This window comes from Apodemus sylvaticus, chromosome 12 (genome assembly GCF_947179515.1).
Source record: "Apodemus sylvaticus chromosome 12, mApoSyl1.1, whole genome shotgun sequence".
Classification (NCBI taxonomy): domain Eukaryota; kingdom Metazoa; phylum Chordata; class Mammalia; order Rodentia; family Muridae; genus Apodemus; species Apodemus sylvaticus.
The window spans coordinates 101,585,791-101,729,969 of record NC_067483.1 but is presented as its reverse complement, the minus strand read 5'-3'; positions in this window follow the sequence as shown (position 1 = coordinate 101,729,969).

The following is a 144,179-nucleotide window of genomic DNA, read 5'->3' as shown; positions in this document are numbered from 1 at the left end:
AAGAAGGAAGAAGAGGGCCCTAATCCTGGAAAGACTTGATCCAGCATTGTAGGGGAGTACCAGGACAGAGAAAAGGGAGGGGGAAAGATAAGAGAATGGATGGAGAGAAGAGGACTTATGGGACATATGGGGGGGGGGCGGGGACTGGGAAAGGGGAAAGCTTTTAGAATGCAAACAAAGAATATAGAAAATAAAAAAAAAGAAGTGCAACTTCTTGGAAGGTAAATATATTTTTGTTTGATGCTATCTTTACAAATGATTAAAGTAGTTACATAGGTAGTTCCTGTGTTTGTTAGTTTTGACTGTAAACTTTACACAACATAGACTCTTTTGAGAAGAGAGTCTTAATGGGGAATTACCTGCATCATATTGGCCTATAGACATGTTTGTGGGAGATTGTCTTGACTGTTGACATTGAAAGACCCAACCCATTGTGGGTGGCAACATTATCTAGATTGGAGGTCTTAAACAGTATAAGATAAGCTAAAAGCTAAATAAAAGCAAGAAAGTATTCATGGAATTAGTTTGGTACCAAAGGCAGCAGATAATCTCTGCTCCTTACTGTAGATGTGAAACTTTAGTTCCTGCCTTGACTTCCCTGCAGTGAAGGACAGTAACCTAGATGCATAAGTAAAATAAACTCTTCTCCTAATCTATTTGTTAGGATATTTTAGCACAGCAGTAGAAATGAATCCAGAACAAAATTTAATACCAGGAGTCGGTTTGTTGCTGTGATGAACCTGGTTATATTATGAGGAGAAATGTGGAATACTTTGGAACTTTGGGATGAAACACTATTGAATGTTGTTGGGAGAGCTTAATGGGTCATTCTAGTAGAAGCTTGGAAGTTAGTATTGCTAAAAGAAATGCGTGTTGTTCAGGCCTGTTTCAGGGTCTCAGAGGGAGCAATGTCTTAACTGTACTTTTGGCAAGAGTCTATTTTATATGATCGTCTTGCTAAGATTCTTGTGTGCTAGTAAAACTGGAATGTGCTAGTTAGTTTCAAAGTTACTTGAAACATCTTAGAATCACCTGTGAAGAAAGTCTCAACTGAGGAATCATCTAGATCAAGTTGCCCTCTGAGCATGTCTATGGAAGATGCTCTTGATTATTAATTATTTAAGCCTACTGTTGGTGGTAACATTTACTCTTGTGGTTTGAAAAGAGTAGCCCCCATAAGTTCATAAATTTGAATGCTTGACCGCTGGGGAGTAGCACTATTAGAAGCTGTGGCCTTATTGAAGTAGATATAACCTTGGTGGAGGAAGTATGGCACTGGGTTTGAGGTTTGAAGTGCTCAAGTTAGGCTATGTCTCTTTCTTCCCGCTGCCTAGTTATCCAGAGGTAGAACTCTTGGCTCCTTTTCCATCATCATGTCTGCCTGAGTTATCATCATGTTTCCTACCCGACAATATGGACTAATCTCTGAACCTGTAAGCCAAACCAATTAAATGTGTTCCTTTATAAGAGCTGCTATGGTCATGGAGACTCTTCAGTAGTAATAGAACATTGACTAAGATATGTAGGATGAACTCTGAACTGTAAAATATAAAGGAAGCTAGATGGATGCACAGAGAAGCAGCATGGGGGCATTAATATTCCCCTATTTTGGCTGTGATGCATTCTGACCCAAATCTTTCTCTGAGTCCTTTGACATCACATAATATGCCCTCCCTCAGTCACTTGATAATACAATGGCACCTATAATGATGTTCTCACAAGAAGATAAGCAGGACTAATTCATAGTGAGTTTTTAGCTTTCAAAACCATGAACTCAACACATCTGGATTTTTAAAAATTATTACCAATCCCCATTAATTCAGTTATAGCAATAATAAGCAGACTGATAAGGTCATGTCCCACCCTTGACTTTTTTCTTCTCCAAGATATTAGTATAGTTTTATGACTTCTTTAGAGTAGGGGTTTATAGACAAACGAAAAGTAAGGGAACAGAAAGTCTTTTGTGAATCTGTCCTGTAGAACGCATCTTTTGTGATTATGCTGCATAGGCTTGTCAGATACAGAATGTTTTCTCCCATGAGTGCGTTGTAGGATTCTTAGATATTCCTCTTTCTAACTACAGCACTGTCTTTTCCTCAATCCTGTTCCCTAGGACATGTCCCTAGTGACATGTGCCTCCTTTTGTAGGCCAATTATGATTCCTCCCAGAACACTTAGCCTTCAGAATATATACCCAAGCTTTAGCTGCAGAGGTCTTATACTCCAGAGATCACATGTCACTGCAATGACCACATGGATTTCAGGATCAAATGATTTGTTTGGGAATAGACATTTCTATGGACTTTCACACTAGGTCTTTTGAAGGGGAAACTGTGTGGGAGGTACAGAATTGCTGTGACTATATCCATGGGCTCCTAGGCCCCCTCTACAGGGTGACAGAGCACAGAAAAGGTTTTGAAAAGCATCCAGTAGTGCAGAAGTGGGATTCCTCCAATGTGCAGCTGTAGCTTTACTCCCAAGGACCTCCCTGTGACACTCAGAATTCACCAGGAGCCTGAGAACATTTCTGATTACTTCTTCCTTTGATCTCTTCCCACAGACATGAAACCACATCATGATGGAAGCTTTCTTTGCTTCCTATTTTTCATCTACAGATGTTTTCCCAATGAATGTTTTGAATTGTTTAGCATCTGCTTTTTAAAATATTCTGAAGTAACAGAGCACAGGCTGCCAAACCAAGTCCTTCATCCTTTAGAATTTGAACGCAGAAGGTCAGCCCACACAGACCTTCATTTGATAGCTGGTTCTTCAAATGGTATGCTCTAAGAAAACAAGACTTGCTTTCATTGGGAATTTAGGATATGGAGCAACAGACATGACAGGGGAGATGTGTACTATACATATGGATTTCTAGATCAGAAATATTGGCATGCAAGGCAGCACAGAGAAGCATGGTCTTTTGGAAGACTGGGGACATATGGAAGAGGTGAAGTTGTATTTGTGTTGTATACACATGAAGGTGGAGATTTAAAAAAAGGAACAATAGAATGCATGCAATTTATGTGGTGACAAAGATTCTGACACAGAGGCATATAGTCTTTCAAGGTTGGCTTTAGAGATTGATTGATTGATAGACTGATTGTGGTGCTAAAGATCAAGTCCATAGTGCATAGCAGGTAAGTGCTTTATCCTATCAGATCATTATTATTTGGAAATGTAAGACAATGACAAGAAATGCAGGAAAATGCTGTAAAAAGGAACAACATTAAAAAGTGGTGGGAGACTGGAAAACTCAAAAGTGCAAATGTAGACTTGACCTAAGAGATATTCTTCCTCTCTACCCCTTCTCTCTTTCTCTCTCCTTCCTCCCTCATTCATTACTCCCTCCATCCATCTTTTACTCACTTCCTCTCCCCCTTCTCTCTTCCTCTCTTCACCCCTGTCCCGACCCGCAGGACAGTCAACAGGGTTCCTTTAAGCCACCTAGAGGAAAGGTGATGGGGCGACAAGACACAAGAGAGAGGCAGGACAGCCTGTCTAGTTCTGATCAATCTGTCAAACTTTAATTTCCAGACAAGTCAATATAAAGGGAAGCATACAAGGTTTGGGAGGGGTAAAGGGGGGAACAATCTCAGGGGGTTGGCATCATTTCTAAGAAACAGTTTCTCATAATTTCTGGTAAAGCTAGTTATTGCTGTTGGAATGTTGGCATGATAAAAGAGGGGTCATGAGGCAGTGAAGTGGAAAGGGGTTGCTACAGTAACCTATCTACAAATGAACGTCAAAAGGAGGGGGTTTTGAGATTTACGTAGGAATAGTTCCTGGCATGGAGATCTAAGTGAGAATGACTCCTGGTATCGAGGTGAGGTCTCTTGGCATTGGTGGGGATGGCTCCTGGTATGGAGAGTTCTTGGCACTGAGTTCTGAGGATGGCTCCCGGCACACCCCCACTAATGAACTTTCTATGTAATAGAGGCTAGCCTAGAATTCTTATTCCTACCCCCTCATGGTGCTGCTTCCTAGAATTACAGATGTAATTTACCAAACACATCATATATGGGAGTCTCAGTCATTAAAAACACTAGCTACTCACCTAGAAGACCAAGGTTTGATTCCAGCACCCACATGATGGCTCCCAAATGTCTGCAGTCTCAGGGACCTTGATGCATGCAGTGAGCATACATAAAATGCAGGCAAATCACTCATACACATGAAATAAAAATAAATAGGTTCTTTTAAAACAAACTAAAAACAATGCTAAATCCATTGTTAAGGAAAGTTACAAGGTGCAGCAAGGGCAGTGTGCCATGAAGGTCAAAAAGGTTGAAACAATGAGGGTGGTTTAGAAAAATCTCAGCATCTTAGAGGCCTTCACATCTGATTGGAAAGTCATACAAGGCCAGCTGGGATTTACATGATGCCAACATCTTTGTCTTTTCATGTATATGGAGAATAAAATAAAATTAGATTTCTTTCATAAACAAAGCACAAAACAAACTGCAAATATCTTGAAGATCTAAATGTGAGCAAATCCTTTAAAAACTAGTTATGTCTAATACAAAAGAGACAGCAAAATGTCACAATAGGACGACATTTTGTAACTATATCAACAAAAACAGCAATCTTCAAGATGAGAAATCTCTGTGCAACCAGAGACACCATAAACAAAATTAAGATACATCACAAAATGAAGCATTATCGTGCATGTAACAAGCAAAATGCTGACATTCAACTATAAGGAAACTCTTGCAAGTCAATTTATAGAAACAAATGGAAAAATAAATGGAAGGAGCAAAATAACAATTCTGAGATGGAATTCGAGGTAAAATGAATGTGGGAACACAGCTCTACGTGCCTGTAATCAGGACTCAAACAACACTACTATGACATATTCTTTAACACTACCAAACTTGTAGAGATCTTTAAGTCAGAGGGTAAGCAGTAAGAAAAAGGAAAAAATAAGAACTCTGAAATACTGCTGGTGAATATACAAATTGTCACAAGTATTTTAAAGATAAAATTTGGCACTATCTAGTAAGAATCATGGTTGTGTCCTCGCATCCTGCCAATTCTATGTGCTAGTACAGAACTGAGAGAAGTTTTCTCTTATGTGTACATAGATGCCAGCAAGTATCTGTGTTTAAGGTTTAGAAAGAAGTATTAAAAAGAAAGAATTGTGAAGGGCGAGAGAGATAACAGACCACTGAGGAGAATGGAAGAAAGGAGGGAGAACTGCACTGAGGAGCAGGATCAGACAGCAAAGCGTGGTAAGACTTCAAGCCCAAGTTTTTCCAATACCTTGCTGTAGCTCCCAATTATTTCATATGGAGTTGGTTATCCATACGCTAGCTGGTTCCTCAGGATGTGGCTTGTGACCCAAACTGTCATCCATACCAACAAGTGAAAAGATTTACCACAAAATCTGTTCCCTAAAAGCATGTCGACTACAGCATAAATGGCATTCTCCTCACACTTCTCATGGGGGAAAATAGAATTTTGCCAGCCACTTAGAGGATTATTGGCAGTCTAGAAAAGGTAACCAAATGGCCTGAAAGGGTTAGTTTGTCCACAATGTGTCACTGCATCCCAACTGCCTGTATGACATCTGCTTACACAATGGATCCTTTAGACAAACAGAAAGTACTAGCAAGCAGGTACAGGAGGGCCAAACACTTTCCATTGAGAGGCATTGGGAAGACATAACTCTAAGTTCTCCAGTGAGAAAATCTGCTCTCACCCACAGCAGGGTGGAAAGGACCATCAACATTCATTTGGACTCTGAGTGCTCTGGCAGGAGAGACAGAAGGCCATCCTGTTAAATCATTTAATCAGCCAAGGTGGGCAGCTGCCTCACAGATAATGCTGGTGGGGGACAATGAAAGACAGATGATTTACCAATTAAATGCATCAGGCTTCCCAAACGCTGGGCCCAAGGACTGGAGTGCCATGTGTTTCTGCCAGACGCTGATCTGTCTTCATAAGCAAATTAGGCTTCAAGTTTGTAACTCATATGTCTATCCCCCCTCCTTTACCTCTACCCCTATGCACACACAAAGAGTATTGCATGTTAATGAACAAAGCTCAGACTTTTTCCATTTCTCTGCTTGTCAAAAATCTCTTTCACCTTCATGACCAACAGTAAATCACACTTTCTGCTTGAGCAGGTGCTCAAGAGAAAAAGAAAGAAAAACCACCAAATGGCCATCCTAGGAAAGAGAGCTTTTCAGAGGCTAGGCATTCAGTGTGCTGTAAAGCAGGAATGATAGCTTGTGTGGAAACAGAGAAGCTCATTCTGGTCATTCTTCTAAAATGCAGCGTCTGGTGCAGACCAGAATTCAAAAGCAAGCTCAAGCACCAGCTCGCCAAGCAGAGCCAGGCTGACAGGAAGATCAGGAACAGGAATAGCCAACAGTTAAAAAGGAGCTCCCAATGGGATTTTGTGCAGTCACAAGCATTTATTATTCTTAAAGTATTTGTTATGAGTATTTCATTTTATATTTTTAATATTACTTTCATTTGACAGATGGAGAATCAGAGAAGTTAAATGTTTTTCCTAAGTTCACACAAAGAACACTTGTTATTAAAAATTGGAGGAATTTCAACTTATATATTATCTTTCCAAGATTTCTAATTCTGAGATTTTGAGAATATAGAAAGAAACATCAGGAAACCATGGAGACGCTACTTGAGATGAGTCAGTTTCTGTTATTAGAAAGAAAGGTAATAATTGGGTGGGGGGAGATTAAAGGTCAAAAAACAAAAAAAACACAAATAAATGAAAAATAGAACCAGAAAAAAATTAAAGAGGAAAAGTAAATAAAAAGAAATATTTGGAGATTTGAAGTAAGAATATTTTCTCACTTTAGATTTGCTGAAAAGGACAAAACACAAGCCACACACTATTTTGCCTGCCTGCCTGCCTAACTGACTGACGGACTGACTGACTGATTGGTTGTAGAAAAAATATACAGTCATAAAATGAAGTTCTGGACATTGAAATACCAGCTGATGAACAATATAAAAGGAGACCACTGCCTAGTGCTTGTTCCCAAATATAGATGCATATGTGGAACTGTGAGCCTAGTAAGTCTTAGGGGTGATTGATCTCAAAGACACAGCATTACCAATGAAAAATGGAATGAAAAGAACTTACTCTTTAGTAGAGCTGGTAGGAGCCTTCTGTCCATCTCAGGGGCATGGCATGGTTTGGAATGACAGAACACTGGGAAAGAAAGAGGCCACAGAGTGATGTGTTGGGTCACCCTCAGAGAGCTTCTGGAATGGTCTTGTCAAGATCTGCCTTAGGCTATCTGAAAGGCTATGTCCTGCATGGAAAGATCCCTGAATTTTATTATTCTACCACATCCATCCTCTAGAGATGCTGCTAGTATGGTAAATATGTGGCCCTGGAAACTGATGCACATAATTTTGTATAACATTTTTCATCATCTTCATCAGTTTTCTAAAGGAAAATTTTTTGAGTTAGGGAAAATATGGAAAACTTCATTAATATTAAGTTCTAACTTAAGTTCAAGAATTAAGGGTGGATCAAAAAAGGTACAATAGTCTTCACATGCCCTGGCAATAACAGACAAACCATTGATCCTGTAATACATATGAGATTGCCTTTTAAGGAAATCTTTTGAAACTAGCACAGAAGGAGGATATCCAGTAGGTCTGAGCCAGTGAGCCCGTGAGGAGAGCCCAGACCATGAGAAGAAACTGAGGTCTCTCTTATTAACTTCACGTGAGCTTGTGTAAAGAATGCACTTTAAAAAATAAACAAAGATGATGCCAACATATGGCGGGGGACAGAGTTCATTGGCATGTACTGTATGGAATAGGGGGACAGGAGTCCCGCATCAGCCCTGTGAAACATCTTACCTCTATGCTGATATTTCTGCCAAAAGCCCAGTGATTATTTGATGTAATCAGAACAGAGGCTAGGAATACAGACAGTGTTCTCCGTCTGTGTACAAAAGGTGGTGTGGCTGCCACTGGGGTACCTTAGAGCACAGTGTGTGTGTGTGTGTGTGTGTGAGAGAGAGAGAGAGAGAGAGAGAGAGAGAAGAGAGAGAGAGAGAGAGAGAGAGAGAGAGAGAGAGAGAGAGACAGAGAGAGAGAGAGACAGAGACAGACAGAGAGAGAGAGACAGAGACAGAGACAGAGAGACAGAGAGAGACCTGGAACCTGGAACTATTCTGCAAAACCCTGAAGAGCATCCAGGGAGATAAAAGAATGAATGTGGAGTTAATGGTGTTTCTGTAAACACAAAAGGCACAGAGTTCTAGCACACAACATACCAGACAAAAGGAGACAAGTACTGAAGCACATACATGCACTGTCTAGTAAAGTCTGAACTTCAAGGAAAGAATGTTAAGAGCATAAAGGCATTGCTTCTGGCTCTGCTGCTCGGTAGCTGCTTGACCATGAGTGGTTCCTATAATCTGTACTGACACTCTCATACAAAGGATCGAGGTAAATCAGACCTATTCACATAAAGCACGCTTTCATTGAGCCACTAACTCCACAAAAGTGAAAAAGCTGGGAAACAGTCACAGGACAGAATATGATGTCATTTAATTTTTTGAAAACAAGATAAGGCACACAGTATTTTAGCATAAAAACCTAGAGAAAGAAATTTGCCAAATGAAGTGACTCCTGAAGTCATCCACAGAGAAGGATGAGTGTATGGGCTTTTTATTTATAACACCAACATCATCAGTGTCTGCTTAGAAAGAACTTGAGGAATAACTTCTAACTGCAAAAGACAGCCACATGGAACAATTGAACGATGAATCAGACTACTTTCTCTGGTGGATCTAAGAAAACCATGTGTTTGAATGATTCACAAAGGCACGTGTGTTAAAAAGTATAACATTTATGACAGAAGGAAAAGTGTGACCAGGGGACTTAAGAGATTTCATGAGAGAGCTGGTGCTGGTGTTAAATGAGGATAGGTGTCCATCAAGGGGGCTTGATATTAAATCAGGATCCATTTCACATTTCCAGTCAGAAGGTTTTCTGGATTGTTATCCATCTTCTTTGTTTCTTAAGGATAGATGGATTAGAAAGAGCAAGAATGAAGAAGCTGTTTCAATGACTATGCTAATAAACGGTTAGAGTTGCTGCAGAAGAGGACAGAAAGAGGAGAGTTGGCAGAAGGAAAGGCCAGTATTCCCAAAGTGAAGAAGACGGGGGTCCACAGACTTAGCTTGAGGGAGAGAGGACCTCAAAGACAGCATTTCTCTGAAGATGAGGACACCATTGACCTTGCTCGATTCACCTAAGAGCTGGTCAGGACTTCTTATGTGCAAGACTCAGGCTCAGACTCTGTGTTCCTCTCTTTTCGTGTGGGTAGCACCCAGACTACATTTTCATGAATCATTGGTAAGTCCAATTTCCATTCCAAAGATGAAAACATGAAATTACCTAATTTGGAGACCATTCCAATGACCAAATCAAATCAATACCTGGTTGATCTGATCAACTGCATGGAAACTGGCCATTATGATAGCAGAGGGAAGAGGAACATTCAATAAAAAATGATTGATTCACTGTTCCATATAAAGGGAACACAGATGTGGATTTTATTTCAAATGATCTGGGTGAGAAAATAAAAGCCGTGTAAGCTCTGAGGAAATGCGTGGTTTTTCTTTCTTGAAATAACTCAATTTCCATACCTGATTTCATAAGTTGGGCACAGCGCTCAGGGAGGGTATTCCATCTCAGTTTCTCCTCCTGCAACCTTGATCCTCCTGCTCTCCTGGCTCCAGAGAGCTGGAGGGAGATGGAGGAGTTCCTGGTTCCTGTTGCCACACACTCCTGTACTTCCTGATTGCTACTGAAACTTGAAATAAGAAAATGCCACTGCGACAAACACTTGAACATTTTCAATCCATTACTCCTAGAATATATTTGAATTCTTGCCCTTGAAAATGACTCCCTTCCTCATTTAATGAAAAAAAAAACAACAACTTTTTAAAAAACTATGTAGAGCTACCCCACACCAATGTTTGTTGTTTATAAATGTAGAAACATTCTTGGTCCTTCTCTGCCTTGCACAGAATCAATTATCCAAGGATTTCTGAAATCATAGAAGATTCTGAATTAGAGGATGCTGGGAATAAAGAATAATATTTTGTCTTTTTTTTGGGGGGGGGGACAGTGGATAGACAAAGGAACCAGGCAGAATAATGGTGATTCACATGGTTGATAGTAACCATTTGACACCCCAGTCCAAGTCCTTCTCTGTGCACATTGAAGTTTTGGGGGAAGCACAGGGAAAGCATGGCAACTTCTATTTTAGAAACAATGAAGCCAAGCAATTCCTGAGAGAAACCACAACCTCTCCAGAATCTCAGGCTAATACTGGTTCCCAGCACGCAGTGGCCACTGCTGTGGAACACTCCGGCATGGGAAAAACATTCCCAAGAGGTGCCTGCCCTCCCTAATTCTGCTTGTCAGAGCTTTCTCCTTTTACAGTACTCGTGTGGAAAGGATTCTACAATCTTCAGTGGGTATGCTCAGTAGTCTCAGAATTCTAAAGTGATGTAGAAGAACCAGTGTTGAGTGATATCAGCTAAGTGTTTACACACAATGAAACACATCACATTTCTCGAAGTGATAACACCTCTGGGAGGACTAGTCTCTGCTCTCTTGCCAATCTCAGATAGGAAACCTCAGAAGACAATTAGTTAAATGTAAAATTCAAAACACATGGAGTTTCTAGATTGGGTTTTATTTCTTCTAAAGGAGCAAAATCCTCCTTATTTGGCAAACCTCACCCCATCCCTCCATACAAAGACTCAAGGCTTGCACAGAGTTTACAGGTATCCAGTGTGCTTCATGCCTTCCAATGGGGATGCATACAAGATGTTATCTAGTGATAGAAGAGGAAGAGGAGGAAGGCAGGTCTTGGGATTCAGAAGCTGGTTGATAGCCTTCTGTCTCTCACTGTTTGTTCCCTTCATAACTCAAGCTTTGTCAGGCAAAGCAGTTTAAACAAATAATAGAATCATGGGAAGTAACTACTTCTGAGGGAAATTAGTGGGAATTTTAATTGATGTTGAAATGTTAATCCAGTCAGTGAAATTTGATAGAAAATGTCCCAAATTACCTGCAGGTGGATTTCTTGAGTTCTTGTCTCTAGACCCCATTATTAAGCCCAAGAAAGTACTTGAGGTATTCACCAAATTTAAACTGTTTTATATATCTTTAATTTTTGGCCAGAGCCCCCATGTCACATCGGTTCTCCACTGTCTGAATGTATGTGTACATGTGTGTGTGCCACACTCTCCTGTATACTTGGGTGTGCACATATATGTGGAGGCATGTAGAGATATAGGACAACCATTCTTTTTGTTTTTTGGGACATGGTTTCTCATTGTCCCAGAGCTTACCAAATAGCTAGACTAGTCTGCCAGTAAGTCCCAGGGGTTCATCTATCTCTACCCAACCAGTGTTGGTATTACAGATTTACAAGGCCACATCAGACATTTTATGTTGGTGATGAGGATCAAACTTACATTCTTGTGCTGTGTGTAAGATACTTTATCTACTAAGCCATCTCTTCAAATCTATTGCTTGTTTATTTACACATAGAATGCACCTTTTAGCAAAATATAACTTTGTAACACCAAATATTGGCACTTGGAAAATATTTCCTCTTATATAATTCAATGCTTCTAAATGGTGGCATGTCTCAATGCTCCATAACAGATTCTCCCCTATTGATATCACTATTAATTTCATCAAAGAGGTTGTGCTGGCTAGCTGTTGACTTGACACAAGACTATAGTCATTTGGGAAGAGGAACACTGAATGGAGAAATTATGTCCATAAGATTGGCCTATAGGCAAGTGTGTCAGGCATTTTCTTGATTAATGGTTTATGTGGAATAGTCTAGCTCACTGTGGCCCAGCTCAACCAATGGTCCTGAGTTGCATAAAAAGCAGGCTAAACAAGCCATGCAGAACAAGGCAATGAGCAGCATTCCTCCATGGTTTCTACTTCTGTTCCCTCCTCTAGCATTGAGTTCTTCCCCTGACTTTCTTTGATGATGTTCGGTGATGCATCTTAGTCCATCAAGCTTTGGTAGGAGATATATGTTGTTTGCTAGAATTCTACTTTTTTGCTGAAAGACATAAATATCACTAACAAGAAAAGTTATTTTGATGTACTCTTCTAACTGAAACTTTGTACCCTTTGACTAACACCCTGTGGTTGCCTCTGTTCACCACTCTCTGCCTCTTAGTCTGGCTTTTTCAGATTCCACACATAAGTGTAATTAGAATGTGCTTTCTGGGTGCCAGGCTTCTTTCCTAAAATGTAACACACTTCAGGTACATCCATGTCATCATGAAGGATAAAATTTTACTCTTCTTTAGGGCTAGCTCATATCCCACTGTAGATACTGTCTTTATACATTCACCTGCTGATGGATATTTTGATTTTTTTTAATTAGATAGTAGTTCTGATGTAAAAGTAGGCATTGAAACCTCCACCAACATTCTAGTGCTAAGTAGGAGACTGCTATATTATATGTATATTTCATGTTTATTTTTTAATACTCTCTGAGTTGATCTCCATAAAGGCTGAACCAAGTAACATCCACCCGCAGCAACACCTGATATCTTTCCTCATGAAATAGTTTCAATAGCTGTGAAGCAGAGAGAGAGAGAGAGACTCTTCCCCTCCCTAGGGCACCAGGCAATGTGTTGGGCATTGCTCAGCTCTGTTAAACACTGTTAAGTGACTGTTAATGTCAACAGCAAGTTCTTATTATACCAGTCCTCATATTTATTTTACTGTAAATAAGTAAAGACATCAGGGAATGGGGTAATCTGAATCCCTAATTGGTAGCTGTTAGATTCTTCTCTCCCGTGTGCCCTGGCTGCCTTGACTGTCAGCCAAGACACCAGCAGAGTATCCTCAAGCCAGTGTTAACTGCACTGAATACTCTACAGCAATGTTCACAGCCTTCCTAATACTGTGCTCCTTTAATACTGCTCCTCACGCAATAGTGACCTCCAACCATAAAAGTACTTTTGCTGTAATTTTGCTACTGTTAAGAATCATATTGGAAACATGTTTTCTGATGACCTTAGGTGACCCCCCTGTGAAAGGGTCATTTGACCTCCCCTTCAATGGGGGTTGGGGGAAGGTTGCCACAAACAGGTTGAGAAACACTGTTCTACAGGTACTGAATGAAAGCTACACAATTACTGCAGTTTGTTGGTGCTAAAGTACAATTCCAACTCACTTCCATCAGATTATCGCTCCCTACCATCAGATTACAGCTCCTTGCCATCAGATTACAGCTTCCTGACATCAGATTACATCTCCCTGACATCAGTTTACAGCTCTCTGATATCAGAAGCCTGACCATGACTCTCATGGAAGAGCTTTTCCTGGCTGTACCCACATTCCTTTCTGGATAGAGAATAAGGACCCCTCACTGCTGACTAGTCATGGATTAACACTTCTGTGTACCTTGGATTTCTATTTCTGTTGTGGTTAGTAGAGATGAGGATCAATCTGTTGTACAAGTATGGGTTTCTTGTCTTTGGTGTATTTATTTGCTTTCTTAATGTTGACATTTTTGTATTCCTGATCTATTTTGTTTGCATATATTTTCTCTCTTATTTGTTTCTTTGCTTTGTTCATTTCCTTCCATGCAGTACAGAAGCCTTATATTGTGAACAACTCATTAGTTCCTTTTTAAACTTTGTTGCCCATATGTTTGGGTCATATTAAAAAGTATCAGTTTTAAGAGGAATCCCCTGTGTTTGATTTCTGGCTTATGATTAAGTCTTTAACACATTTTAAATTGGCTAATTCTATCTAATTTATTTCAATGCTTGCACATGAGGTAAATCTCTATTTTGAGGATTTTATTCCTCAGAATGAAAATTACATCCAGTTCTCCCAGAACAATTTATTGAAGGGTTTCCTTTCCATCACTCTGTATTCTTTGCATTTTTATTTAAAATCAAGTGATCATAAAGATTATACATTTATTTTTATGTTCTCCATTTTGTACATGTTTTATGTCATGCTGTTTTGGTGACTAGAGCTTTATAGTATATTCTGAACCCAGGTTATGTGATCCCTTCTTTTTTGCCATTTTTGCTCAAAGTTGTTTTAATTATTCAAATTTTTATAGTTCTATATAAAATTGTGGGCTGGTTTCTTCCAATATCTTTTGAAATCATCACTAGAATTTATACATTGAACTTGCAGATCTCTGTTTTGGAAAACATCAAATTTTTAAGGACAACAATTCTTCCAACCTCTTCCAAAAAGAGATGAGCACAATCTCTTTTTTTCATCTAGTTCTTTGGTATTCAATTTATTCCTCCAAAATCTTATACTAGGGAAAGGTCTTTTACATACTTGATGAAGTTTACTGTGAAGTATTTGTTTGATGTTTTCATAGCTGTGATAAGTGACATTGTTTTCTTAATTTCCTTTTTCACTGTTAGTATGTGAAATGCTTCGATTTTTGTGGGTTGCCTGTGCTTCCTATAACTGAATTCCTTTGTGAGTTCTGACAGGTTTTTGTTGTTCTTGTTTGGTTTTTGGTAGAGTTTCAGATTTTTTCCAATATGATATCATGTTATCTGCAAACAAAGACAAATTGTTTTCTTTCCAATTTGTATAGCTCTTATTTTTTTCTTAGACTAATTGCTAGAGCTTTCAGTGCTATATTGAATAGAAGTAGCCAAGGTAGCTATCCTTGTCTCATTGCAGGTCTTAGAAAAAAAGGTTTTTTTTTTTTTTTTTTTTTTTTTTTTTTTTTTTTTGCCATACAATATACCATTCTTGCTAATCTATACCTAGCCTTTGTGGATTCAGATGCCTTCTTTTATAACTATTGTTTCAGAGATTTATCCTAGAAGGGTGTTAACATTTATAAAATACTTTTTCTGCACTCATTGAATGTTATCATTATTCCTTAATTAAATAGCCCTTACCTGTGAAGAGATAGTATGAATTAATTCAGAAGACAATAGTACTCCGGCACTTACCGGAGGAAGCAAGCAGGAGTCCTTATTTCTGCCCAATCTTTATGCTGCCAAGAAAACAAAGGGTACATATTCTCCCCTCCCTGCATGCATTTACTCTTGTGTCAGGCAAAAACTTGCACATGAGCAAAAATTCTAAAAATTTTTTTAAAACAGAAATCTGAAATTGTCTCCTCCTGGCTAAATGGATGCAAGTTCAGGCACTGTGCCTGATAAGAATGGAGAGTCTGAAACTCTTTGTCTCATAGTAGCTGAGAATTACTTTGTTGTTGTTTATTTTTTAATCTGGAATGTCCTAAAACAATTAGATTTTTAATAAGGTACAATATCTGAGTTTCTCTCTTAGACCAAATAATTCATGAACTCAGAGTGTAGCATATGACACTTAGACTAAAGAAAAGAATATTTGATGCACCCTGACACTGAACATGTGTGCACACTTATATAGTATTTAGATGGGTGGAATAGGGTGTTTTTGAGAATCTGGAAGGAAAGGGGTAATTCAATCTGTCTTAAACCAGGAGGAAGAAAAAGAAACAGTAGATGAAAATTACATAAAGGAAGAGAGGGACAGACTAGGAAAGAGATCAAACATGTGTGGTTTCTTGGGCACATGTAACCTGAGAGAGTAGCCCATAAGAAACTGCTAGAGATGTGAGGGGACTATGGTTCCTTCCAACACAGAAGCATCTTTTCAATGCATGAAGATAAACAAGTGTGATCCTGAATCTCCACTATTGATAATCTAAACTCTACTTTTTACCCTGGTTGTTAGGAAGTTTGGGACACACAGTGAATGAATTTCTGAAACTTGAGGATACTCATCATTGGCACTTTCCAATAATTAATTCCTTCTTCAGAGACCTTATTTCAGTTTTAAAATCTTTTCTCACCTTCACTGTCCAGTTCTTAACACAGTCCATCATGTCAATGAAAATTCCTCTCCTCTCCTTTCTCTCCTCACCCTTACCCTTTCTTCTTCCCTTCCTTTATCCTCCACTCCACTCCACTCCCAACTGCTTTCATCTCATATTTTCTTCCTATCCCCTTTCTCTCTTTTCTTCCTTCCTGTCCCTTCCCTCTTTCATCATATAAGATACAAAGGGCAGGGGTATATATGAATTACAATTTTTAAAAGAGTGTTTTTGTTGAGCTTTGAAGAAAAAAAGCAAGAACAGATAACATGGTAGAGTTATTAAAACTGCTAAGATCTTTTACATTTCAAAGGCCTGTTAAGTATGTGTCATCTTTAGTGAACAGCTTCAGAATTCTAACAAGCAACTTTCACAAAGTGTTATTAGGGGTTATAAGTTTTATTTTCTTCTAATTCTTCTTTTTAAAAAATTTGGTCCCTCTGTAGTGAGGAGGGACTGATGTATCTTTAAATAATAAAAAAATTGTAATATTCTCATAAACATCATCCTTGGCCCTGCTGTTGCAAACTTTAACAGCCCAGCAGCTAGAGAAGCAAGCAGGGCAAACAATACAAGAGTCATTATTGTAACTAAATTAGACCGTTTGTTTTCTTTCCCTCAAATCAAATTGTGTAGGAGCTGCTTTATTGCAAAACAGACATTAAAATTCCAGCAAGACCTCAGAGAGAAAGTAATTTCTATTTTATCAGTGCTGTAAAGCTGTCTTTATGTTCTGAAGCAGGAAATACTGCGAGGATATTTATAGCTTCAGCTCCAAAGCCAGTTTGAATAGAAATGTTAGCGGTCGCCAGGCTGTCATGCCGCTTGGCGGAGCAAGGAATTTCAGAGAATTTGTGAATTACTGCTGTGGTCTTGACAAGTCTCTTAGTGAAGCTGGTGTGTGTGTGGAGCTGTGTGGTGTTAGTGGAGATAATGATTAAATACTCAGATTGGCTTAAATGGGAGATTTAATGATATTCTAGATCTAATCGGTTTCACTCATCAAGTTGTCCTGGAACAAAGATGAGATTTCTAACTTTCCCACTCCTTGTGCTTGGAGTCCAGAACCCAGGTTTTGCAGCTCATGGCTGCTCCCTCCTCTACCTCCCCAGTCTTGACATGCCCATTCAGCCCACAGCTTCTTAGTTATCAGCATTATTCACTGAGTTTTGACAGCTACCTGCTGTCTTGCTTCTTCCCATGGTCTGTTGAGTTGATTCATCATTGTAATCTATGTTTACCTCTGGTATGATTGACTCTAGGATACCATCAGCATTATCTTCCCCTACAATGTGAAGGAGTGTCCTTGCTTCCCAAGGTAAAAACTGAAGCCTCTGGGGAGGGACTGGAGGAGGGCTGTGTTTCCTCATGTCCACTCCAGATGCTTTCACCCTTGCTTCTGTGTCACATCTGGAGCAAAAGAAGCTTTATCATGGAGGTCTAGCCAGTCCTTAGAGTTTCTGAAACTCTGGCAACAAATACAGATCTTATATAGCTCCAGGGTGACCCTGTGCTAGAAGGATGCAAGCTACACTGAGCCTGAGAACCTCTCTGCTCCGAAAGCCATGATCAATATGAGTAAGGAGATTTGCTCAGGATGTCCATCAGTCTTCAGAATGAGAGGGATTGTGGAAGTGTGCAGTCATCTCTTCAGTGAAACTGTTCAAAACTAATACAAAGGCCTTTGCTTTCTTCTCACAGGTCAAGGGTTTGATTTATACTATCCTGTTCATCACCTAACTACTAAGGTCAAAGACAATATTTAATTCCCCACAGAGCAATTGTGTACTGTGCATTTCCTCAGAAACACACCAGGAATTGTGGAATGAAGAGCCTGTCTCTGCTCAAGAGCAGAATTTGGTGAGAGATGAAGATACTTTTAAAATCTAAGTTGAGGTGAAACTCCCTGTCTTGGGGAGTGTCCAACTGCAGGTGAATGTACCTGTGTCCTGTACTCAGTATTGAATCCTAGAAATTCAGGACTGAACCCTGGAGATCTCTGGTGCAAATCACCACTGCAAACTCAGGCCTTTCCCCTCCAGGCCAGTTGTCTTGCCTCTTCATTTTTATCAGCCCAAATATAGCCAGCAGCCCCTCTGGCTATGCTGCACTTGGATGTGTCTAGTCTAAGATCAGAAGCACAGGACATACACCAGATTTCAAAGACATATTAGAAAAAAAGTATGAACTAACTCAAAAGGGCTTTTAGATAGATTACACAAATAAAGGCATAATCTATATCGAATCAATAGACTTTTAACAATAATTTTACAGGCTTTAAAAGAAAATCTGATCACTAGTTTTCCAGGGGGAATATGTAGATTGAAGGTATATTAACAGTCTGAATCAGGCAGGAAAAAAAAAACAAAGTTAAGTCTATGAATAATGGTATGACTTCTACCTACTGCCTGTTAAAGAGTGCTGCTCGTATGTTACAAAGAACAATATGGATTAAAGATAAAATTTCAAACAACATGTACTAGACTGAGGAGTGGTACAGTTGCTCAAGCACCTGCTTTGAAATCGTGAGGACCTGAGTTTGATCCCTAGAGCCCACGTAAAAATATCTCTGTGTGGTGATGCAATCACAGCACAGGGGAACTGAATGCAGGCTGAATCCTGGAGCTCAATGCCTAAACTATCTAGTTTAACTGCTGAGTCCCAGGTTTCAAATATAAGGTAAAGAGAAACTGAGGAAGACACCTGGCCTACACATGCATACATGTATACATTCCCCCTCCAAATGCAGCAGTATACCCAAATATACACACATACACAAAAAGCATGTAGTGTCAAATGGCACTGTTTACATAAATGATTTTCATTCCCTTCAGCTGGTCACCAGGGTCACAATGCTTACTTGCAGAAAACCTGTCTACTCCATGAATATTGTTATTGTCCACACTTGCTTTGTTCTCACTGAAATCATCTGAGATTTCAGAAGCAGGGTACTGCTTGATTGAGGAATAGCAATGGAGGACAGGTATACCTAGAGAAAGACATTTTAAACGTGATATGACAACTAACTGGAGAACATTATACCAGGGCATGTACTGAGCTGCTAGCCCAGGACTAACATAAACAAGTCATGTTGTAGTAGGTCTATGCTAGAGTTCTTGATTCCAATGTACTTTATTTAGCTGGTGAACTTTAGCTAGTCATAATGATAGAGTTCATGATTCCAACTTACTGTAGCTGTCATTCAACTTGTTTGGATTCCCAATGAACTCAAGTGCAAAGCATAACCAGACAACAGTTTATCATCAACTTGTTCTCAGAGGCAGAGTACTTTTAATCACATTCTATGGCCCTTCCCACTGATCTTCCCAAAGGTGGGTTTGGGACACTCAGAAAGAGATGGTAAGTTCATAATTGGTAGACTTTAATTTATGATACAACACTGACCAAATGCATAAAGGCTAATTATAGTTACAATGCTGAGCAGGATACACAGCTAGTGTGACAACATGAACGCAAATCTGTTTGCCTCAGGCTTGATGCTTCTCATGAGACTGTGACATTTGCCAAAATTGTGACATGCACACTTAGGGCAAGGTGATGTGGATGAGGTCAGACCCAGAAACAGGCAGATATGGGTCTCCATGAAGAGATAATAAGCTATTATTCTAGTTTTCATCTTCCATTTTTATTTTTCAATTGTATCATACACATAAACACAAAATGGATTCAAAATTTATGTTCTGTGTTTACAGAAAATTATGAGCCCGTTCATATGGTTCATGATCTATCAAGTTTGTTATATTAATACATTTTCTCCTGAGGAATGAGAGCATCTCATTGGGAAACCAAGAGAAATATTCTGTTGAGTGAATATGTTGAGCTATGTGTTACACATCCTCCTATAGTATCATGACATTATTCAGGCTTCAAGATAGGAGTTCTACTGTGTTCCATGTCCGTACACTCCTGTGTGCATTAAATTCTTACAATTAATTTCAAACTTCCAGTATTGAGTATTTAAATATGCTTAATTTCCTCATGTGCCAGGCCTTTATACTCCTCCCCCCACCTTTGCTAAAAACATAAGGACAAACAAATTAACAAAACTCATGTCTTATTGACTGGCATTAAGCTGCATTCCAGAAGGTAGACAGGAGAAAATTAAAAGGTGGATTAGATAAATGTAGACTATGCTGGACAGTGGAAAGTGACTAGAAAATAGAGTGAAGAAACAGGTAGATATGTGTGATGGTTAGCTTTAATTGTGAACTTGATTCAACTTGGAATCACCTAGGAGGAGAATCTCTATGAGGGGAGTGACAATATCCAGTTGCCCTATGAGCATGTCTGTGGGGGAGTGTCTTAATTAAATTAATTGATGTGGAAAAACGCAGCTTGTCATAGGTGGCATGACTCCTTCCTCAACTGTATAGGAGTGGAGAAATTGAGCTGAACAAAACAAGTGATCATGCATGTGTTCATTTTTCTCTGCTCATGACTGTGGATGTGATGTGACCAGCTGTCTTAAGCTCCTGCCACTGTTACATTTCCAAAGTTATAGAGTATTCTGAAATTGAATGTAAAATAAGCCCCTTTGCCTCCAAGTTGCTTTGTGTTACAGCAACATAAGAAACTAGAACGAGGGGGCAGATATGAGAACAGAGGATTGTTTACTGGCAAGTCCTGTAATAACCTCAAAGAGGTGAAGTATCTGGTGCTGTAGCATCTGTGAATGTGCATCATGCAAAGGACACATATAGAGAGCTAAGGCCTTGAGAATGATATTTGCACAATGAGGACAGATCATGCAGACCCTTGTAGAACGTTGTGAGAACACTGCTTCTGAGTATGCAGCAGGGCTGTGAAGATCTAAGGCAATTGTTTAGGAAGCAATCTAAATTCTGGATTCATGAAGATTGCATTGAAAGCTATTAGAATAGATAAATATACAAAAAATGTATGCAGATAGAAAATCAAAGGCCAAAGTATGAGTGATTTGGCATATATAAATCAGTAGATGTGAAGAAACTACCATGGAAGTGGAGAGAGAGGCACCGATGTAAAGGAATCTAAAGGAGTGTTCTACCTTGGAAGTAAAATGATAGGAGAGGTCACTGAAGGTCAAGTAAAGATTTCTATTACAAATGGAATACAATTCATTGTGTTAAGAATCCTTGGCTCTGGGGAGATGGATCAATCAGTAACGTGCTTACTTCACAAATACAAGGTCCTGAGTTTGATTCTCAGAAGTCATGTTTTAAAAAAAGCCAGACCTAATAGAATATACCTGTAATCTCAGCATTGCGAAGGTAGAGACAAGCAGATCTCTTAGGTACCTAAGATTATCCCCTCTGGCCTCATGTGTATACACACACACACACACACACACACACACAGAGAGAGAGAGAGAGAGAGAGAGAGAGAGAGAGAGAGAGAGAGAGAGAGAGAGAGAGACAGAGACAGAGAGAGAGACAGAGAGAGAAAGAGAGAGAGAGAGAGAGAGAGAGAGACAGAGAGAAGAAGAAGAAGAAGAAGAAGAAGAAGAAGAAGAAGAAGAAGAAGAAGAAGAAGAAGAAGAAGAAGAAGAAGAAGAAGAAGAAGAAGAAGAAGAAGAAGAAGAAGGAGGAGGAGGAGGAGGAGGAGGAGGAGGAGGAGGAGGAGGAGGAGGAGGAGGAGGAAGAGGAAGAGAGGAAAGAGAGGAAAGAGAGGCTTAGGTTTAACACTGACTTCAAACATTTGTCTGTGGCCTTAAGAAACCCAATTTTAAAGAAGCTCACCTTCTTCCACTGTGGAAGATGAGTGCTAGAGAGGGTGGTGATGAAAAATATCTAATGAGAGCTGTCTGGTAGAACATCAGTCCTGTCACAGTAGTTGCTCAATGAACCACAGCTGGATCTGATGTTCTAGAGCTCAATTAGTCTCTTAGTCTACCACTCAGCTGGTTCCCCAAACCTCCTTTCCCATGTTTGAACCTGAGGGCCCTTCTCTGACTAGTTCTGCCCTCTGGGTGAGCTTGGACTCACACTGACCACCTGTTGCTGTACCTGATCTGATCACCTTGCTTCTGAGTCATTCATCTAATGCAGTGTTAGGGTATGTATTACACAAAACTCTATGATCAACAATGGCCACAACCATTTACCATCTGGCCTTTCAATTCACCCATAAGCCCTCTCTAGGAAGTTCAGATCCTGAGTCCTGGCTTCTAGAAGTCTAAACAGACAACTGCTTCTTTTCATAGCCATTAAATATTAGATAAATGATTTTGTTTATTTAACTTCACTTCCCTTGACTATAGACATGAACTAAAATTGCTCTGTTTACAGGTAGGGTTTATTATTTATGTGATAGAAATAAATTATTCTAAAGACACAGGATGTCCAGGACTTTGTCAGGTCTCTAGTAGACATTGGGTAGGTATTCCTTCACTCTCCACCCCACTACATGTTTTTGTTTCTCAAAGGTGCCATGCTAAACCTTAGCAACTACCCAGGTGAATCTTGGAGATTAAAAATGTATCATTGTTTTCCCAATTTGTTGGTTGCCGATTTGTCCTTTTGATGGTGTCCTTTGCTTTACAGAAATTGTAATTTTATGAGATCCCATTTGTCAATTCTGGATCTTAGAGCATACACTATTGGTGTTCTCTTTAGGAACTTTCCCCCTGTACCGATATCCTCAAGGGTCTTCCCCAGTTTCTTTTCTATTAGCTTCAGAGTGTCTGGCTTTATGTGGAGGTCCTTGATCCATTTGGAGTTGAGCTTAGTACTAGGAGAAAAGGAAGGATCAATTCGCATTCTTCTGCATGCTAACCTCCAGTTGAACCAGCACCATCTGTTGAAAAGGCTATCTTTTGTTCATTGGATGTTTTCAGCCCCTTTGTCGAGGATCAAGTGGCCATAGGTGTGTGGGTTCATTTCTGGATCTTCAATCCTGTTCCATTGATCCACCTGCCTGTAACTGTACCAATACCATGCAGTTTTTAACACTATTGCTCTTTCGTATTGCATGAGGTCAGAGATACTGATTTCCCCAGAATTTCTTTTGTTGTTGAGAATAGTTTTAGCTATCCTGGGTTTTTTTGTTATTCCAGATGAATTTGAGAATTGCTCTTTCTAACTCTATGAAGAATTGAGTTGGAATTTGGATGGGTATTGCATTGAATCTGTATATTGCTTTTGGCAAAATGGCTGTTATAACTATATTAATCCTGCTGATCCATGAGGTTTTCCCATTTTTTAAGGTCTTCTTCTATTTCCTTCTTCATAGTCTTGAAGTTCTTGTCATACAGATCTTTCACATGTTTGGTAAGAGTCACCCCAAGGTACTTTATACTGTTTGTGGCTATTGTGAAGAGTGTCATTTCCCTAATTTCTTTCTCAGCCTGCTTATCCTTTGAGTATAAGAAGGCTACTGATTTGGTTGAGTTGATTTTATAACCTGGGACTTTGCTGAAGTTGTTTATCAGCTGTAGGAGTTCTCTGGTGGAGTTTTTTGGGTCACTTAGGTAGACTATCATATCATCTGCAAATAATGATAGTTTGACTTCTTCCTTTCCAATTTGTATCCCTTTGACCTCCTTATGTTGTCTAATTGCCTGAGCTAGTACCTCAAGTACAATATTGAAAAGATATGGAGAAAGGGGGCAGCCCTGTCTAGTCCCTGATTTTGGTGGGATTGCTTCAAGTTTCTTTCCATTTAGTTTGATTCTGGCTACTGGTTTGCTGTATATTGCTTTTACTATGTTTAGGTATGGGCCTTGAATTCCTGTTCTTTCCAAGACTTTAAGCATGAAAGGATGCTGAATTTTGTCAAATGCTTTTTCAGCATCCAATGAAATGACCATGTGGTTTTTTTCCTTGAGTTTGTTTATGTAGTGGACTGCATTGATGGATTTCTGTATATTGAACCAACCCTGCATCCCTGGAATAAAGCCTACTTGATCATGGTGGATGATCGTTTTTATGTGTTCTTGGATTCACCAACCCTACATCAGATAGAGGGCTAATATCCAATATATACAAAGAACTCAAGAAGTTAGACCCCAGAAAACCAAATAACCCTATTAAAAATGGGGTACAGAGTTAAACAAAGAATTCTTACCTGAAGAACTTCAGAGGGCAGAGAAACATCCTAAAAAATGCTCAACTTCATTAGGCATCAGGGAAATGCAAATCCAAACAACGCTGAGATTTCACATTACACTAGTCAGAATGGCTAAGATTAAAAACTCAGGATACAGCAGGTGTTGGCAAGGATGTGGAGAAAGAGGAACACTCCTCCACTGCTGGTGGGGTTGCAAATTGGTACAACCACTCTGGAAATTAGTCTGGCGGTTCGTCAGAAAACTGGGCATGCCACTTCCAAAAGATCCTGCTCTATGACTCCTGGGCATATAGCCAGAGTATTCCCTAGCATGTAATAAGGATATATGCTCCACTATGTTCATAGCAATCCTATTTATAGTAGCCAGAAGCTGGAGAGAACCCAGGTATCCCTCAACAGAAGAATGGATGCAAAAAACATGGTATATATACACAATGGAGTACTATTCAGCCATTAGAAACCATGAATTCATGAAATTCTTAGGCAAATGGATGGAGCTGGAGAATATCATACTAAGTGAGGTAACCCAGTCTCAAAAGATCAATCATGGTATGCACTCACTAATAAGTGGATATTAGCCTGGAAAACTGGAATACCCAAAGCATAGTCCATACATCAAATGAGGTACAAGAAGAACGGAGGAGTGGACCCGGGTTCTGGAAAGACTCAGTGTAGCAGTATTCGGCAAAACCAGAACAGAGAAGTGGGAAGGGGTAGGTGTGAGAACAGGGAGGGAAGGGGGCTTATGTGACTTTCAGAGAGTGGGGAGCCAGAAAAGGGGAAATCATTTGAAATATAAATAAAAAATATATCAAATAAAAAAATTTTTAAAAAATTTAAAAAAATGTATCATTCTCTGTTACATTGCATTCTATACTGAGTAAAGAAACTGTGTCCACTAAAAATAATGTCCTCAGTTAGTCCCTTAGTATGAGCATATACAGCACTTATACACATGCGTGAACAGCATGAATACACACATGTCTATATATGTCCAAACGTAGAGTCCTTGTTGGAGAAGAATAGAGATTTTAGAGGAAAAATAAGCCAATGATTCAAACATTGTTTCTTCTGGTTTTGAGTCAAAATTTCCAAGTAGAAAACAAATGAAGGACTGCTACTCTGGCCCTGGTTGAGCATTGCTTCTGATCTCTGCTTCTACTCCTTGACTCATGACTGTGGCTAAGGGAAGATACAGACTAAAGATACCATCTTTACCCAGTCCTTATCCCCTGTGTGAGTACTTTCTAAACATGGCCTAAGTAAGACAGCTACCAAACGTTGCTTCTGGAAATAAAGGGACATGCAGAGGGGAGGGTGCATTTCTACTTAAGCTATTTTTACAATGACAAAATATCATGCATTCAGACAAACATTCTATTTGAATATTTAGTTAGACATAATCTGAGAAGCTAAGAATACATAGAACTTTTTAAAATAGTTAGATATTAGTAATTTGAAATTAAATCTTGGGTGTTTTGTTTTATTATTTTCATTGATGATACTCCTAAAGTCCAGGTTCAATTGACTACTCTAGATTGATCTGGGTAAGAAATGAACTTAGGGCAGACTCAGTTATAGCAGGAGGCCAGGATGTGCTTCTGAGAAATCCCATGACACAGCTACATCCAATCACAATGCTGTTATCTCTAGGTCACCACAGCATTGGTCTTTTTCTGAAGGTCATTACATGCTTCTGTGTCTGCTCTGTTATCTTCCTTATGTAATATGCTGTGAAACTGAGACTAGCATTAGCTCCATATTCTTCAAAGCCCAACATATACTTGTACACATGGAGAACAGAGAATCTCTCCTCCACTCAGGATATCCTTGGTTGTTGAGTATCATGGAGGATAAATTGCTGTTATTTTTGTGGAGATTTTTACTTTCTTTTTTTTTTAAGGTGTCTTTGTTTTTAATTCAATATATTTTTATTTACATTTCAAATGATTCCCCTTTTCTAGACCCCCACTCCCCGAAAATCCCATCAGCCCCCTTCCCTCCCCCTGTCTTCCCACCCAGCCCTTCCCACATCCCTGTTCTGGTTTTGCCCTATACTGCTTTCTATTCTCTACTGCACCATGGTGGACCTGGATTGCCTGGGGCAGCAATCCTAATTCCTCACTCTGTAGTCATCCACTGAGGACGCTGGAGGGCTTTTTAGTCTAGGCCTTAGCCACAAAGTAGATTAAATATGAATACTCCACAGCCAACCTGGAGATCCATCCATTTCTGTCAGGACAGAATTACTAATAACTAGGAGAATGCAGAGTAAGATGCTGAGGCCCTGGTGACAGGGAAAATGAAAGGCAGGGTTCTGTATGCTGGGAAGCCATGGCCTTGATTACAATGCTTCTATAGCATTTATTTTAGCCTAGGACCTATAAATAAGGCCAGCACCAGGCTATTACTGATATCTGCCATCATTTCACATGGCCTCTGTTTTGATGGAGTACCCATTGCTACAAAATAATATTTCCTTCCACCTTTGTCTGCACCTGCTCCTGAGTAGAAACTCTTCTGTGGGTTCCAAAACTGTGGCTTCAGAGTGAAAAGACAGGACTGAGATACTGTAATCTTCTCAGAATCTGAACGAGGATGGCATCCTTGCCTGCAGTCAAAGTTCATGAGATGCAGAATGTACTTTTCAGGAACAAAGGACAATGCTCTGGTCCAAAACCAGGCTTTGTTGCCACTCCTGTGAATCTAGATACTCACTGTGTTACTGTGCTGAATAAATGATTCAGGCACTCAGATCTAGGTTAGATACACTGAATTTCCTCTTCTTCACCATTGCCTTCCTTTTTTTCTGTCACCCTCACCTTTTCAGCATCTTACTCAGCATCTTACAAGACCTTACTCAGCATCTTACTTTCTCTCTTACCTGGTCTTAATATGTTGTCCAAGCTGTCATCAAACTAGAGACAGTCCTGCCTCCAGTTCTTGGAATACCAAAACTTCCTTCTTAATACTATGCACAGCCTCTCTCTTTTTCTACTGCTGTTAACCCATGTACATAAACTTAAAGCAAAAATTGTCTCAGTTGTTCCAAGCACACTTCTGGTTCTCCCATGTGTTCTGAGCTTTTACATAGTCCTCAGAGATGATCACAAGAAGCACTTATTATTACAGTTTTGTGTCAACTATTCTGCATTTCATTCCTCATGGCAGAACTACTTTGAAAGGGTCTGTTGAAAAGTTGAAGAGAATAGAATAGAATAGAATAGAATAGAATAGAATAGAATAGAATAGAATAGAATAGTACTGATAACTTTCGGTGACTCCAAAGGTACAATATGTATCCTTCCCAAGAACTATTGTCTATAAAGCAAAAGTTCATGAGACTTCATAATCCGGGAAGGCGATGTGAGTGAAAGGAACAATTCAGAGCCTCCTCCTGACTGCACCCAAAGATTTAATGAAAAAGGCTATAGTCATTTGCTGCTTAACTCTGTCTCGGACTTTGTATAAAGACAAACCTCTTATGGGTAGAATCTGGGTTTTTGTTGATGGGTATTATAGTTAGTTCAGTGCTTTCCTGTTGATATTTGTAGTGTGGCTTGGAGAAATAATCTGTCACAATTTTAATAAGGTAGATGCACATTCTCAAGACACTTACTAACAAGGTGTATGTCTTTGTGAAACAAGTATCCTGTTTTATCATCTACTATGCCTAGGTGTGAGGCTAAGGAAAATGAAGAAGGTGTGGAATGCTTCCAAGAAGCATCTGCAGATACATGCTTATTCAGAAGGTAGTGCCCTCAACCCAACTCTCAGCTTCTTCTATTTTTTAAGGATAAGAATCTCTTTATTCTAAGTAGGAGATCTACATGGCATTTTGGAATTTTTCTGCATGAAAAGTTGGTTTCCTCTCATTTATTTTTTTTTCTTTATTTTTATTCGATATATTTTTTATTTACATTTCAAATGATTTCCCCTTTTCTAGCCCCCCACTCCCAAAGTCCCATAAGCCCACTTCACTCCCCCTGTCCTCCCACCCACCCCTTCCCACTTCCCAGTTCTGGTTTTGCCGAATACTGCTTCACTGAGTCTTTCCAGAACAAGGGGCCACTCCTCCTTTCTTCTTGTACCTCATTTGATGTGTGGGTTATTTTTGGGGTATTCCAGTTTTCTAGGTTAATATCCACTTATTAGTGAGTGCATACCATGATTCACCTTTTGAGTCTGGGTTACCTCACTTAGTATGATGTTCTCTAGCTCCATCCATTTGCCTAAGAATTTCATGAATTCATTGTTTCTAATGGCTGAATAGTACTCCATTGTGTATATATACCACATTTTTTGCATCCACTCTTCTGTTGAGGGATACCTGGGTTCTTTCCAGCATCTGGCAATTATAAATAGGGCTGCTATGAACATAGTAGAACATGTATCCTTATTACATGGTGGGGAATCCTCTGGGTATATGCCCAGGAGTGGTATAGCAGGATCTTCTGGAAGTGACATGCTACACACCCATCAGTACAGGGGGAAAGTTCCTGAACAGAACACCAATAGCGTATGCTCTAAGATCAAGAACTGACAAATGGGACCTCATAAAATTACAAAGTTTCTGTAAAGCAAAGGACACCATCAAAAGGACAAATCGGCAACCAACAAATTGGAAAAAGATCTTCACCAACCCTATATCAGATAGAGGGCTAATATCCAATATATACAAAGAACTCAAGAAGTTAGAACCCAGAAAACTAAATAACCCTATTAAAAAATGGGGTATAGAGTTAAACAAAGAATTCTCACCTGAAGAACTTCAGATGGCAGAGAAACATCTTAAAAAATGCTCAACTTCATTAGTCATTAGGGAAATGCAAATCCAAACAACCCTGAGATTTCACCTTACACCAGTCAGAATGGCTAAGATTAAAAACTCAGGAGACAGCAGGTATTGGCGAAGATGTGGAGAAAGAGGAACACTCCTCCACTGCTGGTGGGGTTGCAAATTGGTACAACCACTCTGGAAATCAGTCTGGCTGTCCCTCAGAAAACTGGGCATGTCACTTCCGAAAGATCCTGCTATACCACTCATGGGTATATACGCAGAGGATTCCCCAGCATGTAATAAGGATATATGCTCCACTATGTTCACAGCAGCCCTATTTATAATAGCCAGAAGCTTGAAAGAGCCCAGGTATCCCTCAACAGAAGAATGGATGCAAAAAATGTAGTATATATACACAATGGAGTACTATTCAGCCATTAGAAACAATGAATTCATGAAATTCTTAGGCAAATGGATGGAGCTGGAGAACATCATACTAAGTGAGGTAACCCAGTCTCAAAAGATCAATCATGGTATGCACTCACTAATAAGTGGATATTAGCCTGGAAAACTGGAATACCCAAAATATAATCCACACATCAAATGAGGTACAAGAACGGAGGAGTGGCCCCTGGTTCTGGAAAGACTCAGTGTAACAGTATAAGGCAAAACCAGAACAGGGAAGTGGGAAGGGGTGGGTGGGAGAACAGGGGGAGGGAAGGGGGCTGATGGGACTTTTTGGCAGTAGGGGGCCAGAAAAGGGGAAATCATTTGAAATGTAAATAAAAAAATATCGAATAAAATAAAAATACATCGGAAAAAAAAAAAAGAATCTCTTTATTAGCCACCATCTTGGCACAGGCAGCTCAACCAGGTACGCAGAGGGCACCAGAGTGAAGGATTGCCCAGGACACAGCCTCCCTGGGTTCCTTCCCCAACAGGGAGCCAGGCAGCTCTACAGCTTCCAGGGCACATATCCTGCTGGGGAGCGTCTGACCTGCAGGAAGCCCCATGATTAGACTGAGTCCTGTTGTCTGAGTTTGCCAGCCACCATCTTGGCTCCTGCAGCTCAGTCAGGGAAGCGCCTGGCCTGCAGGGAGTCCGGAGTTTAGACAGAGCCCTACAGTCTGAGGTTGCCACCATCTTGGCTCCTGTGACCAAGCAGCCAGCTCAGTCAGAGACCTGTGCCACATCTGACACGGGGAAGATCCCACTACCTAATACTCTCTAGAGAACCAGCAGGAGCAGGTTAATCGCCACTGCCCCTTTCCATCAGATGTGGTAGACCTGTGACACATCTGACAAGGGGAAGATCCTACTTCCTGAAACTCACTCGAGAAATAAAAGGGGGTCATAGAAAGTCTTCCAACCAAAAAAAAAGCACAGTGCCAGATGGTTTTAGTACAGAATTCTATCAGACCTTCAAAGAAGACCTAATACCAGTACTCTTCAAATTATTCCACAATATAGAAACAGAAAGTACACTACCCCACTCGTACGAAGTCACAATTCTGCTGATAGCAAAACCACACAAAGATATAACAAAGAAAGAGAACTACATGCCAATATCCCTTATGAATATTGACACAAAGATACTCAATAAAATTCTTGCCAATCGAATTCAGGAATGCATCAAAATGATTATTCACCATGATCAAGTAGGCTTCATCCCAGGGATGAAGGGATGATTCAATATACGGAAATCCATCAATGTGATCTACTACATAAACAAACTCAAAGGAAAAAACCACATGGTCATTTCATTAGATGCTGAAAAGCATTTGACAAAATTCAGCAACCTTTCATATATATATATATATATATATATATATATATATATATATATATATATATATATAATTTCACCCTAAAGCAAAAGAATATACCTTTTTCTCAGCACCTCATGGTACCTTCCCCCAAATCGACCATATAATTGATCACAAGGCAGACCTCAACAAATATAAGAAGTTCAAAATAATCCCATGCTGCCTATCAGATCACTATGACATAAGAGTGGTCTTCAATAGCAACAAAAACAACAGAACACCCACATCCACATGGAGGCTGAACAACACTCTACTCAATGATTCCTTGGCCAAAGAAGTAATAAAGAAAGAAATCAAAGACTTTTTAGAATTTAATTAAAATGAAGGCACAACATATCCAAATCTATGGGACACAATGAAAGCAGTGCTAAGAGGAAAACTCATAGCCCTGAATGCATCCAAAAGAAAATGGAGAGAGCATATACTAGCAGCTTAACAGCACACCTGAAAGTCCTGGAAGAAAAAGAAGCTATTCACCCAGTAGGAGTAGAAGACAGGTAATCATCAAACTCAGGGCTGAAATCAATCAAGTAGAAACAAAGAGAACCATACAAAGAATCAACAAAACCAGGAGCTGGTTCTTTGAGAAAATCAACAAGATAGATAAACCCTTAGCCAGACTAACCAAAGGGCACAGAGACAGTATCCAAATTAACAAAATTAGAAGTGAAAAGGGGGATATAACAACAGAAATGGAGAAAATTCAAAAAAACATCAGATCCTACTACAAAAGTCTATACACAACAGAACTGGAGAATTTGGAGGAAATGGACAATTTCCTAGACAGACACCAAATACCAAATTTAAATCAGGATCAAATAGATCAACTAAACAGTACCATAACCCCTAAAGAAATAAAAAGGGGTCATAGAAAGTCTTCCAACCAAAAAAAGCACAGTACCAGATGGTTTTAGTACAGAATTCTATCAGACCTTCAAAGAAGACCTAATACCAATACTCTTCAAATTATTCCACAATATAGAAACAGAAAGTACACTACCCCACTCGTATGAAGTCACAATTCTGCTGATAGCAAAACCGCACGAAGATATAACAAAGAAGGAGAACTACAGGCCAATATCCCTTATGAATATTGACACAAAGATACTCAATAAAATTCTTGCCAATCGAATTCAGGAATGCATCAAAATGATTATTCACCATGATCAAGTAGGCTTCATCCCAGGGATGAAGGGATGATTCAATATACGGAAATCCATCAATGTGATCTACTACATAAACAAACTCAAAGGAAAAAACCACATGGTCATTTCATTAGATGCTGAAAAGCATTTGACAAAATTCAGCAACCTTTCATGCTAAAAGTCTCAAGGCCCATACCTAAACATAGTAAAAGCAATATACAGCAAACCGAAGCCAACATCAAACTAACTGGAGAGAAACTTGAAGTGATCACACTAAAATCAGGAACTAGACAAGGCTGGCCTCTCTCTCCATATCTTTTTATTATAGTACTTGAAGTTCTAGCTAGAGCAATTAGACAACATAAGGAGGTCAAAGGGATACACATTAGAAAGGAAGAAGCCAAACTATCACTATTTGCAGATGATAAGATAGTATACTTAAGCGACCCAAAAAACTGCACCAGAGAACTCCTACAGCTGGTAAACAACTTCAGCAAAGTGCCTGGTTATAAAATCAACTCAAGCAAATCAGTAGCCTTCCTATACTCAAAGGATAAGCAGGGTGAGAAAGAAATTAGGGAAATGCACCCTTCACAATAGCCACAAACAATATAAAGTATCTTGGGGTGACTCTTACCAAACAAGTGAAAGACCTGTATGAGAAGAACTTGAGAGGATAGCGGCGGCGGCGGCGGCGGCGGCAGCAGCGGCGGCGGCGGCGGCAGCAGCGGCAGCAGTGGCTGCTCCAGCTGAAGGGCCATCAGCAGCAGAACCAAGGCGTCACAGGGACCAGTTAGGCCCTGCGCCCACGACCACTGACCTTCGCTGACCAGCCGGACAGCAAGCAGCTGCAGTTGTGCGGCGCCTTTCCTGCACGGAGACCACTTCAGAACTCGGCCTCCCACCAGTCAGGAGAGGAGGATCCATCTTGGTTCCGTACTCCAGGAATCGGACAGACTGAGGTACACAAACATAATCCGAGGCCAACACCGCGGTGGTCTGAGCCCGACGGGCGTTGGCCTGCACCCAGGCCCTGGGCGGGTCGGGGGGCCATCGGGGTGCCAACCCAACCAGGAGGTTTTTTGCCCAGGCCTGCGAGCGCGCCGCCGCCATTTTGCCTGCAGGACGACAGAGAGCTCAGGCGGGCAGACCTGTAACAGGCATAGCCTAAGGCTAACAAAGCGGGGGTCCAGGCCCCAAAAGGCACAGGACTGACCCCAAGAACGGGGCGGCTTGGTGAGCCATCTGTGAGTCAACCCGCCCAGGTGATTGTTAGCAAAGCAGACTCTCCCGGCGCTTTCAGGGAGCGCGGGCGCACACGCCCGCCATCCTAGTCACCTGGCAAACCCAATTAACAGTCAAAGTCGTAGGGGAACTTTGCTCGGACCTTGGCCTCCCAGGCTTTTGCCTGGACTCAGGGACTGGGCGGCCAGGCTAACCTTGTGTGCGATAGCCCGGTTGGCAGATCGGCTGCCCAGCGGAGTGAGCGGAACTCAGGGGAGGTCACAGTAGCATACACCGTCGGCACTCCCTGGGAGTGCACACGGGCTCCATCTGCTCCACAGACACAATCTGGGGCAAGGCCTCAGGCAGAAGCCCTTAGCTCTACTCTCTCCGCTTCCGGATCCAGATCAGTCTGGGCGGCAGCATTACATCTCCAAGTCCTGCAAGTGGCTAGCTGGGCTTCCGGGCGGCCAGCTGGGAGAAGTCAGTGTGCTCCAGTGAATCCAGCGGGCCCCAGCGGGAGCCTTCGGGTGCCTGCTTTGGGATCTGAACAGCCTGGGCAGAAGCACACTGTCTACAAGCAGTGCAGGAGGTAAGCTGTGCACCAGAGGCCAACTGGGAAGGGGCAGCTTGCACTGGTGAGTCCAGCACTGACAAGATAAACTAACACCAGTGAGATCTAGATGGCAAAAGGCAAACGCAGGAACGTCACTAACAGAAATCAAGGCAATATGGCAACATCTGAACCCAATTCTCCTCTACCAACATGTCCTGGATACCCCATCACACCAGTAAAACAAGATTTGGATTTAAAATCACTGGTCATGATGCTGGTACAGGAACACATGAAGGTCATACATAAAGAAATTCAGGAGACAATGGATCAAAAGGTAGAAGCCCTTGCAAGGGAAACACAAAAATCATTGAAAGAAATCCAGGAGAATACAAAAGCCAACAAGGAGGAAATGCAAAAAACACTTAAAGAAATACAGGAGAACTTTGCTCAACAGGCTGAGGTCATGAAAGACGAAACACAAAAATCTCTTAAAGAAATACAGGAGAACTTTGGTCAACAGGCTGAGCTCATGAAAGAGAAAACACAAAAATCTCTTAAAGAATTACAGGAAAACACAAATATGCAAGTGAAGGAGCTAAGCAAAACCATCCAGGATCTAAAATCAGAAGTAGAAACAACTAAGAAAACTCAAAGGGAGACAACTTTGGAGATAGAAAGCCTTGGGAAGAAATCAGGGGACAGAGATACAAATATCAACAACAGAATACAAGAGATAGAAGAAAGAATCTCAGATGCTGAAGATTCCATAGAAACCATGGACTCAACAGTTAAAGAAAATGCAAAATGCAAAAAGCTTGTAACCCAAAATATCCAGGAAATCCAGGACACAATGAGAAGACCAAACCTAAGGATTATAGGCATAGAGGAGAGTGAAGATTTACAACTTAAAGGGCCAGCAAATATCTTCAATAAAATTATGGAAGAAAACTTCCCTAACCTAAAGAGAGAGATGCCCATGAATATACAAGAAGCCTACAGAACTCCAAACAGACTGGACCAGAACAGAAATACTTCCCGTCACATAATAATCAAAACACCAAATGTTCTAAAAAAAGAAAGAATACTAAAGGCAGTAAGAGAAAAAGGCCAAGTAACATATAAAGGAAGACCTATCAGAATCACAGCAGACTTTTCACCTGAGACTATGAAGGCTAGAAGGTCCTGGGCAGATCTCATGCAGACTCTAAGAGAACACAAATGCCAACCAAAACTACTATATCCAGCAAAACTCTCAATCACCATAGATGGAGAAACTAAGATATTTCATGACAAAACCAAGTTTACCCAATATCTATCCACAAACCCGGCCCTAAAAAGGATAATAGGAGGACAACACCAATACAAGGAGGGAAACTTCACCCTGGAAAAAGCAAGATAGCAACCTTTCATCAAACCCAAAAGAAGTTAAGCATTCAAATTTAAAAAATAACGTCAAAAATGATAGGAAGTAACAATCACTATTCCTTAATATCTCTTAACATCAATGGACTTAATGCCCCAATAAAAAGACACAGACTAACTGAATGGATACGTAAACAGGACCCTACATTTTGCTGCTTACAGGAAACACACCTCAGGGTCAAAGACAAACACTACCTTAGAGTAAAAGGCTGGAAGACAATTTTACAAGCAAATGGTCTCAGGAAACAAGCTGGAGTAGCCATTTTAATATCAGATAAAATTGACTTTCAACCCAAAGTCATCAAAAGAGACCCTGAGGGACACTTCTTGCTGGTCAAAGGAAAAATACAAAAAGAAGAACTGACAATCCTGAACATCTATGCCCCAAATGTAAGGGCACCCTCTTTTGTAAAAGAAACTTTATTAAAACTAAAAGCACACATTGCACCTAACACAATAATTGTGGGTGACTTCAACACTGCACTTTCCTCAATGGATCGATCAGGAAAACAGAAACTAAACAGGGACACAATGAAACTAATTGAAGCTTTGGACCAATTAGATTTAACAGATATATATAGAACATTCTATCCTAAAACAAAAGAATATACCTTTTTCTCAGCACCTCATGGTACCTTCTCCAAAATCGACCATATAATTGGTCACAAGACAGACCTCAACAAATATAAGAAGATCGAACTAATCCCATGCCTCCTATCTGATCACTATGGAGTAAAAGTGGTCTTCAATAGCAACAGAAACAACAGAAAGCCCACATACACGTGGAAACTGAACAATACTCTACTCAATGATACCTTGGTCAAGGAAGAAATAAAGAAAGAAATTAAAGACTTTTTAGAACACAATGAAAATGAAAACACAACATACCCAAATCTATGGGACACAATGAAAGCAGTGCTAAGAGGAAAACTCATAGCCCTGAGTGCCTCCAAAAAGAAAATGGAGAGAGCATACATTACCAGCTTAATGACACACCTGAAAGCCCTGGAACAAAAAGAAGCTATTTCGCCCAGGAGGAGTAGAAGGCAGGAAATCATCAAACTCAGGGCCGAAATCAATCAAGTAGAAACAAAGAGAACCATACAAAAAATCAACAATACCAGGAGCTGGTTCTTTGAGAAAATCAACAAGATAGATAAACCCTTAGCCAGAATGACCAAAGGGCACAGAGAAAGTATCCAAATTAACAAACTTAGAAATGAAAAGGGAGATATAACAACGGAAACTGAGGAAATCCAAAAAATCATCAGATCCTACTACAAGAGCCTATACTCAACACAACTGGAGAATCTGGAGGAAATGGACAATTTCCTTGACAGATACCAAATACCAAAATTAAATCAGGACCAACTAGACCATCTAAACAGTCCCATAATGCCTAAAGAAATAGAAGGAGTCATAGAAAGTCTTCCAACCAAAAAAAGCACAGGACCAGATGGCTTCAGTGCAGAATTCTACCAGACCTTCAAAGAAGAGTTAACACCAATACTCTTCAAACTATTCCACAAAATAGAAACAGAAGGAACACTACCCAATTCCTTCTACGAAGCCACAATTACGCTGATACCAAAGCCACACAAAGATCCAACAAAGAAAGAGAACTTCAGACCAATTTCCCTTATGAACATCGATGCAAAAATACTCAATAAAATTCTTGCCAACCGAATCCAAGAACACATCAAAACGATCATCCACCATGATCAAGTAGGCTTTATCCCAGGAATGCAGGGTTGGTTCAATATACGGAAATCCATCAATACAATCCACTACATAAACAAACTCAAAGAACAAAACCACATGGTCATTTCATTGGATGCTGAAAAAGCATTTGACAAAATTCAGCATCCCTTCATGCTTAAAGTCTTGGAGAGAACAGGAATTCAAGGCCCATACCTAAACATAGTAAAAGCAATATACAGCAAACCGGTAGCCAGCATCAAACTAAATGGAGAGAAACTTGAAGCAATCCCACTGAAATCAGGGACCAGACAAGGCTGCCCCCTTTCTCCTTATCTTTTCAATATTGTACTTGAGGTACTAGCTCGGGCAATTCGACAACATAAGGAGGTCAAAGGGATACAAATTGGAAAGGAAGAAGTCAAACTATCATTATTTGCAGACGACATGATCGTCTACCTAAGTGACCCAAAGAACTCCACTAGAGAGCTCCTACAGCTGATAAACAACTTCAGCAAAGTGGCAGGTTATAAAGTCAACTCAAGCAAATCAGTGGCCTTCCTATACTCAAAGGATAAGCAGGCTGAGAAAGAAATTAGGGAAATGACCCCCTTCACAATAGCCACAAACAGTATAAAGTATCTTGGGGTGACTCTTACCAAACATGTGAAAGATCTGTATGACAAGAACTTCAAGACTCTGAAGAAGGAAATGGAAGAAGACCTCAAAAAATGGGAAAACCTCCCATGCTCATGGATCGGCAGAATCAATATAGTTAAAATGGCCATTTTGCCTAAAGCACTATACACATTCAATGCAATACCCATCAAAATCCCAACTCAATTCTTCACAGAGCTAGAAAGAGCAATTATCAAATTCATCTGGAACAACAAAAAACCCAGGATAGCTAAAACTATTCTCAGCAACAAAAGGAAATCTGGGGGAATCAGTATCCCTGACCTCAAGCAATACTACAGAGCAATAGTGTTAAAAACTGCATGGTATTGGTACAGTGACAGACAGGAGGATCAATGGAACAGGATTGAAGATCCAGAAATGAACCCACACACCTATGGCCACTTGATCCTCGACAAAGAGGCTGAAAACATCCAATGGAAAAAAGATAGCCTTTTCAACAAATGGTGCTGGTTCAACTGGAGGTCAGCATGCAGAAGAATGCGAATTGATCCATCCTTGTCTCCTTGTACTAAGCTCAAATCCAAATGGATCAAGGACCTCCACATAAAGCCAGACACTCTGAAGCTAATAGAAAAAAAACTGGGGAAGACCCTTGAGGACATCGGTACAGGGAGAAAGTTTCTGAACAGAACACCAATAGCGTATGCTCTAAGAGCAAGAATTGACAAATGGGACCTCATAAAATTACAAAGTTTCTGTAAGGCAAAGGACACCATCAAGAGGACAAATCGGCAACCAACAAATTGGGAAAAGATCTTCACCAATCCTACATCAGATAGAGGGCTAATATCCAATATATATAAAGAACTCAAGAAGTTAGACTCCAGAAAACCAAACAACCCTATTAAAAAATGGGGTACAGAGTTAAACAAAGAATTCTCACCTGAAGAACTTCGGATGGCGGAGAAGCATCTTAAAAAATGCTCAACTTCATTAGTCATTAGGGAAATGCAAATCAAAACAACCCTAAGATTTCATCTTACACCAGTCAGAATGGCTAAGATTAAAAATTCAGGAGACAGCAGGTGTTGGAGAGGGTGTGGAGAAAGAGGAACACTCCTCCACTGCTGGTGGGGTTGCAAATTGGTACAACCACTCTGGAAATCAGTCTGGCGGTTCCTCCGAAAACTGGGCACCTTACTTCCAGAAGATCCTGCTATACCACTCCTGGGCATATACCCAGAAGACTCCCCACCATATAATAAGGATACATGTTCTACTATGTTCATAGCAGCCCTATTTGTAATTGCCAGATGCTGGAAAGAACCCAGGTATCCCTCAACAGAAGAGTGGATGCAAAAAATGTGGTATATCTACACAATGGAGTACTATTCAGCCATTAGAAACAATGAATTCATGAAATTCTTAGGCAAATGGATGGAGCTAGAGAATATCATACTAAGTGAGGTAACCCAGACTCAAAAGGTGAATCATGGTATGCACTCACTAATAAGTGGATATTAACCTAGAAAACTGGAATACCCAAAACATAATCCACACATCAAATGAGGTACAAGAAGAAAGGAGGAGTGGCCCCTGGTTCTGGAAAGACTCAGTGAAACAGTATTCAGCAAAACCAGAACGGGGAAGTGGGAAGGGGTGGGTGGGAGGACAGGGGAAGAGAAGGGGGCTTGCGGGACTTTCGGGGAGTGGGGGGGCTAGAAAAGGGGAAATCATTTGAAATGTAAATAAATTATATCGAATAATAAAAAAAATAAATAAATAAAAATAAAAAAAAAAAAAAAAAAAAAAAAAGAAGAACTTGAAGAAGGAAATCGAAGAAGACCTCAGAAAATGGATAAATCTTCCATGCTTGTGGATTGGCAGGATTAATATAGTAAAAATGGCCATCTTGCCAAAAGCAATCTACAGATTCAATGCAATCCCCATCAAAATCCCAACTCACTTCTTCATAGAATTAGAAAGAGCAATTCTCAAAATCATCTGGAATAACAAAAAACCCAGGATAGCTAAAACTATTCTCAACAGTAAAAGAACTTCTGGGGCAATCAGTATCTCAAGCAGTACTACAGAGCAATAGTGTTAAAAACTGGATGGTATTGGTACAGTGACAGACAGGTAGATCAGTGGAATAGGATTAAAGACCCAGAAATGAACCCACATGCCTATGGTCACTTGGTCTTTGACAAAAGAGCTGAAACCATCCAGTGGAAAAAAGATAGCCTTTTCAACAAAAGGTACTGGCTCTACTGGAGGTCAGCTTGCAGAAGAATGCGAATTGATCCATTCTTATCTCCTTGTACTAAGCTCAACTCCAAGTAAATCAAGGACCTCCATATAAAATGAGACACAGTGAAACTAATAGAAAAGAAACTGGGGAAGACCCTTGAGGACATAGGCACAGAGAGGCAAAGTTCTGTTCCTGAATAGAACACCAATAGCTTATGCTCTAAGATAAAGAATTGACAAATTGGACCTCATAAAATTACAAAGTTTCTGTAAGGCAAAGGACACTGTCACGCAGACAAAATGGCAACCAACAAATTGGGAAAGCATCTTCATCAACCCTACATCTGACAGATGTCAGATGTCCCTCAATGGAGGAATGGATACAGAAAATGTGGTATATTTACGCAATGGAATACTACTCAGCAATTAAAAACAATGAATTCATGAAATTCTTAGGCAAATGGTTGGATCTGGAAAATATCATCCTAAGTGAGGTAACCCAATCACAACGGAACACACATGGAATACAGTCACTGATAAGGTTGATAGGAGAATGGGCAGAGGGAAGAGGGCTTAGGGAATTTATGGGGATGGGGGAACTGGGTAAGGGAAAATCATTTGGAATGTAAACAAAGAATATAGAATATAAAAATTATAATAAAAACTCTTTATTTAGATTTGAAATTCCTTAGAAACAATTTCTTAAATATTTTCCCCATTTACTTATTTATTTACTTTAAATCTTTTCCCTTCCATTTGCCTACAAATTTTATGATATCATTGTTTTTAAAAGCTGAGTAGTATTCTATTGTATAATGAAACACATTGTCTTTATCCATTATTTCATTGAAGGACATCTGGGTTGTTTCCAGTTTCTGGCTATTATGAATAAAATTGATATGAACATAGAAGAGCAAATGTCTCTTGTGGTATGGTAGAGTATCTTTTAGTATTTGTCCAGGAGTGATACAGCTGGGTCTTGAGGTAGAACAATCCCCAGTATTGCTGTGAATTGATTGATTTTCAGAGTGGCTGTACAAGTTGCTACGCCCACCAGTAATGGAGGAGTCTTCCCCATTGCTCTACATCCTCACCAACATGTGTTGTCACTGATGATTTTGATCTTAGCCATTCTGATGAGTTTAAGGTGGAATCTCAGAGTCATTTTGATTTGCAGCTCCCTGATGACTAAGGACATTGAACACTTCTTTAAGTGCTTCTCATCCACGAGAGATTCCTCTGTTGGAATTCTCTGTTTAGCTCTGTATCCCATTTTTAAATTGGATTATTTGTTTGTTGGTATCTAACTTCTAGAGCTCTTTATATATTGTGTATATTAATTAGCCTTTCTATTGAGTATAGAGTTGGCAAAGATCTTTTCCAAATAGTAGGCTTCCATTTTGTCCTATTGATGATGTCCTTTGCCTTACAGACGTTTTTAAGTTTCACGAGGTCCCATTTATCAATTGTTGATCTTGGAGCCTGAACCATTAGTGTTCTGTTCAGAAAGTTGTCTTCTGAACCAATTCATCAGTGCTATTCCCCAGTTTCTCTTCTATTAAATTTAGTATATCTAGTTTTATGTTTAGATCTTTGATCCATGTGGGCCTGAGTTTTGTGCAGGGTGATAAATATGGATATATTTGCCTTCTTCTACATGCAGACATACAGTTAGACCAGCACCATTTGTTGAAGATGTTTTCTTTTCTCCATTTTATCCTTTTGGCTCCTTGGTCAAAAATCAAGTTTTCTTTTGTGTGTGGGTTTATTTCAGGGTATTTATTTTGATTACTTTGATCAACTTGCCTGTCTCTATACTAATACCACACAGTTTCTATTACTATTGCTCTGTAGTACACCTTGAGATCACAAATGATAATCACTCCAAAAGTTCTTTTATTGTACAGTATAGTTTTAGCTAGCCTGGGTTTTTTTTTTTATACTTTCACATATGAACCCAAGCATTGTTATTTCAAGGTTTGTAGAGAATTGTGTTGAAATTTTTATGGGAACTGCATTGAATCTGTAGATTGCTTTTGATAAAAATGTCCATTTTTACTGTGTTAATCCCACTGATCTATGAGCATGAGGATTCTTTCTATCTTTGGATATCTTCATTTTCTTTCTTCAGAAACTTAAGGTTCTATTCATACAGGTCTTTTACTTGCTTGGTTAGAATTACACCAAGACATTTTATATTATTTATGGCTATTGTGAAGGGTATCGTTTTCATAATTTTTTGCTCAGCCCATTTATCATTTGTATAAAGAAGGTCTACTGATTTTTTTCTTTAATTTTTTTAATGTAGCCACTTTGCTGAAGGTATTTATCAGCTGTAGGAGTTCTATGGTAGAATTTCGTGGGTCACTTATGTATGCTATCATTGAATAGCTATACTTTCACTTCTTTCCAATTTGTATTTTCTTTATCCTTTCTGGTTGTTTTTATTGATCTGGCTAGAACTTCAAATACTATATTTACTATATTCAAGAGACATGGAGAGAGTGGGAAGCCTTGTCTTGTCCCTGATTTTAGTGAAATTGTTTTAAGTTTCCCTCCATTTGATTTCTAATTGATTGGTTTCAGTCCTGTGTTTGATTACTTCCAGCAGTCTACTCTCCTGAGTGTATTTGCTTCTTTTTTTTCTAGAGCATTCAGGTATATACTTTTGAATCATTGTTATGAGAGCTTGCCAATATATTTATGAAGGCACTTCCTAGTATGAACTTTCCTCTTAATATTGCTTTCATTATGTCCCTTATGTGTGGGTATATCATGCCTTTGGTTTCATTGAATTCTAGAGACTCTAGATTTATTTCTTTATTTCTTCTTTGACCCAGTGGTCATTGAGTAGAGAGTTTCCATGATTTTGTAGACATTTGTTGTTTCTTCATTGTTGAAGTCCAGTTTTAATTCATGGTGGTCTGATAAGATGCAAGGTTGTTATTTCAATCTTCTTGAATCTATTAAGGCTTGCTTTGTGACCAGTATATGGTCAACTTTGGAGAAGAATCCATGAGGTTCTGAGAAGAATATATATTCTTTAGTATGTGGTGTATGTCCATATATATATATATATATATATATATATATATATATATATATATGCATGCACCTAATATATATATTAGGTCCATTTGATTTATAACCTCTGTTAGTTTCACTAGTTTTCTCTTTAGTTTCTATCTTGGTGGCCTACTTGTCCATTGGTGAAAGTGAGGTGTTGAAGTCTCCCACTATTAATTTGTGGTGTTTGGTGTATGATTTAAGCTTTAGTAATGTTTCTTTTATAAATGTGGATGCCCAGGTATTTGGGGCATAGATGTTCAGAATAGAGATATTTTATTGGTGGATATTTTCCTTTAATGAGCATGGAGTGTCTTTCTCCAATGCTTTTGATTATTCTTTTGTTAAAAGTCTGTTTTACTAGATATTAGATGTTTCTGGGGTCCATTAGCTTGGAAAAACTTTTTCAGCCTTTTACTATGAGGTAATGTCTATTTTTTTTTTTTTTTTTTTTTTTTTTTTTTTTTTTGCTGAGGTATGTTTCTTGTATGAAGCAGAATGATAGACCCTGTTTAGGATCCATTCTGTTAGCCTGTGTCTATTTTTATTGGGGGAATTGAGTCCATTAATGTTGAGAGATATTACTGACCAATGATTGTTAATTGCTACTATTTTGATGTTGATTGTATTGGGGTGTGTGTGGGGGTAGGGGTTTCTTCTTTTTGCTTTTACTGGTGTAAAATTGTTTATTCCTTGTGTATTCTTTGGTGTCATTAGTATCATTGAGTTGGAGTTTCCCATCTAGTATCCTACGGAGGATCATATTAGTGAAAAAATATTCTTTAAATTTGGGTTTATCATGGAATATCTTGTGTTTTCTCCCATCTGTGGTGATTGAAGGTTTTACTGGATATAGTAGTCTGGACTGACATCTGTGGTCTTGTAGGGTCAGCAAAACATCTGCCCAGGCCCACTGGCTCTTAAAGTCTGTTGAGAAATCAGGTATAATTCTCATAGGTTTGCCTTTATATGTTACTTGGACGTTTTCCCTTTCAGCTCTTAATATTCTTTATTTGTTCTGTATATTTAGTGTTTTGATTATTATGTGTTGGGAGAATTTTCTTTTCTTGTCCAATCTAGTTGGTGTTTTGTAAGCTTCTTGTACCTTTATAGGCATCTATCTCTTTAGCTTAGCTAAATTTTCCTCTGTGATTTTGTTGAAGATATTTTTCTAGGCCTTTGAGCTGGGCATCTTCTCTTCCTATTCTTATTATTCTTGGGTTTGGTTTTTTTCATACTGTCCCACATTTCCTGGATGCTTTGTGTCGTGAACTTTTTTTGATTTTGCATTTTTTGACAGATATATCAGTTTCTTCTATCATAACTTCTATGCCTAAGAGTCTTTCTTCCTTCTCTTGTGTTGTGTTGTGTTGCTGATGCTTGTGTCTATAGTTCCTTTTCTCTTTCCTAGATTTTCCATCTCCAGAATTGCTTTATTTTATGTTTTCTTTATTGCTTCTATTTCCATTTTCAGTTCTTGGGTATTTTAATTCATTTTCTTCACCTGTTGCATTTTCCTCTATTTCTTTAAGGAATTTACTCGTTTCCTCTTTAAAGGCCCCTATTATCTTTACAAGATTGAATTTAAAGTCATCTTCTATTGTTTTGGTTATGTTAGGATATTTGGGGCTTGCTGTATCCGATAGCTTGACACTGGAAGTGTCATAGCCCTTGCTCTTGTTGACTGTGTTCTTAAGCTGTCCTTTAGCCATCAGGCTGTCCCTCATGTTGGATGGATGATCCTGATGTCACAGAACTCCTCAGGAAGGCAGGAAAAGCCAGTGGTCATACAATGGAGATCAGGGGGAAGCACACAGTTTACCTCTGGAGGCTGTGCCTCAAGTGGAAGCCAATGGCAAGGATATGGTGGGGGAGGGATCCAGGCTGGTTGCCACACACCCCCTTCCACACAAGCTTCCACAGGGAAACAGGATGCTCTTGGCCTCCAACAAGACAGGGCAAGCCCAGAGCCAGACAATGGAGAGCAAGAGCTCCAGTCCCCTAATTTTCTATATGGTCTCTCATTTCTGGGTATATCCATCAGCTAACAAAGAGGCCTTGAGCAGCAGAACACTAGCTGATGATAATGCACACAGGATAGTACTGTAAAACTGAAGCATAAAAATTTTCTTTTCTACTTTACTGCAGCTATGGTAGAAAGAGCCCTTTACCTATATAAATAAAGCTGTAGACACATGATTTCTGCTGGGATAGAAGAATGACAGAATAATCATGGAAAATGTACAAATATGACAAAAAAGTATTTATAAGAAAAAATTATAAGATAAACAAGATTTTATAAGAAAAATTTATAAGAACATGTGGTGTCTTTGAACTAGAAGATAACAATGACTGTTTATTATGGGTCTAAAATTACAAACTGAAATAATCAAACTTCAGAAAGCCTTGAAAGGCAACTCTAGTGTGACATAAACAGCTGGATATATTATCAGAAGATCTTTGATTAATTTACTAGCTGGCTGCTCTTGAGACAAGGTCTAACCATGTACCTGAGGCATGTTTCCTAGACTGCAAACTGAGGAATTTAGTACTGATCCAGCATGAGTGGTCATCAACAGGAGCATGCCCACTCCTCTAGAAACATCTGATAGTTGTGTGCTAAAGTATCCATGCTGAGGATTCAAGCATGATTCAAGATCAGCTTTCTTGGAAAATAGGCAAGGTACCCATCAAGAGTGAGAGTAAGCTAGAGCTGAAGCACTGTGAGATAAGGCAGAGGGTTTGCAATGATGTTAGCTAAGAGCTAGCTGCAAACCAGCTTGTTTGCCCCCAAGCCATCCTGTTACTCATTTCTAGAATGTGTTGTTTTGAGTCATTGTTATTGCATTTATCTGCCTTCCAATGAAGATCTGAAAGAGAAAAAGAAAGTGGTAAAAGATGAAGTGTGTGCCTCCTTCACCTCTTATCACAGACAAGGTGGTTACTAACACAGACAGGCAGGTGGACTGATAGTCACACACAAAGACAGAGAAATAAACTGAGAGAAAGAGAGAGACTGTGATATGGAGAGAGAGTTTGTATATGTGTTTGATAATATACACAGACTTATGCATGTTATATACATACAGAGAGATAAACACACACATAAACAGAGAAGACAGACAGACAGACAGACAGACACACACACACACACACACACACACAGAGAGAGAGAGAGAGAGAGAGAGAGAGAGAGAGAGAGAGAGAGAGAGAGAGAACCAAGCGAGAGAGAACCAAGAGAGAGAGAGAGAGAACCAAGAGAGAACCAAGAGAGAACCTGTGATTATCTGCATATTTTCACAGCAGTAGTTGGAAAGGTCCCCACTTGTTGGAACTCCTGGAGCTCATGGCGCCCATCCTGGCACACAGTGAGCAAGTCATAGAAAGCTTATTTACTCATTCACCATATTGGTTGTTTTCTTGCTTGGTCGCCAGTAATCCATTACAAGCTGAACATAATAGACATTTAGAATTGTACAGAGAAATCCATAAACTAAATGCCCATTCTAAGCCACCGAGAAGACAGAATATAATCACCCAGAAGCCCCCCAAAATCAAGAAAAGTTCTACAAATGACCATTGACTAAACCTTTCTACTCTTCTATTACTGTAAGGGGTCTTGAGAAGTCCATTCCTCATACCCTGGGGAGATGCTGTATACACCAGGAGTTTAGAGAAGAACTGTATCTGAGTGGAGCAGAGTCTTTTCCAGAGTGTGTGTCCACAGATGCTCATGACCACCAACATTAGTTATGATACTTGAGATTAAGTTACAAGACCAGGCGTGTGGTAGTATGTGTGTGGTTTAAATATACGATGTCTGCTCAGAGTGGGAAAGCTGAAAAAGGTCTGGATGAAGCCCGAATGTGGAAAGAATTGCCAGAATGGTGTTTTCAGACTGAGTGACAAGAATGGATCATAATGATCTAGCTTAGTACAACTGTATTTCTTTTGCAATTTATGACAGAAGAAGGGTTGCATCCATGGCTTTGCAAATGGTAGGCGGACATTTTTATTGAGCGATATATTCCTAGGCCCTTCTTTACTTTTTATTTTGACATTTACTTGCTAGACATCTCAGACTGGCCTTGAACTCACTCTGTAATCTAGGCAGATGTTGAACTTGAGATTCTTCTGCCTTAGTCTCCCAAGTAGAAGCTGGAATTACAGGCCTGGGACATCATGCTTGGTTTAAATATAAATGTTTTATTAAAATCAAACCAGACATGTAGCTAATGAAGACAATTAAATCCCTGAGGGTTTTGTTTAAAGTACCATGTCACTGACAAAGTCACATTTCAGTATAAACCAATACAGTAGTTCTATAAGCATAAGGCAATATGGTGTTCTTTGAATAGCATGGGTGGCAGAGGAGAGAGGAAGATGATTCTTCTGCAAAAGAGAATAATGAAATAGTGCTCAGACCTGGGCATAAATTCTTCATATGCTTGATGCTCGGTTTTGGTTTCTGTGTTTTGGAAGAGCACCATTGCAGGCCACATCTTTTGATTTCACAGACTGGCTAAGTTTAGGAAAGGCTGAAATCAGTCTTGACATCAGCACTTGGTACATGCATAGTCTTACAAAAGTCACTTACTCTAACCAAGCCTCAGTTTTCTTGTTTGTGAAATGAGGAAATAATAGTAGAACCAGCTTGAACGTCATAATGAGATATCTTGTATATACACTCTGAGATTGAGGAGAGGGGCCTGTAACTCACTTCACCACCCAGTTGTAACTTCATCATAGGTGCCTCTGTACAAAAAGGAACTGTCTTTGGCCACTAAGTATGTTCCCTTTTGGGGATAGGAAGATGAATAAGGCAATCTTCTGCCATTCTGGAGTCATTAGGGGAGAGACACCTATGCATGAATCATTGAACTGCAAAGGACCAAAACAATTGCCAGAAATGAGGCTGTGCTGTGATGCTACTGCTGCTGCTGCTGCTGAATGGGGAGAGAGAAAGATACACAGCTACCATGTCACTTTGAACACTGTTCTGGATGACACATCTCGGGATCAAGGAGGGCTGAGGGGAGGTCTAGTGTCTCCACCTGGGGAGCTGAAGACAATGAAATTTGGATCAAAGTCCACAGTACAGGTACACAGTCACTTCCCGCCTATTTCATTAACTAAATGTTGTTGACAGTATGGGAAATACCTCTGTTTATCTGCAGTGAAGCATTTCACTTTAGTGAGGAAGACAGGTCTTAGTGAGGGAGCTTAAAAAAAAAAAAAAACAGCAGGTTTTGAGTTTAAATTGCAGCAAGGAGAGCCTATGGGGAAGGAAGAGGGCCATGAGAAGCTTAGAGGCAAACTGGGATCTTGGTCAAAAGAGAGAAAGGGCCCTTGAAGATGAGAGAAAAAGGAGATTTCAATACCACAGTGCAGTGGGGCTGGGAACAGCTGTTCTGGCAAAATCTGGCAGGGACAGTTTATGACAATTCCTGTTCCTCTCACTCCTTCCACCCCATCCTGCTTCCACACTGAACTCAACCCATATTATCTCCTGCATTCTGTCTAGAATCTCTTTTAATGAATACTTTTTACCAGCTGACTAGTGGACACTGAAAGTTCATATACATATCATCACCAGGCACAACCCTTGGCTTGCAGAGGTTTTGTGTTTGGTCAATGTGCTTTGGTCATATGCATCTTTGATCATGTACTTAGGTTTCCTCTGTTGTTAGACAGCTCAAGTGTGGAGGAGGGCAGGGCTAAACCATCAGTAGCCACACTGGATAAACCTCCTCCTTATCTCTCTCTATCCGCAACTCCCGTTTGCCTTATTTTTTATCCCACTAGCAAATACACAGTATATAGCCATCTTAGGCTCTAGTTTTTAGAGAAATCTAAACTAAAAGAAATAGGGTGGAGTGTTAAGAAAAATTATCATTTGGGAGTTTGTCCAGATGGTTCAGACATTAAGAATGCCTGTTGTTCATGCAGAGGACCTGGGTTCAGTTCCCAGCACCAACATAAAAGTTTGCAACCATCCAAAGCTCCAGTTCCAGGGAACTCAAAGTCCTCTTATGATCTCTGCATGTACTAAGTATACAAATGGTTCACATGGAATATGGGATGACAAAACACTAATACACATAAATTAAAACATATTTTTTAAAATAAATAGAGGAGAAATTTTCTTTCTTTAACAATCTTTTAATTCTAAATTTGCAACAACAGTGAACCATTGTCACAGTCTTGACTTGTGAGAGAAACTTCTAAATATTATTTAGCCAATTACTATTTCTCTACCCTACAAAGCATTAATCTCTGTGAGGCACAGTTTCTTAATTTACTTCTGTCTCTTAAAAATGAACAATGAAGCCATGTATTTAACATGTTTAACCTTCTCTGAGCAAGTTAGCTGCTGTTATTGTCAACAAAAGAAATTTAATTATTTGTTGATGGTGGATGTGTGAACTTTTAGCATCCACTAGTGTATCTAGTCCTCATCAACCCCAGGAGACTATGATGGCCCAAGGGTAAGCTGGTCACACAGTAGCTCTCCAGCCATGGAACTAAGAACATAAAACACATTTCTAGATGGACATATTAAAAATGCAGCTTTAAAAGTCTTTAAAATGTGACAGGACTATTTTGACTCCACCCCAACACTTAATAGCATGTCTAGTCAAGAAAAGAACATGTGTCTTTTCAGAATGTGAATTCAACATATGAGTGTTTCTTTTTCACTTAAGTCATCTTTCACGACACTCAGAAAAAGACCATCTTGCTAGTTTATGGTCCTGACTTGCTTCTGTTCAAAAGAAATCAAATGTCATCAGCAAAGAAATGAAGATGGAAGAATAAGGGGAACAGAATGAAGTTCCCAAACATCCTCTATGAATTGGAACATAGAAGCCAAGGATGTATGTGATTTCAGGGCTACCAGGGATGTGATAGACCATTAACCTCCCAACTTCAAATGAGAAAACCAAGCATCCAAGGACATATGACTTGGTGGGGGATAGACTGATACAAGTAGTAGGCTCACACTGATGCCTGATCACCAAGATGGAACCCAGCATTGTTATTGCCTTGCCACAGATTAAGAGTCACTCTAGAGTAACTCTTAAGAGTTACTTAGCTTTTCAAAGTTACTGCTCAGAATGGATGATGCCCATTTGAAAGAGGTTCTAACTTAGAAATTGGTTGCATGAGAATATAGGTAAAGTTGTCCCTGGTGAAACCATATCCACTTGTGTTCAAGGTTAATGCATGTCTTCCCTTCAGGATTGAGATATAGTGTAACAATGCTTCATCCCCAAAGGACTTCTCCAGGGTAAAGGCAGGTATGGTACAAGTAGGAGAGATAAGGATCCACTTCATTATAGCAGTTCTCTAATCCCAATCATTTATTAACATAGATGTTCTTGCTTGCACACATGGACACAGAGACTCATGCAGAAAAATAAAATCTGAGAGATGAAAAGATGACAGCTACACACAAAGACATACAAAGACCTTATGAATTATCTGAGTCTTCTCAGTTAGGAGCTTTTATTTTTGTTTCCATATGGAAACAAAAAACAGACATTCCAGTATTAAGCTCTATATTCATCTGTCAGGAAGTAGAAACTCCTATTCCCATTATATGTAACAATGATCTTAAAAGCTCAAACATATGGAAGTCCTGCATGCCTTACTTAGGCTTGGACATATACACACAAATATATGCCCTTTTTACCCAGGCTTAAACACATATACACAGGCATATGTATGCCTTATGTGTTACAGACAGGCTTTTAAAACATGTTCATATAGCCTCCTTGCCCAGATTTGAACACATGTACACACAAATACACATATGCCTTGCCAAGGCTTGAAAATGTGGGCACATGAAAGGCGTCTATGATGCTTGAAACCCCTGAATACACATTCATGATTTACCCAACTTGAATATGAACACATACAAACACAGATGCCCACCTTACTGAGGCTTGAACACACACACACACACACACACACACACACAATATATATATATATGTGAATCTTGAAAAATTATATGAACAAACACCCATGCCTTACACCGGCTTGAACATGGACACATACAAACATACATGCTCTCCTGATACAGTCTCATTCACAGAAGACATTTAAGTCCAATTTGCAAGAAACTAGATATAGAATAATTTTAATTTTGAAAACTTGTGTTGCTGATACACAGATGAACAAACAAGTAGACAAAATATTGTTTATGATTCTTTAGGAGAGAGAGAAAAATACTGCCCTGTTAAAAAATAGATAGATGTTAGATGTAGTTAAAAATTACAAGTCTGACTTAAGTAATTTCTGTTTCCTTTTAACTGACCAGATTAAGCCATTTACCACTTCATTTCCATCTTTTATGCTTCTCAAACACAATTCTTTTCAGGTTACAATTTCAAATTACCCAGGCCTCATTGAAGTTTGTCAGGAATAATATTATCAATTCAATTCAAATCCATTTAGCTTAAAATAATCAACAGTGCATAACATAAAATATTTATATAATGGCATAAATATAAATCATATAGAATATGGCACACAATGTATATTACAATATTTATGTAATTAGGAGTAAACCATTCTACTGAGGCATCACAACAGGTGTCTGAGACACAAAATTGAAACAACCCAGTCTAGTGTTTGAGTGAAGAAGCTCTGCTACAAATCTCTGAAAATAAGTCACCATAAAGACAGGATGCTCTTGTTTCTACGGCACCTGCCTTCCCAAAGCCATAGATTTCATCTTGCCATGGATTTCTTCTTACCTAGTTCAGCTGTTTATAAAATAACTGTCTCTATTGATTTCTCTCTCAGCACATGTATGCTTGTTCAACTGCCTATATGTTCTCTGTTGGATGCAGGGCCATTGAGAACAAAAGAAAGGAAAGAGGATGAAGGTGCATGTGTCTGACTGACCACTTCTCCAAGGGTTCATGGTGGTGTCTGTATGTTTATCCATTTCTGAGTATTTTTGTGGATATGCCTGTCTTTTTTCCATATCTGTGTGTTCATGGAGGTGTTTATGTGTGCATATGTGTCTGTCCAATCTTTCTGTGCATGCCCATAAAGATGCATATCTGTTTGTCCATTTCTGTATGTCCATGAAGTATATTTGTCTGTCCATGAAGTATATCTGTCTGTCTTGTATGTACAAGAAGAAATGTGTCTACTATCTGCCTGTCTATCTCTGTGTGTATCTGTGAAAACATGCAAATATTTAATGTGTTTGTCCATTTCTGTATGAGTAAACATGGACATGTGTGCTTATATGTTGATCTATATGTATCTGTGAAGGTATCCCTGCTTTTCTATCTTTCCATGTGCCTTCTCATCACTCTATGTCTCCACAATGCTGTGTGTGTATGTCTGTGTGTGTGTGTGTGCATGTGTGTTTGTGTACATGCAACTGTTTATCTTTGTGAATCTGTGGAGTGTACATATAAAGATAGGACTAACAGTGAAGATGGAGATTCTAATTCTATCTTCCTGGTAGGAAATATATGAAACTTCAGCATTCCTGTGATATTTCTCCCAAAGGGTAAACGCAATCACTGCCTACAAATCCACAGAGTTTGCTAGAATGGTGGCCAAGAAACTGCTCTCCTTGGGTTCTGTTGACCTGCATGGTCACCTTGATGAGAAAGAATTGGTTTCAGCATTATTTTCTTTATCTATAATATAAGGTGAAGGCTCCTCTTCTTTCTACTTCATTTAACAGTGTTCAGAGTCACAGAGATTCTTGGGCTACTATGTATTAACATGTACTTACAGACTTGGTATTATGGGGTGCCTGAAGATGAAGGTCGCATGTTCCATACTGCAGACAGAGATTGCCACAATCATGCCACAATTGTCTCTGACCTGTGACCTCTTACCTCTTCTCTCTTGCCTCTTCTTTCTTAGGCAACTACTATTCACACAGGCTATTTCTATTATACTATCCTCTAGAAGAGGCTTTTTGCTTCTGGCAGCATCCACAGACACCATTCCTCCAAAAGGCTTTGAAGAATGATCTATGACGGAAACTACAAAACATCTTAAGATCAATTGCTGTAATTATCTTCTGAATAATTTTCTACTATTATTCAGGCTGTACATATTGTACATGAAAGGCTATGTTCAACCAAACCAGAGCCTGCTGGGTCTGGGATTTACAGCTCACTGTGCAAGAAGATTTAGAAGGCAACCCCTAGGAAATCCATCTGGAGATGGTTGAGAGGATAAAGGAAAATATAAGTTCCTTTAATCTTAATATTCTTTATGCTTTGCTCATTATGATTAGATATATCTTCTAGTTAAGCCCTCAACAAAAATAGAACTGGCAATGAAAAGACGATTTATTTTCTTTCTATTGCTAAGGGAAAATAGCACACATAAAAATAATAATAACACTATAAATGTGTGATGCTTAGCTATTTAGAGAGTCATCCAATATCTCTCATTTGCAGAATTTGAAGACTAAAGGAGAGAATACCTCTTCAGACTATGAGTGAAGAACAGAAAATACTAGCTGACTTCTTATCCCTTGTACTTTGAAGGTACTCAAATGTTCCCTTTATTTTTAACATGTAACAGACAAAATAAATCGTCTCCATTCCTGTTCTCTTCCTCCAACTCTCAAGGAGCAATATCTACATGCTCATGGGGCTACTGAGAAAGATCAGGAGAGCTTCCTTTCTCATTAAGATTCTTACTCAGGCAGGGTTAAAAGGAAAATAAATTTCAATGCATTCGCTGTTGCATTGATTATTAATAGAAACAAGCTTTGGCTCGCACCAAACAGTGAATGTGTCTGTTCCAGACCTCAGCACCCAAGTGAGAGGACATCAGCAGCTGGATAATAATACATTTTAGCAGCAATTTTCTTCTGAGTCAAAGTGGATGCTTCTCCCCCAAGAATGGATCCTATGAATGTAAGAGTGCTTTCTGGTTTAAAAAAAAAATCCAATTTGCCTAGGTCATAACCAAATATGATAGATTTCTGTAATAGGATAATTCTTTATGAGAATTACATTAGATCCAGGTTATTTACCTGAAAACATAGGCTTGGGCAGGGTTACTGAACTGCCTTGAAATCAAATATCTGACATGCAGCAGGTGGAGAGTGACCACTCTGTAGCTGGGAATGTATGCTGTTGGCCCAATGCGGCTGGGTGCTGTGCTGAGAGAAGAGAAAGGACACAAATATATACGCAGGAAATGACAGAAGTTATGACCAGGACACGATCCCTCCTTACAGCACAGGACAGATGTAATTATGAGTGATATGAGGAAGGGTAAAGAAAGGAATCCAGAGTGAAAGGCTTCCCTGTCTCCTAAAGGACTCCTGGGTTGAAGCATCCTGGTAGTGCTTTGCTTCCCAGAGTATTCACCCTTCATCCTCTTGTCCTGTGAATCCTGGAGAATAGCTATATGGTAATAGCATAAGAGGAGAATAGTGTATGGTAGAGTCACAGGAGTAGCTTCTGAAAAGGTCTTAGAAGTCAATTAGTCCAACCTTGTGAAACAACAAACTCAACAGCCAAGTTCTCTTATGCTCCTGGCTTCTCCTGGCAGCTCAGGGCCAGTTTACAGTAGTGGTTTAAAGCAAGCTGACTAAAAGGTCTTCCTCATTCTACAGACCCATTTATTGAATATTATACAAGCTCTTTATGTGTGGCTGTGACTAAAATATATGACAGAACAGTTTTAAGGAAGAAGATTATTCTAGTTATTGAATCAGTGAGTTCAGAAGAACATCACCATGATCAGAGCTTGCTTTGAGAGAGAGCTGCTCCATTGTGGCAGACAAGCAGAGAGTAAGATGGGAAGAAGGCAAGGAAAAGACACCTCTCCAAGAATATATGACTATGACCTACTCTTCTAGCTAGACTTACTTCCAAAAGCTTCACTCAAAGTAGTGCTATCAGCTGGGCACAAGATGTTTAATATGAGCCCAAGGAGACATTACAAATTTACAACACAACAAAGTATCAATGGGTTTAAATGACAGAAGGTAAGACTACAGCAAAGCTCACACCTAACATTTCTTATATAAAAAATGAATAGATATTTTAAAAATTAACTATTTAATATAATTCAACATATTATCTACTTTGCTATATATAGCTTTTCCCCTCATGGATTGTTTTGTTGTTGATGATTTTGTTTTTGTTTGTGTTTTTCTTCCTGATATAATATGTTCAGCTGAATTTAGATTTTTAATCACAAAACTACAGACTCATGACTAGCCAATTTGTAAAGATCTGGAAGTAATTCCAGATTTCATTTCACTGGTGTGTGTGTGTGTGTGTGTGTGTGTGTGTGTATCTGTGTGTGTGTGTTTGTGTGTGCACATGTGTGCGTGCGCATGTGGGCATGCATGTGCCTGAGAAATTTCTGGAAGTGCAAGTGTTCTTAGCAGGTAAAGTTCAGATAATTCCATTGTGAGATAGGCTTTCTTGATGTGAAAAGATTTGAGAATTTTACTCACTCTTTCCAATGGTCACAGCTCTCCAAAGCATGTTCTCTCCAATGGTTACAGCTCTCCAAAGTATGAAATACGTACCAATGCTGTCAAAGTGGAAAAAAGCCCTAAAATCTGAGGATAATTACACACATCAAGCTAATTACCCAGAAGCACTATTAGCTAATGAGATTAGCCAGAAGCCCTGTCCAGCATTGATTAATCAAAGAATAATGCCAACACACCTGCAGTGAAGAGGCTCCTGATCCCCAGCAAAAGAATGGGAAGCTGGTGTTTGGAAATAGTGAGCATTTGTACTACTGCCATCCTCCAGCTTTACAGGAAGCAAAAGTCATCTTAGATTAATGCTCAGCAGGGGGCTTAGAAAGACCATAAATCCAATAGTTATGTCATTCTAGACAAAAGAAACTCAGTCTGCAGCTCAATATCCCCCTTTAAAATAGGGAAACACTCATAATCTATGTCCATCTAGTTCATAAGATTGTGAGAAATTATTTTTAGTGCCATGCATAATCTTAGCTCCAAGCAAGCACTTTGGTGCTTAAAAATAGCAAGCTAGTCAAAAGCCTCAATTGTAAAATATCTTGCTGGGGCTCCCTTGTCTGTCATTGAGAGAAAAGATCACAGTAAAGCTTGCCTATAGTTTATAGAATGCAAGCAACCAAAAATAAGATCAAATAACTGAGATAAAATAATAGGAACAGGGCTAGAGAACCTACTGGCTAGGACTCCTTATGCTCCTGAAGAAGAACAGGGTTCAGTTCCCAGCACTAGCAAAAGTGGCTCACAACCCTCTGTTTCAAGGATTTGACATTGTCTTCTGGCCTCTGAGGGCAACAGACACACATGTGGTACATATATTTATGCATTTAGACAAATACAGACATAAAATTTAAAAATACTTAAAAGAAAATACAAGTAATCTGATAGCAAATAATAGCAAATAACCATAAAAAGATTTCACTTTATTTGTAATTAAAATAAATCAAAACTATATAAATCTTCTTTTGCTTTTATAGAAAGCTCATTTGGTTGTTCCCTAATCCCATAGGCATCATAAAGACACAACATTCATAATTTTTCCTTAGAAAAAATGCTGAAGAAAAACCATATAATTCAAAGATTCCAACAGTAGAGTACATTGTAATTTGCTTTTCTGGGTGATTCTGTTAGTTCTGGGGTACCTATAGAGGCTTTTTGACACATTTTCGAAAGTATCATTATGAAGACTGTCTTTTGGAGTTGAGAAGTATCAGCTAAAAGAATTCCAGTTTGTAAAATGTTGGGAGAAAGATTTTATGTCACCACATACTGTGGAAAAATCTAAATGCTTTGAACTTCAAAGACTCTTAGTAGGGAGAAACTAGCCAAGTCTCCTTTCAGTTGAATGGGGATTTTATTCCCCAGTGTGAGGAATCTGAACCCGAGAGAGGAAGCGTGAAGGGTCTGTGATGAAATCCTCAAGCAGAGGCCTCAAAAGTGGCCGAAAAGATGCTGTAATAAAGACCAAGATTTTCATTTTGTATTAGGTAAGTAGACTTAACTACCTCAAATGTGTTTTCCTTCATAATAAGATAATTATTATGGCTTAAAAAACACTCCCTTATATAATAAATTTCATCCTTGGTGGAGAAATTATAGAAAATTTTTATTATTATGACTATTACTATTTTATTTATTTATTTATTTATTTATTTATTTATTTATTTGTGTATGCTTGTGTGCACGTGCATTTACATGTGTGTTTGCATGCATGTATATCTCTTTATATTCCTAGAGGTTAGAGGACAACTTATGTGAAATAGTTTTCTCTTTCCATCTAAGTTCTGGGAAGTGAGGAGAAACAGTAAGAAACAAAGAATACAAAAAAAATATGAGACTGGAAAGATATCTCAGTTAGAAAAATACTTGCTATGTAACATGACGTCCTATGTTCTGTGGTGTGTACATGTAACTGTAGCACTAGCACTAGCACTAAAAGAAGCATGTCCCTTGGGGGCTTGTTGGTCACTTGAGACAGAGAGGATTGAGTTGAGGAGAGACACTGTCTCAAAAAAAAATAGTTGAAGAAGACACCCAATGTTGACCTCTGGCCTGCATACACAGGTACACACACACACACGCGCACACACACAAATAAACACACAAAGAATAGAGAAAACTAAAGTTGGAGTAGTGTTGTGTAGATCACAGTAAGGAATGAAAACTTCCCATATTTTACTGGCCTTTAATAAACTACAAAAGATTGAATATCTAGATTGGAAAACAAATGAACTCTATGTTAAAAATAAATTCAGGTTTATAACGAAGGAAGTAGCCAAGTAGAAAGATAACACCATTGTCTGTTTCCCATTTTTGTTTGTCTTTGTCTTTTTATCACTGTCACAAATATCCTAGAGAGATCATTTTAAAAGAGGAAATAAAGATCATTTTATTTGAGCTCATTATTTAAAAGGTTTCAGCTCATGGTTCATTGCCTTTGTTGTTTCTGGGCCATGGTGAGGCAGATCATGGCTGAAGAGCCTCGTAGAGCAGAGATGCTTGCCTTGTGGCAGCCAGGAAACAAAGGAGAACATAGGAAGGGATTATGGACAAGATACAACAGAACACCTCCTGTGACCCACATGTAAGCCTATGAAGACATATGCAAATCATAACATTCTTCCACTGATCTGAAAAGGCTTGTGGCTACCTCATAATGCCAAATACATTTACTCTGTCTCCATGGTCTTTAGAGTTTTAACAGTTCCAGCATCTTTCAAAAATGCAAGCCCAAAGTCTGTTCTAAAGTTCAAAGGAAATTTTAGCTCTGCGACTATAACCATAGAATTGAAAAATCACATACATCTGCTACTAAATGATCAGAAAGGCACAGGATAAACATCTCCAATCCTAAAGAGGACTGTAGTATAGAAATGATGGATAGGACCAAAGCAAGACTGAATGAAGCCCAGTAAGACAAAGGCTGACTCACATAGTTCTATAGCTGGCATTCAAGGCATCTGTTTGCATGGTTGAGCTCCCTGGAGATCCAGCAAGCACAGCAGTTGTAGTATACAATGATTAATCCTCCAAGAAGCATCCCAGATATCAGATTGTTTTCTCTCTGATGTTGTGTATGAGCTAATTATCTCCCTAACATAACAAGCTGAGTTTAATGCATTTGAGCCTGTGTACTTCCTAATTTCCTGGAATGCTGTCATTCTGGGCTTACATGGCCATACTAGCTGAACTCATGATACACCATTCTGCTCCTCAGGAGGGTGAGTTCTGTCTGCAGTGCCATTTCTACTATGTTCTTTTTTTACTAGATAGCATTCTTCTTCCTATGGGACATGGATAGTCTCTCTCTCTCTTTTAGTTAGGTATGGAATTCAGGTGGGAAGTTCCATATATACTGTCATCTATGGACTAAAATTCACACACTAGCCCTCTTCACAAGCTTCTGGGACTGCTCTAGGAGTACAAACTCTTCAGAAAAATAATTGAACAGCCTAATAGCAATCTTGGCTGACATTAATGCTGAGACCTGACCCTGGAATCTATTTCCTCATTTTCCACCATGGAAGACAGATGGTTTTGCTTTTCTGGGTTTTTCCCCTGCCTTTTCTCCTTCCATTTGCTTTTTATAATCCCAAAGGCTAGGTTCTCAAGCACACTAGGTAGCTACTTTACTATTGAACAATATTCCAATCCTCTTTTGACTTTATTTTTTTTTTTAATTTTGAAGCAGTCTCATTAAATTGCCTGGACTGGTCTTGAACTCAATGGTAGCCTAAGCAACTCTTCAATTTTTGATTCTCATGCCTTAGCCTCCCAAGGCTTAAGGATTTCTATAAATTCCTCCTAGGGAAGCAAACAGGACACCAAAAGGCCTCAGGGTCTTTTTTTAGTCTCTCTTGTCTCATTGCTGTGATGAATCAACTGAGAAAGGGAACCCAAGGAAGGAAGGGCTGACTTTGACTCAAAAGTAGAATCTATCATGGCAGGGAAGTCATGACTGCAGGGATTTAAGACAACTGGGCACAATGCATCCAAGACCAGGAAGCAGAGAGGGGAATCCTGGTGTTCAGCTCACTTCCTCCTCTTATTCACCCTAGAACTCCCAGGCAGTGGAATGGTGCCACCAATATTTGGGGGTCTGTCTTCTTTCCTCAATTAATCTAATCTAGATAATCCACTACAAATACACCCTGAGACTTGTTCCACAGCAATTCTCAATCCCGTCAGGCTGACAACCAAAATCTACTACTACAGTCCTATTTAAATTTTAAGAATATGCTCTTGAGCTAAGAGAGTTGAATGTGGTGAGTTTTTCACACTTGAGAATGATGCTCATGGAGTCTTTTTTCTTTATCTAAGGTTTTGTGACAATCTGTGATAACAATTATAAACAAAAAACCAAGTTGTATTTTTACTTGATCCCTTCCCCCGTCAGATTTCTTCAGATATTTCACAAGAAGTGAATTGTGTGTTCTCCTTCAGTCTATCTCTCTACTCTCTAACATTTGCATTTATTTTACCTGAGGAAGAGGTTAAAGAGAGCAGAAATGTGGAAATTAACCTGCCAAGAACATCAGGACAGAACATCGTATCTGGTGAGATAAAGCAGGAAGGGATTAACAGCCAGAGAAGAACTTACTGTATTGGGCCTTTGTTTACACCTTAGAAAATTTGGAATTCCTATTTGGAAATGTCTTCAACCAGGGCAACAAAAACATGTCAGAAATGTAAAATATCAGCCCGCTCTCCATACCTGCTTTTAAAAATTGCTCTTTGATTGAATCCACAGGGAACAGCTGAAGCAAGGCAATGGGCCTTACACAATGAAATACTTAAATGTGATGGGGGAAAGGCCAGTGTTTGAAGCCCTGTAAGTGTGGAATTTATTCAGTGTTTTGAGGCAAGGGTGAGAAGGTGAGTTGGCAGGAGAGGGGGAAGGCAAGCAAGCAGGTTGGTGGAGGCAGAGTTATGGGTATGTAAGAGCAAAAACTGGAGCAAAAACATTTTAAAATAAAATGCCCTCAAGTCAGATTCCTTTCTGTAAACCTGCAGGGACCCAATAAAAAGCTGGGACTAAATGAAAGTGTTACCAAAGCAGATGGAGAAAAACATCAGAAAATCAAATGACACATTTGAAAGGGCAAAACATCAATATTACTAAAGAACTGATCAGATATGTCATTTTGAAATGCAACCAAAGCAACCAAATCTTGAAATGTGTTAAAATGGGGAATAGGGTTGGGTGAGGGTCTGGCTCCTGCCATGCAGAAAATCAGATGCTCTGCGAGAATACATGAATAGAAGGGTAGGCAGGTTGTGTCTATACACATTTAGAAATTGTCAAAAAAGTATCAAAATGATGGGCCATGCTAAGAGGAGTATTTGTTCCAGCCAAGAGGACTTCAGCAGGTCTCTGGAACCAGCAACCTGATCTTGGCCTGGCAAATGCTCTTTGCAGTTTAGCCCTGGTATTTCCTTGGCATTAGCAGTTACAGAACCCAGGGTTAGAATTCCTAGTTCAAGACTGAGAGGATGATATGGCTTTAATAAGTGGAGACTGTGTAACAGCAGCCTGTTTATGGGCACTAACTACCTCGTCCTCATGAATGTGTTTGCTGCTAAACTCCACTCACTTGGACCAGAAGTGGTGGTGCTGGGCAGCTAAATACAAGCTCTTAAGAGCTGGGAACTGCTTATCAGGTAAAGTGCTTACTGCTTTACTGCACATGGATGAGGATCTGAGTTCAATCTCCAGTACCCATGCAAAAATGAACCAGGGATGATCTAGACATGATGGCATGTATCTTAACCCCAGAATTTGGGAGGCAGGCTGGCCTGAACTACATAGTGAGTTCCAGGACAGCCAGAGCTACACAGTGAGATCCTGCCTCAACGGGAAATAAAAGGATCCAGGGATGCTGGAAAATGATTGCAATCTCAATTCTTGGCGCTTGTTTACAAGCTTGGCTGAATGAGTGAGTTCCAGGTCATCAATGAAAGACCCTCCATACTCAAAATACAAGTATTCACACACACACACACACACACACACACACTGCAAACTATGTGTTGCATGGAGTAGGCCAGGCATCAGCTATTTAGCCAGAAAGCCAGAAATGAATCAATAAGTGCGCACATCTGAATAGTTTGAAAACATCACCAGAAACCCCAGATAGGGCCATTAAACACTGGGAAAGATCTGCTAGAAGAGGAGTTAGGAGAGGCAGAGAGGGGTGTCTTAGTCCCCAGAGTCACAGCTGTTAGGACCTGCTTCTACCCCCTAGAATTCAATGTGGAGTTTCATCCTGGTATGATGACTTAAGTACTTTAGGATTTCAAGCAACCTATTAAATCCCTCTAAGCCTTGGTTTCCTCGTCTCCAAAATGAAGATAGAGATGCTATGAATCTCAGGAGTCTTTGAAAGGATTAAGGGAAACAATTCATATGAAGAATTTGTAAGTGCGGAATAAACACTCAATAAATGAAACTGTAAATTACCCACAAGCTATGCCCTAGAAATCCACCTCTTTGTTTAATACAACCCTTTTAATATTAAAAAAAAAAAGAAGAAAGAAAGAAAGGAAGAAAGAAAGAAAGAAAGAAAAGAAAAGAAAAGAAAAGAAAAGAAAAGAAAAGAAAAGAAAAGAAAAGAAAAGAAAAAAGAAATGCAGCAAAAGGAGACCTCAGAACTAGGTGCCCTAAAAACAAGGCAGCTTCCTTGGAGACACAGAGCATCCTCTGCCTACTACTCCCTAGCTTACACTCGTTCTTCTTCATGCTTCTTGGGACAACAAAGTTCTCTTTACAGTGTCTCTTAACTCTGCCTCTCAGTGTCCTTCCTCTTCTTAAAATATAATTTTTATGTTAGAATCAAAGAATACACTTTGAGGCTGATACTAGCTTAAAATGCTTGTATGTGTCCCTTACCAAGACATTTATATTTTGGGAGAGAATTAAGAAAAAAGACTATGCACAGGAGTGGGGCAATATGTTGATGTGCAGAAATTCTTACCCTCTTCTAATGAGGCCACAGGCCAACTTATGAAGGACATCATTGGGCTACTTAACAGATGTGCATCTGATTCACACATAACCTACACATGGGTTGTGTAGATGGGAGACACCATTTCTAGTAACAAGCAGTCAGGTCAGTTGAGAAAAAGACAGTTGCCTCCTTAAATTCATATATAAATGAATTTAGGTCTGTAGGAAGGATCAATAGTACTAAGCAGAAATTTTCCCATTTCCTTCAATGTAAACAAGGGATGTTTTGTAGAGGATTCTTAGAAAAGAAATCTAAATACCAAAACAGAAGTTTTTATTTATTTATTTATCTATTATTTATTTTTACAATTTCTCAATGATATGATAGAGAATGGTAAATGAAGGAGAGAGAGAGGACACAAACACGTAAAAGAACAGAAATAACACTGAAAATGAATGTGATCTTGGTTGCTCAATTTTAAGTCTTTCTACTCATAAACTGTCCAGGATACTTGAGTACTCAGGATTCCACAGCCATTTTCATGAGTGTTAGCTAGTGTTGGGTAACTTGGGATGCCCTAATCTCTCAGAGACTAAGGGCTATCATTTAGTTCAGAATCACGACCAGAAGTATATTAATAGGTCTGGATGTGTTTGAACACTATTGGCTGAACTCCCAGGACATTTGGCTCCAAGGTAGGCCAATGCTGTCTCTAATTATGTGTTTCAAGCCCCCTGACACTGAAAGCTGATTCACCCATACTCCACTTCTTTCTTTCTCCCACACTGATCACATATCTGTTTGCTGATGCTTGAATTCTCACTCTCTGGAAATATAAAGGTGCTTCCCCAAATCTGTAAATATGCTTTTTATGGCAACAACTTAGACCCATTTGAATCCAAATTTCTGTTGTGTGCTACTATAAAACCATTGCCACTAGCTGGGACTTAAAGATGTCCATATCTACCAACTCAGCAACTGCCATAGTATATAGCTCAGCCTGTACAGATTCCTTTGTGTATAAGTGATATGACTTAGTCTAAGAACTAGGACACTGGCCATCAAGCCTGATCTGTCCAGCTGGCTTCATGGAGACCTGGATTCTCTAGGAGGAATTCACAGGCTTGGACAGAACTAGACTTGTTCTGTAGCACATGCGAACCAGTCTTCTTTCCTTAGAACCAGACTTCATTCATCGTATCTCCCACCCATTTCTATTCTAATAGTCAAGGCCAGCTGCTACCACCCAAGGCTGATTGTGCCAATAATGGATTATTATAATGCATGGGGCTAATAGGGCCAATGCTGTCAGAACATGGCGGGTGAGATGGATATGTACAATAAAAACGAAGACTCTCTCTCATTTATATATTGCCTTTACTTTCAAAATGTGTTCACATCTGTTATGTCATTTTCTCATCCCAGTACTCCTGAGGATGATAGATCCTTCAGGCATAAAGCTTCTTTTATGCAGATGCAAAAAAAAAAAAATGGCGAGCTGACTGAAAGGTCTTTCCAATGATCCTTGTGGGCAGAGTCATTGGACTTCTAAACTGCCAGACCTTAGCAGGATCAAAGAGGATAGTGCCCTACAAAAAAAAAAAAAAAAACAAACAAACAACAACAACAAAAAAAAAAAACCAAAACCAAAGGCTTTCTCCATCTACTTGGATTATTCCTATCCACCAGTCTTTGATTTAGAATGAAAATGAAAATTGTCTTTTTGTTCCCCCAGCAGACTGTAATAAACTGGAGTTGTTGCCTTTTCTTCTCTGAGTTCTGAGTTCCTCCCTTCTTCTCTCTTCTACTTGACATGTAAATTTGATGTTTCCACCCAATGAGTCAATCAGAACAGAATGCTAATTTATTAAGCAAATGTGTAAAAGCTGCAGTGTACTACACCCATGACTGTGATTGACACAAGAACAAAACAGCAGCAAAGTCTAAGCCTCCTCGGCTGAGGCCGTCATAAAGAGAAAACGCCGTGAATCTTTGAGGCTCATCAGCTTTTTATCCAGTCCTTCCATTATCTGCTTAGACAAGGACATAAATGAGAACAGCTGAAACAAGGCCTGCAGAGCAAGAGAGCCAGTTGCTCCCACCGCATTCTGCAAACTTTCTGCATTGTGTTCATATTGAGGATGAGGGTGTGGGAACCCTGTCAACAGGGCTACTGTGAGTCCCAAATTTATTTAGGGTTATGTTTTATTCTGCTTTTCTGACTTAGTTCAAATTGAGTACATTTTAAGAGATACAGAATACTTACACCTTTTAGCAACAAAATTTATTCCTAATTATACAATTATTAGGAATTGGGGAGAGAAAAGCACTATGAGGCAGAGAATGGGCTGGCTTAAGGTATTTTTTTTCTTTTTATTTAAAAAAAAACAAGGTTAACAACCCAATTTCTTTCCCCTCCAGAACTCAAAACTGTTAAGGCACACCAAGTGTTCCTCATTTCTGGATAATAAAATAATGATGTAATTAACAATTAAGTAGCACAATATCATAAGAAATTATTAAACTCGCTTTTGGAAGGAAGTGAAAGCCATACTATTTTAAGGAATGTTAAAATGAGATAATTATTATCTAGCTTAAATGTAAAAACCAAATTCTTTCTCAAGTGCTTTCTGCCCTTGGCTATTTGGTACATTTGGAGTTTCTCTGACTCTCTGTGGTCCTTGAGGCCGTCGATGGGTAGTTACAGGCTGAGGTGTATTCTAATGCCACAACTTTTATCTTCAACCCCTATTCCCATCCCAGCTCCTCCTGCTCTCCACACTGGATACAGTGTCTGCTGTCCATGTAGGCTCCTCTTGTTTCCCTCCCTGGGACAATGTCTGCTATTCATATGGACTCCTCCTGCTACCTAGGTCAGTGTCTACTGTCCATGTAGGTTCCACTTGCTGCCCCCTCCCTGGGACACAATGTCTTCTGGCTTTGTAGCCTTCCCCACCCTTGGCTACCCTGGATACAGTGTCTGCTGTCCATGTGGAGTACTTTTGCTTCCCTCCCTGGGACACAATGACTGCTGACTACATAGGCTCCCACTGCTACCCTCCCTAAGACACGGTGTCTGCTGATCAGGCAGCTGCTTTAGCTGCTGTCTTTTGTTCTTCTTCTCTGAATGTACTGACTTACAAAGAGAAACATTTATTTGGCTCACAGTCTGGGAGGTTTCAAGGCCTTTATCAAGACCCTGCTGTTTTTGAGCCTATGGTGAAGCAGCGCATTGTGGTGGAAGTATGCAGAGAGCAAAACTGCTCTGCCTGGATGAGCACAAAAGAGAGGGATAAAGAGTTGAAGACTCTTGATCTACATTGAAGGTTGATTCAGAGTCAACTGAAGACATCACACTAGGCCCTGCCTCTCACAGTCATTATCACATCCCAAGAGAAAACTTCGGAGGGCAAGACTGCTACATACAAGCCTTTTAGGGATATTCTAGAATAATAATCTGAGTAAAGGCTGGAGAACACCCATGAAGATAGGATGTATCTCTCTTACAGCAAGGACTGTGACCATTCCTTTTTGTTGAATGAGTCTACTGACCCTCTTGTTGGGTCTAGTTTTATCTCATCTGGATAAATGCCTGTCTGATATCATATTGCTTGCCATCCTTCAAGGATCCATTTTGTCCCTAGAAAGTCATTTTAGTGACATTGGATAGCATTTCAGGATATTCCCAGAGTTGACCACACCTGGTGTACTAAATAGTTACCTTTCATACTAGTCTTATAAAACTCTGGGCAGAAACAACTCTAGAAAGGAAATATTTATTTTGACACACAGTTTCAGAGAACATTGGTCCACTTTGATGGACAAGGCATAGAGTAGAGCTTAATGGATGGGGACTAAGGCATTGGTGGAGACTACTTACATCATGGTGGACCTGGAGAGAATGACAAGAACCAGATATAGCCAAGGATTGAAAAGACCAGGCTTAATCTTCAAAAGGCCACACCAAGCTACCTACTTTCACCAACCAGGCCATACCTTACCCAGTGCCCAAAACCTCTCAAAATAGCACCATCAACGGAGCCTCAAACATTCCAAATAAATTGTAGAAGCACTTCAATTCAAACCATAATGTTCTACTCAACCCTTAAAATCTCATGGGCATCTCAGAATGCAAACTGCTATAAATATCACTTAATAGTATCTAGAATCAAAAATTAAAATGCCTGAGCCTAAGCTTTTTACTAAGGCTCAATCTCAGTCTGTTAAGAGACTCAATATTTTAACTGTGAATTCCATAAAATAAAAAGAAAATTATATACTTCTAAAATACAATGGCACAAAGGAATCATTTCAATGAAGGCAAGACTGAAAGCTAGGAGGGAAAACTTGAGGTCCTCTAGCTCCATGTCCTACATCTAGGACACACATGGTGCTAATGGCTTAGGGAGCCCACCCACATATTTGCCATGCCCTATCTGTTGGGCTGCCTCCAAGTTTTCCTTGGCAGGCATCCCATGTTCCTGGCATTTTCAACATCTTAGAGACTCTACTGCAACTTGAGCATTAATCTTACAGCTTCATGCCAATCTCACTCAGGAGCATCCTGTGGATAATGTGACCCTGGTACATCTTGCCTGGCCTCATAAGCTTTTTCTCTTGATTGTCAGTAGATATTTATGTTATCATATAACTACTGCATTCTGTACCTATAAGACTAGCCCTGGGTGAAAATTGCCAAGATTTGCTGCTAGCTTGAGCAGTAGACAGGCATCCTTAGACCTTTGTTACAGAGGTCTCTGAGTGTTTCAGTGACTGAAAATAGGAGACTAGACCTAATGGCTGAAAATAGGTGGAAAGTGCTTACATCATGCTGGTTCTTGATGTATAAATAATTTTACAAAGGTATATGACACCTGTCCTATACCTAAGCAGTTATTTGCAAGTGTAATAAATTTGAAATATTCTCTCTTTGAAGAAAAGCCTTTCAAATCAGTTTTAAGTTTTGTATAATGGAGCCTTCAGATGAGTAATTCCTGAAGTATCGTTAAGGTAAATGTTTCCTAATCTCCAGTGAAAAGGACTGATGTGGAAATAAGGAAGAGGGTGCTCATATCACAGCTGGCCAAGAATCAGAGAGTGAGGCTGTAACCAGAGATACAGAAGAGTGGCCTACTACCACCATCTAGACCTCATCACTAGAATTTCCAGAACCTTCTTTCACAGAGTCACTAACTGGGAGGCAAGTATTCAAACATGAGCCTCTGAGGCAAGTATTCAAACATGAGCCTCTGAGGAATTCAGATCTGAGCCACATCAGACTCCCTCCAGCCCATTCTTGCTTCATAGTACACGCTCTAGCTACAGAGATGGCAATTGGCACACATTTTTAGGGAAAGAAAAATATTTTCCTTTACCTTCACAAATCTTAATGCATCAGATTCCCCCAAATAAGTGATATATTAATGAAGAAAGAACCCAAAATGTATCAATATGGATATTTCATCTAAATACAGGAGACAGAGGAACCGTGCACTGCTCTAATGTATAAGTAACTTATAATTTCATATGGTGCAGGATCTTAAACATAGAGTAGCAAAATATGACAAAGGAGTTAACAAGACAAAAAGTATTTTGAGTGCTTAGAGGTATGAGCTCTGGGGGATGGCAAAAGACTGTCAGACAAAAGCTGATTAGGGAAACTCTGATGCAGACCCTCTTGCTGTTGTCTCCAGGCCTGCAAAGTCTGAAACTGCTTTGATTGGGTAGCCTTTCTTCTCCCCACGGTTTTTCAAGCAGACAGAGCAAGAACAGCTTTCTGCATTTCATTCTTCTTAGTTGGTTCAGACCAACAGTTTTTACTATTTGGAAGTGGTCCATGCTGATCTATCACTGAATCCTTTGCTATAAGGAAATACCTGAGCCTGAGTAACTTTTAGAACATTGCTTTGGTGTTGTCACCTGCAGAGAAAGAGTGCTATGTGTTCCTGTGTGGGGAGGGATGGAGTGAGAAGGGACACATGCTACAGGAAGCCTTTTTTTTTTTTTTTTTTTTTTTTACAATGTCCTTAGTCCTATTTGAAAAGGAAAAAAAAAAGACCTTGTGGGCAAATCACAGATTGCCCTAAAAGACCCTGTTTCTCTTTTGTTTTATTTATATTGTTTTTAATTTTTGAGAATTTCACAAATACTGTATTACATCATTCTATCCCTCCCCCTCCAACTCTTTCTGTGTCCCCTAATTTGTGACCTATTCTTTATTGTTCTACATACATACATACATACATATACATACATACATACATACATATATATCCTATTGAGTCCATTGAGAGTTGCTCAGTTGTACATTTAGATCTGACCAATTGAATTTGATAACCTATCAGCCAGTTATGCTTGTAGAAATATTCTCTCTCTCTCTTTCTCCCTCCCTCCCTCTCTTTCCCTCCCTCTCTCTCTATTTCTCTCTCTCCTCTCTCTGTTTCACCATTGAATACCTAAATCACTCTGTCTAAGGGTGAGAAAGGGCCTACTTAACGCCATTACTTTGGTGATTTGGTTATAGCAGGGAGGATGCAAGCCATCTGCCCACACTCTATTTTCACTGTATTCTTCCATGCTTTATCCTGACAACACCACTCATTGATTAGTTCAATTGTCACCCTAGCTTTGAAGTCTCAAAGGGAAGGGTAGCACCATCTTCTTTTGTGCAGAGCACTGCCAGCTTCTGTTGTGCCGCCCAAATACCTTTAAACTGTTCCGGAAAGAAAGAACAGCCCTGACATCCTGATAGGAACACCTTCCTCTTACTCGACTTGTTTTCTTGGCTGATTTTCCATTTTCCTTGGCTCTTTAATTTTCCTTCCCTTTCCTGTCTCTGTCTAACAGGGTCTGTGGGATGGGAAGCCTGCAGAGAAACCAGTTGCTATGCCTGTCCCTACCGGAATGTCTTCTTCACACTCGACTGGCTGCATCTGCCTGGGGCCTGGATTCTGACAGCTGTTTAATAAACCACATCAGCAGTGCACCAGCTTAAGACAGAATGAAAGTGAGCGCCTCACATTCCATTTCTACTTGCTGATAACCATCATTTACCTTTTAATATAGCAGTATTTCCCCACCTCTCTCCCCACAAACAGCTGCCTTCTTCCCTTTGGTGTAGTGAAAGGGCCCTTGCTTGGGGCTGGGGCTTTGCAGCCCCAGCATGTGTTCACCTGTATCAGCTAATGGCTGCTCAAGCACTTCAGACATCTGAGGAATCTCCCCTTCCCTCCCCTTCTTCCAAATGCTTTGTAAAATTCTTTACTTGGCAGAGAAAAAGCCACATCTCACAGCTGCTTCTGCCCTGCTGGTCCCCATTCTATTGTAAGGTCCCATTCTATTGTAAGGTGTATTACAGTTGAGTGTGGTGGTGGTTATCTTTTAAAAGGCCTTACATATTCCATCTCATTGAATAACAGAAACCAGAGGAAGAAAGGGAAGGAGAAAGGGGCTGTGGAATTCTACAAAGGGCAGACTGAGATGAGTCAGTATATATCCTATCCTTCTCCCAAGAAAAGGGATGCATCTCCTGTTACAATAGAGGAGATGGGAAGCCATTTCAAACCATAGCATTACTCTCCAAACCTTTCATTTTATCTCAGCACTTAGAAGCAACTTTACTGTCTCTCTGGGGTGGGGTTGATGAAGCTGACTCTCTCCTATGCAGCTCTGGGAAGTCTCCCTCCACCATCTATCATTTAGCAGCTCACAGTTGAAGTAGACAGGACAGGACAGAGCACCAGATTGCTGTGGAAGCCCGGCTCCAGTCGAGGGCTGGCCTCTCATCCAAGCGGATTGAAATTAGTTTTCAAAACTACCTGTGAGAAAGAAAGATGAGATGGAAAGTTGCTGATGCAACTGAAAATGCTGTGGTGATAGCTGACGAGGGGGATAGTGGGGTAAACGGGGCTGCTCAGAGCACTTCAAGTATCCCACTCCACATGCCTGTGACTCCCTGGTCTCCCCCTACTCTGTTTTATTAACTTAGCTTCTTTTATGACTACTTTAATAAACCTGGCTATTTTCTTTCCTGTGCAGGGAAGATCATAAACTCCCCTGCTTTTAAAAAATAAAAATAAATAGCTCAGGGTCCTGAGCTCACCCAGAAGGAGTAAGTAGGGCATAGGAGTACAGTCAATAGCTACACTAAGGGCTCCTTTTGAGAGTTCACCAGGCACAAGGATCTCATCTGGAATCCAGCAGAAGCCTACAAAGGAGGTAGAGTCTTTGTGGACTTTGGGAGGAGGCTAATACTTTAGGCCTGCTCATTTAAGTTGTTTATGTCTAGTGAATTATCCCCTAATCCCTGCCCTTTGCCTGAGGCCAAGAAAGTTCTGCCTATCTCTATGTAGAGTACTGGCAAGTCTGCTCTAAAACCCCAGCATCTAGTCTGATGATTTAGGTACCTAGATACCATAGGATCTCTTGGGGAAAGTTAGGAGAATTCTGTCTGTCTGTCTGTCTATCTGTCTCTCTCTCTCTCCTCCTCCTCCTCTCCTCTCTCTCTCCTCTTCCTCCTCCTTCATTTCTCTTTCCTCTCCTCTCTTCCTCCTCTCCCTCCTCTTTTCCTCCTTCATTTCTCTCTGTCTCTCTCTGTCTCTCTGTCTCTCTGTCTCTCTCTCTCTCTCTCTCTCTCTCTATATATATATATATATATATATATATATATACATATATATAAAACATATACATACATACATACATACATACATACATACATACAAATACATAATATAACTGCCCGCAGTTACATTGAATGAGTTACCTGGAAGGGAAGCTGGGGAACTGGGGATGTATGGGAAGGTGGCAAAAAAGAGACAGAGACCAAGATAACAGCTGCTATTCAAGGTCTCAAAGTTTAATGAAGAACTCCCAGTATATATAGGCAGGGGGAAAGGGCTGGAAGCTTCTTAGCAGAATTGGTTCAGTTGCTTCACAGGTGGCTAGTGTTTCTCAGGAAACTGCAGGTCCTTGAAGAACAATAGGCTTCACCTTGGTCTGAGCACTCCACCCTAGGTGAAGGGGATTATGGCTAACACAAGAGTTCCCACTCAAAGCTGGATGAGGAACTTCACATTCGTTGATGTCAAGTTACCCACTTTTAGTGTCTGTTCTGATACCTTGTATTTGGCATAAGCCACCCTGTGGATCACTTGCATCATGCCAGTAAGTAAGTAATGTGTGCCTGCTCTCTTCCCTACTCTACTCTCTGGTCGTTTTGGAAAAAACCAAAAAGTGCTGGGAAGGTATTATTCACTGACATCCTGTATGTCCCAGCTTACTCGGTATGACTGGCTTTGTGAGCCCTTGTGACTCAGCTACTCCTTGGGAATGATGGATTGCACCTACCTCATTGGTTCTTGCCTGTTCCTATACCTGGAACACTCTCTGGAAATCTCATTTTTACACAGACATATCCTTCTCAAGAGTCCCTTAATTACTTTTGCTAGATCATATCATTCTAGTGTGGGTGGGGGAAAAATAAGGAAAAATAAATCTTCCAGCACCCATTGATCTTTACTGTCTGCCACAGTCCTTGACCCACCCAGCCCAGCATACTCCACATTTCCTCTGTCTTTGCCAATCTGTGCTTTACTTAGGGGCAGATTTTCAACTCAGGCTCATGGCTGTTTCCTCATGGCTAGAACAGAACATAGTATAAAACAAGTACTTCGTAAATACATCCAGTCCATTCTGATATCAAAATTTAGAGATAAATTCTGTATTAGTATTGTAGGCAAATTCCCAAGGTGATACTAGACCAAGCTCCTCCTCTGATGTGGATTTGTGGTGACCTTGGAGGGAAGTTTCAGGAACACCAATCAACCACTGGCCATGACCGTCTTCTCCAAGTTTTGAAAGGAAATTTTACCAACTAGATCCCAATTACTTGTGCTTAGTGGGAGCACACATGGATGGTAAGGGAGAAACTTTCCCTGGGCAGTGTCATTCCAGAGTAGAGCAGAGCAGACAGAAGCTGGCAACTCAGACTTAAGCACAGTGGCCTCTCTCTGGCCCTTTATTTCCGTGTTTGGCACCACAAAAATTCTTAGAGTGGCCTAACTAAAAGTAGTGAGAATGAGCAGCTGCTGAGAAATCTGACAAGCTCCCTAGAAAGGGCCTTGGGGTTGAGATTGCAGTGGCTTGCTTGTATCCTTCCTTGTATGCTGGGTTACGCTGCACTGACTACTTTCCATGAGCACTTACGCCACCCGACTCACACAATCTTTCTCTTGCACCCACGGCAGTCATGTAGCCCTCCCAAGGAAGGTTCAATAGAAACATGTACAGTGGTCTAGGGTGAGGATGGAGCAGTAGAATCAGAGAGTCAAATTGGTCAAACTCCCAATTTCAATCCAAGATGTCCATCTGTGGTCTAGCTCGGTGCCAGAGCACCACATTGGGCATAAGAGTATCTGGAACTGACCAGTAAGAACAGAAACTAACACTGATAAGCAGCTATGGGAGAGGGCAGAAACTAGGTGGACAATCTACATGTGCATGTAGTCTAGCAGTGACAACTGGTAACAGGAATCTCAATGCAAGGAGCCTGCAGAATCCAAAAGGTGAGTGAAGGTAGGAACTGAGAGTCCTGGCTCAGGAAGATTCTCTTTTGTCTCTTGTAGGGACAAAGGTACAGGGATTGTTGAAGGAGCTGAAGATGTTTGGAGAGGCATATATCTTAGGACCCTCTTTTTTTTTATTGTTTAAGGAATTTATTAAGGGTATTTACTATGCAGGGGGCCAGTGATTATGTTCCCATCCTGGCTCAGCTCTGATTCTTCAGGCCAAACACAGGCACTAAGCCCACAGCCACTCACCCTGTCTGTGGCAGTTGAAGCTGGAATTAACAATTTAAGAGAGTGTCTGTCATCATTCATCTCTTCTGATATTAAAAATGGAGTGTTCTGATACCATCAGCAGGTTTCAGCCAGTTCACTAGTGCATCATGGTTTACAGAATTTTCACACACCTCTCTTCTTTTTGGCATTGCAGCCAAAACAGAATTACTTCAAATGAATCCAAAATATGATCTATTGGCTCTTTCTTTCCATTCTGTTACCTGCTTTCTGTGTCTTGTCTGGGAAGTATCCACTACCCCAAGGCATTCTTTGCAGTTACCTGATGATAGAAAGATGATTGTTTAGAAGGAAGAGATGGGTAGGGGGAGGGTAACCAGAGCTTAGTATCCCAAGCTAAGAAAGGATGGCTACAGCGTGAAGAATCGCTGTTGAACTATCTCAGGCCAGCCTTGCTTTGGGGGACAATCTCTGCACAGTTGCTCGGGCTGCACTCAGCTGCTTGGTGGGCACCTACTGCTGGAGAACCAGGAAAGCCACCTTTATCATGACCTGCTAAGAATATTGGCATGGAAGGAGGAGGGATGCTATGCTGGCTTATGGTAACTGATGGTATCAGGAGGCTGGACCATGCCAGGCAAGCCTGAAGCAGATTGAAGGAAAGCAACAGCTTGTTTCCAGGTCTGCTGGGAGGCCTAAAGAAATTGAAGTCACACTGTTCTGGTGGGAGATATGGTACAGGCAGAGCTTCGTGGAAGTCCTAGAGCAGGCATGGCTCATTTTTTTTTAGTCCAAATGTGTCTTATAAAAAATCAGCTGTGGTAGTTTGAATAGGAATAACCCCATAGACTCATGCATTTGAATGCTTTGTCCTATATGGAGTGGCACTATTAGGAGGTACCCTTGTTGGAGGAAGTATGTTATTGTGGAGGCAGGCTTGGAGGGCTCCTATGCTCAAGCTATGCGCTGTATGACACACACTCTCCTTTTGATGTCTGAGGATTAAGATGTAGAACTCTCAGCTCGTTCTCTAGCACCTTGTCTGCCCTTATGCCACTGTGCTTTTTTACCATGACAATAATGAACTTTAAAACTCAAATTATAAGCCAATCCCAATGAAATGTTTTCCTTTATAAGAGTTGCCATGATCATGGTATCTCTTCACAGCAATAAAACCTAAAGTAAGACAGCAGCCAAGAACAATTCATAGAAATTCCTTGGCTTCTGGATTCTTGAGGCCTGTATCCAACAATCTCTCTCAACTCCAACAAGATCCTTGTAACTGGGTACAGGAGGGATGTTTCTCACAGCCATGACCCAAATCTTCCTGTTAGTTACTTTTCTGTTGTTCTGATAAAACACCATGAACAATGCAACTCAAGAAATCCTAGAATAAGAGTCCATGGTATGAAGATGTGGTAAGACTAGTAGTAGTACTACTAGTAGTAGTACTACTAGTACTAAGACTAGTAGTAATAGTACTACTAGTAGTACTAGAAGTAGTAGTAGTAGTAGTAATAGTAGCAGCAGCAGCAGCAGCAGACATATTGGAGCAGGAGCAGGAACAGAGGGAGCCTCAAGCAGAACAAGGGCAAAATCTCCCAAAGTCTTCCTCCAGTGACACACTTCCATCAGCAAGTCACACCTTTTAAACTTCCCTAAACAGCACTAACACCTGGAGACCAAATGTTCAAATGGAGACTATGGGGACATTTCTCATTCTGAAACATCACATTCTGAAACAGCTTTGCTTTTATAGATCTGCTATTCTTAGAGTCTGAGTTGTCTGAGTCCCACACATGAAATCATGTCAGGGAATTGGCATGTGGCAATGCCTTGCTGCAGCTCTATTATTTGCTTCCAGCATTGGACTGGAGAGTATTCTTTTATGTCTGACATATAGAGCTTCTTCATTGAGCTTTGAGTTGGTTGGAAGCTGAGGACAGAGGGCTCCAGATGAGCAGGCTCTCACCTACATCTGTCTCTTAACAGTGATCACAAATCATGGTATTCAGGGTTAGAACCAGAGTCTTTCCCAAGTACTTCCTCTCAGACATTCAAGGACTCACCTGTCCTATATCCACAAGTTATCATGAATTGTGGACTTATTTCTTCCTGAAAGGATGGACCTCCCACCTGAGTTTGGCTTTGCCTAGGATAGAGGGCTCCAGTTTCTAGAGCAACGGCTAAGCTCATGTTCCCTCCATCCTCAGGAGTGGCCTCTGATTTTGATTACAGCTCAGCTGACACTCTTGAATAAGTCTAGGTATAACCTAGTCCTAGTAGTAATGTCACTGAAGCATGTGCTGCTTTGACCAGTTGTATGACCATTCATACCCCATCTGCAAAGAGGATAAAACAATGGAATGTACACTAGGACCATGAGAAGACAGGCAGACCCACAAGAGTACATCTTCTAAATGTCCGCCCATAAAGGCACTGCTTCTTTACCTTTTCTTATCCTGTAGACATTATTTCTTCAAGAAAGGAAAAGAAATAAGTTTATTGACTCCTGCCCCTTGCATCCTCACATCTGCTCCTCTAAAAAAATTAGCAGGAAATGCCAGTCTGTATCCCTCCCTGAAGGTTGAACTGACAGCATTCACTTTACAAATAAAGCCCCCTGTCCTTGACTTTCATTTAAAAAAAAAGTGATGATGTGAATGGAATGTCTCTTTTTATTTATTTTTTATTTTTTTAATTTATTTTCTATATTGTTTACATTCTAGAAGCCTTCCCTTTCCCAGTCCCCCCACCCCCCATACGTTCCATAAGTCCTCTTCTCTCCATCCATTCTCTTGTCTTTCCTCCTCCCTTTTCTCTGTCCTGATACAAGAATTTTCGCCTGAAGAAATTCGGATGGCCAAGAAGCACCTTAAGAAATGCTCAACATCATTAGCCATTAGGGAAATGCAGATCAAAACAGCCCTGAGATTTCACCTCACTTTAGTCAGAATGGCTAAGGTTAAAAACTCAGGAGACAGCAAGTGTTGGCGAGGATGTGGAGAAAGAGGAACACTCTTTCACTGCTGGTGGGATTGTAAGATGGTACAACCACTATGGAAATCAGTCTGGCGGTTCCTAAGAAAACTGGGCATGACACTTCCGGAGGACCCTGCTATACCTCTCCTGGGCATATACCCAGAGGATTCCCCAGCATGTCCTTGACTTTCAATAATGAAAAAGTCACTTGAAATCTTTCTACCCTTGACTTTGATCCTTTCTCCTGTCAGAATGATGGTGACATTAGCAAGTGTACACAGAGGGGGGCTTGGTGCCAATTAACTATTTCTCATTAGCTTAATTAGGGGACACATGTTTTTAATCACAGCTAAGAAAGTGGAATGATTGAAGAATTGATTCTGAGCTTTTTAAAGCATTACTGGAAATGCATGGAATTTAATTCTGCAGGTGTGCCTTTAGAGACATGGGGGGGTGGAAACAGTTCTCTAGCCTTGGCTTCCTGGAGCACCCAGGACAGGTGTCTGCATCAGAGAAAGAGACTAGATCTGTTATAGATCTGATATTATTTTAGCTCTTGGAATAACTGCCCTCTGTTATACAAGTTCTGTGAATGGGACAACTTTTTGTTATGAATGTTTTTAATTAGCACATAAAATGGCATTTTTATACATATAAAATATGCTTTTCCATCTGCAACTTGTTCTTCCCAGGATCTGAATCCACAGATCTCATGGTTGTAGAGATATGCAGGAACAGTAATTATTTGGCCACAGCCTTGGTGTTAGTAGTAGTTGTAGCTGAATCAGCTGTAAAATGTGGACTTCATGGGTCATATGAGAAGTATGATTTTTCAGAGACTAGTCACACTGAAAATGGTTTAGCTTGGGACTTATAATGAGAATGTGGGTAGCTTTTATGCTCCTTGTGGCCTCCAGAGAGCAGCTCATTGGGATCGTGTAGTTCTGTGAGTGATAGTGGAAAGACCCAGCACCATGGACAATATTGGTTTATACTATTTTAGGTTCTGTAAAAATGCATTAAAATTAGGAACTATATATCCTTTAAAACCTAGGTATGCAAGTTTTACTAACTGTGATATTTAAGGAAAAATATGCACAGAGATTCAACTTGTATAAATGCAAATGTCCCTTGCAACTTATCTTCTGTTTGTTGAATAAAACAAAACAAAACAAAAACCAAGATGTTTATACAATGCAGAAAATTTGCAAGAAATACTGGAAAATATGATAAAAAGAGGGAAAACATTTGCACATGGTCCTAACTGTTAGACATAATCACCACTTGTATTTTAGCACCATACTTTTCATTGCACACATTTTATAATGAAAGTGATTAGACTTTATTTCTGGCCTTTAACATACTTTTTTACTTACTATATCATTATCTCTCCAGATCATTAAATATTCTTATACTACATAATTTTTAATGACTGCATAGTATTCCAGATCATGAATTTGCCATATTTATTGTAATGCATTATGGATATTTTAGATTTTTGTTATTACAAGCAATGATAAAGTAGCTGTTCTTAAATATAAATCTTTCCTAGTGTCAGCAATCATCTCCTTGGAATACATTTCTAGAGGTAGAATTGCTGAGTCAAAAATTATGCACATTTTTAAAGCTTCTGAACATCTCATCAGGTTGCTCCATAGAGAAGCTGTTTCTTCCTATTTGTGGTCCTTCAGCATGGGGTGAGAGAGTACTCAGATATTATTAAAGGGAAAAAGTGTGACTTGAGGAAAATAAAGTAAAAAAAAAAAATCACAATTGCTTTAGTTGGCAATTTTGACAGTTGGGGACCACACACTTTTTAGTTTTTAATTGTATTTCTTTGGAGGGGCTATGAGGTCACGCCACATATCCATCCATTCTATGCCTGGAGTCTTCATCTTCGCTTTGTTGTTCATTAGTGAGTGTTGTTAGACAGTAAACAATTTAAACTGTTGCTGGGCAGTCATAAAAGAAATCTTTTCCCAGCTTGTTGTTTTCCTCCCTGTGATATATTCATTACTGTTATTTATATATGACTTAAATATTGGGAAATTTAAATCTAGTGTTCTGGTACAGTTCCATCTTTGCTATATTTGGGTGGGGTTCCCCACTCTTCTATATTTACTAATATTTTTCTTTTCATCAAAGTTACTTTTGCCTGCATATGTGTGGGAGAGTTTGTGCATGTGAGTAGAAGTGCCTTAGGGACCAGAGAGGATATCAATTCTGCTAGAGCAGGAGTCACAAGCAGTTGTGAGCCATGCAGGTGGGTTCTGGGAAACAAACTTGGGTCATCTATGAGGGTTGTGATCTCTGAGCTATCTATCTCTCCAGTTCCTCTCACATTTAGCTTTTAAGATTCGGTGCTAATTTAGATTTGTGCATTGCACATGTAGTTGCCTGTTTTTCTTTAGAATAATTTTCAAACTGCCAATTAATCCAAAGTTATTTATGAAGTTTTTCAATATTTCCTTAATGTGGCCCAAGGACAAAAAATACCTCAGGATTCTGGGAAATAAAGTCTGTTCAAACACTTATGCTCTGAGAGCGATTAATCTATTTCCTTGTTAAGATTCACCGACTATATTTTCATCCGAAGGCTTCAAGAAGAACTACAGTAAAGATAAGTATTTTATCTTTCTTTCCCTAAGATTATGCATTTGACCATGTAATCCCTTTATGAACAGTAGCTATTAGCATCAAAAAAACTAATGTCCCATGGAACAAACAATGAGTGTCTGATTCGAAAGGCTGAGAAGCCACCATGATGAAATACCACTGTTTAAGTGTTTGAAAAGAGTCCATGTGTAATAGTGCTCTCTTGCCTATTTGAGTTCTAAAGAAATTGAGAAATAAGACTCAGTATGGTATAAGAGGGTTATAATAAAGATATAACCTTTATTATTCATTAATGAGGGTAGATTTGTGTGGCAAAGTCAAGCAGGACTACTATATGAACTCTGAATTTAAAAGTTTCTGTTTGGTCCCAGCCTCTTTCTGGGGTCTGCTGTACACAGAAAGATTTATAGATGAAAAATTGGGGGAAAATGAAACAGGAAAAAAGCCCTGGCTAGGTGACTTCTGCCACATGCAGAATTCTCAACATACGCATCTGCCATGGCTGACTATGTGCTGATGGGTTGCCCAAGGGTTTGGGTATTGAAATTTTATCATCAATGAGCTATTTAGAGAAAAGAAACACCATGACTGTGGTGTTTAGAAAAATATTTCCAAGATAACAAGAATTGGGTAAGCTTATCCTTGTGGAATTCGTGATTGAATCCTGGTGCTTTACAGAGAGAAAGAGACATGCACACACACACACATACACACACACATATGAGAGAGAGAGAGAGAGAGAGAGAGAGAGAGAGAGAGAGAGATGGATGCACCCTCCATCTCTTGCTGTGTGGAGTTCTGTGCTTCCTCTCAACTCAATCAATCAGCAAGACACCATCATCTGATTCAGGGCATTAGATCTGCAAAACTAATAACCAAATATTTTTTTGTAAGTTATCAGCCTTGGGTGTTACATTATAGTAAGGAAATGCAGAACAATATAGCATCTCCAATATCCACAGCTGGACTCACATCAAATGAACTTTATCATCTTTTTATGACACTAGACATCTGAGGTAGGACAGGAAGAATGTGAGTTTTAATCACGGCACTGACACGGGTTTAATGAAACCCGGTGAACTGTGTGCCTCAATTTCCACATCTGCATAATTAAAGAAGAAAATTGTACGTACTTTACAGGATTATTGCTATGGGTGACAGATCAATCAAGACAACATGCTTACTAGAACCAAGTCAGGTATATATTCCACAAAGCTTTGCTGTTATTTGGAGTTTTATAATTATTTAAATCTCTTCCGAATGAGAAAACTTTCCTGCATTATGGCTGCTTAAATAATGGTTAAAACAGAATAATGTAGCATCTTTTCCTTCACCTAATAAAGATGACAGCCTTGAGCCCCCAGCAGCCTGTGGAGGATGGTAAAAACCAAGCTGTTTCAGGAAACTACTGAATAGTATAATAGGGAAACTGTATATAAAGTATAATGTTTCTTTCCACCTATTTTGTATCAGTTGGGGAGCAGGGGTGATTGCTGCCTGACAAGTGACCAACTAATTTGGAAAGTCGGTGTGTGTCAGGCCCATCAGTCTTTGGCAATTTGGTGCTAGCATTCTACAGAGAAGTCTGTTACACTCTCCATCATCTGGACAGTTCTCTGGGACTCTTTCAGGCCCCAAGGCCTACAGGTCATTTCTTTGGCTATGCTATCCCTCTTGTTTCTGGCCTGGCTACCTTCTTGAACTCTTCAGCTGCCTCCTATATCCAAGGGCATTATCACAGTGGCTACCATTGAGAAGACAGCTATTTCCACCTTTTACTATGGCTGCCACCTGTGGCCCTGCAACTCTGCTTGGAGCATAGCTGCCAATGCTGACAGATGCCTCGCTGCCTTTATAGCTGGACATGCTAACCACTCCATGCTATCTCTTCTTCAGCAGCTGCCACTCTATGCAACTCTGGCTCTGTAACTCTTGTTTTTTTGTGAAGTTTCTTTCTATTAGTCAGCTCACTGTACTAAAAGTAAACTATAAGAGATTAGTAAAGAGAAACACTTTATTGGGCCTAATGTTACCAACCCAAGAAAGGCAGAACATGAAGTCATCCTCTGGCCAGTTTACAAGCCTATTGAATGTAAATAAATGCTTCTTACCTGAAGTCACTTGTAACCTCTATCAGAATGATTATCTAATAATAGGACCACATTCAGATAAGTAACTTGCTTTCCAATTGATATCCATCTGTCCTTACCAGAGTGAGAGAGCACACTTTCAAATGTTGTGCTAGTTACACTGCCACAGTCTCAGAAAAAGGTCCATGAAGTACCATCTAATTCTCTTGAACCAGATTTTAATCCTCTTCAGCATCTGTACATGAGGGAATCACTGCACTCTAACCTAATTGGCTTGACTTTCCTAAATTTCTCTCTAGATGGAACAAGAGTTATAAGAGTCACACAAATGGAGACACACACACACAAACACATGCACACAACGCACCATGGTATATGCATACATACACATACAGAGATACATACACACACATAGATACACATAAAATTATACACACCGTATGTATATATATACATATATATACATATATATGTATATACATATATGTATACATACATATACATACAGAATCACAAACATATACATACAGATTCATGCGCGCACACACACACAGAATACACATACACATAGACACATATGTGTAGGCCTGGAGAGATGGACCAGTCCCTAAGAGCTATTGCTATTCTTTCCGAGGACTGGAATTTGCATCCCAGAACCTGTTAAGAAGATCATAACTACCTATACCTGGAGCTCAAAGGATCTGATGCCCTTATCTTGCCTCTGAAAGTACCTGCATACACACACACACACACACACACACACACACACACACATACACACACACACACAAACACACACACACAGTGAGAGAGAGAGAGAGAGAGAGAGAGAGAGAGGAGATGCTGACAAACACATTCTATGATATTCTCTTTCTGAATAGTTTCACATAGTTCTCTTCTAGGGAAGAAGGTTCTATAAGGGAAATTAACAAATTTCCTTATACACCCTGAGAAAGACTCCTTTTGGATACTAACTACTATCTGCCTTGGCTGTCCCCATACCTGCCTCTCAAATTTAGAGCATATTAGAACATTTTAGTTTCACATGCCTAGCTAGTAAGGTTACATTCTGGCATTTGGCAGGATTCTTTAAGACATAAGGTAGAGGAGATAGAGATAGGAGAGTCAGTCACCTCCCCATGGACCAGGATTCTGATAACTGAATAGCATGCTATGTCTTGTTACAATGCAGGGCTTGATGTAGCTGGACTGGATGGGACTTCCAGCTGTATTTCTAACATGCAGAACAGTAATGATGCTCCTGGTCTGTGGATTTCATATCAGGTAAAGAGACTGTAGGGCCTATGGGAAATATCTGGCCATGGGAGAAAAGAGGCATTAGAAGTGACACAGACCTGCCTGCAATGATGTAACAGGAGGGACCCTCTGCCAATTTTAGACAAATTTCAGTCACAAAAGCTTTTTTCTCCTTTTTGGTGCTTATTCTCAAGAGAAACTTAATGAAATGGAACCACTTTGGTTGAAGCCTGTACCTCTGAAATTGGTACTTAATGTAGCACAAATAGAATTCCTATCTAATGGTTGTATGATGAATTTAGAGGGAAGGTTGAAATTATAGCATTATATTACATTTGAAGAGAACTGCGTGCAGAAAGGAAATTGTTTGGCTTCCTAGATGTAAGGTGGGGATGGGCTAGAAGAGTAGACAGGGATACAGAACTGGTCAGGCTTTACAGGGATGAAATTCAGATTATAAATGACCATTCATCATGAGTCACGTGTTTGTACATATGCTGAGTCTTTCTTATATTATGTGGAAGGAATGGATTCAGCTACTTTACAGATATGTAGTGAGCTTGAGAGAAGTTAACATATAAAGAGCCAGGTATCTCCAAAGTTTTGGCACTGAGGGGCAAGAAACATTTCTTTGTGACACTCCAGCTAGGTCCTGTATCATGATAATGGATTTGAGCTGGAATCTAAGACTGAAGCATTAGAGCATGGACACTTAGCCAGGATTCAGCAATATACTTCTTTAAACAAAGCTTTTGAATTTTGCCATCATCTGAGTCTACCTCACCTGGGAAATCACAGATTTCAGTGGCTCACACACTAGCTGTAGCTTCTCACATTATTGTGTACGGTCCTGCTCTTAGAATTCATCTGGATTATACACTTTAGTTCTCTAAGGCCTGCCTGCACTAGCACCCTCCCAGCTTCAGGATCTTGAGTACCAATGTGTGTCCCATCACTGTAACTCCTCTTGCTCTTGGGGACCTCTGTTCTGCCACTTGAGTGATATGGAAGGGACGCTGTTTTTAACCCAGCTTGGTAATATTCCAGCAAAAACTGGAGATGTAGCTCAGAGGCAGATCATTTGCTTGCCCTATGGTAGTCTAAAGGCTGATATTGGTGGCTCACTAGCCTAGTATTCTCAGTGGCTAAAAACTGGGTATGTTAGAAATTCTTGAAATATGTAAGAAAAGAGAATTAAACATCCATTCAGAGGAGCTACAGTTACTTAAATAAATGTCAGGTGTGGGTGTGGCTGGAAGAGAGCCTAGAACAGGAGGCAATTCAGGAGAGAGTGTAAGGAAACTGATTTTGTAGGCAGGGCAGGTAGATGTGCTCTGTGGCAGAAACATTTGTAAGACAACATTTCTGAAATTGTGGAAGTAAGATTGCATGCTTGCTGAGCCAGCGATCCTGCAAGGATGCCTGCCAGAATGAGGGAGAAGTTATTGAGATTGCTGGCCACTAGTAAGTTAATGTAAGAAAGAAAATCTAAGGATACAAATGGCTGCTTTTTAATTAAAGCAAAAGCGAAACAAATAGCAGAAATTTGGTGCCTGGAGGAAGAGCCCCGTGCCCTGTAGACTTAAAAAGGAAATAGCACTGGAAGCTGTTTTTCATGAGGACAGCATAGATGCACTTCAAAACTGAACACTATGGCTATTCCCAGTGATCAGAGTGAGTCTAAGGGTATGGCCTTTCAAGTCTTTCCCCAGGGTGTCAAGGTAATTAAACAATCAACCAAGAAATAAAGGTATGGGGTAAAAAGGAGAAAAAGTTAAGAACTTTATCTGGAAAAAAATGAGTCTGGTTTCTGACATAGGAAGCAAATAAATAAGGAGCTTGCTAAATTTTTTAGCTAACTATATACTGGAGCAAAGATACAGTGAGTCAAGACAGAATAATTCTGCAAAACTAAAAGCAAATAGTTACCCACCACGACTACATTAGTAAAGCACAGGCAGGCAGGTTTAAAATAGAGCCAATATGATTATGAAAATCATTTTCTAATGCATGTGAAACCATGAAGTTGTATACCTAAATATATACAATGTTCACTTAATGGTACTTTAATACATCTTGAAAACACACACACACACACACACACACACACACAGACACACACACCAGGGTAAAAAGCCATATAATCTCAAGGCATGTTTAGATTTGCAGAATAATGGGCAAAAAGGAGCCACTCAGAGGGTGTCAAACACTGCTGATGCTGGACAAGAGAAACCAACTAGACCCTCCACTGCTCCAAGCTAGGGCCTCCACAGGCACACCATACAGGTGTCTATCTCACCAGTGTTGCTGTACATTGGGAACACATTTCCTACTCCTGAAAAAGTGTTTAATGCTTTTTTGCTTCTACTTCCCCATTGTTTGGGAAAACATTTATTTGGGGGGGAGGTTCAAGTTTTAGTAAATTAGAATTACAAACATTTCACCTGAGAGAGAAGGCCAAGCCTCACATGATGCCCTGGTTCTGAGACAGCAGCAAGTGTTATACAGGGCTACATTATTGCCCTGGACAGGTGAGTATCAGAGTTGGAGTGGGAGAGAGTCTATGCTTGGAGGAGAGTGAGGGGTTACTTCGACGCTGACAATTCATGAGCAGACAGTGAGACTGCTGCTATTCACCAACCCTACTCAGCTAGTCCAGCTTCTCAGGGCCTCATGGTTTCCTCTGGCCAGTGGAATGGGCTAACTCACCACCTCCAGCTTTGGTCAACTAGAATTGATTTAGTCTCCTACACTTGATCTTCTCCAGTCCTTTGATTTTCTACCAGTATCCAGGGTGGCCTTAACACCCATGAGTTGCAAAGGTGGATCTACCTAAATTTCTGAATAGAACAGCTAAAACTTGATATATCAAGAGGAGCACTACCAGTCTATAGCTGAGCTTTATATAATAAGCAGCAAGCTTCTCTTGTGTTAACCTACTGAAGGGTAGGCTTTAAGAAAATTCATGTGGGGGGAGGGACTGGTGAGATTTCTCAGCATTTAAAAGCACTGATTGCTCTTCCAAAGGTCCTGAGTTCAAAATTCCCAGCAACTACATAGTGGCTCACAACCATTTGTAATGAGATCTGACGCCCTCTTCTGGAGTGTCTGAAGACAACTACAGTGTACTTACAATAAATAAATAAATGTATCTTAGAAAGAAAGAAAGAAAGGAAGAAGAAAGAAAGAAAGAAAGAAAGAAAGAAAGAAAGAAAGAAAGAAAGAAAGAAAGGAAGAAGAAAGAAAGAAAGAAAGAAAGAAAGAAAGAAAGAAAGAAAGAAAGAAAGAAAGAAAGAAAGAAAGAAAGAAAGAAAGAAAGAAAGAAAGAAAGAAAGGAGCACAAAAATTCCTGACTACCGGTTCATAGGACCCTATCAAGCCAAATAGTAAAGAATCCTCACATCTGCCTCCCTTAGTCTCCTGTACCTATGGATTTAGTTGCTAGGTATGTGTGGCTCTTGGAACACATTTGGATTTTGTAGACAGCACACTACCTGATTCATGAGTTGCCAGTAAAAGTCAATTAGCTCATTAAGCTCAATTTGCTAAAATTTTGTTTTTGCCAATAGAAACAAAATCTTCTTAATAACCCACTGTAGGGAAAGCTCCAAAGGCACACAGAGCAGAAAACATGTAAAGACCTGTTTCTGATGATCCTTGAGGAGACTTGTCTAGTTAGGACAAGATAATGTTTCTATTCTTTCTTTCTCCTCTATTTTTTCCTTTCTCTCCTTCCCTTTTTCTTTCTTTCTCTCTTTTCTTTTTTTTTCATATTTAATTCCAACTGTCTAAAGTCAATCACATTGCCAATTTCTGAAACTAAACTAAACCAAGTGTGACTTGTTTTTTCTTTTTCATCCTGCAGAAACACTGAGTGATTCTTTCTTTGATACTTTGGGCAACACCGAGGGTTATATGCCTATTTGAATCTTCCTAGCAATGTCATCAGGAGCTATTTAAACTAGTCCTTTCTAGTCAGGGATGATAGTTTATGCTTGTAATCCTAGCAGTTTGGAGGCTAAGGCAGGGCAGTAGAGTTGCTGCGAGTTTGAGGACAGCCTGGATTTCATACTGAATTCCAGCTAGGCTGGGTTATAGAGTGAGACATCGTTTTAAGAAAGATTAGGCTAGAAGGAACTGAGCACATAGGTGGTTTGTCTGCCAGCCCACCGGGCATGGAACCTGTGTCCTGCCCAGAGAGCAGCAGAGGAAGCGTTTCCATGTGGCCATATTCGCTCCCTGCCCGGACAGAAAAGCATCACTAGGTACTGGATCACCCTGAGCTTTAGATCTCTGGGGGTGCAAATCTCCAGGGGTCTGCCTGCACTCAGGAACTGAGCACATAGGCAGTTCATCTGCAAGCCAGTCCATCGTGGTACCTGTGTCCTATGTGAGAAACAATAGAGGGAGTGACCCCCACCATACCATCATCGCTCCATAATAGAGCAGACAGAGAACACCTGGTTGACCTTGACAACCTAAGTATAACATTGCTTGAGGCAAGACTGAGCAGGGTTGCAAAGGCACAAAAGAAGAAGGCAGCATATCAATAATCTCTGCCAGAGGAAACCCAGTCATCCAGTGTTGCAGAAATAACCTTAAAGATCCACAGTAGGTTGAAGCACCAGCCAGTGACAATAAGACCATCTAACACCTGGGAGAACTGGATGGCTAAAGGCAAACATAGGAACGTCACTAACAGCAACCAAGGCATTATGGCAGCATCTGAACCCAATTCTCCAACAATAGCAAGTCCTGGATACCCCAGGACATCAGAAAAACAAGATTTGGATTTAAAATCACTGTTCATGATGCTGGTACAGGAACACATGAAGGACATACTTAAAGAAATACAGGAGAAAATGGATCAAAAATTAGAAGCCCTTACAAGGGAAACACAAAAATCATTGAAAGAAATTCAGGAGAAAACAAAAGCCAATAAGGAGGAAACACAAAAATCACTTAAAGGAATACAGGAGAACTTTAATCAAAGGCAGAAGTCATGATAGAGGAAACACAAAAATCTCTTAAAGAATTAGAGGAAAACACAAACAAGCAAATGACGAAACTGAGCAAAAACTTCCAGGATCTAAAAACAGAAGTAGAAACAACTAAGAAAGCACAAAGGGAGACAACTTTGGAGATAGAAAACCTTGGGAAGAAATCAGGGACCATAGACACAAATATCAACAACAGAATACAAGAGATAGAAGAAAGAATTGCAGATGCTGAAGATACCATAGAAACCATGGACTCAACAGTTAAATAAAATGCAAAATGCAAAAAGCATGTAACCCAAACTATCCAGGAAATTCAGAACACAATGAGAAAGCCAAATCTAAGGATTATAGGCATTGATGAGAGTGAAGATTTACAACTTAAAGGGCCAGCAAATATCTTCAATAAAATTATGGAAGAAAAATTCCCTAAGCTAAAGAGAGAGATGCCCATGAATATACAAGAAGCCTACAGAACTCCAAACAGACTGGACCAGAACAGAAATACCCCCCGTCACATAATAATCAAAACCCCAAATGTACTAAACAAAGAAAGAATACTTAGGGCAGTAAGAGAAAAGGGGCAAGTAACATATAAAGGAAGACCTATCAGAATTACACCAGATTTCTCACCAGAGACCATGAAAGCTAGAAGATCCTGGGCAGAGCTAATACAGACTCTAAGAGAACACAAATGCCAGCTGAGACTACTATACCCAGCAAAACTCTCAATTACTATAGATGGAGAAACCAAGATATTCTATGACAAAACCAAATTTACACAATATCTTTCTACAAACCCAGCCCTACAAAGGATAATAGGGGGAAAACACCATTACAACGACGGAAACTATACCCAGGAAAAAGCAGGATATTAAGCTTCTTTCATCAAACCCAAAGAAGATAACCACACATGTATAAAATTAACATCAAAAATGATAGGAAGCAATAACCACTACTCCTTAATATCTCTTAACATCAATGGACTCAATTCCCCAATAAAAAGACATAGACTAACAGACTGGTTACATAAACAGGACCCTACATTTTGCTGCATGCATACAGGAAACACACCTCAGTGTCAAAGACAAAAACTACCTTAGAGTAAAAGGCTGAAAGACAATTCTACAAGCAAATGGTCCCAGGAAACAAGCCGGAGTTACCATTCTAATATCAGATAAAATTGACTTTCAACCTAATGTCATCAAAAGAGACATGGAAGGTCACTTCTTGGTGGTCAAAGGAAAAAATCCAACAAGAAGAATTCTCAATCCTGAACATCTATGCTCCAAATACAAAGGTGCACTCATTCATAAAAGAAACTTTACTAAAGCTCAAAGCACACATTGCACCTAACACAATAATTGTGGGTGAAATACCCCCCGTCACATAATAATCAAAACCCCAAATGTACTAAACAAAGAAAGAATACTTAGGGCAGTAAGAGAAAAGGGGCAAGTAACATATAAAGGAAGACCTATCAGAATTACACCAGATTTCTCACCAGAGACCATGAAAGCTAGAAGATCCTGGGATCTCCACTCTCCACTCTCACCAATGGAGCAGATCAGGAAAACAGAAACTAAACAGGGAGACAGTGAAACTAACTGAAGCTTTGAACCAATCGGAGTTAACAGATATATATAGAACTTTTAATCCCAAAGCAAAAGAATATACCTTTTTCTCAGCACCTCATGGTACCTTCTCCAAAATCGATCATATAGTTGGTCACAAGAGAGAACTCAACAAATATAAGAAGATTGAAATAATCCCATGCCTCCTATCAGATCACTATGGAGTAAAAGTGGTCTTTAATAACAATATAAACAACAGAAAGTCCATATACACATGGAAACTGAACAATACTCTACTCAATGATACCTTGGTCAAGGAAGAAATAAAGAAAGAAATCAAAGATTTCTTAGAATTTGATGAAAATGACGACACAACATACACAAATCTATGGGACACAATGAAAGCAGTGCTAAGAGGAAACTCATAGCTTTGAGTGCCTCCAAAAAGAAATTCGAGAGAGCATACACTAGAAGATTAACAGAGCAACTGAAAGCCCTGGAACAAAAAGAAGCTAATTCACCCAGGAGGAGAAGAAGACAGGAAATCATCAAACTCAGGGCTGAAATCAATCAAGTAGAAACCAAGAGAACCATACAAAGAATCAACAGAACCAAAAGCTGGTTCTTGAAAAAATCAACAAGATAGATAAACCCTTAGCCAGACTGACCAAAGGGCACAGAGAAAGTATCCAAATTAACAAAATTAGAAATGAAAATGGAGATATTACAACAGAAACCGAGGAAATTCAAAAAAATCATCAGATCCTACTACAGAAACCTGTACTCAACACAACTGGAGAAGCTGGAGGAAATGGACATTTTCTTAGACAGATACCAATTACCAAAATTAAACCAGGATCAAATAGATCATCTAAACAGACCCATAACCCCTAAAGAAATAGAAGGGGTCATAGATAGGCTTCCAACCAAAAAAAGCACAGGACCAGATAGTTTCAGTGCAGAATTCTATCAGACCTTCAAAGAAGACTTAACACCAATACTCTTCAAACTTTTCCACCAAATAGAAACAGAAGGAACAATACCCAACTCCTTCTTTGAAGCCACTATTACGCTGATTCCAAAACCACACAAAGATCCAACTAAGAAAGAGAATTTCAGGCCATTTCCCTTATGAATATCGATGCAAAAATACTCAATAAAAATTTTGCCCACCGAATCCAAGAACACATCAAAACGATAATCCACCATGATCAAGTAGGCTTCATCCCAGGGATGCAGGGATGGTTCAATATAAGGAAATCCATAAATGCTATCCACTACCTAAACGAACTCAAAGAAAAAAAACCACACGATCATTTCATTACATGCTGAAAAAGCATTTGACAAAATTCAGCATCCTTTCATGCTAAAAGTCTTGGAAAGGACAGGAATTCAAGGCCCATATCTAAACATAGTAAAAGCAATATACAGCAAACCAGTAGCCAACATCAAACTAAATGGAGAGAAACTTGAAGCAATCCCACTAAAATCAGGGACTAGACAAGGCTGCCCCCTCTCTCCATATGTTTTCAATATAGTTCTTGAAGTCCTTGCTAGAGCAATTAGACAACAGAAGGAAGTCAAAGGGATACAAATTGGAAAGGAAGAAGTCAAACTATCACTATTTGCAGATGATATGATAGTATACTTAAGTGACCCTAAAAACTCTACTAGAGAACTCCTACAGCTGATAAACAACTTCACCAAAGTGGCTGGCTACAAAATCAACTCAAGCAAATCAGTAGCCTTTATATATTCAAAGGATAAGCAGACTGAGAAAGAAATGAGGGAAATGACTCCCTTCACAATAGCTCCAAACAGCATAAAGTATCTTGGGGTGACTCTAACCAAACAAGTGAAAGACCTATATGACAAGAACTTCAGATCTCTGAAGAAGGAAATCGAAGAAGATCTCAGAAAATGGAAAACTCTTCCATGCTCGTGGATTGGCAGGATTAATATAGTTAAAATGGCCATCTTGCCAAAGGCAATCTACAGATTCAATGCTATCCCCATAAAAATCCCAACCCAGTTCTTCATAGAGCTAGAAAGAGCAATTCTCAAATTCATCTGGAATAACAAAAAACCCAGGATAGCTAAAACTATTCTCAACAGTAAAAGAACTTCAGGGGGATTCAATATCCCAGACTTTAAACTTTACTACAGAACAATAGTGATAAAAACTGCATGGTATTGGTACAATGTCAGGCAAGCGCATCAATGGAATAGGATTGAAGACCCAGAAATGAACCAACACACCTATGGTCACCTGATCTTCGACAAAGGAGCTGAAAGCATCCAGTGGAAAAAAGATAGTCTTTTCAACAAATGGTGCTGGTTCAACTGGAGGTCAGCCTGCAGAAGAATGTGAATTGATCCATTCTTATCTCCTTGTACTAAGCTCAACTCCAAATGGATCAAGGACCTCCACATAAAACCTGACACACTGAAACTAATAGAAAAGAAACTGGGGAAGACCCTTGAGGACATGGGCACAGGGGAAAAGTTCCTGAATATAACACCAATAGCTTATGCTCTAAGATCAAGAATTGACAAATGGGACCTCATAAAACTACAAAGTTTCTGTAAGGCAAAGGACACTGTCAAAAGGACAAAACGTCAACCAACAGATTGGGAAAGGATCTTCACCAACCCTAAATCCTATAGAGGGATAATATCTAATATATACAAAGAATTCAAGAAGGTAGAACCCAGAGAACCAAATAACCCCATTAAAAAGTGGGGTACAGAGCTAAACAAAGAATTTTCACATGAAGAACTTTGGAGGCCTGAGAAGCACCTTAAGAAATGTTCAACATCATTAATCATTAGGGAAATGCAAATCAAAACAACCCTGAGATTTCACCTCACACCAGTCAGAATGGCTAAGGTCAAAAACTCAGGATACAGCAGGTGTTGGCGAAGATGTGGAGAAAGAGGTACACTCCTCCACTGCTGGTGGGATTGCAAGATGGTGCAACCACTTTGGAAATCAGTCTGGCGGTTTCTCAGAAAACTGGGCATGACACTTCCTGAGGACCCTGTTATACCACTCCTGGGCATATATCCAGAGGATTCTTCAGCATGCAATAAGGACACATGCTCCACCATGTTCATAGCAGCCCTATTTGTAGTAGCCAGAAGCTGGAAAGAACCCAGGTGTCCTTCAGTGGAGGGATGGATACAAAAAATGTGGTATATTTACACAATGGAGTACTATTCAGCCATTAGAAACAATGAATTCATGAAATTCTTAGACAAATGGATGGAGCTGGAGAACATCATACTAAGTGAGGTAAGCCAGTCTCAAAAGACCAATCATGGTATGCACTCACTGATAAGTGGATATTATCCTAGAAACTTTGAATACCCAAGACATAATCCACATATTAAATTATGTCCAAAAAGAATGGAGGAGTGGCTCCTGGTTCTGGAAAGACTCAGTGCAAGAGTATAGGGGAATTCCAGAACAGGGAAGCGGGAAGGGGTAGATGGAGGAACAGGGGGAGGGAAGAGGGCTTATGGGACTTGCGGGAAGTGGGGACCCACAAAAGAGGAAATCATTTGAAATGTAAATAAAAATATATCAATAAACAAATTAAATAAAAAAAAAGAATGAGTAGACTAGAGAGATGGCTCACTGGTCAAGTGCAAGAAACACTCTTGCAGAAACTTGGAATCTGGCTCCAAGTCCCCACATTGGGTAACTCAAAACCATCTATAAGTCCAGCTCAAAGGGATCCAATGACTCCTCTGTACTCTATGTGTGTTCACATGAATGTAACATAAACACACAGACACATATACATATATACACATATAAATAATAAGAAATCTTTAAGAAAAATAATAATAATGGTGGCAATTATGGTGAACATACTTTCTGAGACTCTCTCTTTTCATACCTCTAATTTGCTGCATCAATAAAGAGAGGACTCACAGAGCTCTGGAGCAAACCAGGATCTAATTAATTTAATTTCACAGGGATTTATTTCTGGGCATAAATATCCATGTGAGTTTGGATTATGCTTATGCTCAATCTTTTCCAGCCCAACTTACAAGTCCATTTCTCATAGTGAGTGTATCTGGGAAGAGAGGCTCAAAGCCTGGAGTGCTCTTCCTTTCTGAGTGCTATGATCATCACCTCCTATGGTACCCAAGAGCCAGAACACATCTCTCTTTTTTTTTTTTTCTTGATATAAACTTTTTTTTAAATTTTTTTTTATTCGATATATTTTTTATTTACATTTCAAATGATTTCCCCTTTTCTAGCCCCCCCATTCCCCGAAAGTCCCATAAGCCCCCTTCTTTCCCCCTGTCCTCCCACCCACCCCTTCCCACTTCCCCATTCTGGTTTTGCTGAATACTGCTTCACTGAGTCTTTCCAGAACAAGGGGCCACTCTTCCTTTCTTCTTGTACCTCACTTGATGTATAGATTATGTTTTGGGTATTCCAGGTTTCTAGGTAATATCCACTTATTAGTGAGTGCATACCATGATTCACCTTTTGAGTCTGGGTTACCTCACTTAGTGTGATGTTCTCTAGCTCCATCCATTTGCCTAAGAATTTCATGAATTCATTGTTTCTAATGGCTGAATAGTACTCTAATGTGTAGATATACCACATTTTTTGCATCCACTCTTCTGTTGTGGGATACCTGGGTTCTTTCCAGCATCTGGCAATTATAAATAGGGCTGCTATGAACATAGTAGAGCATGTATCCTTATTACATGGTGGGGAATCCTCTGGGTATATGCCCAGGAGTGGTATAGCAGGATCTTCTGAAAGTGAGGTGCCCAGTTTTCGGAGGAACTGCCAGACTGATTTCCAGAGTGGTTGTACCAATTTGCAACCCCACCAGCAGTAGAGGAGTGTTCCTCTTTCTCCACACCCTCTCCAACACCCGCTGTCTCCTGAATTTTTAGTCTTAGCCATTCTGACTGATGTAAGGTGAAATCTCAGGGTTGTTTTGATTTGCATTTCCCTAATGACTAATGAAGTTGAGCATTTTTTTAAGATGCTTCTCCACCATCCAAAGTTCTTCAGGTGAGAATTCTTTGTTTAACTCTGTACCCCATTTTTAATAGGGTTGTTTGGTTTTCTGGAGTCTAACTTCTTGAGTTCTTTATATATATTGGATATTAGCCCTCTATCTGATGTAGGATTGGTGAAGACCTTTTCCCAATTTGTTGGTTGCCAATTTGTCCTCTTGATGGTGTCCTTTGCCTTACAGAAACTCTGTAATTTTATGAGGTCCCATTTGTCAATTCTTGCTCTTAGAGCATACGCTATTGGTGCAGAACACATCTCTTTCTTGACCCAACTTCTTATCTTCCATGGGAGCAGGGACACAATAATATCTATGGCACGTAGATGATGAGACATCGCCCTGAGGAGTACTAGGAAGGTTACATAAGACCAGCATTCACAATTTGTCTTTTATTTCCAAAAAAAATCAAATCCTTCTTCTAGAACTCTGGCGTCTTCATCCCTTAATGAGAATATGTCTGTGCTCTAAGAATGTCTGTATTCTGGAGAATAATTCCAATGTCATCTCCTCTTGTTTACTTGTTTTGCACTAGAAGCATAAACACACATGATAAATGTTCAGTAGCTCATAATGAGGGCTACTGTGTAGTCACTTTCTCCACTGCTCTAGTCAGACCTGACTGCAGAGGTTAATGTTCCTAGCAAAATGGACAGCGTCAAATAAGTTCTTTGAAGGACAAACTCCAGATGCTGTGTTCCTGCATAGTCCTTCAGTTGTCATTCCAGTCCCACAGGGATTACTTGTTTTCACCCCGAATCCTTGTCATTTATTTAATTAAGAATTCAAATAGACTAGGAGAAAATAACAGTACCTTATTATCTTTCTTCTCTCCCCAGCCTTGAATGCCTTCACAGTGTAAAAACAGAACTTGTGACTTCAGCTTGTCCCACGTATCTCTCCTAGAGGGAGGTGATTATTTAACATTCAAGGGTTTTCCAGTAGAGCTTATCACACCATGAGGTGGAATTGTTTTCTCTGTAAAGTGTGATGTTATTTTTGCATGTATGTCTTTCTCTTTGTATGGCTTTAACTTTTCTAAGAGGAAGTCACACTGTCCTTTCTCTGCTGTACCCCTTACCCTAATCCATCTGTTATTATCCCCTTGGATTCTTTGAAGTCTAAATGTCCCTAACTTAATTTCATGAAGCTAACGACATGGTGATAAGGAAAAAGACAGGGGAAGGAAATGGTAGGATGTAGCTTGTCATTAGTGTATACATATATAATTGAAATTTTCAAGAGGGAGAACTGTGCACCAGCATTATGAGAATAGCTCTTTGTGGTACAATTGCCAGCCCAGTTCCAAAATTGCAGAGTGGGAAAGCCACCAACATGAGGACAGTGGGTACCAAGCTGCTGAGCCTCTTGCCAAGATCTTATAATTATGATAAAAAAGGCACTGGTCCTTTTGTAGAAGGCAGAGGCTATTTAGAGCCTCTTAGTTCCCACCTTGTTCTGTCTTTGCTGATCAAGCCTCATTGTCCTCTCGCATAAAGTCACCATAGCTTTTCTCTTTCTGAGTGCTTTTAAACTTATCCCTCTTTGCTGCACTGCTTGAGTCTCATCTTTGGAATGGAATACATCCCACAGTTTTCAGTGTGCCTACTGTGAAGGAGGATGACCCTTGAGGTGCACAGGCATTCTAATGCGTGCTCTCAGGGCTGGGCGTGGGAGGTGGGACTTATGAGCATTCTTTAACCCCTAGGGTTTGGATCAACAGAGTAGGGGCAGAAGTTCAACATTGGGTGGTATTATTTTCCTGGAGGAGTTCACACTGTGGAAATCTTTTGCTTCTAGTTGTAACTGTTTCTTTAACCTTAAACCTACCCTCGGCCCAAGCATTCTTCTCATATGTCAGAGCATTCCTCCATTTACAAAAGCCAGTTTCACACAGCTTCTTGCTTTCTTATCTCAAAGAAAGAAGTATATATGAGCCAAATGCTTTCTGTTTGTCCTGTGTTAGTCATTTAGTGATGTAAATCCAAGTATATTTTCAATAGATGACTCAAAGGAGAGACAAAACACAAGAGATATGCCAATGCAGGAACCTAAAATGCCATCACAAATAAGGCTAGAAATAATGCAGTGTACATACTATACAGTCAACAACCAAACCGAGAAAGAAGCTATGGTTATATAACTCATAGTGTTCATCAGCTGGAAGGAAGCCCTCTATTTAAAAAAAGAATATGTCTATTCTCTGGACAACAAACAGACAAAATTTCTCCTGGGGCTTCTTATAACAAACTTTGTAGCATAAGGAACAGTATTTTCAACAACAGCCTTGAATAAGAACTAATTATAAGTATAACAGAGTTTGTTCATATTGAAATATGGGATATTATACTGTATATGAGGCTTAGAAGGTAAAAAAAAATTCCAAATACACTCAGGGAAAGCAAGAACCAATATTCTATCTCTGTGAAGAGACACCATGACCACTGAAACTTTTTTAAAGAAAGACATTTAATGGGAAGCTTACTTATACTCCAAAGGTTTAGTTCATTGTCATCATGCATGGCAACATGCAGGCAGATATGGTGCTGGAGAGGTGACTGAGAGTTCTATATCTGGATCTGCAGCAGGCAGAGAAAGATACTGAGTCTAGATGGAGCATTTGAAACTCTAAAGCCACCCCTAGTGACAGACTCTTCCAAGAAGGTCACACTTTCTCCAACAAGATCATACCATCTAATTCCTGTCAAAGTATCACCACTCAATAATGACAAAGCATTCAAATCTATGAGCTATGGAGGTCATTTGTATTCAAATCACCACTCACCTAGTCCTATTTTGGGTATTGCAGTGCTCGAAGCCATAATTAGAAATTCTTTAAATGAATTGTTCTAAGCAGAATTGAGTTTTCATCCTGGGAATGTTTGATGAAGACTGAGGATACTATCTCTACACAGAATGCTGCATAGAAGAGGTAACTGCTGAAAACTTGTCCTGGTTGAGATGTCCATCCAGAAACTCATATTGAAAGTTAATTCTCAAGTTCATGAGTTGATGGTACTTGGAGGTGATGCCTATAGGAGAGATAACTTGGATTAGAAGGTCATGAAAGTGGTCCCAAGTATGTGACCGGGAGCTTTAAAGGAAGAGGAAGCAGAAACCTCTGAACAGACACCTATTCTTGCTCTGTCTCTCTGCACGATGCCCTCAGCCAAGGAACTCAACACTACTGCACTGCACTCACTTCACTGACTCTTAACTCATTCAACTCCCAACTAACTCACTGAATTGATTCTCTCTTCCTGTGCTGCTCCTAAATAATTCTCTTTCTTGTGCTGTTCTCATGAGAGTTGGTTGTAGTCTATCCTGTCAAATCTCTCTCTGATTCATCACTTTGTCCCTCAACTAGGTGTCATTTTCAAACATGGTTGCTTTCTTCTCCAAACTAACCTTACCTATATTGTTTGGGATTAAAAGTGTGTCCTAAGGGTATGTCTATGTGAGCATTCCAGTCAGATCACATAGACCTACAAGGTCTTTGAATGTCACCCCTTAATAGTGCAGCCAAGTTGTTGGGCTAAAATTTCTCTACAGGCCCTTTTGAACTGAAGTGTGCCACATTCTCTCTTCATGTGAATAACTACTAACCACACTCTATATCTCAGCTGTGGGGTGTGCTCCTGACAGAAGAACCCCTGTCTGCCCTTGTCACCTCTGCCCAAGGATGTTGAATCTTGAAAGTATTCTGTGATCCTCAGTCACAATTGTCATAGCTACAGTTTCATATTTGTTTATAGTGAGCTTTACTTGTTTATGTTTCTTTTTCTTGCCTAAATTATCAGCTATACAAAGATGAAAACCACCTCAGTAGCTTTAGTCCCTGACACTTAAATGTGTAATAGGTAATCTTTTATTTCCCGAATCAAACAACAGCAAAAACAAAAACACTCAAAACATTGGAATTTTTTTCTCATTTTTAAAGGAGTTTTCCTGGAAAACACAGAAAACAACAGAATGCTTTGTAAATAGCCAGAGGGAATGAACCCAAAACTGGATTTTCTGAAAAGTAACTAGGACCTGAAATGTCAGATGTTTCCTGAGGTCAACTGAAGGTAACTTCTTAGGACCAAGAGGAAATGAAGTACTGGGGTCAATAGGACTTCCTTCTGAGAGCTAAAAGGATCACAAGAAGAAGTTTAAACCATGCCATCTATTCACCTACCAGGAGCAGTGAGATGGCATGGGTGGAAAGCTATTTAAATGTATCGGTTAACAGGCTAACATTAACTCTAAAGTTTGTCATGCATAGGGCTGAAAGCTTCATGGCTTGGAGCTTGACTTCATTAGTTATAATAGTACAGTGGGATACAGACAAGTTTATATCCACTCCCAGAAGTGTTAAGCTTTGCTAAGAGAACAAAAAGGCAAGTTGGTAGTGACGATAAACACTTGCAGTCCCAGTGACTAGGGAAGTTGAGGCAAAAGGATTGTGAGCTTGAGGCCATCTGGAGCTCTATAACAAGACGTTGTCTCAAGCAAGAAAACAAATAAGTTAACATGCATACAAAGAGCCTTTCTCAAAAGCCAGGCAGGAGTTACAACTAATTTTATGTCCTCCTTATCCTTCAGAGACTAGGGACCCAGTTTAGTGGTAAAGCAGTTGCTTAACATGCACAACACCCTGGTTTCCATCTAGGCAACTCTGGGACAGAGATCCTTCTGCCTCCTCAGTCCATGTTCTCCCCTTGTAGTACTGCTTCTTGAGCTGAGCCACTGTTGGGATTGTCTGGGGAAACTCAGGCTTCATTCTTAACAGCTCAGATTGAACTTTGCAGGAATGTCACAAGCTCCCTGGATGGTTCTAATGTGCAGCTGGTATAAGAACCATTACTCCGTCTAATAGTAAAAGAAATCGCTGAGCCTGGATAAGGGCCTGAAAGGGACATTTGAGTTTAAATCTCCAGAGCTTGTAGATATGATACTATTGGTTTTGTTCTGGTATGACAGTTAAGGATGTTGATGTGAGAGCACCTTAGCTCTTCACAGTGGGCTCCTATGCCAATAATCACTGTCTTCATGAGAGAAGGGCACAGGGAGGGGCTTGAGATGGTGAGTTAGTGTGGATGCTGGGAGAGGAGGGAGGCAGGGATGGCAGTGATGGCCACCAACTATGAACACCTGTGTCCAGAAAGAGATGATAGGAGCAGCCATGATTCTCCCTCCAGCTTTCAGAGGGCTTGCTGCATCCCTGGCACCTCGATCTCAGACTTCTGGCCTCTGGAGTGTAAGGTTTTATTGCTGAAATCCACTCCATTTATGGCAATCTGTTTCTGTTAAACCTGAGTCTGAGGGCTAGTCTCCATCTCCAGGGACTCTGAACTGTGGGTCTTGGTACATTTTTTAAGTCTCCAAGTGGTCCTACTCTTCCAGGGTCCACACTTGTGAGAGGGTGGACTTTTGAAATTGCAAATGTGTTTACAACAACAAAACCTAGCACTAGTTCAAATTTGCCTCTAAGAGAAAGTTTGTCAAGATGGTGGCTCTGTGAGATGAGCCTGGGCTCCACACCTCCTATCTTACTACAGTTACCCACAGTTAACGCCTGCTCTGAGAATTCTAACATATTTCCAGTTTTTCAAACATAACTATATTCCTTTTTATCACTGATACATTGCAAATCTCCTTTTATCCAGCTATACTGCCTTCTCTTCTGTACTTGTTCACCACCTTGTTGTACCGGAACAGTGCATAGTCACCTGCAGAGATCTTCTCATCTGCTTCATACTCAGACCAGCTTCTCATGGCTCTTTACATTGAGTCATTTCTTTAGGCTCAAACACAGTCCCTAAGCAGCTCCAAGGTCAAGATGAGAACTACTGCTGAGAACTACTACTAGTCTGAGCAATTGCCTGACTCCTACTGAGAGCCACTCCCTGGGGACAGGTATCTAGCCTGCTTTCTTTTGTCTAATGTTTAGGACACTGTATAGTAAAAACATGTCACCTGAATCAGGGTTCTGCAGCTTCAGCACCATGGACACTGTGTTGATTTTTGTTTTGTTTTGTTTTGTTTTGTTTTGTTTTGTTTTTTGGTCAACATGAGGAATCATAATATGAACATGGGAGTAAAAACTATAATGCCACCAGGACACAGATACATTGGATTTAGAGACAACGCAGGCACTAATATGGGATAAACTTTCTTCCATGCCCCTCTCTGAGGAGAAGCCAGGCAGTCAAGTATAGCCTGGTATGGGTAGAGATGGCCAAGGAGGAGGGCGTAAATATTAACTGTTTCAACTTTAAACTACACTAGAAGAGGGCATGTCTGGGTTTTGGTAGCATCCCTTAGCAATTGTGATCCCTGGTTAGTTATTTAACCTTTCTGAGATTCCATTTTCTCTCATGTAGAACATGAATGTTGATGTGAGGTTAAGAAGAAGTGATGCATATATCAGATTTTGGCCAGAATGCTTATTGCTGAGACCTACTCTGAATTGTTATTACCTCAGGAAGCACATCACGATGAAAGGTTCTGGCCGCATGGAAATAGCTGTCGTGAGAGATCATGAGCAGAAAGATGGGCAGCTCATCTTAGAGAAAGCTTCCATCCCAGGTGAGAAAGAGCTCAACTTGTGATGGAGCCAGAAAAGTAAGCAGTAGCCTGTGTCTTCAGGAGAGCCTGGGCACACCAGGCAATGGCCAGAACAATTGAATCATCTCTGAAATAATCTCAAAGCAAGCTAACAGGGATCCTTGTTCTTTGAAATGACTACAAAAAAGTAGAACTAATTCATAAGTAAAAGAGAGAAGTAAATTAAGAAAGGAAGGAAGGAAGGAAGGAAGGAAGGAAGGAAGGAAGGAAGGAAGGAAGGAAGGAAGGAAGAAAGGAAAAAGAAATGAAGGAAGGAAGAAAGGAAGAAAGAAAGAAAGAACTTTTCCCAGGAAGAAGCACAAAAAATGCTCAAAAATGAAGAGCGTCAGAGAAGTAAACTTGTAGGTAAATGCAAGCAAATACAGAGAGAATAGAACAAGAAAAAACAATGTTCTTAAGGAGTTAATATGCACGTGAATATTCATGACAAATCAGGAAATGAAAAGTAGAATAAAACAGAGGCTTTAAAGCTTTTGTGTTGTGTGGAATCTGGAAAAAGGAATTAATTTTATACCATACCTTAATAAAATGAATATGCAGGCTTTAAGGTACTCAAGAGTACCCTTGAATGAGCAGTAAAAGAACATGTGACTAACAGAGCAAAGGGAAAGCACAGTATGATCATGCATGCATCATACATGTTCTTTGTCAATCCCCAAGATGAGAAAGGGGAATCATGGAGTGGCCCCAGGAACAGGAATGTGCAATCTGAAAACAGTGCCAACAGGTACAAACATCACGGTTAATGGCAAGAGGATGGATATCCCAGATATAGGCCAAGCTTATTAGCGTGGATATAATAGAAAAAGTCATTAACACTATAGAGAATCATGTAATGGGTACAAAAATATACAAATAACCCTTCCAAAATCATAATAATCGTACAACTAAGAGAAATTTTATAGTGATAAGGGGCCCAAAGGTTTTTCTTAAAACTGAAATTTGCTCACACTAAAAAGCTTATTCTTAAAATAGTGAGAAACCAGATAAAGTCAAAACTGTAAAAAGACAAGTCTAAAGTTGTAGTTTGGAATCTCAGCAGGAAAGATGTAGCCAGGATAGGTGGAGATCTCAATAACACAACCAACCGTCATTGAACACCCATAGACTCTGTCTCTTCATAGATTTCTGCCCTAGCCCCTCCAGAACAAGTTTTTTTTCCCAAGATCAATCAATTTGCCAAAATTAAGCATATGATATTCTATCAGATAATAAAAGAGCTTTTACAGGGTGAAGTCAAACAACATTTTCTTGGCATCACAGGCATGAGGAATTACGATTCTAAACAATGATATGACAACTAGAACTCCCAATATTTGATTATCAAGCAATGAAATTACAAATAACTCTATGCTTTAAAAAGAAAGTAAGAGAGAGAAAGAGAGAGTGAAAGAGAGAAAGAGGAGAGCAGCAACAAAAGCTGCTAAACATCAGAAAACATTCGACTGTTAAAAACAAATTATGTAAATTTGTTTATGTTTTAAAGATATATGTACTTAAAGTCAGTCTTAAAGATAATGTACTGCTTTAAATGGATCTATACTAGAGAAGAAGAAAGGTTAAAGCTACTACTTTTATAGCTACTAGAGAATATCCTCAAAATGCTAGATAAAACTATAATAAATGAAAGGAAAGAGAAAGATGGAAATAATAGATATGGGTCAAAATTAGTATATGAAATCAAATCAAAGTAATTCGCAAGCCAAGAATTTATTCTTTAAAAGGATAAATAACATGTGGTGACTTTAAATAAGCACTAATTAAAACTTATAAGGATACAAGTTATTAATAACAAGAAAAAGAAGATACCTGCTGTGATGAGACTATGTTTGCTTCCTGTGGTCATTGTAATGAAAGGTGGTCCCAGGTGGTGTTAGAGGCAGAATCATGGCATCTGGGATATGGGACCCAGTCAAGTTAAACAGCAGGAGCTACTCAGAGACCTGGAAGGACAATGATAAAAGAGAAGCCTGGGCACCTGGATGGGACTTGGGGAAGACAAGGTGCACAGTGGAAGGGGAATGTACTGAAGGGAGGAACCAGCTTGCAGAACGCCCAGAAAAAGCTTGGCTGAATGTTAGGATGCCAGTTGATGGGAGTCTAAATTCCAAGTGTATGATAGTTAAAACCGATTGCCAACTTGACACAGTCCAAAATCACCTAGAAGATAAGCCTCTGGCTACCTCCTTAATGGAGTGTATAGATTTTGATTCACAAAGGTGAGAAGACCCACCCTAAATAGGGGCAAAGCCAATTGGGACCAAATGGAACACAGGTAATTTTTTTCTGCTTCCTGACTACAGGTACAATGTGACCAGCTTCCTCAAGCTCCTGCAGTCATGACTTCCTGACCATAACAGACTGAACTGAGAGCCAATATGTCCTTTACAAACCTCTAAGATGTATCCAAATGAAAGAAATGCTTTGGTGGAGAAAGCTTCTGAGAGGTAAGGAAAAGCCAGGGACAGCTACAAGAATTGAAGCTAGATTTGGGAGACTTGCAGATATGGTGGCCTAGCCTGGATCCCTCAGGAACTAAGAAGGTTTGAACCTGTGGGTTTTGACAAGAAAGAGCATAATGAGGAAGAGAAATCCTCATGGATGAAGACCAGTATGGAACGCAGACATAGCTGATTGATGACCCAAGGTCACCTTGAACATTTGCATTTCATCTGCTCACTGCTGAAGTTCCCTTGCCTCCATGCAAAATTCTCTGTTCCTTTTTTACTTTTCTCCTCATTCCTGCCATTGGGGCCAAAGCAAAAGACACGTGTAGGGCTTTCTGTGAAGTCTGCAGTGACCTTCTTATGCCTGATTCGCCTGAGCAGGTTTGGGACAGATTTCTCCAAAATGAAGTACAGTTTTGTGTACAATAAATGTAGGCCCAGATATCTTTATTGCTCTGCGGATTGTTTTTTCTAATCCAATAAATATTATGTAAAGGTCAGGGTCAGAGTGAGATGGATTCTCCTTGCCAGCAGGCTGTAAACACTCTGCACAGAAACCAAGTGGGCAGAGGAGAGCTAATGGACTCGGCCTTATATCCCCCATTTCCTCACTAACACTCACATTTTATAAAACCGAAGCTCCAGACAACTTTTTCGATTTATGAGCAATAAGGAGCAAATGGAGAAGATCATTCATGAAAATGAGAACATTTTCCAATTATCAGTGACATTCGTCTTTAAGCCCCAAAAGCACAGATTCTGGAAACACTGTCATTCATGTGAAAACATTAAGTATTGATTTTACTTTTATGGCAACATTGCCAGGCCAAACTTTCAAGACTTAGCAACAAAAAAGAATTTAGGGATTCAGTTCTTCAAGCCATTCATTCCACAAATGATTCCCACAGTGATTTCAGAGGCTCACCTAAGGTCCTTCAGGTGAGATCTGTGTCAGAGTAATGGTGGTGATGAGAATAGCAGAGGTTCATCAGGCACTGCGGTGCCAACTGCCATCTTAGAGATTTTGTGAGCATTAATTTCTTTCCTTCTGCCTAATATGTCATATAGTTTCTATATCTTCATTTCATAGATGGGAAAATGGGATGAAGTCATCCTGCAAAGTTGAAACCTAGTAGGAGGCAAAACCAGGACTCAGCACAGGTCTCTGACACTGTGAAGGCTTAGGGTGGGTAAGGTTATGGAATAAATGAAGATTTCCAGGTACTTAAAGAGGCCTTTGATGATCCCTGATCTGTCTCTTGAGATACTTTGTATCTCTTACCTCCAGAGCATCTACCGGCAACTCTACTTTCCAGAATTACTCATTAGGCCAGGAAGAAAAATCAAGATGTTGTTTAAATAACAGTGATTATATCTAAAAGGCTTTCTCTTCTCCAGCCACTAGAGAAAAAAATCAAGACACAGGCCCCAAAAGACTGCAACTGTCCTTTGTCCTTTCCTTTTTTATAGTGTTTGTGTACATATGTATACATGTGTATGTGTGTGTATATGCGTGTGTATTTGTATGTATGTTTATATGTGTATGTGTGTATGTATTTATGTGTGTTTATGTATGTGTGTGTGTTTGTGTGTGTGTGTGTGTGTGTGTGTGTGTGTGTGTGTGTGTGTGGTTAAATAGACAACTAGACTGAGCAGGGTTGAAGGTCTCATTGTTCTAGACTGGGAGAACAGGAAAGAGCTTTGCACACAGCCTCTGGCTTCCTACCAACATGTAGTTTGTCATGACAAGATCAGTCAGCTACTGTAACAGGCAAAGTTCTTTCTTTTCCTCTGTGAGGGTCATGTGGTTACTCATAAGATTATTGTATAACCTGATCTACCCACCACTGGCCAAACTCTACCCACTGTAGGTTGTACTATACATAGAGCTACAGCATCCAGTCTCTCAGATCTTTTCATGTTACTTTGATGATTGAAGAGATACCTTGTTTCTAGGACCTGAACATCATCTATTCAAGTTTTCTATTGATAACCAGCAGACATATATGTCTGCATTTAAATCTATATCTATACCTATATCAGTATCTATCTGTAGTATGTATATTATCAATGTCATCTATATATATATCATGTATATCACCTGTATCATCATCTATCACTTATATCATCTATACTCCTTATGCAATCTATATTTATATCTAGATCATCTATAACTATATCATCTCTCTAGTTCCTTATCTATCGTTCATCTCTCTCTCTGTATCATGCTTAGAATAGCACCTGCTTGTGTTCTTACTATTCCCATTTGTCACCCATCTCTGTTACCTCCCTCCTCACTATCCACATGAGATGGAATCATTCCCCTCAATCCCAATCCTGGTCTGAGGTTATGTTAAACCATTCTCCTGATATCCCTTTGCTTTCTCTGGATCACTGAGCACTTCCTAGAATCCTCTGTCATGTTCTCCTTGCTACTCACATACCCTTTTCCAGTTCTCAGCTTTTGGAAATCTTTGTATGGCTGGTGGCTGGAAATATATGTTCCCAGGGTCCTTGTAATGCACTATGATTTCTCTAATGCCAGAGCAGAACCAAAGAGTCTCCACTTCTGTGCTTTCCTTTCTTGTTGGACACATTGTATTAGTGACTATTGTGTGGCTGTGACCAAAATGTCAGGCACAGATATCTTAGAGGAGCAAATATTTATGTTGCGCATGGTTTGGCTCTATTGAATTTGGCCTATGTTGAGGCAAAGCAACCTGGCAAAATAATAATGAGGTGCTCAGGATACACAGGAAGAAAGCCAGAAGCTGGAAAGATGCCAGAGACAAGATACTCCAGATACCAGTGCCCAACTAGCTACTCACTCCAGCTATGCCCCTCCCTCCCAAATTCCTACTACCTCCTCTAATAGTGCCACCTGCTGGGAACAAGGCCATCTACAGTCAAGATAGCATACTTGCAAAATTACTTGGGAATAGGGGCAAAGTCAGTTACTTAATACCCAGTATTTAAGTGCAGGTTGAATGAAATGTGTCCATCACCCTACTGAAACCACTGCAATTGGCTTTCCTATAAAATACTGTAGTGGAACATCTGCACCTCCATTCTCCAGCTCCTTTTCACTCCTCTCTAACCCTAGCATCTCCAGCAAACAAGGCTATTCCAGTCAAGAATTGCTCTTTCATCTTGTGTTCTGAAACTTTTCTCTGTTTCTCCAGAAATGGTCAACCAGCCGTGCAGAAACCAATTTAGGTTCATTATCTTTGCAAGCCAAAGAAATGCATATGCAAAACAGAATCAAATCTAAATAAACAGATTTATTTAAATGAATTGTCCTCCTGTGTGTTAGGCGTGCATAAGTGGCATCTGTGTGGTACAGGTATAAAGAAGCTATCTGTCACCATAAACTGCTGATGGCAATCAACACATGTGCAAGCTCTCACAGCTGCACAGGAGTAATTGTGCATGTAAAAACACTAAAGATCTCCCCCAACCCCATTTTCCAGCCAATGTTTATCAGGAGTTAAGTGGTCTGGATATGTGAAAAATTTATGAAATTGCTAACTTGTAGGAACTTACCGTATATAAATTGATGGTACAAGTCAGAGCATAGCCCACCTGTGGCTTTTCCTACCACAAAAAATAAAAGCTGACTGGAGGTGGCTGGAAAGACACATGTAGCCTACATCTGCCTTTTTCTCACCCATTTTACTCTACCTCTGTGCCTTTCTGACACACTGATCCCTACTCCTTGAATGTTATGGCACACTCCTGGTTCAGAGCCTTTGCTATTATTATTACTTAGTAATAATAGTAAGTAATAGACTTACTATTCCCTCAGCAAACATTTGGATTATCTAGGTAAGTAATGCTTCTGTAACCAAAAATGAAATACTGAGTGCTTGACAAAGTGAAAATTTGAATGCTTCCAATACTAAGATACAATAGATGGTGGATGTGCTGGTAGAAGCCCATTAGCTTGCTCTGATCCTGACTTGTTGGGTAATATGCAGAAATGTCATGGTGTGCCATGAATACACACACATATTTTATCTCAATAAAACTTTTTAAATATGCTTTAACAAAAAACTAGAAATTTGTTTCTTTATGGCTGTAGAGCTAGATATCTGAAATCCAGGTAGAGGCAGGGCCATACCTTACCAGACAGTGAGGGAAGGTTTCACCCCTTCCATCCCCTCCTGGACTCTGGCTGTTGGTGCACTTTCTCTGAATTAAAGTATTCCAAACCAAAGGAGGAAGGAGCTTCATATGACTTGAGAAGTAAATAAAACTCATGAGTTTTGAAAAGCTAGAACATACAAGATTCACAAGGCCTTCACACCTGCTGGGTGTGGCTCTCCAACCAGCCCAGCTGCCTGAGAGTTACTCAGGGATCTCCACAGATTCAAGTTCAGAGCCATTATCCATGATGCTAGGCTGCTTGGTGATGTAGCTGACTTGAGTCATATGTGTTCTATAAGTACCTCTTTCCCATATTTTAGAGGTAGCCCCAATAAAGTCACTGGTTCCTCAAGTAAGACTTTGGTGGAGTCAAGTAAGATTTGAGTTTGCAGATGATACCTTCCTTACATGGAGTGAGGAAATACCTGTTTATGTCTCCCCCAGAAAAAGTCACACAGCGATCATCAATCTCTGGCATTGCTTCATCTGTAGACATGTCACCACAGTCACAATGCTTTCTTTTCCTTACATTTCCCTCTATGGTTCTATGACTCAAATTTCTTCTCAGGTTTTTATATTCATGTGTGTGTGTATGAATGTGTGGGTGCATGTTTGTGGAAGTGGGTCTGTGTGTAGAGGTCAGGCTTCTCTCTCAATTGTTCCCTGCCTTATGTTTTAAAACAGTCTCTTACTGTACTTGAAGCTTATAGAGTTGTCTAGACTGACTGGCCAACAATAACCAAGCATCCTCTTGTCTAGACCTCTGGATATTGGGATTTGGGGCATGTGGCACTGCACCTGACTTTTTACATGGATGCTAAGAATTGAACTCAAGGTCTCATGTTTGGGTAGTAAGCACTTGACTGACTGAGCCAACTCCCTGGCCTAAATTTTACCTTTTTAACAAAGATAAAGTCCATAATAGATGAAGACTCACTATAGTGACTTCATCTCAACATGATTGTTTTCAATAAAGACCATATTTCAAAATAAGGTTGCCATTTCAGTTATCAGGTGGGAGAAATACCATCTGTCTTTTAGAGAATATACAATCTAATCTGTACCTATTCTCCCAAACATCTCCTCTCGGCTCAGTCTGCACTAATTCTCAATGAAGACATCTCTGCCTTATCACAGAACCTGTTTCTTCCCTCTAACTGATTCCTATACCTCTGCCAGAGTTAATGTCTTTCAACTGCCCCATTTACTATTTTTTCCTGATTAATCTTATTAACTGACTTTTCCAATAAGCTGTTCCTTCATGATGGCAGTGGGTTTTGTCTGCTTTGTTCATCATAGTTTTCCCAGTATCCCTCATAGTGTCTGTTCTAAGTCACAGTAAACATGCAATGGAAAAGAAAACTTTCATCCCTCAAACAGCCTTGATGTTATCATAATCATTGTTCTCTTTTTTTAAAGATGGGTCCACAAAGCCAGAAGAAACTCACCTAAGATTATATGCCTAGTGAGTTTTAGAGTTGGGATTTGAACCAGGTGAAATCAACTCTAGAACTCACAGGCGATCTACTCTGTCACCTGCCCAGGGCAAAAGAAAGCACTCCCTGCAGATATAGGAGGGATTCCGCAGCTGCTTAAATTGTTACTTTTTCCTCTACATAAAACAGCACTTATAAAACATCATCAAAATGTAAATCTTCAAGTCTAGGTAAGTAGTCTGTCTGGCTCAGCTTGCAGTGTCACTCAAACAACTACCACATTAGAATATAGTTTCAGCATCTCTGGAATTAGAAAAAAATCCAATTAAGCAAACTACTCAGGTTCAGGTGATGGTTTTACTTCTCCGGGCAGATTATAAAACCAAGAAGCATATGCTGTCTGGATTCCCAGACAGCTGGGAGTTAGGTATTTGTTGCTACTTTTAAATTTTAGACGTCAGGGCTTCAAAACCAAAATGAACCTTGCATGTCAGATTAACAGATGGCATGGTTAGGACCCCAAACCCTCCCTTAACCAGCCAACACATGCCCTGCCTTCCCACAGGCAAAGAAAGTTAAACAATGATCTTGCTAAATCAAGCACCAAACCTTCAGCAAGCAGAAAGTTGTTTCTATTTGAATTATCCAGATTGGCTGTCGCCGTGGATCATATCCACAGATAATTGCTTATCTTCTACTTCTCTGCTTGCCTAGCCACAATACAGAAGTCATTGTTAAATAGAAATCACCCACTGCTGACATGTTCCTGTCATGACAATGTTTCCCACAATAAGTCATGGGTATTAACCAGAGCAGATGAATGGTCACATTTGCTGTTATAATTCTAGTTTGTCTAGTTGGTGGTGCACATGGGAGGGGATGGTCAAATTGAACACACAATATACTCTTTCTACAGAGTCTTGTACTAGAATTTAAAAAATTCTGAAGGTAAGAGAGGAAGGAAAAGTTGGGGAGAAGAAAAGAAACTCATGTCTCAGTCTTCAATATAGTTATCATCAAATAATTGGAAAATAATGAAATACAAGGCAAACTCTGATCTTTATAAGAAATGCAGGCAAGAGAATGTTACATTCCTTGACTTTCTTAATCACATTCTTTGCACATGTATTCAAGGTAGATCTGTCATCTTCTCTAGTCATTATTATAGAGGTGTCTTAAAGGACAGTGAACTGTATATATATACAGTATATGGTAGGAAAGGCTCCACGTTCCTCTGTCCCAAACTAAACTCCCTGGAAAAGAAGATATCTGTTCTGCAGCTAGACCTCTAGCCTTAAGAGTCTGACATTCCCTGTAGATGTCTGCAAATCCCATCTTGCAGAACAGCTGGAGTCCAAGAGCAGCAAAGGTGGTGTTTGGCAAAGGGGGATGGTGGAGCTCTGGGTTAAGCTGTGTGCACCTCTCATTGATCCCTCTCAGAATGGGCCATCACTCTTCTTACTGGCATGCTCCTTCTTAAGACCCCACCCTCAGGGACCCAGGACTTGATATTGGTCATATTTCCCAATTTTGTGTGAAATTGGTCAGAGGCTGAAAGTGACTTTTAGTGTGGCGGGTGTTAAATTCTGTTTTATGACTCTCACTTTGCACCTCTGCAGTTTGGGCCAGCCTCAGAGATTACTGTACATTTTAGCTCAGTTTCATCATGCCCATATATTGCCGTTCTAGAGAATATTGCTTTCTTAAGCCTACAAACTTTTATTACTCTATCCAAAGATGAGGATAAAGTTTCAACATTTACAGCCCAACCTGCTTCTGTGAAATATACTCACACCCGTAAGCACGTGCTGGATTGTCCCAAATTGCGCAAACATGTACAGATCTGTCAATCACCACCTGGAAATATACAAGCAATCAATGTGTTGTGAAGACACAGATGGTTCTGTGTGGATATGTTTTACAACCTCTTTTTCACAAAGTCAGGTACTGAGTTTCCATTACAGAGGGACCCCTGTGTTGCCCTCAATGGAGGAAAGTGTTTTAAGACTCTTTTGGACCTCTCTTAAGATGTTGAAAGCAACAGAAGCAAATAAAGCCTTACAGTTACCACACTCTAAGCAATTACTTCAATGTCTGAGTCTTATAGAATGGAATAGCAATAGAAAGTTCTGATTGAAAACTGTTGTGTTGGACGTGGGACACCAGAACTGAGTCAGCAAAGAGGCAGACCCTACATGCATCACCCATGGCTACCTATACTATCCTCAGAAACAGAACTCACTCGAAGGAAAAAGTACATTCTGCACAGGACATTATGAGGGTTGCTTCTATGGAAAGGAACATGGAATGCCATTTTAAACAGTATCTGTGTGCCAGGAATTATGTGACATGGAACTCTAAAGATGTTTCAGTTCTAATTTAAATAAATACATAATACTCTGGGTATGGTTCAGTGGTTCAGACAAGTTGGTTAGATAGAGGTGCTGAATCAGAGAGCTCAGGGTTCAAGTGAGAGTCTCTGACTCAATACACAAGAGGGAGAATAATGGAGAATCAAGTTGGAACTCCACAGAAAAGTTTACACATATGTATCTGTACCTGCACATGTGCCCACAAACATGTGAACACATACACAAAAACACACAATGCGCCCACACATACATATGCAAAATAAATAAACAAAATAAACACATACTGGGTACCAGGGGAAGAAAAAAGAAAGATATGTGGGTCACTGTCTCAAGTGTTCTAAATTTATTTTTGTGTATCCAACATATGTTTTTCTATGTGTTTGGGTACATGGGTATATGTGTGCATGTAGAGGTCAGAGATCAGTCGGAGGTGTCTTCATCAGGAACTATATATACTTATTTTTAAGACAGGGTTGCTTGATGGCCTGAAGGCACATCAATTAGGCTAGACTGACTGACCACTGAGCCCCCAAGAATCTGCCTGTCTGCTTCCCTATACAGGATTAAATACATGTGCCAATAAGCCCAGCTTTTCATGTGGATCCTGGGGATATGACTCAGGTCCTCAAGCTTGCAGTACAAGCTCTTTACTGAGTTTCCTCCCCAACCCTAGTGGTTCTTTTATTATAAAACTCAATATGGCCCTACAGATTTGGCCTAGCAAGATCCTTGCCTCACACCCATACGAGATATAATTGTACTATAGATGTTTTATTTTTTAATGCTGCACATGGATATATTAATAAAGGTAATATTATGCTTGTAAGTATTGGAGGTGGAAGGAGAAATTGCATATTTTTGGCAGATGTGAAAATTGAAGTCTGGGGAAATTAAATTGCCGGTGGTCATATTCTCTCTTTCAAACAAAAGTTTTAGGGAACAAAATATCACAAGAAATTGCTCATCTCTGGCAACAACAACTACAGAACTTCTAAGAAGAAGCTAACAAATAGGAAATGAAATGGAGTGGAGAAACCAATGAGGAGCAACAGTGTTTTCTTTAAATTAAAAACTGAAATATATACCTGCTGAAAAGGGGAAATTAAACAGATGCTGTATGATGGAGGGTAATAAAAGAAAATATTTCACAAAGAAAAATTTTCAGGATTGTATCAAAGTGTTTCTCTGAAATTGATAAAAACCCCTTTCTTCATTTCTTTTCTCTCCCTGGAAGCTCTACCCTTTCATTAGAAAGCAGTCATGTGCAAGAAGGATTGATGGCTGCAATATTTCATCTTGTATTTTTAATCAGTCTCTCTGCTGCATGTGCATCTTGTGGGCTATGTTTCCAAGAGAAGCTTCTCAATTGCTCAGAACAGCTGTTCCATGGCTGGCCTCAGATATCTTGGCTGTCCTAGGAGAGACATGTGAATGGTTTGAGCCAGTGTGGTTTGTGGTCACTGGGGTGAAGGGCAAAGCAACAGACATTGTGTCAATCAATGGTTAACCATTTGCAGCTTACAAAGCAGAGTGCACACAAGCATCTTAGAAAAGCACACTCTGGGTGATTCTGTGGCCATAGGACATATGTACACATGACTTGTGGACAAGATCCCCAGTAATACTGTTTCCTGGATGTCTGAGCATTAGCTGTAGGACAGATGTACACATGACTATGGGTAACACTCTTCTACCAGGATGTTCAAGCTTCTTCCACCTCTTAATTTCTACAGCTCTCAAGTCTCTCTACCTCCAAGTGTAGCGAAGACCTTGCTCTGCTCACTGACAGCTCTGAGAGGATTCAATTGCCCTTCATTTCCTCATTGGATGAAAGTCTCTGGATTATTTGCAAAGGACATTGGATTAAGAACTAGACTCCTAGGAGTAAAATTTCTGTCCATGCAAGGTGAAGTCTGTTAAGTTTTCTGACCTCCTTGTCCTCTGATATACCCTATTATCCCTACTATACTATGCTAGAGCCCCACCCTGCCTTCTCTATGCCTGAGTGACTCCCCACTTCCAGCTTTGCTTCCTGCCCATTCCTTCAAAAACTAAATGAAATCCTCTTTCCCTGAGATCTTTCCTTTCTGAGTCACTTCCTGCTAGATTTCCCCTTCCTCTGAACCAATATGCCAATCAGCTTCCAACTATATATATATATATATATATGTATATATATATATATTCCAATCAATATGCAATCAGCCTCCAACTATATGTATTCCAATCAATACTTCAACCATCATCTTCCTACTGTGTATAAATATATATGAAGACTATAAATAAAATATGATTAGATATCAACCTTTTAAGAGGAAAATCTCATTTTAGCTAACAATTTTTTGGAGGGGTTGTTCATAATTGGTTGACTCTTGCTTTTGAGGCTGTGCACATGAGACTGTGTAGTAATTATATATTGGAGCATCTAATAGACACAGTAGAGGTAGAGGAGGGCAGGACTTGCCAATATACTTGTTATGGTTTGTATATGCTTGGCCCAGAGAGTGGCACTATTAGAAGGTATAGCCCTGTTGGAGTAGATGTGGCCTTGTTGGAGTAGGTGTGTCACTGTGGGTGTGGGCATAAGACCCTCACCCTAGCTGCCTGGAAATCAGTCTTCCACTAGCAGCCTTCAGATGAAGATGTACAATTCTCAGCTCCTCTTGCACCATGCCTGCCTGGAGGCTCCTATTCTCTTGCCTTGATGATAATGGACTGAACCTCTGAACCTATAAGCCAGCCCCAATTAAATGCTGTCCTTATAAGAGTTGCCTTGATCCTGGTGTCTGTTCACAGCACTAAAACCCTAACTAAGACAATGCTCTATCCCTTAAAGGTTGCACCTCTTTATGAAAGCATTAAGGCTATGGATAAAGCTTGTAACATGAAGGCCTATGGAAGGAACATCCCAAATTCAAACCATAGCCTTATCATGTAAATGCAACCACTAAGCATTGAGCTGGGAGTCCATATATCCTGTGGTTCAGTTTCTGAGCTAGTATACCACTTCTGTCTTTTCCTGCCCCGACAGGAACCATCCGAATGGATAAAGGTCCAGATCAAAGTTAATAATATGCAACTCTGTACATGGGTAGATACACGTGGCTAGACACAGTTATAAGAATTATCAAGGTTGCTTGCTTCAAGTTTTGTTCCTATAGTGGAACTGATAAGCCACTTTAAAATCCCTTTCATAACTCCACATTTGCTTGTAGTGTTTTTCTGATTAGCTGATTACAAAATCACATTGTTGATATCGGGGATAAGGGGTTGATATAGTCTTGCAATGTACTTCTGGCTGCCCCAAAACTTTCAATGTAACCAATACTGTCCATAACTCATGACAATACTTCTGTCTCAGCATCTAGAAGTGTAGGCTTATAGGATGTCTTTTATAGTTAGTCTATGTCAGTCTTTCGAGAGAGCTGAAGACCATAATCATGAACTTGCCACTCTATTTCCTCACACACAGACTAAAATGTTAACATTTACTGAGCATGTATCATCTATAATCCTCCGTTCATGGTTCTTATGTACTTACTCATTTAATTTTCACATTGACCCTCCAGCATGCACCATGAGAGGGAGAGGGGGTAGTATATATAATTTCAATGTTTTGCTGTATCAAAAAGCTAATAGATACCTAATTCAGATTGTGAGCAATGCTCTGATTGGGATCTGTCACATTGCCTCGGTGTTTATACTCCATGATACATAGGAAAGCATTGAACACAAAAATACAGATGATAACTGCCAGGTCAGTATTTTATTCATTTGTGGAGTGAGAAAGGGAGCCAGGTTCAAGTAACTGATTTCTAAGCTACTTTTAAACCCTAGGTGTTCCTCATTCTAAATGTACAATGGTAGTATTTCTGTCAACAAATACATTTGCTCTAAATCTATCCCAGCATTTAATTACTAATTAATCAGGCTGGATAAAAATTGGCATGCTAGACTTTTGAGATGGCTCAGAGGTACAAGGGTGCTTGCCATCAAGGATAAAGAATTGTGTTCAATCTCTGGACTCAATGTGGTGAAAGGAGAGAATATTTGTCCTCTGACCTTGCTACATGTATGCTGTAGCAAGAGCATGCATACACATGCACATACACATACACACAAAATAAGTGTTAAAAAACAAAATCAGAATACAAAATTATATAAGCAGCATAAGCATATCTTTCAATAAATTGCACTTATAAGTAGTGTTGGAAGTATATGTGCATTGATATGCTATGTATACAAATATGCAAGATAAATAGTGGCTACTTCCTTTGGATATAGCAACACTGTCTCCTCATACTTTAGTTTTCAACTTTTCTAAAATGTAATTGACTTTTCAGAAAGACTTCATTTGAGTCAGCAGTCCTCTTAAGCCCAAGTTTAGAACCTCACAGATGGCAGCCTTTCACTTTGACTCCTTCAGAGCTATGTACTACGTCTCCCTGAGCTGAATGTTCTCAGCAAAACAAAACATCTTCCATGCTTACACTGTGCTTCACTTATCTTCAAACTGTCATTGCTTGGGCACTTAGAGACTAGAATTTTCTAGAAAATTGGGGAAATGAAGGATCATAGCCAGATGGGCTGTAATAAAATTTAGATAGGTATTTTAAGATAAGGCAAGGCAAGATGCCCATTCCCCCATGGTTTTGCTTTAAACTACCAAGAATTTACATGAAAAGCTGTTGATATATGAAATCCAACATGCCATTTGGATCTCCACCCAAGAGTCCCTTTACTCAGCAATGTCCTTTCACCACAAAGAGAAACCACAGTCATATGCTAAATTCAAGCTAATAATCTAAGTGCATGAGACTATGACTTTCTGCTTAATCATCGTTATTTTAAAAGTCTGATTCCTTAAGGCATACTCCATTAGAGAGCCATTCTTTACAACAGATGCCCTGTCCTGATCATTTAAGTTTGTGAGAAAGAGGGTCAACCAACAGATCTCAGATGGCGCTCAGTTACTCATTTTTCCAAAATTTATTTAAGAAATGTGTTCTGATTGCCTCGTCTGTGTCCTTCCCTGATCCAGACATTGAGACTACAGAGGAAAACTGTCCCTTCAGCATGATTCAGTACCTTGAGAGTTGGATAAGGACAACAGCTAAGCACCCAGCAATGACAGTGCACAGGCTGGATTTGTGAACCAGTTTCTCAGAGTGATTCCAAAACTGCAAAGTGTACAAGACTTCATGTCAATGTAGTTGTATAAAAGCACAGATGAATTTGACTAAATGAGTTTGGAACATTGATTAGACACATTTATTTATTTTCCAAAAATGTAGCTCTGTTCTCTTTAAAAAATAAAAAAAAAAAAAAAACGCCAGCATGCTATGTATCTATGTTCAGTAAACTCAGATATCTGATTCACCCTAAATAATAGCAACTTTATTTGTAAATCATCTTTTATCTTGTTAGTCCATAGCATGTTTAATAAACTCAATAAATGACTGTAATATATTTCTATAAACATTGGTTAAAACACTGACATTTTAATATATTTCATGTCATAAAGTATATTAGTTAGCTTTAAAAGCCCTCTAACAGTAATGCTGTTTAGTGCCTGCGTGAAAGGCTGTCACTTGTACTTCATAAAACATGTCAATCTGTTGATAGACAGAGTAGTGTTTTTTTCCTCTTGTTAGGAATATAGTTTCCTAACAAAGCAGTGGGTCTTCATTAGGTATTGACCCTCATGTTTCCTTGCTTAATTTCACTAAAGTGAAAGCTAAAGCAATTATAAGTATAGACCACAAACATCCACCTCACTTACTTTACTGTTATATATCATCATAAAATGAAAATGGGCCAAAATGTTCAGGGATGTTAATTTATCAACTTGTGAAAGCAAAACAAACCAAACAAACAAACCAAACAATCTGTAGTTTAATGCAGTGAAATCAAATGAGGGTATGTGGGGGGGGGGGGAGTAGTCACAACAGCAGCTTTCTGCTCTGAATGATACCCGGAAACTCACAGAAAATGAGATCAAAACCCAAGTGAAAGAGAGAAGTCACAGGAAATGCCAAAGCAGGCTTCCTGGTGCCCCCAGATCACCTACCATTTCATTACAACACAAAACAGCTTGAGGAAGAGTCCTCAGTAAACACATGTAGAAGGCAGTATTTTTTAGAGAAAAGAGACATAAGAAAGGTATGCTTGGCTTTTGCTTTATGTCAGTCTCCTGCCCTTTGTCTGAGAGTTATCAAGACAGATACTAATTACTTTCCGTCAGAGTGTCCACTCAGGTTTCACGATGATGTCACTGTTAAGACACTTTTAAATGTCTTGATAGCTCAGATCTGGAGCTTAGAATTCAAAAGAGGATCCTCTTGACTGTGATTATAAGACGTGTGGAAAAAGAGAAAACCTTATGGAGTGGTACATTTAAGTCATAGCAAATTTCTGTGATAAACCTGGCCTTAGCCAGATACTTGCTAATATAATATCAAAGTACATTGGGTGAAAAGATAGACATATACATGAGGTGTTCAGAAAAAACAAAGGGTGAGAAAAAGCACCGAGAGGAACATTTTCCAAATAAATAAATAAATAAATATCTCTAGGATAGCTTTGGACATAATCAATGCTAGATGTCTGCAATATGTATTTATTGTGTAAGATTTTACTGAAGCAGATATTAGGCACATTGATAATTTATCATTAAAAAGATCTATTTGATCTAAATTTTACCAGAGTTATAAGAAATAATTGACAAATAATTCTTATAGGGTAGACTGTAGGAAGGGAGAGTAATCAGCCCCCTTTAATGCTAGGGTTGAAAGTTCACTGACACAAACCTGTGTTTAGTGTTGTGTGGAGCAGAACTCTGTCAATTCTAGACTCATTTCCAATTTCAAGCTTCTCTGGACCTTGGGAAAGTCACTCAGTGCCTTTGAAGCACATGTTTTTACCAATAAGTTGGTAAAAGCCCACTCTACAAGTGAACTTTTAAACATTGTATATAAACGACTCCAAAGAAGAAGATTCATGCAAAACTGTCATGAAAAGTGGGGTGTTATATACATCTAGTAGCTGGTTGCTACTCTGAAATGATTAGTACCCAACTCCTAAGATAGCTATGTAATGTAAAATATCTGCAGAAAAGACAGCATGGCTCAGACTTTCTGTGTAGAAGACATCCCAGAAGGAACAGGGATGTGTGTATAAATAAGCAGCAGTCAGAATAGACTCTGCAGCTATTTCTTCTCTCCCAGTAAACTCTGGCGTGGGAAGGAAACTGATTTCAACATGAATGTCTTCCTTTGAACCTTATTTGGCACACAATGCTATCTTTTCTTCTTGTATATAATGCTTCTTCAAGCTGGTGGTGGTTGCAGGGCTATTTTAAGTACCTCTGCCTACATATATAGTTGGGCACCATTCAGCTTGTCAGAATCGTGATTGTAACAAAAATTAGCCTCAGCCAGATGCTCATTCTCCAGTTCTCACACTAACCATGTGGAACTGAAACATAGAAGGAGCAGCTTGAATAAGACAAATAGGAAAACCTGATTCTTTTTTTCTCCTCCTTTCCACACCCTATATTTGCTTATATTCTTCCCCCCTTAAGAAAAAAAAACATGATTATTATTTCTTAGTTGCCTGTAGTTCTGTGTGGAGCCAAGGACTTGTAGATTTTCCCTGGTCCACTTTAGCATGTCTGTTGTCCTTGTTCAGCGCATGTTAAGGCAGTCATGCTGGTGAGGCTTCATGGTGTAGTTTCTGGCTTTACGATGTATGGGGGCTCTTACAGAAGGGAATTGCAGCTCTTTGAAGTAGTATGTGGTCCTTCTTCTGCTGATATCTTTCCTTAAACCCTACTCCACCATCAGGACTCCTATTCTCTGCAAAGACAGGACAAGGCATGGTGAGGTACCCATTATTTAAGAATGAAACACAAATAATAGAAACAAGGCTTGGACGCAATCAGTACTGATGCAAAGTAGAAAACTGATGACATTAACTAAACTTTCACAAACAAAATAAAATCCAAGCATCCTTTAGGTGTGTCACAGAAGGAGCTATATGAAGTCAACCAAATGCATTACTACTTTCTCCTAGGCACCATCTGGACAACAAGATCGACCCATTGGTGACACATGCTTCCTGTGGGATAAGATGGCTAAGAGGTAGACAAGATTCCCCGTCACATTTTTTCCTACCCATTGGCTGTGTAGAAAAGAGAAAACTGGGGATAGTGCAGAAAGATACCAGAAAGGAATGCATAAGAGTAACAGCACAGCTTATTGTAATGGGAGACTAGAAGGACATTGTGTCTATGAGATTATTGAATTTATGGGAACATCCAAATTTCAGTGGGCAGCACTGATGTACCCAGAGTTTACACTAATAGTTTTCAGATCTCAATCTCCAGATAAGCAGCATCTATATCACTTGATGTGCTGGTCAGATTTCTATGCCTGTGGTAAAACACCTAAGTAATCAACTTTAAGTCAGGAAAGGTTTACTCTGGCTCTTGGTTTGAGAAAGGTTATCCCATGGTCTCTTGGAGCTATTGCTTTGGGTCTTAGAAAGTACACTACTTTATAGCGGGGCAAGCAGCTGAGGAAGCTCACTTCATAGTATCCACGAAAACAAAAAGAGAGAAGACAACTTTTAATACCCCTCTTAAGGCCATACTTCCCCATTCCCAACAGTGGCTTGAAGTCCTTTCACTAGCTCCCACCTCTCAAATATTGCACCACTGACTATACTACTAACTAGTAACTCATGGACTACACAGTGACCCTTCTAGTGTAAGCAACATGTTCCTCATCAATTGACCCATGAAATAAAATTCTTGTTTGAATTGTCTTTGGCAGACATTCTGGATCTGAAGTGAAGTGTACCTTTCTTCCTCTGGATTCCAAACACAATCCCATCTCACAGTGAAAATGAATTTAGCTCATCTCTAAGATTCCACAGAATATTCACTGTTCCAGCATTCCTGAACATCCAGGCACAAAGTCTCCTTTGAAACTCAAAGCAAAAAGCAGCTATGAACTCCACCTTAATGTCACACACTTTCAGGACACAAAGGCATATCATTAACATCCTCATTCCAGAAGGTATGAAAAGAAACAGAGGAAGACAAGACCAGATGGAAGCAAGAATAAAATCCAGACGTGTAAGAATTAAATCCTATAGCTTCCTGTCAGGTGTGTAGGACACAGGGTGGTATGGAGTGAGCTCCAAAGGCTGAAGAAGTCCTGTCTCCACAACTTTGTTGGCTGAAGCCCATAGGGCCACACTCATGGACTTGCTTTTCTGGCTGTCTCCAGGCCTCCCTAGAAAGCATTCCATTCCATATTCCTGGCATCTCTAACTTCCTGGGGCCTCTGCTTGACTTTATTCAAATCATCCTCTCAAAATCTGTGTGTGTGTGTGTGTGTGTGTGTGTGTGTGTGTGTGTTAAGTGCTTCTGGTTTGGGCATTTTAACACAACATAAAATAACTTAGAACACTATCATATACTACCTAGTTTCCTGGGCTTTCTGCTGAAATCTTGGGTGGAAGCTGCCATATTACCCAAACTCCTACATCTGATATATTAATAGAATTAGCACCATGTGGACAATACCAATGTCTGCACTAATGCAAACTGTATTCAGGCCACTTGAGCCATATCTGAAGCAGCCATTGATAGCTCTATAAATGAACAAATAGAAATAAGTCCAAAGAATATTATTGTCTAGGTAGCCCTATACAAGTGAGGCCTATTGTTCTCACCTCTAATGAAAGTCTTTGAAATGAGTAAAACTTTCAGACCTTTAAAACTGTAGTAAGGGTGGTGTCTTGACAATTTCCTCAAGACATCTTCCCTTTACCCCTACTAGGGAGTTTAATCGCTTCTTCTTAGCGATAAAACTCATTTTAGAAATTGGTCCATTTTAAAATAGAAATTTGCACATAGTTCTGACCAAGCTACACTTATAAAAAATATTTCTACTCTAATTTTTGTTCCTGACTTTCATTGTAAATCCAGCTCACGGCAGATGGGAGCATCCAGCATGCTTCTTTAATGTTAGCTGCCATAAAATTTCTTCTACCAAAAAGCTGTACTGGCTAGTTTTGTGTGTCAACTTGACACAAGCTGGAGTTATCACAGAGAAAGGAGCTTCAGTTGGGGAAGTACCTCCATGAGATCCAGCTGTGGGGCATTTTCTCAATTAGTGATCAAGTGGGGAAGGCCCCTTGTGGGTGGTACCACCTTTGGGCTGGTGCTCTTGGGTTCTATAAGAGAGCAGGCTGAGCAAGCCAGGGGAAGCAAGCCAGTAAGAAACATCCCTCCATGGCCTCTGCATCAGCTCCTGCTTTCTGCCCTGCTTGAGTTTCAGTCCTGACTTCCTTTTGTGATGAACAGCAATGCAGAAGTGTAAGTGGAATAAACCCTTTCCTCCCCAACTTGCTTCTTGGTAATGATGTTTGTGCAGGAATAGAAACCCTGACTAAGACAGCTGCCATAAAATTTCTTCTACCACAAAGCTATCCCACACCTTTAAACTTAGCCTACATAAAGTTTTAGGGTCTGGGTAAATAGATCTTAGTTCTTTGCCAAGACTCTGACACCACAGGTTGCATAGCTGGAATCCCAGCAGACCTTACTTTTGTCTGAAACCTCACAAGCACATCCATGACCGATCCTCAAGAGCATCCTCCACAGAGTTTTGCTTCCAGAATTCTAAAGTCCCCCAAATTCCCCCTACAAACCAATCCTAAAGACTTCTGAACTCTTTTCCACACCAGATTTCTAGCTATCTTACAATCAGTCAAGTTGACAACCAAAACTAACTATCCCATCTGGACACATGCTGTAAAACTAACCATCCCACATGGGCACATGTTGAAAATGCCAGCTTTCTGATACCATTCCAGACCCATTAAGTCAGAATGTGGATCCCAATTGCTATGAATAATAAATCTTCCTAGTAGATCTCGCTGGTAGTTGTCTGCTGGACTTTGAAGACCACTACCCAATAAGATGCCAGCACCAGGCTAGATCTTGAATCATGTTTATACAGGTAAGTGGCTTGATGCTTCAGCTGTGACATTTTAATATATTCTTCAGGCATATTTGCAAACATTGAAAGAACAAATTGAAACAAAAGTGCTACTGATGCTTTGCTTCAAGTCAGAATAAATCTGAAGAAAAAGAAAAAGAAGTATCAGGTTAACGAATTTTAGGTTTGCTTAGTGACTTATGTGGAGCTGAGCCTAAACATTGGCTGGATTTGACCAGTGAGGTAGGGTTAGCTGAAGGATTTATGTGAGACTTAAAGATTCTTTGCTTTAATAGAAAGTAGATTTATCCAGAAATTATGAAAATATCTAAGGCTCCGCCAGAAATGCAAAGCTTGGAAGATAATTGCATAAATTTCCAACAGTATCTTGAATGTTGTACAAGGTAAACACAGAACTGTGTTACATGCTCCTTTAGCAAATGGTCATGGAAGCTCAAAGAGTCAGCTTGTCCTTTGATTAGCAGCTACTCTTTATCCTCAAACCAAAAGTACTATATGGAATAACACTGCATATTCCTTACTTGATCTCGAGGGACACAAGACGACCCCTGCCCCTGCAGTCCTACTAGCATATATGGAAATGAAAATAGTGAAGTCGTGCTATTTGACTTCTGTTACCTAATCTTTTTTAAACATTCATTTATTTATTTAATGTATATGAATACACTATTGCTCTCTTCAGACACACAAGAAGAGGGCATGGATCCCCTTACAGATGTTTGTGAGCCACCATGTGGTTTCTGGGAATTGAACTCAGGATGTCTGGAAGAAGAGTCAGTGCTCTTAACTGCTGAGCCATCTCTCCAGCCCTTACCTAATCTTTTTGCTGTGACATCTTGTACCTACACAGTCGGTCGTGTTCATAAGAAATTCCATGTCTAGGCTGGTCCTTAAGTGACCATGTCTTATCAAGCAAGGCAAGATGAGATTTCATGGATCAGCTGGGGAGATTTGAAAGACTGTCATATGGGTCTCAGAGATCTCAAATATGTCTTCTCCTAGCTTTTCGTTCATGCTCAGTCCAGTGATCTCTTCTGTTGTGGGTTAAATTGCCTCTTCCTCCCTTTGTTCTTCAAAGGCAGTACAAAGAGGGTGACCCTTTTATCCAGAAAGTGCATGCTGACAGGACTACATAGATGGTTTATCCTTTAAGAGCATATACTGCTCCTGAAGAGGATCCAGGTTTGGTTTTCACATTGGGTAGCTCACACTGACTACAACCTCATCTCCATACAATCTGACACCTTCTGGCACTTCACTGACATACAAAGCCACACACACAAAGTCACACACCACACATACATAATCAGAAAATAAATTTAAAGAGAACGTGTCTGTTGTTACAAGTATATACAGACAGCAGAAGTGGAAAAGCCACGGAAACTGAAGACACATACTTCTGTGACAGTGGGAACTGGGACTCATTAAGGCAACTAAGGACCAGAACTTTCTTACCTCAGGCACAGGACCAAAAACTCTATAATTAAGACAAATAGTTTCACACTGCAATATTTTAAAATTTGAGGCAAGAAATTAACAATAAACAAAATACTAAAATCTTGAATAAAAAATGGCTTGGAATTTCTGATTTGTATCATCTTGTTCAGCTCCTGACAGTTTTATCAATCACACATAAAACATGTACTGTTTTGTATAGGGTGGACAAGGAGTGATTAGGAAACATTTATTCTCTGAGTCAGAATTCATATTGATAACAAAAGAAGGGACAAATATAAAAGAAGCCAAAGAAGAAAAAAAAAATCTATTGAGCATGAGGCTCTCTGGTGAGCCCATATTCCTAAACTACAGCTTGCAACCCCACCTGGGATTACTGAATGTGAGGGTCACAGCAAAAAAGATTCTGAGTGTACAGTGAACAAAAATTAACCTAAAATCAGTTGTGTGATAAGTTTCAGGAATTTGTGGCAGTGTTTGACCATGCTGTGTTAAACAACTTTGCTGCAACCTCATTTCTGAACAGATAGCATGTACTTTGTACTGTGTACACTATCAGGTAAGGACAACAACAACAACAACAACAAAAAAAAAACCACCTAGAACTCCTCAGCTCAGATTAGAGACTGTTTTAGAGGGCCAGTGCTCTGCCCTTACAAAAACAGTGCTCAATTACAAAAACCAAAGATTTTTAATATGCTCTTGACATCATTCCTCAGCATTTAAGTACCAAATTAGTGCATATTTGGGTTGTATTATGTTAAAATGTTTGATTTTTAAAATTGTTGTTTGAGTTGCTGACTTGAATTGCATTTAAAATCTCTATATGAATTTTGGCTTGGGATTAGAGCAGAATTCTAGCACCTCAGAAGTGTCTGTAAGCACACTTCTGTCATTATATACCGTGCATTTATGCAAAGCAACACTCAGCAATGATTGAAAAATTAAAATATCGATCAACTCTGAAAAACACTGAATATGCTCTAGATCCCCTCTACTACTGAATATTCTGTCAAGATTTAAGTCTTTATGTAAAAATATACAAACACTTCCATCTCATTATTATGCAAATATGCTTTCATTCTTTAGCAAATGGTAAAATTATATGCATACAAAAGAATCATTTTAGATACCTTTCTTATGGTTTATTATCAGTAGATGTTTGATATATGTATTTATTTTATATACCTATCTAAGGTAACAGTTTCGTGGGGAGAAATTGTAAGTTAATGGGGGAAAGTTTAAAAAGGCTACTAAGCATGACACGTCCCCAAAGCACTCCAAGATAAGCCCTGTCATTGCTAACACACAGCTAGAAGGCTGTGATCTTTGCCTGAGGTCACACTCTGAAAGGCAAAGCTGGGATTTCACCTGAAGCAGGCAGGTAAGGAGCATGGAATCAGGAAAGGAAAAGAAGGAGGACTGAGTGCCTTGTAGTGGTGAGTAGCAGAGGAGGCGAGAAGAAAGGGCTGTGTGGGGAAGGCCACTTTAGCGTCTTTGAACAGAAGACAAAAGCATGTTGGAGGTGCTAGCTGTCATGCTGGCACACAGTCTCTACTTAATGTTGGTGGCTTTCACTTCCTGACTTCTCCCAACTGACAGGAAAGTGCTTAGCATGCCATAAGCAGGAGCCAGAGCCCAGCAGATGCATCTGTGTGGCACAGGAGGCTGTTTAGTTAGCCCCTCCCACCAGAACAGGTCTCTCTCTGCTCTCGGTCTTTAAATAATTTTTCCATTAAACTCATAACACAGAGATATCAGTATATATTATGTATTTACTCTTTTATAGGTTATAGCTATGTGTATTGTATAAGTGTTTAAAACCCAAGGCAACTCGGTGCCACAAGAATGATGTCTCAATTGTAGGGAAGACATGTTGTGCAGGTTTAAGTATGATAGATGGGTCGACCTCCCTTGCTTAGTAAACTGCGGTGAGAGAAACTGAATAACCCTGAGATTAGAACAAGGGTGGGAGGGGGAGGGTCATGCTGGTGTGATATCCCCTGAACAAGATGCAGAGAAAAGTAATTTACTCTGAAGTGACAGTATGGAGGCAAAAAATAAACGAACAGAGGGGAGTTTAGGCTCATTAGCAGCCTGGTCTCAATATTTCATTATTAATGATAATAAAAAGAAGAGGGAGGAAAGGCAGATGAGCCTGTGTGCCTCCCACCCCCCCCACCCCTCTCCCACACATAGCAGATTGGAGGCTCACAATAGCTGGGGTTCCAGGACTCCCTTTAGCACAGGCACAACAAAAGACTCCACTGTGGAGGGAAGTATGAGGCAGGATGAAGAATAGGCTTGCAGCTAAGGTCTGCCCACAGGTAAGTGTCTGAGTTGGTGGGGGCCTCCCTCTGTGGGATTCCAGCTGATATATCAGCTTCTCTGGCAATGAAACCTCCAGCTGGTCCTCTGCTGCAGGCATGGAGCAGTAGCAGCAAAGGGGAGGCTACCTTGGAGCTGCCCTGGTATTTCCAGGCAGCTCCCCTGGTAGGGAGGAGTCACTGCTGCCTAGACTGCCTGCACCTAGACAAAGAAGACACAATGATTCTGGGAATCAATAGCTGTGCTCTGGCTATAAAAAGAAACAGGATACACCCCAGAGATGATAGCTGAAGCCTAAAAATAAATTCTACAGCAAGCAACCATATGGGATTTAGTTTAATTTAAAATGGCAGAGGAGCTTGCCCAAATAAAGAAAATGAAAACCGTCCTCTGTGCCATCAGCCTGGATCTCCTGGTGAGCATTTTCCTGCAGATAACTGATACATTTTCCTCTAGACATTGGCTGTCATGGTGCAGCCAACCTGGTGCAATCCCCTTTTCTCTCTACTTAGATCTTTCTTGAACATTCTAAAATGTTCATATCAATATTGCCGAGCTCCTTTTCTCAGCCATAAATGGCCCTGAGCAAAAAGAGCGGAAGCTTTCACATTCAAGAGAGAAGCTTTACTATTGTTGTAGCCTTATAATTAACATGACAGAATTGTCCAGTTAGACCATAGGCAGATACCAGTCACCTCTGTGCCAGGCTCTGGATTGAGAGGGAGTGAGTGTGAAACTGCCCAAATTAATGTCCCCTTTCTTCCTAAGTTCCTCCTCTGAGGGAGACACTAATAACCAACAAAACTTGGAAAGCAGCATGAAGGATTCCAGTGCTCTGAGGAGACCCAGGGTAGGCTGCTCTCTTTCAGGACCTGTAGTGACTTCTTCCTGTACTGTCTGGTCCAGGATGTAGGAATATTTAAACTAAAGCTAAAGGAAGGATTAGCCAGCTAATAAGTCAGGAGACATGTGACTTTAAGCAGTGGGATCACTGAATGCAGCTCCAGGGTTAGATAGGAGCTCATCCAGTGAGTGGGTGGTCACAAATAGCCAACCAAAAGTTTTATGGGGAGCCTCAAAGATCAAGACAACATGCTGAGCTTTATTCTGAAGGTAAAGGGAAGCTTTGGGTTATTTATACCAAAGGAGAGATATGAATAGGTTTACCTTCCCAAAGGGTCTTGCTGGTAGCAAAGTGCAGGGAAAACTGGGGATGGGAAAAGTTGAGGAGCAAATAGTGGGGTCTTCTCCATAAAATAGAGGAAATTTCAGTGAATGTGATGGACAGGGAGAAGTCCAGGAGAGTCAAGGGAAATTTCAAAGAAGACACTAAATGCAGCAAGTGATGGCATCATAAAGTACCATGGGTTCTGGACACACTGCAGAAACTTTTAACACAGCAGTCAGTGAGTCCAGACATATAACTGGACTGGCAAAAATGAAGGTACTCTAAAGAGACCCTTGTATCTCAATATATCAAACTGCTGAACCCTGCAAAATGGGAACTTCCCCAGGAATCTCATTCTGGGAGAAGAAAAAGTCCCCAGTAGTGTGTGTGTGTGTGTGTGTGTGTGTGTGTGTGTGTGTGTGTGTTTGCCTCTTCCTTTCCCAGCATGAAATTCCCAGGCAAATTCCAATTCCTTGCAGTCATTGTCTTAATAGTCTGATTTGTATATCTCCAAAGAGACAAGTGTCTCAGAAATATAATCATTTCCGCCAAGATGGCTAGTTTATCTTACCATGGAAAACTGTCTTAGGATTTCTATTGCTGTGAATAGGCACCATGACTGCAGCAACTCTTATATTAAAGAAAAACATTTAATTGGTGCTGGCTTACAGTTTTATAGATTTAGTCCATTATCTTCATGGCAAGAAGCATGGCTGCCTGCAGGCAGACATGATGCTGGAGAAAACCTGAGATTTCTACATCTTGATCTGTAGGCAGAAGAAGGAGACTGTGTGCCACACACACACACACACACACACACACACATATACACACACACACACACACACACACACACACACTAGGTGAACATAGGAGCCTTAAAGTCCACTCCCACAGTGACACTATCCCTCCAACAAGATCACAAATACTTCAACAAGGTCACACCTTCTAATAGTGCTACTCTTTAAAGGCCAAGCATTCAAACACATGAGTCTATGGCAGGGGTGTAACCTATTCAAACTCCCACAACAATTGTATATGATTTCCAAAGAACAGCCTTTGCAACTGTGCCATAGAAGTAAGGAGCTAAGGTTCTCATCCTGTCATTTCTCTCTCCCATACTCCCATACACCTGACCCTTCTTTGTTTCTCTCCTAATTGCAGAACCTTGTGCCTTTCAGGATAATTAAAATTTAGTTCTGAAGCAATGGCTACTGGTGTTGTCTAGTGCCAGCTAAATGGGCAGCACCTGGGCCTTCTCGGATTGGAATCAGCACTACACAGAGCCAGATCTACAGAAAGAGAACTGGAAGAAGAAGTTAGAGCATGTGTCTCCACCAGCCCTGAAGTTGGCTCTGATCTCTGATAGCCTGTGAGAATCCTGCTCTGGAGCTAGCTCACCCATATAGTGTCAGTGTCAGAGTCAATGAAATGTGCCTGCTCTGATCTGAGATGTATAAGTGTCAAACACTTCAAATGCCAAGACTCATTGAGAATGCAATATTCTGCATCAATCATGGAAATAGATTACTAAGGTTAAAATAATTCTCATTTATTTGCTTTTACTTTGCAATGTGACTACAAGAAAGATTAAAGTCACATGTGTGCAAACCCTGTGCCTCTCTCAAATAGGACTGCTTCTCACACCTCAGAGTTTGCAGAATTACCAAGAACATTGTGTGTATGTATGTGTATGGTGAGTGTGTGTGTGTGTGTGTGTGTGTGTTCATATGGTGCAGGCTCACATGAGCCAGGCTCACCAATGGCTGTGGAGGCCAGAGGACAACACTGGCCATTATGCCTCAGGTGCTATTGATGCGATCCACAATGGTTTTTAAAGACAGATTCTCAAGGCCTGAGACTTAGTGATGAGGCCAGCAAGCCAGAGAATATCATCACCTTCCTGCTGGAATTATAAGCACATGTCATCATCTCTGCATTTTGTATAGGTTCCAGAGCTCAAACTGAAGACATCATGCTTGCAAGGCAAAATTACCAATTGAGCCATCTTCTTAGTCCTGCCAAGGAACATTGTTGAAAGGGACATTCTGATTCAGCCATTCCAAGCAGAGCTGAAATTCCCCATTTCCATGGCTATGCTGCCTGCCTGTGTGCCCAAGGAACAAGAACCAATACATGTTGAGGGAGTATATAAAACCAAGTTTGACAACACTGAGCAAAACATTGACTGACAGCAACAGTCCCAAGACTGCCTTTTATTAGCTGTGGTCCTGGGAAATTTTTAATAACACAAAAAAATGAGGAGGAGGAAAGGCAGGAGGAGGAAGAATAAGAGGAGAAAGAGGGGGAGAAAGAGACAAACAAGTAAGTAATTAAGGAAGGAAGGAAAGAAAGAGAGAGAGAAGGAGAGGAAGGAAGGAATGAAAGAAGGAAGAAAGAAAGAAGTATAAATAACCCTCCCGAGCACAGTACAAAGTTAAAATAAAATTATATTAATAAAATTATTTTTTCTATTATCAAAGGCAAGTAAGTGGCTCAAAGTGTACCTAATACACAGACATCTGAACAAGTGATAAATGGAATATCCATGCTTCCTAAGACAATTCAGGGCCATGAAAACAAACAAACAAAACCAATATGCCTCCAAATCACTTCTGTTTGGATTATTCACTGTAGATGTTATCTGAGAGGAACAATGGTCTTAGGCAAGCATTTATGTCAGAACCATCTGGAGTTCATGCTGACTCTGTCACTTTCCCAAAAGACAAGGTTTCATGCAGACAGTGTCCTAGATACTAAATCCAGAGCCTCATGGCTTGGTAGGTCAGAGGACCCTTGAGACTGGGGGGTCCCCATCAGACCAGCCTTTCTTAGTCATTTTCAAGTAATCAGACTCTTAAAAGAAGCTGCTTTGTGACTAGAAGGAAAGGAGAACAGAAGTGGCCAAGGCACTATGTCATCTTTAGGAAGATGGGTCAGGTGGAGAAAGGTGCTATAAACAATGATCCCTTAAAGTGTCATTAGGTGCTGTGCTGCAAGATCCCTGCAAATCTGCCTAGATTTGTCTCTAGGTCTCTAATGGAAGTGTAGACATCAGGAGAGGCCACAGAGATGCTCACATACCAAGCACATAAAGTAGGAAGGATTGTGCTGTGTTCTTATCATGGGAAATGCTGTAATTTGCTTTACCAGTAAGAAAGACTGCTTTGTTACATGCTACTACCAAGTAATTTCTCACATATGCACATACATGCATACATCTCACACACAGCACACGAACACTTCCATATGCAGTCATGTATACATACACTCATACATATATTCACACTCACACATACTCATACACTCATGATACATACATGTACATAAATCACACAGTCACATACTTACATATACATATACACACATATGAGTTTACTTATTTCACTCCTGGCCTAATGCAAAGGGGTATGAGGTACAAAGCATCTTTCATGAAGGTCACTGAAGGGTACAGAGGGGGGCTGTGCCTGGGCTTTCTTCAGGCTGTCTGCTTTAGAAGGAGAAAAGCTGTGCTATCCAGAACCAAGTCCAGTCCTGAAGCTTACACAACAGCCTTGCTAGTGGTACATGTTGTTTGTGGTGCAGAAAGTTATGTAAATGTGGAGCTGCAGAACTGAAGGTGCTAGGATACTCAGCCCCTTCTTCCTCCCTGGGTCTATCTTTAAAAGTGTAGTATCTTTAAAATGAGGTTTGACAAAATGATCTACAAAGTCCCTTCAAACCATAATTCCTATTGTGAAGAATTTTGTTACAAGTCATGATCTGCTTGCTAAGAGTCTCTCTTGCTGACAGGACATATGTAGGAGAATTTCAGAGGGGCAGGAGGAAAAAAAAAAACCTTAAAGAGGCCCCAGTGAATCAGATCTGTATGGCACTAGGTAATAGCTAATATTGATTGTCAACTTTACTACATCTAGAATCTCCTAGGAGACCAACCTCTGGGCATGTCCCCATGAGGGGTTTATTGATTAGGTTAATTGAGGTGGGAAGACACATGCTAAGTGTGGGTGGCACCAGTCCACGTACTGGTGACCTGGCCTGAATGAAATGGAGAGAGCAAACTAAGTGAGAGTGCTGATGATCATTCAGCGCATCCCAGCTGACCACATGATGTGACCAGACACCTCGTTTCTGCTGCCAGTCCTTTCCATCAAGATGGATGGCATGCCTTTCACCCAAGACAATAACCCTCCTTCCTGTAGGTTGCTTCTTTTCAGTTACCTGGTCACAGCAAAGAAAAAATTAATCAATGCATTGATGGCCTTCTGTGCAAACATGGATGCTTATTTTCTCACCAGTTGGAAATGAGACCTTCACATCTTACAGAGGGAAACTATGGATACATTCAGATCAGAACCAAACCAGAGAATGAGAGGTGCAAAACAGGCCTAACCAAATCATGAGATCTATCATACAAGCCTCGAAAACACCTTAGTCCTCCTTCTGCCCAGTCTGGCAAGGGCTTCGTCATCTCCTCTCTTTCTTGTAACCAACCATCCTCTCAAAGAATCTGATAACATTAGACTCAAGAAAAAAGGAAGTTAGGATTTAAGAAGATACTCTTTGCTACAGCCTCCCAACTAGTCTTTGCAATAGTGCCAAAAATAGCAAAAGGCTAGTGAGACAAAGCATGCACAGGAAAAGAGGCTTATGCTTGAGCTATCCTTCAAGTGGTACCTCCTTATGTTTTATACCTGGGAACCCTCTGGACTCTGAAGTTGCTCCTCCATATATCTTGTAATGAAAAGAGACCTTCGGCAGGTGTGTTATGATGCATGAGCAAATGTCTCCAAAATAGCAGTTATGGCTTTAGGGGACATTGTAGATCCTGTTGTCAGACCCCTTCATTTCAGAGATACTGCCTGTAATGCCCAGGAAGAATACATGTGTCCTGTAACCACCTCAGTTCTGTGGTTTACCCCCAACCCAACTCCACTCCATTCTATTTGTACCTGTATTTTGCTTTCACAAGTAGAATCCTCAATGGAGAAGCCAGACAGAAACCATAGAGCCACAGAGTAGAAATAAAGACTCATCTGCTAGCTATACTTCAGCAACATGATATCTAGTATCACAGATGCCAGGGCATTTAAAAGAGCCTTCAAGTTTAGAATTCTTGAGCCTGCACCTGCTAGCTGGTAGCTTTAGCCAACTTCACTTTAAATACTGAGCTTCAGTTACTAGGTCTACAAAAAGCGAACATTAGGAATGCTGACCTCAGAGTATTACACTGAAAGGGGGAAATAAATGGTTCAAAACAGTGTGTGAAAACAACACCTCAGTACATTTTAACTGCTCGGTGGCAGTGGTCATTGGTGGTAGTGATGATATTATCAACGTTGGCTTTTATTGATTATTCTGGTCATATTAACTCACTATGTTCAATGTGTTATCCTTGCTCTCAGGTCTTTGTGTTTTAACAGGAATTAATATCTTAAATAATGGATCTGGATCTTCAGCAGTAAATTACTGGATGTTATCACTGAATCTAGACAAATTATCTTTTAGTAGGATTATGAGAGTAGCCCCTAGTCACACAGTGAATGCCATGCCTGGCTTTAATGGCTGGCTAGTGCCCCTGCAGCTTTGCACATTAAAGAAATGTCTCTCCTTTCAGAAGCATGAGCTAAATTCAGTGGGAGAGAATGTGTCAGGCATTGCAATATGGTACTGTTACTAAACCAGCATTTCCCAAATTTCTGCACTCTAGGACTCAAGACTCAGGCTGTGTCTCCTTCTCAGCTCATTGACCAGGAAGCCTGACCCCAGAAGTATAAGGCTGGGTTGTCCATGCTTTACAGAGCCAGTACCTCTTTCCCCCCACCCTACCCCCACGCCTTTTACTGCTGCTGTGCAGTGCTGTGAGGAAGAAAAGCAGGGGCTGGTGGTAGTTGACCTTACTGGAGCAGGCCAGCATGTTCGTGTGATAAATGCCAGTCCCCAAGCACAGTTCTAGTCAATCAGAATTGCCTCATCAAAGAGTGCTCTAAGAAACTACAATGGCACAAAGAAGTGGGCAAAGCCAAAGGGGTCCTGATGGTGATGTGTGAACTGGCATCTAGCCTGCAGCAGGGTCACCATCTCACCTTTCTGCCACCAGACCACTTTAACTTAGACAGAGATAAAATAAGGGTGACAAATGAGAAATGAAGGCTGAGTCACTGCCCTTGGGTGCCAAGCTTAGCACTTGGTGAGAGTGCCCAGGGGGACACAGCAGGTGGTGCCTACAGCTCCTGGGGCTGGCAGCCCTGCCACAGCCACTAGGCACTGCTTGTCTCTATGCTGACAGAACTCATTTAATCAGTCTCCCAAGAAGCCCAAAAGGGTGTCTGACAGATGTCATTCTGGATGTCACACTGAACAGCATTGCTCAGCCATCCCCTGAGCCAGAGACTCGGGAAGATTCTAACATTTAGGGTAAGAACAGGCAGGAATCCAAGGATAAGCCAGCGCTTCTGGGGGTACTTGCATCATTCCCAGTGGTCACCCTCTGAAGACTCCTCTGCTCACTTACTTCTTTTTTCCTTTGTTTCTGCCTCATTTTCAATCTCTGGTGAACAATCTCACCCCCCATATCCACCACATTCATACTACCCAAAGCCTATGAATACATGATACCTTGCATATGTTCATGTGTCACAGACCTGAAAGAGACCAGTAGCACAAAGAATGCATCTGATTGTGCCTTAGAGAAACAAGAGCCTCCTCCCTGCCTTCAGTGAAAAGAGCCTTCAATACTGACAACTTCCTTTGTGAGAAGAACAAAGACAGCCCCTGCAGAGGGCCTGTAGGGAGCAAAGAGGACAGGCACAGAAAAGACTTGAGGAAGAAAATGATGAAGTGGACCTTCCTGCAGCCTTAAGAAGGTGAGCTAAAGACCAGAAAAGAGATGGCATGTGGCCTTAATGCAGACAGACAGGGAAGGGAATTAAGAGCAGAAAGGGGCTTTAGACCAAGGTCCACATTGGATGGACCAAAAGTTAGAGTGATCATTCCACTCTGCACAGTAATGCCTCCTGAGGAGAATACACCCTTTCCCTCTGAAAGCAATCATGAGTGTAGCTGACAGTTCATGATGCCTCACAATGTGGTAGAGGCAAGATTTCAAGAAACAGAGGTCATGTGTGATTTTCAGGGGCCAGGAACACAAGGACACTTCTTTACATAGCTCTCAATACAGGGATTGGCCGATGGCATCTTCTGGTTTCTGTACTTTGCCTATGCAATGGTCTCTCTTCTGCTCTTTCCATAACTATCTGCTCACACACAGTTGCTGTCTTCCTGGGGACATTTATGCCTAAGTGTGATCTATTTTTGTTTTTTTGTTTTGTTTTGTTTTGTTTTGTTTTGTTTTTGGCTCATGTGGTCTGATTGGCTGAGTTCAGGTGAAAAGCAGGAGGAGATATCATAGTGTAAACTAATAAACTGAGGACCCACAGTGTCCACAACCTTCCTGATGAGAAGTGACAATGCACATTAGCACCTAGTATCTTGTCTGGGATGGCAGAGGTATTTTTTTGCCCAGGTAGATCCCTTGGCCTTGAATATCTTTTATTTTCTGGGTGATCTTTCACCATTTTTAAGGCATGAATAATCTGAGAATTTATAAGATGTGCAGGAAGAAACATGCCAAGAATATATGTGAAACAACTAGGAAATGCAGCAAAAAGGAGAATAGGAAAAATTGTGGGAGAATGAAAGAAGACAATGTCTGGCCTAGAGAAATTAATAATCCTCAGGAAATTGACCCTGTCCTCATCCAACTACATAGCAGGTGGTTCTAAGTCTGTCTCCACCGTACTTCAGAGCAGGTGGTTCTAAGCCTCTGGTCCCACCCAACAATCAGAGCATGTGGTTCTGAGCCCCTGGCCCTACATAACAGCAGAGGAAGTGGTTCTGAGCCCCTGGCCCCAGCCAACTGCAGAGCATAGTGGTTTTGAAAGGATAGAAAATAATACAGCCTAATTCTAATGACCCCAAGAAATCAGTAGTTTAAAATGCTATCTCGCTTTGTTAGAAACTAGGTAAAAGGTCACATTCCAGAGCCCACCCTTTGTTTAGACCTAGCAGAAAGGCCTTGAATAGGTGATCCTGGCCCCATAGGGTAACTGGAAATGGGCTAAGCTTATCTTGCTTCTGTAAACTTACGCCATTACCCCTAAGCAGGAGTTCACGCAGCTGTAGACATTATAGGAAACTAATTGGTTCACTGAGCGCGGGCTCCGATAATTTAAATTGATTGGCCTACAAACTATGGAGTGGTACAAATCAATTGGCTCGCATTTCGCGGGCTCTCCATGCTAAGAAATGATTGGTTTGTGATTCGCGGGCTCTGTCATAAACTTATAAAAGCTGTCTCAATACGGCACTCGTGGTCCATAGTCCTCTGACCCTGCGTGGTGCACAGCGGCTATGGAACCCAGAATTCTGGAAATAAAGAAATCCTCATGCTATTGCATCGAGACCGTTTCTCTCGAGTGATTTGGGTGTCGCCTTCCGGGGTGTGGGGTGCTGGGGCACCCTCGGTTTTTGGGGTCTTACAGTTTTAAGCCTCTGGCCCCAGCCAACTGCAGAGCAGTTGGTTCTGAGCCCCTGTCCCCACACAGACAGGACTGACTGTGATGGGCCTGTACCTAGAGAAGGGAACACATGCCTCATTACATCTTGGAGGAATGGGCTTCCATACAAATTAGCATTGGAGAGACCCTGGGTGGCAATTAGTCCTCAGACCACCTGAACCAGAGTCACCATGGGGTGCCCATCCAGTGCAGGCTTCCTGGCTCTCAGGAGATCCAGAGTAAGAAGCCCTTAGAACAGGACCTGAGAACCTGGATTTTAATATAGATTGTTTTTCCCCCAGATTAGTTTTTATCTAGGCTGTTAGTCTTTCTGAGCCAGTGCTCTGATGAGATCTGATAAAAACAAGTTTCAGTCTTGCTTTTAACCATTTAGGAAAATGAGAAAACACTTTCAGATGGATAGAAAAAGTGAAGTGGTGGAGAGAGAATCCTACTTAGATGAAATGCTTGGTTAATTTTTCACTGAATTCTCCCATGAGAAGAAAAGGCTGAGACATGTCATAGGGTATACTCTAAGACAAGCCTGTTATGGATTGGAACCCATCCTTAGAAACTTCTTGACATAACTTAGTATAAATGTAATTTATCCAAGCCTAGTTCTCTGGAATAAAATGTATATATTCCTAACTCTTCATAGATAATAGTTATATTAATCACTCTCCCATCTATCTGGCAAAATACCTGACCAGGGCAACTTAAAGAAGAAAGGGTTTAGTTTGGCTTTAAATTATTGTCTATCATGACAGGAAGGGCGTGGTGGCAGAAGTTAGAGGGGGTTGGTCACAGTATGTCTACTGTCAAGAATTTGGAGAGAGATGAATGCAGGTGCTCAGTTAATTTTCTTCCTTTCACTCTGCCTAGAACCCTAGCCCATGCAGTGATGTAACCCCTGTTTAGGACAGGTCTCTTTCCATCTCAATTAACTTAATCTAACAAACATCTCACAGACTTATACCTGGAGGTTTGTGTCCTAGTTAATTCTAGACCCTGTCAAATGGACAATCAATACAAACCATCCTAGGAAGAAACAAACGTGAGATCAGAAAAGCCTACTGTTTGGACAAATAGATATTGGTTTTATATGTTGAGTTATTATGACATTTTGCTGCCGCTCTCTATTGTGCCATCCCATTCTTTATTCTAAGGAGGAAGTGTCCAGTGGTCTTCTATTTAGTAGCTGTTTATTAAGAACTAATGATAAAAAGGTACCTTTGTCAGTGTTGGGCTATATTGTACAAACTATATAAATGAATAGGTTGAAGAGACACCACTAAGTAGAAAAACATAGCCAGTCTTCTAATGAAAAATAAATTAACTGAAGATAGAAGTGTTTGTATTTGGAAACCCTAAGCCACTGGTAAGAAAAGGGAATTGGGTCTAGACACACACCTTACTAGAGGTAGTAGAAAAACCATAGGTCCAGATTAAAAGAGCTGGTGTGGGGATACAGACATGGAAGTGAGGAGTACGCCCTACCTTCTTCCCAAAAGGCAACAGAATCCCAGGGAGCCATGAATGTGTTGTCCGTCTGGGACAGCTTCCCATCGATAGATGGGAAGATTCACTTGCATGTATGGTTTGTCTGACCTGTAGAACTGGCTCATGTTTCAAAAAGGAACCCTAGTCTCAAACACCTGAAGGAATTCAGTCTATCCTTTACCTTATAAATAAGGAGATCAGCTTGGGGTTAACAAAAGCATCGTTTCTCCAGTTTGCGCAAGGAAGACAGTGATCGCTGAATATGTCTCTAGAGGAAGACAGGACTGATTCTGGTGGGTACTTGCTCAGAACGACTTAACAGCCTAGATAAAAACTAACCTGGGGAAAAAAATAAATCTACATTAAAATTCAGGCTCTCAGGTCCTGTTCTAAGGGCTTCTTACTCTGGAGCTCCTGAGAGCCAGGAAGCCTGCATGGAATGGGCACCCCGTGGTGACTCTGGTGCAGGTGGTCTGAGGACTAATTGCCACCCTGGGTCTCTCCAGTGCTAATTTGTATGGAAGCCCACTCCTCCAAGATGTAATGAGGTATCTGTTCCCTTCTCTAGGTACAGGCTGAACCTCTTCAGCTGAGTTATGGCGTGTATTTGCATAAATTACCATACGAAACTTGTTAATATTTCCTAGATATTCTTTTTCACTGCTCCATTAGACAAGACTTTGTGCTTTTGTTTAGGGCTGAATGTCAGCCAATCCAAATCCATGACTGCTCTGGCCTAGAACTTGAGGTGGTAATTTATTCCCCTCATGGAGCCAGCTGCAGTGTCACCTATCTGTCTGGACAAATGCTATCTGAAATCAGTTGGATTTTATCATGCAAATTACAGGAAGTGTTATCATTATGAGCAGCAGGAGGCTCCTGATTTGCTATCATTTACTATCAAGTGAGTCCAAGCTTCTAGGCTTGGAGGATGAGTCAGAGAAAGAGAAGGAAAGGGCAAAGCAGGGGTGCCAAACAAGGTTGCCAGGGCTTTGCTCAGCTAGTAAAGTGAGGGTTAAACATGATGCTTAGATTTGCTTGATTCAAAAATTTAAAAGGGTAAGCCCTTAGGAAGAGAGGCAGACGGGAAAAAGAGAAGATCATGCAGAGCCATACTTCTTGGTGAAGGGTGAAGGAAAAGGCAGCTACACCTGGAGAGACTGCTCAAGGAGACTTACAACATGGGAAAGTATAGCTGGAACAGTCAGATCATCAATGACGATCATTTCATTTTATGGTTTGGCATAGGCCAGAGGAGAATGGCATGACCAAGTTAAGGAAGTAATTTGAAAGTCCTAACCCAGTCCTGATGAACCCCGATCTTATAATCCTGCTCCCCTAGTCTTTCTTATTCTCAAAGCCATTGTCTAGGCCTTTTAGAGAGAGCCCTCAGATTTATCCAGCTTCCTACCACACATAACACATCCATTTCTGCTTTTCTTGAATCTAAACTTTACAACTAGAATTCTCAAGCTGGGAAGCCCTTCTACTTAGGTATTTCAGTCTACCCCTCATCTAAACATTATTTAGCTTCTGCTGGGCTCCTCCATGTCCATGCCATTCACTTTATTTTTCCTTTTGCATTCTTGGAGTTCCGAATAGTACATTTCAATAGCTTACCACTGTGAAGGGCAGCTTAGGTTAAGGAGTACTGCCCTGAGCTGGCCTAATATGTTCTCTTCCCAATGGTAATTGCAAATAAAAGAAAGTATAACAGAAACCATGATTCTTTAACCTTTGATATTAAATTTTCAGCCACAATTATAGCTGGCTCATTAGAAATATCTCCAGGATGACTTGCTTCTTAATGGCCTCCCTCAGGCTACAATGACAAGGAAACTAGTTTATTTTCTATTCTCCCAATTCTATGCATCTTCCTAAAGAAAACTGAACAATATAAAGTGATCCTGGGAAAAGAGGTCAAGGTAGGTGAAGGCACAGAGGTTATAGAAAACAAGGTAGAGAAAAAAATGAGTTGCAAGATTCCCAAGTAACTGAACTTAGAACAACAGCTTTATCATAGAACCTAGAGTAGGAACATGGAGAGGAACTACAGGCAACTGACTGACCAGGACCAACACTCTGGGAGCCTGATTATCCCTTTACTTTCAGGAATGCATTCTGGCTCTCTGGCTTCTGTGTCTCAAACTGAAGTATCACTGTGAGCTGCTTCTACCATAGTATAATTGTTAATGACCATTTGTCTACAGGAATCACTGGCAACAATCTTATACTAATGCTAGGATTTCTGGAAGACACACTAGATCTCTGCGTGTGGCACTTAAAGATTTCAGGAAGGTGGCCAAGGTAAGAAGAGGACCATCAGTAACTATAGCTAGCACAGCATGGTGGGAAACCCCACAGCACGAAGACAGGCTATTTGCCTAGCTCAACCCTTCCTGGATATGACAAAGTCACTTTCCACCTGCTCATCAGAGTGACAGAATATTAGGGAACAGGAACCACTCACTTTCATCTAAGGCAAAGGTGTTGGTTCACTTTTCAGGTACATTATTTCCAGTCATTAGCTTTAGTAACAGTAACCAGAAGCTTCATCTGGAAGATTGTACTTCTTTTCTTTGGCGAAACCACTATTCCAGTTGGCAAATAAAGAAGAATAGTTACCCTGGGGGAGGTAAAAGGATACGGGCCATGACAGATGGCAGGAAGGTTGGGAAAGCAGCAATGCAGATACAGGGTGTGTGGACAGGAGGGTGCTAATAGCAGAGGTTGCCTTCTGACTCCTACTTCTAATTCATACCTTCCAGGCACAACAAAGGAGCCCAAGCTCTTCCCTCTAGGGCTAACTAACCCCACTTAAGACTGTCACCATGGAGAAATGGATAAATCTCTTGCCTCTTAAAAAGCAGGAAAAAAAAAAATCAAGATCTGCATCTCTCTTACCTTGTCTAAACTTACCTCAGATTAGAATGCTTTTCCTGAATCCTTCTTATCAAGTGTTAAGAAATTATGGTGTTTTTTTTTTTACACTTATGAATTCAGTGAACCACGGCGTCCACTGGCAACCTACACCTAAAGTATTTATGGTTCTGAAAGCCATAAGCATTCTTTTACCTTCTGTATTAACCAGGGTTCTCTAAAGTCACAGAACTTATAGGATGTCTCTATATATTAAGGCAATTTATTGGAATGACTTACTTACAGTCTACAGTCCAACTAACCCAACAGTGGGCAGCCATGAATGAGAAGTCTAAGAGTCTACTAGTTTCTCAGTCACACAAGGCTGGGTGTTTCACTTGGCCTTCTGTATAAGCTGGAATAATAGGAAGTAGGTTCCAACAGATGTGCTGGCAAGTAATTGCAAGCTGGCAAAGAAGAGAACCTTCCTTCAAGCATTGTCCTTATATTGACCTCTAGCAGAAGGTATGGCCCAGATTAAAGGTATGTACCACCACACCTGGATTTGGAACTTGCTTTGTCCCAGGCTGGCCTTGAACTCAGAGATCTGCTTGCTTCTGTCTCCTGAGATTAAAGGTGTGTTCTTACCACCTTGCCGGGCCCTAAACTTTTCATGGTCACTATGCCTCAAGATCTGGATCACAGGTGTGCCCCCCATTTCTGGATTGTAGTTCATTCCAGATGTAAACAAGTTGACAACCAGGAATAGCCATCACACCATCTTAGTTCTATATTCCTTATATTTCTTGTGAAGCACTGGTGTCAGAAAATTGAATCTCTGGACCTATACTAGTGGATTTTGTAGGTCCAGAAGGCATCCAGCTTTTAGGATATAACATGTTTAATTACAGGACAAGGACCATTCAAGTAAAGCAGGTAACAACAGAATCATTCACTTCCGACCAACACCTTTACCAGACAGACAAGGGTTAGAGGCACACCTCAGTGACAAGGGGCTCAGGAGCTAGGAAGGAGTGGACCCTGAGCTTTGTCTCTGTGATCCTGCCCATTCTTGGGAGGCATCACTCCCACATGCCATCCTTTGGCTGCCATGTCTGACAGTATCTCAGACACACATCCTGAACATGGGCTGTCCCTGGAGAAATGTCAGTGCTTAATCCTGTCATCGGGAGCCATCCATGCACAGCCAAGCTACAGCCAGACCCAGTGTTCTCAGGGAAGGGCTGTCAGTCATCAGTAATCTTACAGCCAGAGAGATTCCACATCGAACCAGCATCAGTTGGCTCAGGCAGGAGCAGGAGAGGCCAGAGCTGTGAAAAATGCAGAGATTGCAGCCTGTGAGGAGACTCAGATGGAAATGAGCTTCAGGCTGATATACTTCAAGGCAGTTTGCTGCTGTCATGGTTGGACAGGGTCACCCCTGTGGTCAGTAGACATAACCTGCTATGGTTGATTAGTCACCTCTTGGGGAAAATAACTACCAATCCTGAAGTAAGTCTGTCACTCATCCATCCCTCAGTCTCCGATATAACCTTTAATGAGCAACTGTTAGATGCATAGCAGGAACCTTTTAAAATCAGGTTTGGTGCAATGGGTCCCATGAAAGTTCAAATTTGGCAGCAAAATGAAAATCCTGTGCACAGCTCTCCAGAAGCCACAACTTGGTTCTCTGCAAATTCTCTTGGGCCTGCCCTATCCCACAAACCCCTCATTCCTTACACAATGGGGACACAGATTTAGGAACTATGTTTTAATATTTGCTATGATCTTGGAATTCTCAAGCAGGAACCACTTTAGGTGTCACAATACATATGCTGATACATGAATAAAGTTGTCAATGCTGTAGCAAGATAGCAGGTCCAAAAGGCAGTGACCTTAAATGATAATAGAAAGTCTCCTACCTCAGGATCAAAGAGTCAAATCCTCCTCCCTTCCCTTGATGTGACTATAGGTTCTTTCCTCCCTCCTTCCCTTGTCTGTTTTCCTTCCTTCCCCCACCTTCTCCATTTCTTCTTTCCTTTTCTTCCTTCTTTCTTCCCTTCCTTCCTGCTTGTTAGTCTCCACGCCCTCTCTCCCTTCTCCCAAGTTCCTTCCCTCCTCTCCCCACCCACCTTATTAAAGCAAGGCCTTGCAGTTGCACTTATTAAACCAGGTCTCTACTATGACACCACACCTTAGCCTGTGGCCTTAGCTCCAGCCTGCTGCCGTTTTTCTTTGCAAAGGCCTAGCTGAATCAATGAGTAGGTGAATCATGTGTTTGGCCAGCAGTCCTGTGATGCCTGAAGGCTGGTGCTGCTTCCTTGTTTCAGCCCTAGAAGCCCCAGAGAGGGGAACTAAAAGCTCTTGGGAGCATTTCTAAGGTCTAACAGCATAGCCAAATGTGGTTTGTAGTTTCTTCACAGGGAATTGTCTCTGGCAACTAGATGCCTTGACCTTATCAGGTGACAGCAAAAGGGACAGGAAAGTGACTCTGGACAACCCTTATGAAACACATGCTGAAAGCTGTTCAGGAAATGGAATTTCTCAAGGTTATCAAGCCTATTTATCTTCTCTCTGTCACCTTTGATTGGAGACAGAGGGCCTTTACCACAGCCTAACCTTTTGGTCCCAGGGGATTTTTGTCTGACATTTGACTGAAAGGTGAAAGATAAAACAATGGTGATGATTTCCCCTGCAGCCCCAGCCACAGATCAGGTGATGATAATTTCTGGCTACCCCAGTCACAGCCCTAGTGACAATGCTTTCCCTGCTACCCTGGCCACAGACAAACAATGATAATCCTTCCCCTGCTACTCCAGCTACAGACCAGGTGATGCTGCTTTCCCTGCTAAGCCAGCCACAAACAATGATGATGCTTTCCCTGGTATCCCCAGACACAGACTGCTACTAGGTTTGATGTTAGAACAGGGATTGGAGGCAGGTCAGACTCTCTGTGCTGTCCAGTTGTATCACTGCATTTTTTCCTTCAAATTTTTTGCATTTATTTTTGTTTCTCAGCAGTGATCTCATGTTCTTGAGCCTTTCCTCCCTCATCTCACCCCACAGATCTAGCTTCAGACCCATATAGGTTAGAAAAGTTGGATACAGGTGTCAGGGAATGCTGCTGAGTGTCTGAAAGGCAACCACATCCTGGCTGGAAAGAATTACTCTCTGAGCAAGAAGGTACTGTAGAGAAGTGCGTATGCCTCTACTCTGACCTCTTGGTTGCTTTTTGTTACTACCTGTAACCTCTCCCATGATTTAAATACTGGGGCTTAATTCATAGAGAAACCCAAAGACAAAAATAACTTTACTGACTTTGCTAGACTGTTTTTAGTACTCCAATGCTTCTGGCAAATGTGAGCAGGTAAGGAATGTTAAGTGGGGTACAGGGAGGTGTCCAGGAAAGTTGGAAAGAGTTCTTCTCTAAGGAATCCAGAAAGGTTTTGATGATGGGGAGGAAGGAGTGACTCTGCTCTTGTTTCCCCTCTGATCTTGCTACTCACACCATCCCTTCAAGCCTTCACCAAGTCCTGCCTTTCACTGTGACTTATAATGGCATTTACTCCATCACAAGACTCTCTCTTAATTAAGACCATTGCTGCATGAGGGCAGGCCTGCTCCCTCTTTATCTTCCTATTGTTAGAGCCAAAAGAACTAGGGGCAAAAGGCTGTGTTACTATTAGCATATCAAAGTGCAAGTGCAAGCCGGCTTTCAGGTTCACTCAGTACTCTGGCTCTTCTCAGCTTTTCTCACCCTGCTTCCTACCCTAAACTTCTCTAGCTCTTGGGCTCCCTCTCCCCCAGCTTCTGATTCATACAGAACTCTTCCATGTTAGCCATTGACTTAGTTGATCCTCTCCTTCTCTGTGTTTTTTTCTTTTCCCCTCTTGCTTTCTTCTCATGGCCCAGTTCAGTTGGCTGGCCTTGTTCAGTATACTATGTCCTCTCCCTATCTTGAACTCTTCCAGATGCCTCTGGCCATATTCTGCCTCATATCTACAGTAGAAACGGTCCTCACTTCATATGCCTATCGCTTTTAGTTCTGAGCTCTAGACATTAAAATATGAATAAATGACTTCTAGTTTGGCGATTAATACAGGTAAACAAGATTCTACTACCAAGGAACATCTACCCAACAACATAAAAGCTTGTCTGGAGAGAATTTGGAGGTGACAAGATAGAAAGGACAGTGCTGCTCTGTTACCACTCTAGTTGGTAGTATGAACCTGGGAAAGCAAGGCCAAAAATTAAGGCAGACTAAAGTCTCATGTAATAGCCAACTTTATTCAGAGCATTAAACAAATTATACTCCGAGTGTTAAGAAGAGTCACCCTGAGTAAAGATTACAGTCAGAAGGACAAGCTGACATGGCAAAAACATGTTTTGTTTCCATAGAGGCATATAAACAAATAATAGTCAGTTGTATTGAACAATCTAAAGTAAGCTTAATCTTATCTGCTACTCATAGCAGGGGAACAAAAGCTCATTCCAAGAACAACCCATGTTATGGCGAAACAGAGATTGTTTACTTAGAGATTTCTCACAAAATCTTGGAAATCTCCCCACACAGCTTTATTCATGAACCATATTCCAACACACCTTCCTTTTTTATGTTTTAATACCAGGATATCTAGAGTTGTTGCAATTTGAGATGTTGTAAATGCATCTAATTGCCATTTAAGGCATGAGTATAATGTAAGCAAGCAAACTATAATATTAGAACAGTAAAAACATTGTGTGAAATACTCTGTCAGAGATCCAAACTATGACTGGTACTATTACATCATTATAAAGATAAGAAAAATCTAGAGAATACCTTGAAAAGAGACCCATATGATTAGTAATTCTAGTATCTTGTAGAACATAAGTC